This window comes from Eretmochelys imbricata, chromosome 3 (assembly GCF_965152235.1).
Source record: "Eretmochelys imbricata isolate rEreImb1 chromosome 3, rEreImb1.hap1, whole genome shotgun sequence".
In the NCBI taxonomy this organism is placed as follows: Eukaryota; Metazoa; Chordata; order Testudines; family Cheloniidae; genus Eretmochelys; species Eretmochelys imbricata.
The window spans coordinates 4550749-4686304 of NC_135574.1; the positions used below are offsets into that span (position 1 = coordinate 4550749).

The 135556-nt window shown below is 48.8% G+C and overlaps 3 protein-coding genes across 6 annotated transcripts; 1 reads left to right on the forward strand and 2 right to left on the reverse strand.

Moving 5' to 3' along the window:
* Positions 1-43829: 43829 nt before the first annotated feature.
* CCDC25 (coiled-coil domain containing 25) lies at positions 43830-59168 on the reverse strand. The gene is made up of 9 exons (XM_077812306.1): positions 59025-59168; positions 56063-56110; positions 55001-55040; positions 52350-52401; positions 50869-50944; positions 50140-50243; positions 48131-48333; positions 46799-46844; positions 43830-44780 (listed from the first exon to the last, which is right to left on the reverse strand). Exons 1-9 carry the CDS (start codon positions 59047-59049, stop codon positions 44751-44753), a joined length of 624 nt encoding a protein of 207 aa, XP_077668432.1. The 5' UTR covers positions 59050-59168; the 3' UTR covers positions 43830-44750.
* A 2915-nt stretch (positions 59169-62083) lies between these two features.
* On the forward strand, positions 62084-87404 carry ESCO2 (establishment of sister chromatid cohesion N-acetyltransferase 2). 3 transcript variants are annotated; one of them, XM_077812307.1, is made up of 11 exons: positions 62179-62296; positions 65052-65117; positions 66943-67972; positions 73761-73851; positions 74768-74828; positions 78607-78739; positions 80292-80423; positions 80741-80830; positions 82537-82680; positions 83094-83275; positions 84500-87404. In XM_077812307.1, exons 2-11 carry the CDS (start codon positions 65065-65067, stop codon positions 84630-84632), a joined length of 2049 nt encoding a protein of 682 aa, XP_077668433.1. In that variant the 5' UTR covers positions 62179-62296; positions 65052-65064; the 3' UTR covers positions 84633-87404. The 3 variants fall into 3 exon arrangements, with proteins under 3 accessions (XP_077668434.1, XP_077668433.1, XP_077668435.1); XM_077812308.1 differs by lacking the exons at positions 62179-62296; positions 65052-65117 and adding an exon at positions 62084-62093; XM_077812309.1 differs by lacking the exon at positions 82537-82680.
* A 1328-nt stretch (positions 87405-88732) lies between these two features.
* Positions 88733-105663, reverse strand: PBK (PDZ binding kinase). Of its 2 annotated transcripts, none has more exons than XM_077812311.1 (8): positions 105532-105663; positions 104696-104772; positions 104014-104116; positions 103311-103453; positions 100689-100858; positions 99538-99601; positions 93425-93607; positions 88733-89123 (listed from the first exon to the last, which is right to left on the reverse strand). In XM_077812311.1, the coding sequence occupies exons 2-8, from the start codon at positions 104751-104753 to the stop codon at positions 88918-88920; spliced, it is 927 nt and encodes a 308-aa protein (XP_077668437.1). In that variant the 5' UTR covers positions 104754-104772; positions 105532-105663; the 3' UTR covers positions 88733-88917. The 2 variants fall into 2 exon arrangements, with proteins under 2 accessions (XP_077668437.1, XP_077668436.1); XM_077812310.1 differs by having other exon boundaries at positions 99472-99601.
* Positions 105664-135556: the final 29893 nt, after the last annotated feature.

Sequence of the window (135556 nt, forward strand, 5' to 3'; positions counted from 1 at the left end):
ACCCAGGGCGGTGGGGGAGGCTGAGCTGTGGGACCGGGGTCATGAGCCAAATGGAAGAGGAAGTGTTTGGTGGGAGACAGTGCTGGGGAGCAGTCTGGACGGGGGGCCTAGAGGTGAAGCAGGTTGGGGGAGGTCTCGGGCTGTCTGGGGAGCTGGGGGGGATTGGGAAGAGGAGCGGTGAAGAGGCTGGGGAGACCCTGGATCTGAGACCCTGACCGGCAAGCGGCCCCAGTGCTGCACCAGGATGACGGGCCCAGGCCCTGCCTCTGTTCAAACATGGGGCCCACGGTTCATGGCAGGCACAAAACTTTGGGCAAAACGGCCTCCCAGAGGCCCGTGGGAAAACAACACTCAGCCTCGCTATCTGAGCCGGCCCTGCCCAGGAACAGCCACTGTATTACGGTTCAGACCCTGCCTCTCGTGCTCTGAGCCCGGGCTGGGGTGGGCATCTACCTGCAGGACCATCCAACCCCATCCCCCAGCCTGCCTCAACCCCCCAAACCCACCTAAAACACCAGCACGCTGGGGAGTGCCCGGTCTGGCTGTCACCCCTGTGCCAGGCCCGAGGAACCCATCCCCTAGACAAAGTCCCCTGCCCTTCCCTTGAGAAAGGGACAAGCGCTTGGATCTGGGACCAGGCAGCCGGAGGGCGGGAGGGGGTCCTGCCCCATTCCTGCTGAGCGCCGAGGGTGCCTTACGCGATGAGACGTGTCGCAGGCTGGTGTGATGTCGCGTGTGTGCAACATGGTGCAGCTGGTTTGCGTCATCTCCTGCCCTTTTCACCCCAGTATCTACCTACGATATAGTGGTAAATGTATTCCTGGCTCAATAAAGATACGACTGTATGGGGAGAGCCCGCGCCCTGGCTTTGTGTGTGCGGCATTTCCCATTGCTTTGATGTTTAGGCAAAGAGACGAGTGCCCAATGCACGGCTGGCTCCTGGAGACACCCCACTCCCGGCTGGCACCTCGGGGGGTGAGGGGCTCCCCTCCTGACGGGGAGATTTCAGCATCAGTCATGCTGGCAGGCCCCAGATTGGTGCTGACCAGCTGTTTAGGGACAGCAGGGATGGAAGGGTGGACCCTCCCCGCATGAGGAAGGGAGCAAGAATTGGGGATCCAAGAGGAGACACCTCCTGCCGCCCCCAAATGAAGCCAGGACTCACTGGGTGTGTCTATACCAGGGTGACTCAACCTGCGGGTCACAACCATGTGGGAGGGCCAGAGAGGTGGGGGAATCAGGTCCTGTCCCCGGGAGGCTGGAAGACCTGTGGGGGTCAGGTCCTGTCCCTGGGGGAGGGTTGCAGGCCTGCCCCGCACTGACCCCACCGTGGCAGTCTGCAGCTCCAGTCCAATGGGGCTGGCTGGGCTGCTCCCCACTGCGGAAGCTGCGAGCGGGTGCACGGGGTTCACAGCACCACTCAGCTTCGGCCCAGCCACCCCTCCGGCATGATGGCAGGAGATCGGCCAAGCCGAAGTTGAGTGAGCGGCACTGCGCCCCCATGCATCCGGGCACATGCCGCTCACACACGTTTTGACCCAGCCCCTCTGATGTGGGGGCCTTGCTTGCAGACCCTGGCTGCAGCACTCGCAACGCCCAGACCAGCAAGCCACGCCGAGCCTGGAGCTGTTGCTAGGGTATGCTCGGTGCACTTATTTAGTGCTTATTACGTTCCCGCCCGTCTTACTATTGTGGGTAAGAAATATTTCAGACATCCGATGGTTTTTGCACTAACGCTCTTTCCAAGGGCACGACCGACCATCAAGGTTTACAAGAACCACGGAGCGATCCTGCAGTCCCGGGGTGTGATCGCAGGTGGGGTATTCACAGCGGCAAAGCTCCCAAGATGGGTAGTTCACCAGTACAACAGAGCTGCTTTGTGAGAGGACATGGGAGGCTCTCCACTGCTCCCAGCTCCTGCGGCCGCTCCGGCATATCTGGCCCCCTCCAGAAAGAGGTGGGCAGTGATCAGCTGATGTGGCTCAAATGACTCAAGATGTTACAGGGCTTTTCCCCTCCAAGGGGAATTGGCCTTCTGAAACCTCTGTCCACCCCCCACCCCACCCCACCTGGCCCCAGCCGGATCCATTCCCTGGGAATGGCAGGCACCAGCCATGCCCTGGGGTATCAATTGGAGATGGAAGGTGTCTGGACTGCCAGATTGGGGTGAGGGAGGATGGTCCCCCAGGGCATCTTGGTGAATGTGACACTTCCTGGGGGTAGCCAGCGTTGCCACCTGCCCTTAGTGTGAGGGAGCCTTGTCTGTGCCTGCCGGAGGTCAGCTCCCCGACTCCACAAGCCTCCGGCAACTCAAGCACTGCCCTCCCCCAGCCTACGCAGACCCTGCTCTCTCGCTGCAGATTAGCAATAGCTACACCCCGACCCCCGATCCCTCTAAGCATCACCCTGGCACGCCCAGCCCCTGGCCCACTGGATGCTCCCCGAATTCACAGACCCGCTTGTCACACTGTCTGGAGGCGCTCACAACCGTAAGTCCCCACCCCCGGGCAGACTTTCGAAAGCAGGGCAGCCCCGAGCTGGTGGTGTGAACTCCTGGATCTCTGCAACAGTCTTACCATGGGTCAAAGACAGTCCCCTTGGGCTCTCCGGATCTATGTTACCACCAGGCAAGCTGGATTTAGAGATCCCTGGTCACTTACACCAAAAATCACACCACATTTAGGTTGCTCCCAGTGCCCCAAGAGACCAGTCACTTACCGCAGATCAACTGGTACTCTAGATCTTACACCAAAGACAACGCCTGAAGACAATCCTGGCATAAAACTAACCGTTTATTAACTAGGAAGAAGAAATGAGAGTCATTTTCATGTTAAAGCAAGGAAACATACAGGCACCTGAGTTACCATCTATGGTTCCTAAAGGTGACAAGGCTGTAATAATCTGTCCCTTCAAAATGTCTTTCAGGGCGGACCCAGGCTGACCCCGGGGGTCTCTGCTTTAGCTACTGTCTCTGGCCCCGTGAGAGTTCAAAGAGACGATGCTTTTTCCTTGTGAGGCATTTTTATATCTTCTTCCCTCGGAAATCAAGCTGATAGCAACAGTTCCCACACAGGTCCCTGCTTCATGCGGGTGGAGGGGATGCACTTAAAAAAGTCTTTGATCCTTGATCTAGCACAGTGATTCTCAACCAGGGATACACGTACCTCTGGGGGTGCGCAGAGCTCTTCCAGGGGGTACCTCAACTCATGTAGATATTTGCCTCGTTTTACAAGAGGCTACACAAAAAGCACTAGCCAAGTCAGTACGAATTAAAATTTCATACAGACACTGACTTGTTTATACTGCTCTATATGCTATACACTGACACGTAAGTACCATATTTATATTCCAATCGATGTATTTTATAATTATATGGGGAAATGAGAAAGTCAGCCATTTGTCAGTAGCAGTGGGCTGGGACACTTGTATTTTTATGTCTGATTTTGTGAGCAAGTTGTTTTGAAGTGAGGTGAAACTTGGGGTACGCAAGACAAATCCGACTCCTGAAAGGGGCACAGTAGTCTGGAAAGGTTGAGAGCCCTGTTCTAGCACAATGGCTCATTTGTGTTTAATGAACAGGATTTAGCATCTTCTAGTTAGAGACAGTTATCTGCATTCTACAAGGCTTTCTCTCTGTTCATAAACGATCCGGAAAAAGGGGTAAACAGTGAGGTGGCAAAATTTGCAGATGATACAAAACTACTCAAGCTAGTTGAGTCCAAAGCAGACTGCGAAGGGATCTCACAAAACTGAGTGACTGGGCAAGAAAATGGCAGATGAAATTCAAGGTTGATAAATGCAAAGTAATGCACATTGAAAAACATAATCCCTACTATAAATAGAAAATGATGGAGTCTAAATTAGCTGTTACCACTCAAGAAGGAGATCTTGGAGGCATTGTGGATAGTTCTCTTAAAACAACTACTCAGTGTGCAATGGCAGCCAAAAAACAGAACAGAAAGCTGGGAATCATTAAGAATGGGAGAGATAATAGGACAGAAAATATCATGTTGCCTCTATATAAATCCACAGTACGCCCACATCTTGAATACTGCATGCAGATCTGGTCTCCCCATCTCAAAAAAGATATATTGGAATTGGAAAAGGTTCAGAAAGGGCCACAAAAATGATTAGGTGTCTGGAAGAGCTTCCGTCTGAGGAGAGATTAATAAGACTGGGACTTTTCAGTTTGGGAAAGAGACAACTATAGAGAGATACGATAGAGGTCTATAAAGTCGTGACTGGTGTGGAGAAAGTAAAGCAGGAAGTGTTATTTACTCCTTCACATAACACAAGAACTCAGGGTCACCACATGAAATTAAGAGGCAGCAGGTTGAAAACAAACAAAAGGAAGTATTTCTTCACACAACGCACAGTCAACCTGTGGAACTCCTTGCCAGAGGATGTTGTGAAGGCCAAGACTATAACAGGGTTCCAAAAAGTACTAGATGCGTTCATGGAGGATAGCTCCATCAATGGCTATTAGCCAGGCTAGGCAGGGATGGTGTCCCTAGCCTCTGTCTGCCAGAAGCTGGGGATGGGCGACAGGGGATGGATCACATGATGATTCCCTGTTCTGTTCATTCCCTCTGGGGCACCTGGCATTGGGCACAGTCAGAGGACAGGATACTGGGCTAGATGGACCTTTGGTCTGACCCAGTCTGGCCACTCTTATGTTCTGCTCCGTTTGATGAGTTACGTAGTCACAGAGGTTTACAGCGCAGATGCTGGCTATCACTTTATAACCTGGGGTACAGGTGATTGAGGACAATACATGCAGCGGCTTACAAGCATTTTTAAAAAACACTAAACACCACTCATCAACTGAACATCTGATGCCCACTGTGGTGATGCTAACACACAGGGGAGCAAGCCCGCTTTCCAGCGATGCATTTATAAGTGTCCACTGAGGCCTGGGCACGAGCTGGCACCTGGTCTGCCAGCGTCACACCGCTATTTCCAAAGGAACAGTCGTCCCCCCTGCCCCCCCCCCAGTTTACCAGTCACCCCTCCGGGTCACCGCACCGCTTCACTGACAGCACGTAGCTCCGACTGCCCCCTTCACAGGGAACGCTGGGTTCAGTCACTGAAACCAGCCGACACCGCGGTGCTCGCTCCGGGTGCAGGGACTGCACTGATTAGACAGTGACATTATACTGCTGAATAACAACAAGGTAGAAGGGGTCCACGGTTATTCAAAGCCAGGAGAGACTCTGTCACAGGAGAGACTGGAATATCAACATTGTTTCAAGACGAGCCAAGCCGGAGAGCGTCTGATTGAAGTCTATGAAATAATGGATGATTATGAAGCAGGTAAATCAGGAGTTCCTTGTATCATGCACAGTGTTAACTAGAAAAAGGGGATACCCAGTGAAACTGTAAGCCAAGCCTGCGGCCAGCTTGTCCCCTACGGGAAGGGTGTCTCTTTGCACCCCAAGTTATACCCCCAACAATCCATTGTCTTCACTCATAGACAGGTTATGCCCTCCCCGCCCCCCCCCCCCGGCCTCCCCTGGTTTTGTTTTTTTCCTGCAGTTTCCTTTCCTGTTGCTTTTACAATGGCTTGGTTTGGCTTGGACTGCAGACAGGCCTCCATTGCGACATACCCAGTACTCAGTTTACAGCTAGCCAGACTGGGAGATAAGCATGAAAGAAACTTGTTTATCACCTTCTGGTGACCAGCCCCAACTCACAGCCCTTAAGTCCGTAGTTTAGTGGGGACACATTACTCCTTCCCTTTTACCAGTACAGACAATTCACAATGATTGGGCTTTCAGGAGAGACCTTACTTGACACCCTTTGATGATTATGTCGAGATCAGACCCAGGGGATCCCTGTACACTCTGAGGCTGCCCCTAGTGAGCATCAAGGGGTTACACTGGGGCCTCGGTAGATCTTGCCTTCCCCATTAAAGCACCGATTGGGGATTGCTCGGGGAGCGCCCCTGTTAGTCTAACACCAGGTGGGGGACTGACAGATCAGGGGAGCATCTCCCACCTCATCAGTTCCCCCATGATTCCAAGGGGGCAGCTGTTCTCCTTTCCATTGTCTTCTCTGCATGGCCTAGTGGCCTGCACACAGGTCTGAGTGCCAGGAACTCTGGGGTTCTACCCCTGACTTTCTGGGTGGCCTTGGCAATTGATTCAACCTCCACGTGCCTCACGGGGACGGGGTGAGGCGTGCAGGGAGGGAGCGTGTTAGAGAGCAAACCGCAGCCTGCGGGCGCCCTGAGGAGGAGAGGGGGCAGGAACCGCAGTGGAGATTACGGGCTGGACTAGCAATGGTGCTCAGGGCTGAGGAGCATCAGCGGAGGGGCTCAGCCTTGGGGCAGGCCCCAGCCTCATTCCTAATATATCCCGGCCTCATTCTCTGGGCATCACCCAGAGGCAGGGTCCTGGAGAAAAAAAACGTGTGGCTGTGAAATTAGAGCGTGCCTCATAAGGCACACACAAGGGGGCAGAGTTAAGGGCATACAGGCTGTCTGGACGATGGCACTGATGGGCTTTTGGTATTCTTTCTTGGATGGAAACACCCGTTCTGATTCCGCACTTCCTTCCGCATTCAGTACCGTCCTCATGAGCCCAACCCCACCGATTTCACGCGCCTTGGGCTGGCGGGCGTAGAGAATGTGGGTGTGAGTGGATGTGTGTGGATGTGTGTGAGTGCGAGCGTGCATGTGGGTGTGCGCTTGTGTCCATGGGGGTGGGGGTGGGGGGTAGGTGTACGTGTGCGGTGTGTGTGGGTGTGTGTGTATGTGGGTGGGTGTGCATGGGTGTGTGCGTGGGTGTGCGTGGGTGTGCGTGTGGGTGTGTGTGTGTGGGTGTGTGTGGGGGTGTGCGTGGGTGTGTGCGTGGGTGTGTGGGTGTGTGTGTGGGGGTGTGTGTGGGTGTGTGTGCGTGGGTGTGTGCGTGGGTGTGCGTGGGTGTGCGTGTGGGTGTGTGTGTGTGGGTGTGTGTGGGGGTGTGCGTGGGTGTGTGGGTGGGTGTGTGTGGGTGTGTGGGTGTGTGTGTGGGGGTGTGTGTGGGTGTGTGTGCGTGGGTGTGCATGGGTGTGTGCGTGGGTGTGTGCGTGGGTGTGCGTGGGTGTGCGTGTGGGTGTGTGTGTGTGGGTGTGTGTGGGGGTGTGCGTGGGTGTGTGCGTGGGTGTGTGGGTGTGTGTGTGGGGGTGTGTGTGGGTGTGTGTGCGTGGGTGTGTGCGTGGGTGTGCGTGGGTGTGCGTGTGGGTGTGTGTGTGTGGGTGTGTGTGGGGGTGTGCGTGGGTGTGTGGGTGGGTGTGTGTGGGTGTGTGGGTGTGTGTGTGCGGGTGTGTGTGGGTGTGTGTGCGTGGGTGTGCATGGGTGTGTGCGTGGGTGTGTGTGTGGGCGTGTGTGGGTGTGTGTGGGTGTGTGTGCGTGGGTGTGCATGGGTGTGTGTGTGGGTGTGCATGGGTGTGTGTGGGCGTGTGTGGGTGTGTGGGTGTGTGTGCGTGTGCACACACGTGTGGGGGGGCGGATGCGTGCATGTGCCCCCCCCCCAAAGTCTTTAACTCACAGTTCTGATTGCTCATTTGCTACCCACATAGCTAGTAAACACCCAGGAAATCGCCCGTTTAGGCAACGTTACAATCCCGACTGGCTGTCGCCCGCCCAGCTACTTAGCAGGACGTATCCCAGAGCCTGCAGCACCCGGTGCCTCCCACGACACTCCCACCCTCTCCCTCACAATCGCACTCAAAGAGCCCACCTGAATTCAAGGCCCTGCCGCCATTCTGTGCTGCGCCCTTCAGCACACTCAGCGTGAGCACATTGGGTGGCATTAGGCCAGATCTGTACCCCGAAGGATGCCGGGCCTGGCCCCCGATATAAATTAGAGCAACCCCCAGGCTGCTCTAAATGCTTTAGCATCCAAAAGGGCCCACCAGATCATCTGTCTGACCTCCTGTAGATCACAGGCCACTGACAGTGTCAAGTGGAGTGCCCCAGGGGTCGGTCCTGGGGCCGGTTTTGTTCAATATCTTCATAAATGATCTGGAGGATGGTGTGGATTGCACTCGCAGCAAATTTGCGGATGATACTAAACTGGGAGGAAAGGTAGATACGCTGGAGGGTAGGGATAGGATACAGAGGGACCTAGACAAATTGGAGGATTGGGCCAAAAGAAATCTGATGAGGTTCAATAAGGATAAGTGCAGGGTCCTGCACTTAGGACGGAAGAATCCAATGCACAGCTACAGACTAGGGACCGAATGGCTAGGCAGCAGTTCTGCGGAAAAGGACCTAGGGGTGACAGTGGACGAGAAGCTGGATATGAGTCAACAGTGTGCCCTTGTTGCCAAGAAGGCCAATGGCATTTTGGGATGTATAAGTAGGGGCATAGCGAGCAGATCGAGGGACGTGATCGTTCCCCTCTATTCGACGTTGGTGAGGCCTCCTCTGGAGTACTGTGTCCAGTTTTGGGCCCCACACTACAAGAAGGATGTGGATAAATTGGAAATAGTCCAGTGAAGGGCAACAAAAATGATTAGGGGTCTGGAACACATGACTTATGAGGAGAGGCTGAGGGAACTGGGATTGTTTAGTCTGCAGAAGAGAAGAATGAGGAGGGATTTGATAGCTGCTTTCAACTACCTGAGAGGTGGTTCCAAAGAGGATGGATCTAGACTATTCTCAGTGGTAGAAGAGGACAGGACAAGGAGTAATGGTCTCAAGTTGCAGTGGGGGAGGTTTAGGTTGGATATTAGGAAAAACTTTTTCACTAGGAGGGTGGTGAAACACTGGAATGGGTTACCTAGGGAGGTGGTAGAATCTCCTTCCTTAGAAGTTTTTAAGGTCAGGCTTGACAAAGCCCTGGCTGGGATGATTTAATTGGGGCTTGGTCCTGCTTTGAGCAGGGGGTTGGACTAGATGACCTCCTGAGGTCCCTTCCAACCCTGATATTCTATGATTCTATGACAGCAAGCAGCCCCTGCACACGAAACCCCAGCTTTGAATGGCTGTCTATGGGCCACTCCGCTGCCCCAGAGAGCTGGAGGGCCATGTTCACCCTTCCCATCCCCCAGCACGTTCTGTACCAGGGGCTGCAAGTTGTGGGGGCCAGGGGCAGTTAGGGCTCCGGGGCTGGTCCTGCTCTCACCGGCGCTGGGCTAACTCGGCGACCTCGGGCCCGGTTTGCACCAGCATAAGCGAGAGGAGACCCAGAACCCGGTGCCGAGCTCTCTATCACGACGTGCTGCGTGGGCCGCATTGCGGCATGACTGGCTCAGCGCCCTGATCAAACCAGCCGGGGAACTCAGTCAAGCAAACAGACCCTGCGGGGGCCTTTCCACATTGTATCCATCTGATCCCGCCCCTGCACCAGCTGCCCCGGTGCCACTGCTAAGAGAGTGACAGTCAGAGGTCGGGAGGCGTCGGTTTTCACCGCTGGAGCCACCAGTCTGCTGGCCCTGGCCGATAACCGGCTCCGGGGGCTCTCCGTGTCCTGGGAATCTCTGCCATGGCTGTAGCTTGGCCTGGCACAGGAAAGGAAGAGGAGCCGGACGAGTCCCCCGGGGAACAGCCTTGGTAGCTACGGTGGCCTTTGGTTCTGTTTACACAGGGGCCCGCGACTGTGGGTGCATGAAAGGGAAAGCGAGCGGCATAACCACTGGCCGCATGGATTAGGGGGAGCCAGAGCTGGAGCCAGAGGGGGAGAGTGAATGCCACGACGCCTTGCTGGGATAACGTTACCGGGGGAGAGCGCCCCTCCGGCGACGGGCACAAGCCCAAGAGCGGCTGGGACCAGGAGGAAAAGTCCCCGTGTGTTGTACAACCAGCCAGAGGTGTGGATCTCCAGCGGGGGCAGGACCCTGCTGTACGTCATGTGGACCCTTGGCCTAGTCCTGGGACAGCCCCTATGGCCCTGTTTATTTCCAGTTGGAACAGAACTCACAAAACTGGGGACTGGCAACGAAACGGCGGGTGAAATTCAATGGGTCTGAGTCTGCGACAGCATCCCACCCAAGGAGCCACAGAAGCTCAGGAAACCACCTCTGCATGGTCTCACTTCAGCAAGGCTGCTCAGCAGGGGGCCGTGACTTTCAGTCCCTGGGGCAGATGGGAACCGATGAACAGTGGGGTGAAAACACCCCCATGGGGCCACACAGGGTGGGGTGTGCAGCAGCTCTCTCCACAGCGAGGAGCTTGCCTGGGAGTCTGCCCATCATGGCTCCAGGTAGTACCAAAGCCCGCCTGGGTCCAGACCAAACCCCGCTCTGGCTCGGTGCACGGCTGGATGGGCCGGTGGCTCCCCGCAGGACAGAGAAAGCCTGTAACAAAGTCCAGCTGGCGAAACCCCCTCGTCCCGTGGCAGAAAGCTTGCCGGGATCGAGTGACCGGCCTGCGCCGAACCCAGACTCATTTCCCTGAAGTCACCGCTCGTTCCACGGGAAACGGGCGACGCCAGGAGGGAATTACAGAGAGGCCCAGCAGCCTCCCCTCCAGAGACCTGTGCCGGCGCCCGACGGCTGGCAGTGGCAAGGGGTCGAGGCCGTGCAGTAGATGCCGGGGTCCAGGCAGCTGGCTCCAGGCCATCTTCAAGTGGCTCTCCTCCTGGCACTGGGTGCCGAGCGGGGAGGGGGGTTGGGTAGACAGAGAGCTCTGTGTACTGAGGCTGCACGTGCCAGGCAGGAAGGGTTTGGTGGCAGGGAGGGGGATTTGGGCAGCCCCCGACCCCGGGCACCCAGTGACAATGAGACACACTGAGGAAGAGTCTCCCGAGAGTATCTCATCTACTGGCTGGCAGCGAGGTGGAGGAGACAGGACCCAGCCGGCCTTGGCCAGCTCCAGAGGCCTCCCTTCTGTGCTTGGAGGAAACGCAAGCTCTGGGCTGAAGCGCCCGGCCCCTCGCTCACCCCCCAACCCCCAGCACTCTCCCCTCAACCCCTGCGCGGCAGGAAGACACCGCTAGCGCTGACCTCTAATTTCTACGTGGCCTGGAAGCCAAGCACCTCCGGCCCTTCGCAGTGGGAACGGCAGATGCCATGGGAATCAGCAAGCCATGAGTTGCAAAACGCTGCAGCCAACTAAAATTGAGGGTTTGACATAAACCCCTGAGATCCGGCCGGGCTCGGCGCTGTGGGAGGGACTGATGTTGTAAATCAGCTGGGGACGGGGGGAGAGCAGCCTGGGAGGGGAACAAGGGAGCAAAGACTCAGCTCTGTTGCCCCCATGGATGATCTGAAAGGCCAGGAGTAAGCTGTACATCTCCATACGCACGTAACCAACTGGCCAGTGGGGGAGTACGCACGTGTGTGTGCAAGTAAGCATGTGTGCAAGTGAGCATGTGTGCATGTGTCCCTGCCCTATACTGGGAGGGGTCCTAATGGATCTACTGTGTGTCATAGGCCTTATAACTGCCACCAGCTAGTGGAGATTCTCCTTTAGCCCCAGCAGCAGGGACATGGGCTTTTGGAACTAGAGGATCTGAATTCCAGAAGGGCCGAGTGACTGCAGCCCAGTGACAGCTGTCGAGGTGGCCCCAGAGTTTTTATTCTGGACACGCGTGTTTAGCTCAGATTTTCCACTGGGAAATCTCCTTGCTGGGTCCCAATTGCCCAGGTGCATGCTGGGATCCAGGGTCTGATTTTCACCCACAATTCCAGTTGGCAGCAACGAGGCCTGCGGGGGGCCAGTGGTGCTGGAAAGCAGCTCCTGCGTGTCTCTAGCTGGGCTCCCAGAAATGGGGACAGCCAAAATCAAGGGCCTCAGGTCACACAACAGCTTGCCCGAACAGGAGAGAGAACCCAGGAGTCCTGGCTCCCAGACGCCTGCTCTCACCACTAGCTGGCTTTCCAGCAGCCCTTTGGCCCCTGTGTTGGCTTTTAATGCAAAGACTCGAACAAGCCGTGATCACCCTGCAGCTCACCACTTTGCTAGCCAAGCTGAGAGCTCTGGGTTCGTAGCCAGGCTCAGCCCAAGCCCTGCTGGCCAGTTCCAGAACCGGAGCTGAGTCTATTGGCCCCAAAGCTCGGGGCATTTGGGTTGGTGTGCACAGGCTGGCCCTGTGCCGAGATGTCTGGGTCTGCGCCATCCACGCACGAGACAGATCTGAGCTTCCCCAGAGCCAGGTCTGGGGCGAAGATGGGGTGGGAGGGCGAGAGATGTCACTTTTAGCCTCCCCGGGTTCTGGGGCCGTGCGGGGTCCTGCTCGGCCCCTGCTGGGAGTCAGAGCAGCCTCAGGATGCTTGAATTTACGCTGTGCTGCCCGTGGCCCTGGACGGTCTCCGGGACATGAAGAACAGCCACGGTCCAACCCGCTCCCCGCCCCAGGGGCTGAGAGCAGGACCCGGACGTACTTTGTGCTGGAGCTGTTGTCAAAGGGCTGGTTCCACCCACGCTAAGGCCCTTTGCGATGCACAGAGGGACAAAGCACAGGTCCCAGGTGTCTAGGCTGGGCTGAACTCTGGGAGGCAGGTCACACAATCCATGCCACCAGGAGACTGTTGTCCCGTCTCCCGCCGTGGCTTTGAAAGCAAGGATGACCCGGTGGAACAAAGGCATTTCCCAGAGCTCAAGCACAAGCTTCATGCCTTGCGGGAACCGATACGCCTGCAGCTCGGATTTCAAACAGCAAATGTCCATCGGCCACCATCAAAGGGAAACAAACGCCCCGGCAGCCGAGCCAGAGGCTGGTTCTAATTAGGGGTGATTCTGGCGCGAGGCAGAGGAAACAGCCTGGAAAGAGTCTGTAGAAAACTCTTCGAGGGAAGGGGCGAGCAGCCCCGACGCTGAATCAGCAAGAGGTTTGGCACGTTCTTCTACCTCGAGGTTGTATTTCACGGCAGGTGATGGGCCCAAGCTGAGAATTTCAGCCCCAGATCCAAACCACCCCGAAATCCGGGCATGTTGCATCCAGGGCTCTGGTGCAGTCCATTTTAAAGCTGCAGGCCTACTGGCAACTTCAGAGCCACTCCGCCCACGGCCATCTCTCCCGTGGCGGCTGCTTGCCTCGGCTCTGCATGGCCTAGGAGCTGGCTGTGCCGGGAGTGCGCTGTAAGTGAGACGCTGGTGTAAACTGTCATGGGCTAAGAGGGAAGGTGCTCTCATGGTTCGGAAACTGATTAAAAGATAGGAAACAAAGGACAGGAATAAATGGTCAGTTTTCAAAATGGAGAGAGGTAAGTAGTGGTGTCCCCCAGGGGTCTGTTCTGGGACCAGTCCTATTCAACATAGTCACCAATGATCTGGAAAAAGGGGTAAACAGTGAGGTGGCAAAATGTGCAGATGATACAAAACTACTCAAGATACTTAAGTCCCAGGCAGACCGCGAAGAGCTACAAAAGGATCTCACAAAACTGGGTGACTGGGCAACAAAATGGCAGATGAAATTCAAGGTTGATAAATGCAAAGTAATGCACATTGGAAAACATAATCTCAGCTATACATATAAAATGATGGGGTCTAAATGAGCTGTTACTGTTCAAGAAAGATCTTGGAGGCATTGTGGATAGTTCTCTGAAAACATCCACTCAGTGTGCAGCGGCAGTCAAAAAAGCGAACCGAATGTTGGGAATCATTAAGAAAGGGAGAGATAATAAGACAGAAAATATCCTGTTGCCTCTATATAAATCCATGGGACGCCCACAGCTTGAATACTGTGTGCGGATGTGGTCTCCCATCTCAAAAAAGAGATATTGGAATTGGAAAAGATTCAGAAAAAGGCCACAAAAATGACTAGGGGTATGGAACAGCTTCCATATGAGGAGAGATTAATAGGACTGGGACTTTTCATCTTGGGAAAGAGACAACTAAGGGGGGATATGATAGAGGTCTGTAAAATTATGACTGGTGTGGAGAAAGGGAATAAGGAAGTGTTATTTACTCCTTCTCATAACACAAGAACTAGGGGCTACCAAACGAAAATAAAAGGCAGCAGGTTGAAAACAAACAAAGGAAGTATTTCTTCACACAACGCACAGTCAACCCAAGGAACTCTTAGCCAGGCTGGGCAGGGCTGGTGTCCCTACCCTCTGTTTGCCAGAAGCTGGGAATGGCGACAGGGGATGGATCACTTGAGGATTCCCTGTTCTGTTCATTCCCTCTGGGGCACCTGGCACTGGCCGCTGTGGGAAGACCGGACTCCGGGCTAGATGGACCTTTGGTCCGACCCAGTGTGGCCGTTCTTCTGTTCTTACGGGAAAATAGGCAGTGACTAGAGCTGGCAACAGGAGGCGGCCCTCAGGGACATGGCGTTCCTGGGTCCTCTGAGACCAGTGAAACTTGTGCTGCCCCTTTACAGGACTTTTTAAACTCTTGCCATGTCCCCATCTGCTCACCCCCAGCCGCACATCGATCCACGCCCCGTGTCTTTCTCACACTCTCACCTCTGTACCGTCCTCCATGCAGTCCCCTGTTACACCCCCACCCATCATGCGCCCACGCTCCTTCCAGGTTGCTGACGGACGACAACCCTCCCCCCACCTAGGGAATATCTCCTGGCCGGGTCTGGGACTCGGAAGGTGTGTGTGAGCCATGCTGCCGTGGTGCCCCACATAGGTCAGACCAGGGTGGGGTGAAGCTCATGACCTGTGACCCAGAATGGCCATCACTGCAGCGAGAGGGGGACCAGGTGTCTATGGCCCACTCAGCCTGCTATCCCCACCGCTTCCACCAAAGGAGCCAGGTAGTTCCAGATGTGATCTGAGTTTCGGTGAGGAGGAAAAACGGGGGTCCTGTCCACTAGGAAACAGACAATTTACAAATAAGACTTGGGATAAAACTTTGTTTTCCACATGGACCAATAATACAACTTTGACAATACACAAGGTACAGAGTCATATGTCAAGCCTGTATAGATTGGAATATGGTTCGCATTAAAGACTAAGTGAAAGTTTGTATTATTGAAGGATTTTCCACTGGAGGTCCAGAAACTTGGAGGAATTATTTTCCAAATTTTATTGAAAGGTTAAAAGTAATAGGTAAAAAAACTTGTTCTTAAATATGACATAAAAGAAAATGAACAAATGCCTTTTGTGGATTGAATAGAATCTCTCCCTTAATTAAGGAACCCTGGGGCGGGGAAGATATAAATCATATTACGAGTGAAGGTAAATCTTCGCCAATAAATGATGAAATCCCATATGGATTATGGAAAAACCAAACCAAATGTCAAAGCTTAGTAAAAAATGGAGCATTGACCATATCTATTTAGCATACAGTGATTATATATGATATAACATGTTAGTTAATTGTAACACAATAAATGAACAATAAACTCAAATAACTGGCTACAAAAGGTTTAGAAAATCTGACCCAGGAGGGAAGTGTGAAGAAACCGGGCACCTTTAGTCTTGAGAAAAGAAAACTGAGGGCAACCTGGTAACAGGCTTCAAATCCATGAAGGGCCATTACAGAGAGGACGGGGATCAGTTGTTCTCCATGCCCACGGATGGGAGGACAAGACATAAAGGGCCTTATCTGCAGCAAGGGAGAGCTAGGTTCGATATTAGGAAAAACTTCCCAACTCTCAGGGTGGCTAAGCTCTGGCTTTCCAGAGAGGTTGTGGAATCCCCATGACTGGAGGTTTGTAAGACCAAGTTGGACACACCCCTGTTAGGGGTGGGCCAGGTTTACTTGGTCCTGCCTCAGCGCAGGGGGCTGGACTAGACGGCCTCTCGAGCTCCCTTCCAGCCCCGCGTTGCTATGATGATTATACCCCCATTTTATAGCTGGGGAAGTGAATCCCAGAGAGACTCAGACTGAAGTTCTTAGCAGAGCTCTGTTGCTTAGGGAGGTGATTTTTCACTGAACCCTCGCGTGGGTACAATTATCCCAGGATAGCTTGTGCCAGTCAGGGGAACTGACATCAGCTCTCCTGGTATGAGCACTTCTAGAGCCCTATCACTGCATCTGCGCTGGAGGGTTTAGCTGGCATAGGTACACCACTCGGTCCCTCCTCACCTCAAAGTGACTTACCCATGGATGGTCACAGAGGGAACCTGTAACAGAGCCAGGCCTTGAAGCCAGGTCTCCTCACACCGAGCACGGCGCTCCGACTACAAGGGCAGCCGTGCTGAGCTCTTTGGCTGGCAGTGTATGGGAAGTCAAGGAAAGGATTCCCTTTGATTTCAACAGGAACTGAACCAGACCTTAAGTCTAGACATGCTGACACAGAGGCATGCAGCAGTCCAGTCATTTGCAGTCAGCCCATCCCCTGCTGTATTCCCCACAAGGGCCCCAGGAGCTGATCAGCCGGGTCACACACTTTATCTAGCTTTCCTATCATTGCTCTGGCTGCCGGTAATGGGGAGGGGCCTGGTGTAGATGAGGTGCTGGTGCCGTGACAACCTTGTCACCTAGGAGGAGGCAGTGTGGTCTAGAGGATAGAGTCCCAGACACATGGGTTTCTAGTTCCGGCTCTGCCATTGGCCGGCTGGGCGACCTCTGGCAAGTCACATCACTGCTCTGTGCCTCAGTTTGCCCATCGGTTACCTGGGGATAATGAAACTGATCGATCTCGAACCCTGCTCAGAGCAGTGCTTAAAATCCCAACTGGCTGTCTCAGCTCAGGCCCCAGCATAGAAATGCCAGGGTAGACAGGAGGGCAGGTGGGCGTGAGTTGTTTTCCTCTCTCTGTAAGTGGAACAGATGGTGTCTGCTGGCAGCCATCTCTCCCCTCTCTGCCTCCAAGCCAACTTCACTCTGTGTACCAGGTTTCCCTGGCATGGGGATCTGGGCTACAGCCGCCGGTGCCAAGAGAAATACACAGCTCAAGGGAAAAGCTGGGTTGGATGGCTCTCCCCATCTGCAGCATGGCAGAGGAGTTGGTTTATTTCAAGTGGCTGGCAGTGCTGCTGCTCCCCACACCCGACCCCACTTAGCAAAATTTATGGGCTTGTTTCACTGGCTTCCTGGAGGCTGTGGGGGCCTGGCGGCAGCCAGCCCTGATTTCTATTTCTTGAGAAGGAGAAGAAAGAGGATTGTAAGTAGCACAGGGCTGTCTAGTAGCCAAAGCCGGGTGCTGGCAGCCAGGACACCTGCCTATTCTAAGCTCTAGGAGGGAGAGTTGTCTGGTGGGTAGAACACCAGGCTGTGAGTCAGATCGCCAGGAACTGGCATTGGGAGGGTATCAAAGCAAGAGTCAGGACGCAGCCTGGGTTCCAGTCCTGTCTCTGCCACTGATTTCCTGTATAACCTTAACCAAGAGTCCCAGCCCCTCTTTATGCCTCAGTTTCCCCATCTGTAAAATGGGGACACATGATGCTCACCTCTGAGAGAAGGGGTGGGGCTTATGTTTGCAAAGTGCTTAAAGAGGCCACATAAGTGCGATGCATTTGTATGAGCCTGCAGTACGGTTCTGCTATTATCACGCCCCTATGTCCATTGACGCTCATGCCGTTTTACAACAGTGTGGGTTGGGCTGGAAACACTTCCCCATCTAAGACCCTGTTTTCAGCTGCTTATAACTTTGTCAAACTTCAACCATTTAGGCTAAAAGTTTTCATGTTGGGTGTTGGCCTCAGGCTGAATGATTCTGGAAAAGTTTGGAGATTTGGAAACCATAGCATGTGAGCATGTAATTAAAGACCGTATCATACTGCATACACACAAGGGGGCTGAATTAAGGTTACACAGGCAAGCTTAATTCTGGCATGCTCTGTCTTTAGAGCACTTGGCTTTGCAGCCTTAATAAATATCTTTGAACATAGTTTTGTGTGTGTAATAACACAGAGTGTGAGAAAGGCTGCTCCAGTGCTGAGGGTAATAAGCTGAGATCTGAATTCAATCCCCAGTTCTCCCACAGACTTTGTGTGGGGCTTCCCCATCTCTGTTTAGATTGCAAGGTCATTGGGGCAGGGGCCGTCTCTCCTGCCATGTCTGTGCAGCGCCTAGCACAATGAGGTCTTGCTCTCATTTGTGGCCTGTAGTCATTTCTATGAACTTCGGCCGACTTCCTCTGGTTCTGCTGGCGGGGTTCACCCCATGTCCCCTTTGCGGGGTGTCCTCCCTGCTCTGAGTCCCGTTGCCGGAACCTCACAGCCTCTCACCTTGCAGAGATTGCGGGAAGGGACAAAGGAACGGCTACAGAGGCAGCAGCTTGTGCTAAGCTGAGCGATTCCAGGAGGCCTTGGAGAGAAACAGCAATGGCTGCACTCCGGGTCCACCTGTGGACACAGGTGGGCAGAGACCCGCTGTGGGAAAGAGCAGCAGGCTGCATCAGAAAAGCTACAGAGCCCCCTCCTCTCGCTGCTCCCGGGTATACGCAGGACTCCCTGCTTTATACTGTTCGGCCTCACCCCGCCCTGGGAGGATAACCCTGGTGGAGGTGGCTGTGCGGCCAGACGGGGCTGGTGCTTTGGCTTGGCCCGGCTGCCGTATTTGCTGAGCAGGGCGAGCATGGGAAGTCCAGGCTGGGGCAGACCCTTGAGGACTAATGCAGGAGGAGATCACAGCACGAAGGCACCTCCCGAAGGGTCCCCAGCCTGGTGGGTTGTGGTGGCCGACCATCTGTGTTACAGAGCCTTCTCTGTGCCGATCCCTGCTACCCCAGCCCTGGGCTCTCCACACAGCTCTGCTGATGCCCCTCAATCCTGACCCACAGCCCCCCTTCCCCACTGTGCCAGCCCTGGGCTCCCCACAAAGCTCTGCCGATGCCCCTCAATCCTGAACCACAGCCCCCCTTCCCCACTGTACCAGCTCTGGGCTCCCCACACAGGTCTGCCGATGCCCCTTAATCCTGACCCAGAGCCCCTCTTCCCCACTGTGCCAGCCCCGGGCTCCCCACACAGCTCTGCCGATACCCCTCAATCCTGACCCACAGCCCCTCTTCCATACTGTGCCAGCCCTGGGCTCCCCACACAGCTCTGCCGATGCCCCTTAATCCTGACCCAGAGCCCCCCTTCCCCACTGTGCCAGCCCCGGGCTCCCCACACAGCTCTGCCGATGCCCCTCAATCCTGACCCACAGCCCCCCTTCCCCACTGTGCCAGCCCTGGGCTCCCCACACAGCTCTGCCGATGCCCCTCAATCCTGACCCACAGCCCCCCTTCCCCACTGTGCGAGCTCTGGGCTCCCCACACAGCTGTGTGGGGAAGGAGAAGAGGGAGGCAGAAGCCCAGGGCCCTGGTGAGGAGCCTGCTGGATGACTGCGGCTGAGCAAAGGATCGAGGTTCCAGAGCAAACGCGACCGTCTCCTGCTGCAGGGCCCAGCGCTCTGACTAGTAACCGAGCACACACAGCGGGGCGGCACTGGGCTGGGGGCTGCCCCGTATGCAGCGGGGAGACTGAGGCCAAGGTCACAGCTGGGAATAGAACCCAGGAGTCCTGATTCCCACTCCCCTTCCCTAACCACTACAGATTGCTGCCTCCTGCAGAAGACTGTTTTTTCCTAAGGCAGGGGGCAGGGGAAATGCCATAGCACATGTATTACCCCCCCTCCCCCCCCACGCACCCAGCTCAGGGACCCCCCAGATGCCTGTATCTGTCCGGCCTCCTTATCTGCCACCCACGCCTCCTTCAGCTGTGGAGGACTGAATGGGGTCGGAGGCGCCTTTGCCAGCTGTCAAGCAAGGGGCCACGCTGCCCGCTCCTGCTCCTCCAGGGTGGCTGTCTGCATCTGCTGAGCTGCCCTTCGCGGTGATCTGCCGCCCACACACTGGCCAGGTACAGCTCTGCTCAGCCCGCAAGAGCCCAGCGCACAGAAGCTCTCTGTTACGTGCACGCTGCCCGACCCTGTACCAGCCATCCTTCCACGGAAGCTGGGCCCCCGCATTTAGGGCCACTGGGACCGTTGCCCTTGTCACTTTCCTGCAGCCTCTCTGAACGTCCCAGGGACAGCAAGGGCAGAACGCCGCCCCTCCCGCTCCACAGGCCCCTGCCACACCAGCTGGAATCGGATCCTCCCTCAGTAGCTGTGGGCAGTAGAGGGCTTGGGACACACACTGGAGCAGTTCTGGTTCTCTCCAGTAGAGGGCAGTAGAGTCATCGCTACACCAGTGGGGCCAACGCATGTGAAAGGCGAAGCCAGGCGGCTGCGAAGCTCTTCAGTTGTTTCAGGGCCCTGCTGAAGCCCCCGTGCCTGCTGGTGAAAGTCTGCCTGCAAAGGTGCAGGCGTGAGCGTCACGTGGCTCCAACTAGCCCAGCTGAAGGTGTCACCCTGCCCCTAAGAGTCCCGCTCTCTTGGAGGGGCCGGCCCCTCTCCCTGTATCCAGCAGGTGCTGCCCCGCATTGGATGCGTTTGTCTCCTGTTCCCACCTGAGCGTGCTCCTCCCCAGGTAGCTTTGGCCCAGCAGCTCCAAAGACACAGGCCTCTAGGCTCTGGAGCAACAGGACAGCTCCCTTAGCTAGCAGCAGTAGCAGGTCCTTTACCCCGTCTGGGGTCTCAGCCGCTACAGGGCAACCTCTGCCCTCCATCACCCCCATATTACATTTTCAAACAAGCACCCTTGTGCCTTCTCCCCTGCTGCCCCTCACGTGTGGGAGGCACTCCCGTAACCCACCACCAAACTACCTGTTATCTTCCGTCAAACCCCTCCTTTGCCATGAGGCCTGGACAAAGCCTGACAACGGTTCGGCTGCTGGTGTGCCGAGACCACCGTCAGGCTGACCAATAGCATCTCGGTGTTTCCTTGGACTCCCCGTCTGTCTCCAGCCATTGTCTCTTATACAGTGCTTTGACTGGCAGCGCTTTGGGGCAGGGACTGTCTCTTGGTTCTGTGTTTGTACAGCGCCTGGCGCGATGTAGTCCGTGGTCCCAGGACCAGGCCTGCCAGGCGCTACTGCTGAAAAGCTCCTCCAGAAGCTCTGGGCCACCATTCACTGGCCTGCCCCCTTTCCTACTGGTTAGGCTGCGTCTTTGCTGTTGGAAGGCGCTCGGAGTGCTGCGAAGAGCAGGGACGGAGCGACAGCGATTTGCACGGCACTGCCAAGTCTCTTACAGAATCAGAGACGTGGGGCTGGACCGGACCTCGAGAAGAGGTGCTTGGGGGGAGGGGCTCCCCTCCTGGCTCCGTTCCTTTGTCAGGGTGTTTGCAGACTTCCGGTGGGAAAGGCAGTCGCTCCCCACCCTCTGCTCCCCCGCAGGGCGTGGGATCCAGCTCCCCAGGCTGCTTGTTGCTGTTGGCAATGCTGCTTCCTGTTTTCTTCCCAGAGTTACTAATTGCCTAAGCCTGGCTGTGGGGCTCTTTGTTAAGCCAGTCAAATAACCCATGTCCTGCCACCTCGCTGCAGAAGGAGCGAGACGGGAGGGACGGCAAAGAAAAGATCCACTGGCAATGGAAGAAGTAAGGAACTGGGGGAATAAGTTAGACGGGGAGAGACGCCAGCTGCTCCTCCCTTGCACTTCAGTTCGGAACCCTGCACTGCCCGCGGGTTTGAGCCCCAGGGGACAAAGGTGTGCAACGACCAGCTGCTGCAAATCTCCCCACTGTATTTTCCACTGCATGCACCCGATGAAGTGAACTGTAGCTCACGAAAGCTTATGCTCAGATAAATTGGTTAGTCTCTAAGGTGCCACTAAGAGAGCTGCTCTTTAGCTCAAGGTCTAGATGTCTGGGTCCCTGGAGGTCAAGGGTTCTAGACCTGGGCTTCCCCACTGCATGTGTGGTTTATATAAAGGGCTCTGTGGCAGGTGATTCATCCCCAGTGAAGTTTGACGCCTGGCCCCTCCGCTAGGATTGCTAACCAGAGGGCCAGTGAATTCATTACACAGAGGCCACCAAACAGCCCTGCTGGCTGGGCAAATAACTAGCAGTGCCTGCTGCTGGACTCAAACGTGCAATCAAGAGGTGAAGGTGCTTTTAACGCTCCCCTGCGCCCTCCACCCTTCCTTGTGGCTTGATTTCCTGTACCCGTCGCTGAAGTGCTCCGGGATCAGGGCGGCCCTTCGTCTTCCAGCCAATGATTTTCCCCTTTCAAGCTGGTTCTCCCCCGGCCGGAGAACCCAGCTGAGTTCAGGCTGAACGGAGAGGCTGAGTCATATGGGGAAGGCAAAGCAACAAGGGCTCTGGTGGTGGTTCCATGTGACTGGGGCTCGCTGGACTGAAATCTTCCGACCAGCCTGCCTGGCTGGACATGTGGGTGGGAAGCTAACGCAGGCAGTTTCCCCTTTCGCAGAGCCTCCAAGAGGGTGAAGCCAGGAGCCAGCAAGGTTTGCAGTCACTGCTCTTTCTCCTCTACCCAACCGTGCCAAAGTCTCCCTGTCCTCATCTGCAGCCCCACCTGCTATTCCAGTGCAAGCGCTCCCCTGCGGTTGCCCCTCAGTCCTGACCCAGCTCCGGCTAGTCCAGTCCTGGGCCTCCCCTGTTACCCGAGGTTCTTTCAACCCAAAGCTCTTGGTAACCTTTACTCTGTGCGAGGTGGGGTCAGGAAATAAATCAGGGGAGACACAGGGCCGATCGATGGCTGGCACAAACAGGACAACACAAGAGGGCTTTCACTTAAAGCTAAACTTGACTTAGTCTCAAGCAAACAGGTTAGTAAAACACCCCAACCCTTGATAATTACCAAAGCTGAGTGTGGCTCTCGAGTGGCACAGGGGCAGGCTTCCGGTGGCCAAATCTTCCGTCTGCCAGTGGGGACTGCAAGTTGTATCCAGAGGGAGAGTCCAAAAAGAGTCCAACTACCTCAAACTTTCCCCCCTTATTTATACATTAGTAATAGAAAGACATGTCCCTTACAGAAAACTTGTTAAGTAAGCCATTTCAATAGTCAAGCGAGAGGTTCCTTCTGATTATCGATTAGCCAGGGGTGGGTTTTTCCAGAGTTTGCAGCCTTGAGGCCCCAATAGACATTCCTGGGGCACACCCTGCTCTTCTAAGATGCATGTATCAGCTACTTCAAGGCAATTCTTATCAGGAAGGACGGGGGGTCAAGCTGCCCTCTCTGTGGCACCCAAAGACCCCCCCTCTCCTCCTGCCTTGGTTAAGCTAAGCCTGCTGACTTGGCCAATTTACAGCCTGCTGACTTGGCTGCTTTTAGCAATAAGCCATAGTGGTTTCAGGCACTTTACTGGTTTATATAACAGGGCTCCCCGTACACCCCTAGGTCTGCTGCTGTCCCCAAACCCCACCCTGCTCCTGTAATCCTGAGCGCCCACCCGCCCCCAACCCTCTCTAACGTGACAGTCCTAGTCTGCCACTGCCCAGCTAGTTCTTCCCTTGGACTCGACCGACGTGGGTAGGGCCAGGCCAGGCAGCTCTGATGGCTCGGGTGGTACGTTCTAGTCATCCGAAACGGACCGGCTGGGAGCAAGCGGAGTCGCCCAGCAAGGCACCTCCTGCGAGCTGCCTGCGTTTATGAAGCAGTACGCCTTGGCAGCCCACAGCCTGCCAGCAAGATGGCGGAGAAGCGGCGCTAGGGAGGTTAACGATGCCCTGGGACTTCTGGTGGCCATGGAGTTGATGAGCCGGAGTGCTGTGATAATGCTCTGATTCACTCTATAATTAAAGTAGACTTTGCCCCCGGCCTCTGGTACAGAAATAGCTCGGAGAGCTGCAGAAGAGGTTGGGTAATTGACAGAATGAGTCTCCCAACGCCATTGCTTTGGGGCCTGCCTTTATTAGTATTTGTTATTCCAAACGACTTGCTGTCATTGTCCAGTTGCTAGGAACCTGTTCTGAACGCTCTCTCAGCCTGTCCCGGCTGGCGCCTGGGTTTACCAGGGTGACACCAGGGGAGTGCGTGCCCCTGTGGAGGTGGCATCCATGGGATAAAGGACAGAGCTACATGATACACTGTGCAATCACGGGCTGCATTAGGGGAACGTAGGTGGCATGAAAGGCCAAGGCCGAGGAGAGCAGAAACTGGTGAAAGTTGGCACCTCTGCTTTGGCTTTGTTGGGGGATCCCCTGGGAGAGCCCTGCACATCCCAGCCCTGAGGAAAGGCTGGATCTAGAGAAGCTGTGGGAGAGGGCCGCTGGCAGGCTATGGTAGGCAGAAGTCCAGGGAAGCCGCAGCAAAGAGTCTGAGGGAGCAGACCGAGGCAGCTGGTTATAGGGTCTCCGGACTGGAACCCCATATAGTGGGAGGGCCTGGGCCTCCCCAGCCAGCCACTGGGAAGGCAGCGTGTGGCCCTGAGAAGGGGATATGGATGACATGAGGATCCTGGGGCCCAGAGCCAGGGCTGAAGATCTTTTGTGAAGCTATTGGACTGGTTGGTTGGACTATTTGTTACCCTGGAAGGAGTGGGGCTAAAACAAGACCTGGCCAGAAGACCAAGTTGTGAGAAGAGGTCGACTGCCATGGGCCTGGACCGACTGTCAGCAGAGGGCTCTAGAGAAGGAGAGCCTGCTATGCTACACTCAGCCACGAGGAGGCGCCCCAGCAGTGGGTCTGCCCTTCTACAACTTCCTGTCCTAAACTGTTGTGTAGTGTTGCTGTGGGCCGTTAAACAGCTGCCATGATACACCCCAGAAGTGGCGAAATGGCCATTCTATTCCACGCCAGTGCCCCTCAATCCTGACCTATGGCATCTCTGCCCCTCTTATTCCAGTCCTGCCCTCTTGACTCTGCCAAAGTGCCTCAGGCTGTATCTGGGGAACTCCCTGCAATCGCGACGCAGGGTTGAAAAGCCACCTTAAATTCTGAGCCACGGCATTCCCTGTTAGCCCAGTCTGGGGCTCCAAACTTTGGAGCTGCAGCTCTTTCTGCTAGTCCAGCCCCGGGCTCCCCGCACAGTAGCTCTGCAGCTTTCCCTGGGTCCTGGCCTGCAGGCCCCTGCTCCCCGTTATCCCGCTCCCAGACATCTTCTAAACAGACCCTTCCGGCAGTACTGAACTGTGTGCGGTTGTGGGATGCGCGTGACCTCATGGTTGAGAGACCAGCAACCGCATCCTGCCTTGTGACCTGAGCGGCTCGTCGGCCTTCAAACAAACTGTCTTCCATCCCAAACCGAAGCTACTTCTTAATTTTTTCTTTGCAAAAAATGCCAATATGATACAAACCCAAGCTTTTGTAGGATGGCAGCTGGAAACGGGTCTGGCTGATATAAAAGGCCAGTGCCCTGAACCACAGTGCCAGCTGGTGGCTTCTGCTTCCACAGATTTCTTTCTCCATTGCTGGGGTAAACCGGGTTTGGATGATAAAAATATTCATAGATCCCAAGGCCAGAAGGAACCATTGTAATCATCTAGTCTGACCTTCTGTATAGCACTGGCCAGAGAACTGCCCCTTGATAATTCCTAGAGCAGGTCTTTTAGGAAAACATCCAGTCTTGATTTAAAAATGGTCAGTGATGGAGAATCCACCATGGCCTTTGGTAAATTGTTCCAATGGTTTATTACTCTCAGTGCTAAAAATGTATCCTTGTTTCCAGTCTGAATTTGTCTAGCTTCAACTTCCAGCCATTGGATCGTGAGATCCCTTTCTCTGCTAGACTGAAGAGTCCATGACTAAATATTTGCTACCCATGTAGGTACTTACAGATTGTGATCAAGTCACCCCTTAACCGTCCTGTGTTAAGCTAAACAGGCTGAGCTTCTTGGGGCTGTCATTCTGAGACGTGGTTTCTATCCCTTTGATCATTCTCGTGGCTCTTCTCTGAACCCCTCTCTTGAATTGTGAACACCACGTTAATATGGCCCATTCTGCATTGTATTCCTTTGTTGTTGTTTGCTGAAAGTGGTGCCTAGGCGTTAGAGCGGGACATTGGGAGACAGGACACCTGGGTTTGCTCCCGGCCTCTGCCCCTGACTCCCTGGGCAACCCTGTGGCAAGTCACTGGGGCCAGGGGTTTCAAAAGTGAGCTCAGAGTTTGGATGCCTCAGCTTCCCAACTTGAGACCAGTGCGGCCTGGTTTTCAGGGGAGGCCGAGCATCCACAGCTGCAGCTGAAGTCAGTGGGAGGCTGACCCAAAATCAGAGATCGCTGTGGAAAACACTGATTTTCATCACTCTGTGCCTCCGTTTCCCCATAAAATGGGGCTAACCTGTCTCCTGTCTCCCGTCTCCCACTTCTTCCGCAGCTCCAGTCCCTTCTCCAGGGGACAAGGTAGCTTGCTCACACTGGGGGGCACCATTGATTGACTGGTTTGCTTTCCCTGATGAGCTGCATCTCCTTCCCCAGCATTCTGGCTTGACGGCCGGAGAAGTAAAGAGCCGGAGGAAAGGTCCCGCGATGCTTGCGACGTGTCTGCCAATGCCGCAGAGGGGCCAAGCAGATTGCTCTTTGTTTATCAGGATGATGACGGTGAAACTTCTTTTTCCCCACAGTAACGAGAGTCCCTGTAATAACACCCAGCGCTTACGTAGCACTCCTCAGCCATGCATCTTAAAGCGCTTTACAAGGGAGGTCAGTGTCATGCTCCCCACTTCAAATATGGGGAAACTGAGGCACAGGGAGGGGAAATGACTTGCCCAAGGTCACCCAGCAGCAGAGCCGGGCATAGAACCCAGGTTTCCTTTGGCCTAGTGCTCTATCCACTAGGCCACACTGCCTTTTAATACAGACTAATCCAGAAGCAAAGTGTAACTGGAAGCTGTCAACAGCCCCAACGGTTTCTACGGTCTGCTTTCATTTGAACTTGTAGTATACTGGATGGTGTGTGCTGTACCGCTGCCCTCTGCTGGTTGGAATCCAAACGGCTCACCTGTGTGTGTCATAAACCCTATACTGCTAAGTGCTAATGGTGGTTCTCCATTAGCTCAACAGGCAGAAACCTTTGGCACAGGAGGATCCAGTTCTAGCCCTCCTGACCACCACAGATTTGTTATACATTTTATGGCAAGAAAAAGGGAATTGGAGGGGGGAGAAAGTGGGAGGGAACTCAGAGTCAGCAAAGAGGCCAAGGACAGAGGCAGCATGGAGACTAACTCTCCTCTGTCACCCCCTGAAGGTCAGGGCCAGGGTACATCAGTGGAGGGCGACGTGCAGCAGAACCATGGGAGGGGGCAGGCACAGAACCCCCGAGAGATGGGTGTAGAATGGATCTAAGACAGAAGTGGGCAAACTATGGCCCGCGGGCCACATCCGGCCTGCAGGAGAGTCCTGCCTGGCCCCTGAGCTCCCGGCTGGGGACGCCCCTCCCCCACTGTCCCCCTTCCCCCACAGCCACGCCGCTGCGCGGACGGCGTGGCTGGCTCCGACCCGGTGGCGTGGCTACGAGCTACTGCTGCTCTGAGCTGCGTGGTAAGAAGGGGGCGGCAGAGGGGGGTGGGAGGTTGGATAAAGGAGTAGAGGGTCCGGGGGGCAGTCGGGGGACAGGGAGCGGGAAGGGGGGGTTGGATAGGGGATGGGGTCCGGGGGGCAGATAGGGGCGGGGGTCCTGGGAGGGGGCGGTCAGGGGACAAGGAGCAGGGGGGGTTGGATGGGTTGGGGGTTCTGAGGGGGGCGGGAAGTGGGAGGGGGCGGATGGGGGGGGTCTAGGCTATTTGGGGGAGCACAGCCTTCTCTACCCGGCCCTCCATACAGTTTCACACCCCGATGTGGCCCTTGGGCCAAAAAGTTTGCCCACCCCTGATCTAAGCGGATCCTCCTCTCGCAGGGCGCTAGGCCTCTGGATATGTGGAGCAAAAGGCTCCCACAACCAGTTTGTATTTTCCCTGCTGGTGTCGCCTTCCAGGGCTAAGCAGCCTCGTAATGACCGGCGAGTGGGGAGAAGGCTGGGGTGTCAGCTTGCTTCGTAGATCTGTTACCGTCTGTGATTACTGGGAACCGAGCTGTGTGTGTCTGTGTTTTGGGAGTGGGGTGGGGTCATGTGCAGGAGCTGGGCATTTCTGCTGCTCTCAGCAATGGCGCCTCAAGCCAAAGGTACGTTCGATTTTCAAAAGAAACAACCAAAGAAACCAAAGAAGCCCCCAGCTTTCCAGAGTGTGGGTGTGTGTGTGTTTTCTTTTCCCCTTTGAGTCCCATGAAAGACAATGCTCCCACCCGGGGCGGGGTCAGGGCAGGGAGTGGGGAAGAGGGGTTCTTGGAGGGGTTTGGGAGGAGCACTTTTTGCCCACGATCCAGTGACCGCATCAGTCGATTCATCCAGTACCCAGAAGCCTCTATTCTGCCATTGCAAGAGAACTTAACAAAGTCTCGTCCCTCTGATCCCATGCAAGGCTGGGCTTTTGATCTTGCATGGAAGAAAACCAACGGCTTTCTCTCCCCACCCAACTCTATTTATAGCATCACGTTGCACCCACAGGGAAACTGAGGCACAGAGCAGGGCTGTCACTCGTCCGTAGCAGAGCTAGGACTAAAACCCAGGTCTCACAGCACAGCCCCTTCTACACTAGCCCACTCTGCCGCCTCCTGCACAGACAAGAGCCCTGCCGCTAAATCCCTTTGCCGACAGTCCCTCCGCAGGGCTGGATCCAAGGAGGAGCAGCTGATCTTATACCCAAAGCCCGAGGAGGTCTCCCTGGCCCTTTCATTCACCCCAGTCGGTCCTTTAAATGGCTCCAGGTTACACCAGGGCTGGGTAAAGGCCCGGCTGGCAGGGATACGAAAACGCTTCCTCTCCCCAAACAAGCCCCTGGGGCTGTTAAAGGAGCCGGCAGCCTCTTTCCCAGGAACTCCTCGAGTCCATGGAAACTTGCATGGCCTGGATCACAAAATCCCACTGGAACCGATGTCCCGGGAACACTAGGGTGACCAGATGTCCCGTTTGTTCACAGTTGCTATCCGGTCACCCTAGGGAACACGCTCTCTGCTGGGGAAAGAGGGCGGGTCTAGAGCCCCGCTGGCAGGAGAGGCCTGCAAACCACTTGATGATAACACCGGGCAGCCAGCATGTTAATGCTGGCGTGTGGACGCCTTCCCCTGCTGCGGGAGAAATGTTACTCTCCCTCCCCTGCTGCCTGGCTTGGCAGCCTCCCGTGGCCAGGGCAGCTGACTAGTGCCATGGGCAGCCCTTCCCGGGCGTTCGCCTGCCGGGGAGGGAGGGTAACATTTCAAATGCGTTAGCCAAACCCAGCCGAGGCAAGGAGCGGTCGGGGGGAGACACGGGGCGAGTGGCCTTTGGTCCTAGGGTGACCAGATGTTCAAAAGCCTCTGCGTCAGCCAGTCTCTGTGGCAGGTTGGACCTAGATTATCAGGCAGGTCTTGGCCTTTCCTCTGAAGTTGGTGCTGGCCGGGGTCAGAGACAGGCTAGTTGGCCGGACGGATCTCAGGTCTGAGCCAGGCTGGCAGTTCTCGTGTTTTTAATGCAAACCCAATTGCCTCCAGGGCCGGGTTCGGCTCCCCCCTGCCCCAGGGGCCGGCTTCCCCCACGGCTCAACCCCCAGCAGCCCGTGTTGGGGCATGGAGGGCTGGGTTTGAAACTGGCCCCGGTTCCTGCCGACCCCAAGGCATTGCCATCTGAGAAGGTGGGGGGTCTCAGCGCTGCTCCACCCAAGCAGCCATGTCCCTCGGAAATCTACATCTCTATTGGAAGCGAGGAGTGGGCCGTAGATTTGCCTCCTGGAGGGGTTCTGCCAGGTCCCAGGGGTGGGGGGGCTGGCGGGGAAGCTGCTCCGGGGGTAACTAGCGATCTCCAGGGCTGTCAGTCTGGTGCCTGTCCCAAGAGGACAATGCAGCTGGGTTATTTTGTCCAGATAATGGGTGTCGACCTCCAGGACTCCAGCAGCAGCCTGAGGGTTAAAGGAAAGGCTGGGATTCTGTGCTGGGCAGGCCCCCGCCGCTGGGCTGGCAGAGACCCTGGCAGGTCTCCAACGGCAGCAACAGGTCAGCAGTGAGGGAAAGGGCGAGGCAGGGCTCCAGGGACTCGGGGGCGTAAGAGGGACTGGCAGAAGTTGAGCACCATCCGCTAACCAAGCCCAGATGTGCGCTCTGCAGCCGCTGCCTAGGGGCTGTCACGGGGGAGCCACGGGCCACACCAGATGGAAGGATAAAAACACCTCCAGCCACAGGGGTCCCCTTAGCGCTGGCTCCAAGCCCCCATCACAGCCACCCCCACTTTGGGTGGAAATATGCCCAGGGCTGCCTCCAGCTGAGAGGCTCTGCCAAATGTTTTGGGTCCAGCCCTGCCTGTGATAATGGGCAGAACCTGGCCCTGCAGGAGGCATGGGTGATGGCTGTTCCCGGGAGGGAGGCAGGCCCAGACGGGCACCGGAATTCCAGCCGCCCCAGCCCCGCCAGCCTGGGGGGTTCCCGACTCATGAGTCAGGGCCCATGAGATTGACCTTAAAAATCGTGAGATTTATATAACCGATGGTGGGTTCTGCTTCACTCCCTTCTGGCTCCAGAGCCTTTATGGTCGCCTGCCATTTGTGTTTCCAAGCATTGCTCTGCAGCAGGTGGGCTAGCAGCTTCCTTTTCTTGGTGTAACGCAAGCTGAGATCTCACCTAATCCCATGACTCCAGCAGCTGGGGCTTGAGGGGAACCCCCCCAGCATTGCAAGACTGGTGACAAAATCGCCACCCTCTGAGCCCCAATACGCTTAGCGAGAAGGAGAGAATCAGCAGTAGCTCAGGCTCTCAGGATATGCCTGAGCCAGAGGCCCTGGGAATAATCGGATGATCGTTTACATACGCAGGGAGGCAAACCTCCCCCTCGGCACAAGAGCCTCTTTCACCTGGAGCCAAGAGAGCGGCTGGTAACGTTTACCACTCGTGTTATCACTGGATGCCAAGAGCGGCATGCAAGAGCTGCTGTCCGGCCAAACCAAGTGAGAAGGGGTGAGAGATATTCCCGGTGCACCCTGGAAAGGAAGCCCCCCATGTGTAAATGGGGGTCAGAGCACCCCAACCCCCACCAGATTAACCCCTTGTCTCCTGATCTCTGTGCACACTTGCTGGGAGCTGAGACTCGGAGAGCCTCTACCTGCCTTGCTCCATCAGTCTCCACCTGGCTGTTTCACATTGTTATTGCACCTAATCTGGGGGACTTTTGGACCCCAAGAAGAAATACCAGGCAAAGCAAAGAGGCACTGTCAGGTTAAATGACTGATGAACTAGCTGGGGTGTCTGTGTTACCCTGACCCTTTTTTGGAAAAAAATCAGAACTGCTGAACTGTGTGTCCTAGGCCCTGTACTGCAAACATCTAATGGAGAGTCTTCTTTAGTTCAAGTGGCAGAAGCATGGGATTTTGGAGCAAGAAGTTTCTAATCCTGCTGCCATAACAGTCCAAATGGTGATGGTGGGCAGAATCTGTGATGTCCAGATTTGCTACAGTCCTATGTATTTCATGGGAGGGTCTCACAGTGCTTGAGAAGCATGAACTAAGCCTCAGAGCCCCTCCTTCCTCACGAATGTGGTAATAGCCCCATTTTACAACTGGGGAAACTGAGGCACAGAAAAGGTGAAGGAAGTGCCCAAGGTCACATGGTAAGGTAGGATTAGTATTCAGAACACCTTAACGTCCAGCTCCCTCCTCTAACCACCAGACAACACTCCCCCTTTCCAAAATGGCATCACTCCAGCCGGAGCACTGGAGGCAGGAGAGGGCAATTTTCCATAGCTAGGGGCCTGCCCGTGGGGTTAAAGGCCCCCACCCCCCGTCGGCCTGTTACTGAAAAGTGCCCCTGATGCCACCAGCTCAGCAGGAAGGTGCGCGATTACATAAAGGTAAGTGCCGAGAGAACGCCAAAGCCTTGGGGCTTGGAGGCTTTATTTTCGAGCCACCAGAGCCAATGTCAACATTTTCCCAGCTGCGGGGCTGGCACCGGGCATTTCTGATGACAAAGTAACTTTAAAAGATGAGCTTTCAATGTGCGAACACTTGAAAAACACGGCCCGCTCTATGAAAGAGGCTATTGACTCCAGGGGAAGGATTAGAAGAGCTTAATCTAAATCTGCCTCGCTTGGCTAAGCAGCGACCGAGTGCAGGGGCCGGAGGAATGGCTGCAAGGTGCTAACGGGGCTAAACACCAAGGAGGGAACTGGGTTTTTTGGGGTGTTCCCAGAGGGCTACAACCAGGGGCGGGCAAGGAAATGAAGCAGGGCGTGATGCGAAAGCTTGCTGACAGTAGCTGGCTGGGGCTCAGAGGAAGGGGGCAAGCCCCGTCACTTGGGACATATAAAAACTAAACCAGACCAATGGAGAACATCCCCTTGGGGACAATCCCGCCCCAGCCCCTTGGGGATTGACTGTAAGGGCTGACACGGGTCAGGCCCTCGTAGTGCAAAGCATGCGCCAATTACTGCATGGCTGTTGTTAACTCGGAGAGGATGATGGAGATACTCCCCACAGGAAAGTCACACTAGAACTGACACTCTGGAGGTTGCGAGCGCTTCCGATGGGTTTGTACAGTGCCTAGCACAATGGGACCCGGAGCCTTAGCATGCCCCCTCCCCCCACGTTGTGTTGCCCCCCCCCCACCCCGCATTGTGTTGCATCACAGCTGGGCCCTGAAGCTAAACCTCCCACACGAGCACCTCCCAAAATGTAAGCATTGGTCTCACGCCACATTTTGCAATGACCCTTTTCTCTGCAACAGACCCAATGAAAACTCTGGCGCCAGATGCCCCTAGGAGATCCTGATCCTGGTGCAAGTAGCTCAGCTCAGTCTCCGCTGACTGGGCCGTCATAGTGCCACTGAGATCTTTTGGAGCGTGCTCTTTATCGCTGAGTGGCACAAATACCGGTTTGGCTCCTAAGGTTCAAGGCCCAGGAGGGGACAGAAATTCTTACACTTGCCTTCAAGCAAAAACCGTCTGGACCCATTGAACGCTGCTCACTTGATAGAAAGCTCCTAGGCCACAGAAAAGCCTTTGTGTTTAAATGAATCTCGGCAGAGCAGGAGCCACCCATGGCGTAACCAGGTGTGAGGATCCAGGACCCTGCATGGAGATGCAGAGCTATTCTACTGACTCCCCGGGAGCTTGGAATTATACTTAGATTGGAAACTCCTGGGGGCAGAGACTGACTTGTTGTTCTGTGTCTGTGCAGGGCCTAGCACATGGGGTCCTGGGGCGTTAGCGGAGAGGAAAGGTGAAGGCTCAGGAAGGAGAGGCGTTAGAGAGTGTGGGTGGGGTGTGGGAGATACACAGGGTAGTGCCAGGATTTGCTGTATAAACAAGGGCTGGAGCGGTAACCTGGATCCAAAATTCCCTCACATCTAGATGGGTTGAGCTCCAGCTTCTGGCTCCCGCTCATGGAATTTGGGGCTGGCTCAATGGATTGGTGATGGTTCAGCCCGGCTCAGTCACGATGCTGATCGCTCTCTTTGGCACTTACATGGTCCCATCGCCGTTAGCATCTGAGCACCTCAGCATCTCTGGTGGTGCAACAGGGCAGGGCTGGTGCCCTCCCCCCACTTTACAGATGGGGAAACTGAGGCACAGAGACACTACAGCCCAGATCCTCAGGCGTAGTGAGTGAAATCAATGGGACTTAGGCCCCTACATTCCTTTGAGAAGCTGGGCCTCAGCGACTTGCCCATGTTAGGGCATCGACAACACCAGTAGAGAGCAAAAGCCGACCCCGTCCGATGGCTGCTGGGCCTGGGCGTGACTGGTTCTCGTTCCAGGCCATGTGAGACCCCAGCAGGACAGTCGACCCGCAAGCGGCTGGCCTGGCACTGAGCGATCCGGGGCTGAGTCTGACCAGCTGCAAGGGAGGGATGGAGGCACCAGACAGCTTGAGTCACTCCTCGAACTGAACCAGCTGCCCTGAGGGACAGGGATGGGCTCACTGGCTCATTCCACCATCCTCCCTGCTAAGAGGCACTTGCTTTGTCCTGGGTGGCACGTTGTCGGTTAGCCCTGGTACAGTGAGGCCTGGCTGTGAACCTGAGTGCTAGCACGCTCCTGCTCCAGCCACGTGCTGCTGGACTCCCTGCTCTGCGCAGCACGAGGGGGGAGTGCTCCTTAGCTGTCAGCTAGAATACCTGAACAGGTGAGAGCAAGGAGGGTTAGGAGCCAGGACTCCTGGGTTCTACTCCTCTCTCAATGTGACTGCAAGGAAACAAATTCACCTCTCTGTGCCTCAGTTTACCCATCTGCAAAATGGGGACAAGGATTCCTAATTGGGAGGCGGGGGTGATGCACTAGTTTTCCAGCGTTTGTAAAGCACTTTGATCACCTGGTCTAGAAAAGGGTTGTTCCAGGAAAGTGCCAGGCCAGTTTGGAGCAGAGGTAGCAGGATGCAAAAGCTGGAGTGTCTGGGAATGTTATAGACTGTACCGGGAGGATCTCTCAGCAAAGGGCCGCTCAGCTTTACTAGGGATCACCTGGAAACAAACACTGATTCCATGTGCCCTGGAACTTGGGAGCTGGAACCTGGATCAAGATCCAAATTTTCTAGCTAGATTTTTAAATATACCCATCAAGCTCAATAGCTCCTCCTTATCCCAGTGACTGGCACCCAGCCTCCCCATGAGCCCAAGTCTCCTCTCGCTGACCCTGGCATAAATCAGGAGTAACTCTGCCCCATCAATGGCCCCCACCTTGTGTTGTCGTGGCTCTCGCTTTGCACAGGTACAAAGGGTGTCTCAGTGGTCCAGGTGGTTGAGAATCAGGCCCTACATGGGGAGACTCATGCTCCTCGGCTCCCACCCCGGCCAGCAACCCCCACTGGGTCTTCTAGCTGGGTGCTGTATCTGCTCTGGGGTGAGAGGCAGGTGTCTGCGGCCGTGGCAGGAGAAGTGGCTGTCTCCCTGGCACTTGGGAAAGCACAGCAGGGTTCGGGGGGTGGGGACGTTCTCGTTCTCCAGCCTGGACTTGCTTGTTTTGGAGGCGTTTGCAGAACATCGTGCATCATTCCTGCTGGTTTGCTGCCAGGGCCTCCCCGGGGCCGTGGGCGAGGCCCTCCCGGCTCGAATGGGTTTGGGCTGTTGAGAAGACGCTGGCTGAACATTGCAGGCACTTGGGCGCCTGGAACGACTGAGGTGGCCAGGTGTGCAGGCTGCAGCCCTTCTCCCACCTCCACTGTGGCCACGACGCTCAGGCCGTGGGTCCACCCGCCTCCGTCCTTTGAGGTGACTCCCCGACCCAGATCTTCACCTACTGAAAGCCAAGGCAAAGCAGGCAGATTACAGAAGGCTGGGACGGAGACTGGGATGCACTGGAATGACTTTCGCTCACAGGAAATCTCCCTGGCAGGGGACGGTGTCTGTCCATCGCTCTGCGCAGCACCTAGCGTACCTTGGGTGCGGATCATTAGGAAACCCAAAGCCACAGCCTCAGCTAGTCAATGGGATCACGTAGGCACTGCCCACGCACTGGGATCTCTGTTGGCCGTGGGAGGGCGATGGCTACTTGGCGTTCCAATGAGATTGTCTTCCTGCAAAGATCAATTCCCTGGCTCGTCACTTCGACCATGTCTCCCTCCCCTGGCTCCCCTTTCTCCCTCCCATCACACACCAACTGCTCAGCTGCACTTTCCAGGCCCTGCATGGCCCATCCCCGCCCTCCGATCCTCCCATTCGCTAGTGCACCGTCGGCTCCTACCCTCAATCGGCCTAGGATACCAGCCTAACATGCCTTTGTGCGGCACACCGGTGGAAGGAGCTTCCTGTATCCACAAAGCCACCTCGTCGTCTTCCTTCGAACTCTGCCTGGTGCCTGCAGAAAACTCGAGGACGGCCAGGCAGCTGGTGGGCCGAGACCTCTGTCCATCCCCCACCCAGAACTGTTTGCTGTTTCCTCCTCTGTCTCTCTCCACCTGCTGGCTTTTGTCTGGTACTTACATATGTAGCTCTTCGGGCAGGCACCCTCTCTGTGTTCTGGTCATACAGCGCCGAGCGCAATCCAAATAATTAATCCTCGTCGTTCTGCCGGAGCCAGGCAGATAATCCAACTCCACAGTCAGACCCAACTGCTAAGCTGGATCCGGGGCTATGACAATGGCTTCAGTGCTGTTAGCAGCCCCTGGGTCACCGAGAGAGCTCCCCAAGGAGTGCCTGGCTGCAAGTCACGGCCGCGCTGAGCCTGGCAGACAGACCTACCCAGAGGAGATGCCCAGATTGATGCTGCAGGGTAGCGAGACCCGAGAGAGAGCAAGGAGTCCCGGGGGGGAGAGCCGCTCTGAGGGAAGGGTAGGTTTTCCCACATGGATCAGCTCAGTTAGGTGCTTTGCTGGGTTATTTCTGGGAGATCAGGGTCGACATGTTGATTCCCAAGTTTGTTTGCTGAGCCTTTAATTTTCCATTGACTTAAACGTTCAGTCCTGGGCTAGCTGTGGTTTGTGCAAAATTCAGTGACTGTGGAGTTTGGGATTCAGGAATAAAGGGACTGATTCTGACTGACTGATCAGCAGGTGGAATGGACAGCTACAACGGCACCAGCTGTCCATCAGTCGAATTATCTAGCTACCCACATGGCCCTCATCACTCTAGTATCTGAGCATCTACTGGTGCAATGTATGTTTGTAATGGGTCTGAACCAAACACAGGGGCACCAGGTCTCCTGATCTAGTGCAAGCCTCGTGCTAGCTGGTGCTTTTCCTGAAGGTCTCAGCTCCGGCCCCTCTCAGGCGACTATGGGAGGATTGCAGCTTTCATTTAAAAGTAAAAGTTTCTCACCCTCGTGATTGCAGAGAAAAGCTTGAACACACCACTCAAGGCTCAGGAAACAAGGCAAATAGAAAGATCCCAACATTTACGATCTTGTGATTTTGGAGCCTTGACTCCTTCTTCGTGAACAAGTGAGGTTGGCCTTACCGCAAACTCCCTACATCCAAATGCAACCAACCACAGCTGCAGTAATACAGACATGGCAAGATCCCAAGAACTGCTGCCCCAAAACCAGAGACTACCCCTAATCTGAGCTAATGTTAGGGCTCCTTTAGCTGTGAGTACACAGCGGGCTGCAATAGTCAGTGGGGCCACTAGAGGGAGACAGGGTCCTGCCCACTCAGGGTGCGTCTACACTGCCATGGCCTTTGGTCTAGCTAGCTTAAAGCTAGCTCAGGTCCGTCTACACTAGCTCCAGTCACACGCCCCGATTGCAATATAGACAGACACAAAGCAACTGTGTTGCACAAACACTTCCCAACAGAGGGATGGTTCAGAGCCAGCTTTGAACATGCTGGCCAGGCCTTGCCTGTCTGGGCCAAGCCAAACCCTTGATCCAAGCACCTTTGATCTTTGGCTCCATCTCTGCTTTTAACTTCCCCTCTCCGTTAAACATCAATAATGCTGGAATATTTCACCCCAGCTGGGTTTTGGTTACCAAGGGTAACAGATATTTACCATTTCAAATCAGATCCTTCCATGCCCGGGTGCAGCCCCCTCCTCAATCATCTTGTCATGTGACCTTTTATCCTGGTGGTGGAGCTCTGCTGGAAAGACCCAGGGGCATTAGGAGTTTGCGAGGCTCGTGGCTCGTCCATAGACTAGGCTAAAAATCTGCTATAGCTGCTTGCTAACAGATACGCTCTCTTAGTTCAAGTAGTAGCGAGTGGTTCATGCTGATGGTCCAGGGTTCAACTCCTCCTGCCAGCCCCAGGAGGGTCAGTTATACAGCCAGCCTACAATGTGTTTTTAAAGCCGGGGCAGAAGATCACACAGGTCTGGTGGGGAGCCGGAGGCCAAGAAGGATGCAGAACTCCCGCAAAGGGGATCCTGCTGGCCTGGGTAAGATATTCAGCACTAGGATGGAAGAACAGCCCCTCTTGTTCCAGGTAAGAGGTAGGTTCAGCCACCTTTTGGTCCCACCGCTGTGACCTTTGACCCCTCTCCACTACATGCTCTGTGGCTTGAGCCGTCTGATGTTTCAGGCTCACCTGGGGTTTTCTTGAATCAAGAGGACTGGCCCCACTCCAGTGCGATTCTCACCTTTCATGCTCAACCGGCAGAGGGACTCCACGCCACGGGACTCCACCCGAAACACCCCGTGGAGGGGAGGGGACGGGGAGCTGTCACAGGCACCAGGGACTTTCAGAGCCTGGGAGGCAGACGTCTCTGCTGAGCAACCGTTGTTCTCTGCTTCCATCTAGCGGCCCCACGTTATTCACACGTGGGGCGAGGGACAAAATCCAGGCGAGGGTGACCCGCCCGTCAGATCTCAGACCCTCCACGGTCTGCAGCGCTGAGAGCGCCCCGTTGCATGGGGACGTAATAAGGCAGGATGAAAACTAACTGCCCTGAACGTGATGGCAACAGATGAGCCTCGGGCACCTCCTGCCCCGCTGGCTCTGGGTTGTTTATTTCATCTCCTCCCCAAGCACACTACAGCTGCAAAAAAGCACAGCTCTGGAGCGACGCCATTGCACTGTAGTCGCTCCCCATCGCCGTAGTTAACCCCCCCCAGAGGTGGTAACTAGCTCAACAGAATTCTTCTGTGAACTTCGCCACGTGTACACAGGGGTTAGGTCAATGGAACGACAGCGCACAGGGGCTGAGCCACGTTAGCTAGGTTGATCGGACTGTTGCATGCAGAGCAGCCTACAGATTCATAGGCCAGAAGGGACCATGGTGATGCGGAGAAGGGACTATGCTACACTGAAATCGTACGGATCCAGGGGGCGTCACAGGGTAAGCGTTAAGCAAAACTTGGAGGGGCTACGTTGTGGGACGACGACCAAAAGAACACGGTGGGTGCACGCAGAGACGGAGGCTGGGATTTTGGGATGGAAGCTCGGCGGGAACGTTGGAGCGGGTGGGTTTGAATTGGAAGGGGCATCGGTTGGCGAAGGATCACAGAGAGGGTGGGGGAACTAGACTGTGATGAGGAAAGGAAGAATCGCTCGGGTGTTATAAGGTTTCCCGAGAGGAAGGGTTACTGAATGCTGTTATGTTTCATCTGATTAAGTAAAAGTTCAGTGTTTTGGCAAAGCCAGAAGTCAGGGACGTGTTGTCTGCCAGGGGTTGTTTAAGAGATCCGCAAGGCCCTCAAAAGAGAGTTAGGATATTGACAAGCAAGGGTCTTGAGAGGAAGAATAATGGGGAACAAGGCTATAGTAGTACTCCACAGAGAGTGGTGTCGAACAAGGTGTGTGGCATGGGGACGGTCAAGTCAGTGATCTAGTCTGATGTCCTGTATCTCACAGGCCATAGAATTCCACCCCATTACACCACTTTGACATCATCTGCACATCTGATCGCATATAAAGCGGATCCCTGCCATGCCCCATCTCCAGAGGAGCAGCTGACAGAGGGAAGCAGGAAGATACCACAGGGTTAGGCTCCAGAGGGGCTGGGGCTTGATGAAGATGTGGGCTCTTTGTTTCTGCCCTGCATCAGGCATACACCCACCCAAGTTTGTTTCCTCTTGTTCCTTCACATTCCCTAGCCCCAGAGGTGGCAGCAGGGAGCTGAGAAAAGTTTACAGCTTAAAAACGCTTGGTTTTAGCCATATTTAAAAAAAAAAAATCAAATCATCCCCTCTACCGGATGGAATCAGAACTGCCCCACCGAGTGTCAGCAGCCCTACACTGCTAACAGCTAATGGAGAGTCTCCTTGAGCTCCAGCAGTTTTGTGCAGTTGTGAGTGGTTGGGATCTGCAGTATAGTAACACCTGTGAATTCTTAGAAGGCTAAAGCTTGGACACAATGGTGTGTTGTAAATCCTATCCTGCCCCGCCCGCATTTTAAAACAAATACTAACATGTCTGGCCACAAACTAATCAGCAGAACCCACTTAAGGCCATTTCTTGCCCTTAGGCAGCTAATTGAAATGTGCTGTTTTTACTCAGTCTATTCAGGCTATAAAAGTGAGGCAAAACACCATGAGATTTCAGACCTTAAGTGCTTCCAGCATTGTGTTAGCTGGATTCAGGGCATCCCAGCACAGAGAGAGGGCAGCTCAGACAGGAAATCGTCTTAAACAGGAAAAGGACCCAGAGTTTAAAGGCCATAATATTTTTATTTCCCATTCCCTTTCGTTTTCTCTGCCATTTGTAATTTATAACCCTGTCTCTGAAGCCATCTGTCTGCAGGGGAGCCTTCCAAACACATCGAGCAGAGCTGCCTCATAATTCACTGGATTCCTCTGCTTTGACAGCTTCAATTAATCCTACATTTCCCCTTCACAAGAGCACGTGAACTTTGGCTTCCCAGAGCTGTTAGAACTCAGAGGTGGAACCCAAAGTCCTGGGAGAGATGCCAGTTACTAGTCCTAGCCAAAGGTAGGCATATCTAATTTCCCAGATTCAGAGTTTACGGCTAATAGGGGCCATGATGATCACCTGCCGCTGACCGTGCTGCAGAACACCGGCCATAGATTTCACCGTGTGATTCCTGCATCAAGGCCAGAACTTTTGATTGGGCTATAGCACCTCTTCCAGAGCCACATCCAGCCTCGATCTAAAGCAAGGGCATCAAACTCATGTCCTGCGATGGGCCTGACCTGATGCCCTCTCACTTGAGCAGGCCACAGTCAGCAAGAGCTATTAAAACAGAACAGGCTGAAGAGAAACTCTGCTGGTCATTAATTACATTCATTCTGTTTAACGTTTCCTTGTCTTTGATTTGCCAGGTTGGAGTCTCTATGTTCCCGCTGGTGGCTAAGAGCTCTTCAGTGCCATTCCCCCTCCCATAGACACATATTGCTTCTGCCAGACTCACGCCTCCCCAGCACCTCTTAAATGCAACCAAGCGGGTCTACGCCAGTCCGTGAGGTTTGCTGACTTGCTGTGCTGGTGTCTGGACTACAGGGCATGTGATTTATAGAGCAAAGCCGCATGCTGTGCTCCAAGTGCCCCGTGTGGGCCCTTCTGGCGTGCACTCAGTGTTCCCTGGTGTCCAGAGATGTTGTCCTATTTGAAACAAGATGGACACTAGCAGGTTCTACACAGGGGGGTTAGAGCACCATGCAAGTGTGCTCTACAAATCACTGCCCCACAGTGCGGACTCCAGGGCTGGGCAGCCAAGCCCAAAGATTCATGGGAAATCTGCAAGCTAAGTGAAACTGTTCTGTTTGATACACCTGATTTAAAGACTTCAAGTAATGGAGAATCCACCATATCCCATGGGAAGCTGTTCCAATGGCTAGTTCCCTAAAATTGGGCAGGTCCAATGGCTAACTAATAAAAAATTGCATCTTTTCAGTTTCAATTTGTCCTGCTTCAACTCCCAGCCATTGGCTCATGTTGGGCCTTCGCCTGCTTAAGACGAGAGCCCTCTACCATCAGATAGCGGTTTCCCAACCCCATTTGAGGTGCACAGGGTCCCCCCAGCAGTTGGGGGTCAAGTGAGGGAGCAGGGGTTGTGATAGGGCTTAATGAGAATTCTGAGATGCACCGCAACCTTGACACCTTTGAGAAGGACAGGGATCGTTTCCCCGCCCCTGCAGGAGAGGGGGAGCCCAGCTTGTGTAGAAACTGGTTCATGCCACAGCATGCTGTGGCTTCCTTTTAGATAGAAGACAAGATTCTTCTCCAGGGGGCTCCCCCCGGCGGCCCCTGCTCACTGCGGGGGTTGGTGGAGCTCTTTTAGTGCTTCAGAGGCAAGCTAGGTATTAGCCATGACTAGGGGCAGGTACACTAGACTTTGGGCACTAGCTGGCTGTGGCAAACCCAATAATCTGAGCACAGCAGCGGGGTTGGATTAATAGAGCCCAGAATACCCAGCTAGTTGTTAGCAACACAGTCATTATTGCTATTAGGACCAGCTCTATCTTAGGTACTTACGTGGCTCCCATCACAGCCAAGCACTTCCTAACCTCTTTATTGTGTTTGTAGGGCAGAACTACTATCCCCATTATACAGATGGGGAAACTGAGGGAGACTATGTGACTTGCCCAAGGTCACACCTGGAGTCTGCAACAGAGCAGTGAACTGAACCTGATTCACTTACATTCCTGGCTAGTGCCCTAGCCACCAGAGCACCCTTCCAGGTAGGCCCCTAACGCTCGCTGTAGCCGCAAAAGCAAAGAGCGCGTACTCCCTATTTCATTGCAGCAGGCCCTCAGAGCAGCAAGGGCTTGCCCATAGCCTGAGCTGCAGTACCTGGGCACAGCTGAAGATGGGGTGGCAGCCATGAGCCTGGATCTTCTGACCTCTATCCCACATCAGAAGCCCCAGGGTTCTCTCATTCTTTCATTTCCTTCACATTAGTTTTACAGTAATATTATTAAAGCCAGGCACTCGGCCAGTGGCAGGAACGTTCCTTATGGCCACAAGAGGTCAGATGGGCATGGCCATAAGATTCCAAATACCTCGTTTAAATGGATAGAGGGATACATCTACACAGCAACTAGACACCAGCGGATTGAATGTCTACACTGCAACGAAACAGCTCCGTGTCCCCAGCCCGGGAGGTTTCATTGCACATACCCTTAGCTTCAGGTCTGCAGCTTGAATGGAGCCTGGCCTGGCAGTGACCAGAAGGCTGAGAGAGCCACCCGACAGCCACTCCTCTAACGGGTCAGTTAGTCTCAATCCATCCCCTAAATAGGAGAAATTTGACATCACTAAGCTATCATCCTAGTGGGAATTAGCCTCCCCTGCAGACCGCTCAGGCATTGGGGTAAGCAGTGAAGACCCACTTCTCATTTTTAGAATAGACCCCTCTGGCACAGGGCTGAAGTGCATCAGCAGGGCTGCAAAGGAAGCCTGCTGCACTGCCCAAGCCGTGCCTGGTCTGTGGTTAGAGGGTTTCCGCAGGGCTGCTAGACCTAGCCCCTTTCCAGGAGCAATTCAAGCCCCCACACTGGAAATTCCTAGCTAAATCCACACCAGGAGCCAGAAAGCAGCGTTCCTGGCCCCAAGTCCAATAATGGCTAACCGCGCTTTCAGTAAAGGGAAGCGGAAGCTGTGCTTTACAGCAAGCATGTGACAGCTACTAGCCCAAGCAGCAACCGAGTAAAATTCCCTCTGAATAACTGGCCTGCAGCTGGCTAGCAATCCTGCAATACACTCAGGCACTAGCCCAGCCGCACTTGCGTGCTTCAGAGATTTTAAGGCCAAAAGGGACCATCAGGTTTGACCCTGGGAAGAACACAGGCCAGCCTGAGGGGGGCAGCCAGCCAATACCGCTACCGAACCCAATCAACTCCATTTGGAAAGACAGCTTGAAACCATCACGTGAGTTCCAGGACAGATGTTGGAGAGAAACAGAGACTAGCCTGGCTGATGCTGTGCAAACTGCTCCCACCCAGCCCCATCAGCATACCTGACCCCTGATCAGATAGGGTCGCCTCGCAGGAGGAGAATGTAGTCCCGGGACCTACTCAAATCACTGGCCCCTCTGCACAGGTGAAAAGCACCAAACACAACAGGGCCCAGCCTGACTGTGGGGTTCACAGTCACATCAACCCCTGGAGACAACACTGCAGGATTAATAGAATTGCTATCCTGGAGTCTCCAGAGAGAGCTCACTTTCTACTCCTCTAGATCACCTGCTTCCCTGGCAGAGGTGGAGGCTGCACTGGGGCATGACTAAGGGGGATAAAACAGCAGCAGTGGGGGCCAGGAGAGGATTCGGATCTTCAGAGGGGGGCAGACACTGGATCTCTTTGTGCATTTAAACTGCTCTTCCCCCACTGTAGCAAGAGAGGATACTCACAGCGCTTTTTCAGACCTGTACAACATTCAGCTGAGACACATAGATCCTGGTTAACATTGTTTCGTTGCTGATCAATTAGGGAACATGCTCGTTTAAAGTTGCGCAATGCTCCCTTATAACACTGTTTGGAAGCCGCCTGCTTTGTCCACTGCTTTCAGGAGGAGCAGCCTGTTGGCGCAAGCCCGGGGGGGGCTTGGAACCAGGGTGGAGCAAGCCCGGGGGGGGTGCTTGGAACCAGGGTGGAGCAGCAGCCCCCCCCATCAGCTCCCCGCTCCCTTAAGTTCCCTGTGCGGCAGCCGCCCAGCAGGGTATCAATTGCGTGCAGCTCAGCTCTCCCTCCCACCCTGCCATGTGCTGCTCCTGCCCTCTGCCTCAGAGCTGCTCCCAGGAGCCTCCTGCTTGCTGTGGGGGGGGAGGGGGGGCTAATATCAGGGTGCCCCCCTCCCCCGCTTACCCTATCTCCACAACTACTCATACGCGAGCCCTCCCTCATGTTCCTCCCCCAGCTATAATCCCATGTTTTGAGTCCACACAACACTGTGAACAGAGGACCCCCAACAGCAACATGCTTTAACAGCTGTTATGATTTTAATTCTAACATATATACACGTTGCGATAGTTACCACCATCATTTTGAATGTACTATTATCCACATCACATCACGAGTTACTTAGTTAAGTGTTCTGAGTCGGCTTACGGGCTTTTCAAACGCCAACACTCTTTATTTGCAAAGTTAATCCTTTAGAAGAGCGGAGCCATGCGTGTAGCCCAGTCCAATTTAGGACTATCCTTATCTACAGGTGTGCAGCCTCTAACACCACACCCCCAGCATGCATTGCTCCACCTCACTCAGAATGGTCAGGCTGCTATGCAGGCCAAGACTCGTCTCCAGAGGCGGCAGCTCCATATTAAAACGAGGGCAGCTACGCTTTGCTACATTTACAAGATAGGTGGAGCTCTCTGGCTCCAGGCGGATTTTCAATCTGCCCATCAGCTGGGCCAAATACAGGCACCCCTGGTTTATAGGGATCCCCTGGTTTTGATGAACACACACATCCCATCAACAAGAATCACTCAGCAAGAGGGGAGCAGAGTCCTCAGGCCAGCAATTCTGATTTCAGGCTTGAATTTATACCAGGGAGACATTACAGTAATGGAAACATTTTTTAAATAAGTCTATTGCCAATTCACTAAGGCAGCACAACACTCCTGTAGCTCACATTAAGAGCCCCTCCCTCAAAATAAATATATCAAGATCCTTGTAGATCCAGAACGTATGCTCCACCCCCCCCCTTCTCTCACACTCACACACACACAGTTAAGATACTGTCTTTAGGAGATACATGGCACAGATCTGGTCAGATATTGCCAGTGAAGGTTCAAACAGGGCCTGAAACTGAAGTCAGAATTTGGTTTTTTGGCATCTTATTGAGGGTGAAAAATTAAGACAGAGTCCATCTCATGATTCAGAAAAGAGAGTGCCCAATTCACATGAAGTCATCTGAATCATTGCCATCCTGTGGAGAAAGAAAGAAGGGAATTATTGAGATACCTTTTTAAAATGGAAGTTTAACACTGGCGAGATAAGTTGAAAGCCACTGGACTACACTTTCTTCATTTGCTGACCCCTAAAAAATTTCAAATGGAGGTGCAGATACCTTTAGAAATCTTAGGCAGTCTGCAGACGCTCAGACAAAGCTGCTGGTGTAGTCAGCCGTCTCTCCCATCGTTTAAGGAAGTGGCGGAGTTTTTTCTGGTTTCCATACATAGGCCACAAAATCAGCCTCAGTTTACTCAACAGGCTCATGGTCAAAGTTCTGAAACTAACAAATCCCAAAGCTAGGTCCTTTGGATGTAGCTGCTAACATTTCACATGTTGAATACTAGTATTCTCCTATTCATTCAAGAAGTATGCCCCACTGAGAGATTTCCCCTCTAACTCAAAGCCTGGGACCCAACCAGCCAACTGTACAACTACAGATGAAATATAAAATCTGCAACGCTTGCTAGCCATCCAGTAAATGAGCGCCACACGTTCCTAGTACAGCAGGTCATCCATCCATGTGTAACCCTGGGAGGCAGGGGCTGGTGATTAAGCTCGGATAACCCTTGACCTGGTTACTTCAGTAACCTTTACCTATATCATGCGACTCGTGCCATGAAGTGGAGCTCAGTCTCTTGCCAGCACTCCTGTGTATCAGCCCTTTGTGACCTTAACTTGATCTGACTCCAGCATAAAGGCACCAGTCTGACAACACATGTAGCTTAGACACAGAGAGGGCTGATGACCCCATACATGGGCATTTCCTTTACATTTCCTCATATGGCATGTCACTAACCAGACACAGCTTGCACATGCATAGCAGGAGGAGCCGCTGCTTAAACCGCATAGTTCTTTTTACTCTATCACGGTCATCTGTGATCTGGAAACCAGCCAGAAGAGTCACCCCTCCCCCCCAAAAAAACAAAAAACCACCCCATGAAAACCATAAACCTATCTCAAGCAGCTGCTGAGCCTCTGGGGATGTGATGGGTGAACACATTTTAAATTAAAATTTGTGAGAGGCACTCTGAGCTCCTCGTTTGCCTGGAGATATCACCAATGCAACAGAATGTGAGAGTACTTGCTTTCAGAGAAAGGACACCAGGCACAAAGCAAAGGGATGCAAGAGCCCTAGTACGCACAAGGGAAACGATGCCTTCCTCACTCAGTTTAGCTCCTTATGTAACCCAGCTCCCATTCATCTCTCAGCACCCATTTTCCTTATGTTTGCCCGTGGTCATCTCAGTCATTGTCTCACTGCTCCGACTCCCAGCTCTGTCTCCTAGCATGCGGCTCCTAACACAAGATGCTGCCTTCTCTCCTCCTTTAAATCCACCTCTTCAAGTAATCTCAGCTGCCTCTCTATAGTCTCCTGGCCCTTCCTCTCCTGGTCTACTGTCCCATGTCTTGGCTTCAGTTGGCCTTTAAATTGCCTACTCCTCAGGGACAAGTGAGACACCCTTGGTTTAAGGACTATGTACACCTTTAGTCACAGAGTAGTACGAAGATAGGTGATTCCACCAGCCCCAAGACAAACCAGACACTGGACTAAACAGGCAAAAGGACAAACAGAATTTCACTTAAAATTCTTACTCTCCTTTTGGTGGCTGTCCCACCATAGCACAGTCATCCTTCCCACACAAAACATCTCATCCCTACTGACAAGAGGCTCTGTACGCAACCAAAGGGAATTCAGAGCAGCAGAGTGGGAGACTGGAGAGAAAAGAAAGGAGCGGATGCATCCTTGTCCCGTTTAATATCTCTGGAGGACATTGCAGGAAGGAGACTCCCTTTCCCTGTAATCATGCACTTCCCCTCTCCTTGGATTTTGTTCTGTAACTCCAACGGTAAGAGGGGGATAACGTGTGGAACAATTCACCACATGCAGCTACTGGGCTGAAACTTGCTTTCACATCTGTATCCTCATACCCTACTCTGATTCTTATTCAGGCTCTGGAAGCAAGGTCTTCACAGGTGCCAGCCTGAACATACCTGGTTGGAAGACATGTTCTCAGACTTCATTAGTGAAGAGTAGCTCCTGTAAGGGAAGAGAAATTATGTAGCAAGATGCATTTTTAAATGTACATTATGAAACAGGGCAGAGTGCCGACAAGATTAGCCCTCCCATTCTTCAGAGGGAATTCAAACACATCAGATCTCAACATTAGCTTGTCTTCCGAAGAACATACTCCGTCCCTAACTGAAGAATCAGTGTACTGTGGGGAGCAAAGATACCTTGGCACAAAAAACACTTAAGTCAGAGATAGAAGAGGTCACCATAGTCCATCGACTAGGAGCCAGTGCATGGGTTTTCTACAACATTCATTCTTCACAGCTTTGTCCAGATACACTACCATCGAGATAACTAATAAGGGGTTATAAAACCCTCTTCGCTTGAGGATTATTATAAAAGTGGCTTGTGGATGGCTAAAGCAGCTCATAGGTGAGAGATGGTGTGAGCTGTAATCCAACGTCCCCACCAGCACTCCTCTTGCCTTCAGAAATTGAACTGGGACTCAGATGCCTCTGTGTTGGGGCTGTAAGTTATTGCTCCTTTGAATTACTGAGTGCACCAACAGGAGCTGTGGGATCTAGGCTCCCCAAATTCCAGCCTCATGACCATCTAAATTACTTACTATTTATTGTAACATTTTATATGTACAAAGCAGTCATAGGGTCAGACACACTCATGTGCGTCCAGGTTTGTTTGGTAGTCAGGGGGTTAACAGATCTACCTTATCTACTCTTTTCTCAAGGACCAACATGGTCACAAATGTTTTCTGCCTGTCTGCTGTCAGATTGGAAGATCAACACGTGCAGCTGTTCATCACAGTGCATTTACAGGCGTACATAATGCCTTTCATGTACAATAGGATTAATTTGTGTTTTTAAAATCACTATTTGTGAAGTGCTTTGAAGCTTGACAAGCACTACACAGGCTTTGATTTTCACTAGAGCAATTCAGTGCTTTATAGATATAGCAGGCAATTCTACCCATTTCACAGAGTTCAGTGACTTGTCCAAGTTCATACAGCAAGTTGGTGGCACAGGTGGGAAAAGAACCCAGGAGTCCTGACTCCCAGCTCTGCGAACTATTCCTCACTCCAGTTTCTAGTAAGTGAATTGGGTGAATACATCTAATTCTCAAGACAAAGGCAAAGAAAGGGTTGCCAGGTACAGCAAATACTATTTCTTAAGACTGTACCAGTCTAAGACAGAACAGAGTACGACTGATTCAGCAGGAACCACGACATGCCCTGATCAAAGTCTTGCTCCCACCACTGATAGGAAATACTCACAGAGTTAGTCACAGCCATTACTCACCTGAGATCTTCCATTTCTTTCTTTTTCTTCATTTCCTCCTTCTCTTTCCGTTTCATCTCTTGGATCTGGGCTTTTTTCTCATTCCTCTCCTCTCTGTCCCGGGCTTCCTTCTCAGCAGCTAGGTCAGGGAACCGCTCCACTTTGGTCTTCTCTAGCCTGTTCAGTATCTCATTTACCTTCTTCTCCACTGTCACTGTTCTCACCTTTGGGATGGAAAGAACTATAATCCTTACGAAAAAACGCTTCCACCTTGCATTTCACTGAGAAAGACTTTCCACACAGTGAGGTAAATTACAAGAAAAGGAGCATTTTCTCCTCTACATTTGGCTCCTGAATCTCATTTAAACAGATGGAAAGTCATGGCCATCTGGTGCTGTTCAGTGGCCTGTGTGAAAAGAGCTGGGAACTCAGTACAATCTCCGACGGGCACAAGAACACAAACTACCATCACAACTATCACTAATGGGTTTTCTTGGCTGCAGTCTCAGCAGAGGGGCCCAGGATTGACTGAATCATGCAGAATGGTTATCCACCCAACCCTGAAGTGAGTTTCAGTGGACATGGGCTGAGCATGCTGGCAAGGGAAGCTCATGCTGCTGAGTGTGTTGGGCCCATTCTGTGGACCACTGTCTTCAACCCAGGGTACCTCAGTACCGATGTGTGTTTTAACAAGCACTTTACACTTCTACAGAACCTGCCACCCAAGGATCTCAAACTAGTTTACAGTCAAAAGTCTTAACACACCCAGAAAGGTACAATCCCAATTCTCAAGACTGGAAAATCAAGCACCAACAGCCTGAGTCAAAATCTGTTGAAGTCCATGCGAGTCCATTGACTTCAAAGGGCTTTGGATCAGGGCCCCAAGAGATTAAATGGCTTCCCCAAAGTCACAGAGGAAATCTGTGGAAGGGTGAGAGGCGGACTCAGATCCAAGACCCGGGCCTTTACCGCTAGATGATCTTTCCTTCTCTCCCCTGACAACCTAGCTCTTTTACACACACCGTTCTAGTGCTCTGGAAGTCAGTCTTTATGATTTCCTGGCAGGATGCTCACCTGAGTGCTAAGAGAGAACTCTTCTCTGAACGCAAGTCTGACGGTCAGCAATTTTGAAAGTGACAACTAGATTCATGCTTTAAGTCTGGAAGTTTCTTCAACATTGAAAATTATGAAAAAACCCAGATTTTACAGGAAAGAGGATCTGATGAAGCCTGATTTTCAAGACTTCCCACTTCCAGAAGATAGGGGTCACCTATTACAAATGTTACCAGTCAGAAGCAAACCAGCTGCGATTATGGTGTTACCAGGCCAGAGGGGCTTCAATCTTACTGCAGACGATAATCCAAGCGTAGGTGGAAATTCAAGCAGAAAGTGTATCTGACACTTGGTTGTATACTGGCAATATTTTATACTGACCATAACGAATTACTCAGCTCTGTATCCCTGTTGTAACTTGTGCCTTCCATTTGTTGTAGTGGTTTTACTTTACTACAGGAGTTCTCAAACTTCATTACACCACAACTCCTTTCGGACAACAAAAATTACTACCTGACCCCAGGATGGGGGACCAAAGCCTGAGCCCATCCTAGCCCCACTGCTCCAGGTGGCTAAAGTCAAAGCCCAATGGCTTCAGCTCCAGGCAGGGGGCCTCTAACCTGAGCCCTGCTGCCCAGGACTGAAGCCCTCGAGCTTCGGGTGGTGGGGCTCAGGCTTTGGCGCCGGGCCCCAGCAAGTCAAAGCCAGCCCTGACAACCCCATTAAAATGGGGTCCTGACCCACAGTTTGAGAACTGCTGCTTTACTATATTCCGATACCCAAGTGGAAACTTAGTTTAGCCCACCAAAAAACTGCTGGGATTTTTCCCCCATGCCCCTGGACCACAGTAGTTTCCCCTGATTTAGAGCCCCTGTGTGAGACTCAGTATGCTCACTCTCAATATGGCAGTATGATGGAGAAGGAAGGTACTGCAGTCAGCTGGTGGGTTTCTTTGCAGCTGCATAGCAACCACTTACATCCTTTTGTCTGTGAAACCCTATCTGTCCCACATCCATGTCAGCCGTTTTCTTCAGGTTGGTCCACGGCGTATACACCACGTTGATGTTGTTCATTTTGCAGCCTACAGAGCAGTAAGGGGAGAAAGGAGAGTTCTTGTATCAACGGCTCAGAAGTGGGAAATATTTCTATTCTCCGTCCCTACCCCAAACCTTCTGATGAGCAGTCTCCACAATCAGCCAGAGTCATGCTGTGTTACATAGCTTCCAGTCAGTAACATTTGTAAGGATCTGTCCTCTTCCTCCTATCTGAAGTAACAGCGTTGCAATGGAACAGAAGGACTTTGCTATATCGCGTTCCATGGCAGCAAGGGCCAAAAAAGTGTTAACTAACTCCAGATGGAGTCTGGCTTTGCCAGAAGGCTGCCTGCTACAAAGAGGGCCTCAAGTGGGTATTAGAGGGAAAATTGCAAGACCCCTTTTGGCTTAGAGGCACCATCAGGAATCAGGAGATTAAAGTTTCAGTATGAAAATATCAGCAGCAGCACCAGCTGTTGCAAGTGACATCTGCTTCCCATGAAAACAACAATCTATGAAGTGTACTTAAACTTCACATTATTCTGATGTCAAAAACAAGAAATTTCAGGAATTTGGGATGGAATAGACACCCCCACAGACACACTCCCCCGGCCCCGTACACAGTCCCTTAACCTCCATAGGAGACTTGCCAATTTCAATAGTAAATGTTACCTTGAATGCTATTGGCCTTCACTAGATGGGCGCAGTCTATCAAAACTTCTTTGGGAATATCATCCACTGTTTGCCCCTAAAACAGACCAATGAAACGTGAGTGGTTTACTGTGCCATTTGAGGGAGCAATATGGGACTTATGAACACAGAATAAACACCACACCAACAGTGCACTTGGACCATGCTATGCAAACAGAGGTATGAGCCCCTGCATTACACACACAGCTTATAATACTTTACGCTTCTATAGCACCTACCAGCCAAGGATTTCAAACCACTTTACAAACAGTTTTGCCTCTATACCCCTCAGAGGTATTAGCCCCATTTTACTGAAAGGGGAATGAGGTAGAGATAGGACTAATCATTCTAGGTCTCACAAATCCATGGCAGAGCCAGGAGCTGTGTTCCCTCAAAGCTGCACGGTCACCCAGGAGTGAATCAGGTACCGTGCACATCCGGGGGTGTGTGTTCAGGCGCCCTCCCCCTGCTGCTCTGCAGTCATGTTGCTCCTGCCCTCTGCCTTGGAGCCCCTGGCGAGCTGCTCCTGGGACCCTCCTGCTTGCTGTGCAGAGCACGGCAAAGGCAGGAGAGAGAAGGGGGTACTGATGCACAAGCACGCACACACACATCTCCCAACACGTACTTGTGTTACTGTTGTTACTTCTTGGTACTTCCTGCAATGCACATATATTCTTGGTAATTTTATTCTTTCAAAGTGCTGTTATTTGTGGTTTTATTTCTCTTTTATGCTTAAATTTAATTCTTTGAGCAGTGAGTTCTAAAATGCTTAACCTGTCCTGACTGGAGTAATTATCCCTATGGTAACTTTTTAAAAATATATATTATAGTGAGGTTTTTTGTTTCTACTGGTGGCGCACATCACCTCGATATTAGTGCACATAACAAAATTCATTCTGCACATGGATGGAAAAAATTAGAGGGAACATTGATCAGGCGCTGTACTCAGATGAGGAGACTTCCAGCTTTGTCCTATAGTTTGGTTGCACCGTTTCCCCTGCCCTTCCTAGATTGCATACTAACAGATGCCCAAGTTCTGCTACACACCTGCGCCCTTGCAGACCGCCATTAACATCAGAGGCTCCATGTTGTGAGCAGGTGGGTCTATGCATTCAGAGTTCATAGTTCAAGCCTCAGATTGTAAGATCTTCAGGGCAGGTATCGTGACTTCCTATGTGTGTGAATAACGCCTAGCATATTATGCGCATCATCAGAACACAAATCCCCCACATTTAGGTGTATAATCTCAATAAATATTGGAGGCAACAAACCCTCCTAAACCAGGGAGAACTAGACTTAACATTCCTGAAAGTTTGAGGGTTCAAAATAAGCAGAGAAAGCCAACTCCTGAAAAAATATTTTCTGGAAATGAGAGGATACAAACCCAATTTTTAAGCAATCCTTTGCAGGTCACTGTTATATCAGTACATATTTGTTTAACTGCACCAGGATTCTGTGATTACCTTGTGTAATCGGAGGTACACGTGTGCAGAGGAGAGCTTATCCACATGAAACCTACAGAATAAAAAGGCACATTTAGCAGAGGGTCTCTTGCTCTGAAATAAATGCTACAATACAGCTTGCCATAACAGACTAGGAGTCCCATAGGTAAAAGCATTAAAATAAATTCTGAACATGCATATTTGACAGCATGCAAGGGAATTGTTACACCTTATCAGGTGTTTCAATCTTTGAGCAAATATTCACCCACCTGTAAGAGGAGGAAATTGAAAAGCTAAATATTTTCTTTGAAACATAATATATTTAGACATTAACAGAAAGATCTTATGAATAAGATATTGCGATTTGCTCCCTCTAGTGATTCCTAGGGAAATGACAGATGTCTACCCTTTCTAAAAAAAGAAAAGGAGTACTTGTGGCACCTTGGAGACTAACAAATTTATTAGAACATAAGCTTTCGTGAGCTACAGCTCACTTCATCGGATGCATAGAATGGCTTTCTAACTAACTAATGATATGAGAGAAACAAATTAGTATATCACTATAGCAAAGCATGTTATTAAAAGTGACGGTTACCATAACAAGACCCAAGGATCTCCCATCATAGGGTATGTCTATATTGCAATAAAACACTCACAGGTGGCCCATGTCAGCTGACTTGGGCTCATGGAACTTGGGTGCCCGGGTTATAAAATTTCAGTGTAGATGTCCGGGCTCAGGCAGGAGCCTAGGCTCTGGAGCCCGGCAATGCTACACTGCAATTTTATAACCCTGCAGTCCAAGCCCCACAAGCCCAAGACAGCTGATACAGGCCAACCGCAGGTGTTTTATGGCAGGGTATACATACTCCCAGAGTCTTACATTCTCAATTTGCAGAGCTGGTGCAAGAAAAGCAGAGGCAGGGCACACTTCTTACACACTAGCTCCACCAATATGCCTCAGTCCACCCCCAAAAAGACCATCTCTAGGAATGAGAAGGGAGGACAGTCTATGTGGCCCACTCAATTGTTAGCCTCTCAACTGAAATGGCTAACAAGGAAGCAAGTATCAATTAAGATGATGGGGTTTGTATGTGGAAACCTGTCTACTGAAACAACTGGCCCATTCCATTTATCATCTAACAGCTTTATAAGGCCCCAAGCAAATTTGGCCACTGCCAACATAGAAAATTTGGCAAGGATTAACACAAACAGCAATCGATAGTATATTTGCAGCTAACAGTGAGTTGTCCTAACTGCCCTCTCTGAGTATTTCCTTTTCCATGTAGGGGGACCAAAACTATGTCAACATGCGTGGTAGAGAGCAGTGCCCACAGCCACCCCTGTGCATGCGACCAGTTAGGTCTGCTTAGGTTACGCACAGCTTTTGCCTCTCATGATTCTGAGAGTCGTTCAAGCTCAACTCATGGAGCCAGAACAAAGGCAAGAGCTGAGACAAGAAGACAGGGAATATTTCACTCTGCCAGGCAGCGTGTGTATACAGTAGACATGATGGTGACATTGTGTATATACATGTACAAGAAGAAATCAGACAAAGGGATTGGGTTGGAGACCCAGCATGCTCCTGCATAGAGGATACTGATCTGGGGGTCAGGAGACCTCGGTTCTATTCCCATCACTGTTGCTGATCTGCCATGTGACCTGGGACATGTTATTTCACCTCTGTGCCCGTCTCCCCTATCACTAAGGCCCTACCAAAGTCTTGGCCATGAAAAACACATCACGAACCATGAAATCTGGTCTCCGCCCACGAAATCTGGTATTTTATGTGCTTGTATACTACATTATATAGATTTCATGGGGGAAACCAGCGTTTCTCAAATTGGGGGTCCTGACCCAAAAGGGAGTTGTAGGGGGGTTGCAAGGTTATTTTAGGCAGGTCATGGTATTGCCACCCTTACTTCTGTGCTGACTTCAGAGCTGGGCAGCCGGAGAGCAGCAGCTGTTGGCCGGGCCCCCAGCTTTGAAGGCAACGCCCCTCCAGCAGCAGCGCTGAAGTAAGAATAGCAGTACTGCAACCTCCCCTACAATAACCTTGTGACCCCCCCCTCCCCCACAATTCCTTTTTGAGTCAGGACCTCTACAATTACAACACTGTGACATTTCAGATTTAAATAGCTGAAATCATGAAATTTACAATTTTTTAAATCCTATGACTGTGAAATTGACCAAAATGGACCTATTCCTGAATAGCTCCATGTGTGGGCACACCTATTCCATGTGCACACAAGCCATGTGGATAGCTCAGTGGTTTGAGCTTTGGCCTGCTAAACCCAGGGTTGTGAGTTCAATCCTTGAGGGGGCCGTTTAGGGATATGGGGCAAAAATTGGGGATTGGTCCTGCTTTGAGCAGGGGGTTGAACTAGATGACCTCCTGAGGTCCCTTCCAACTCTATGATTCTATGACAAATGCTTTGGGGGGCAGGGACCAGCTCTTACCATGTGTGTGAGAAAGTACCTAACACAGCGTGTCCCCAGCCTCAGTTGGGACCTCTAGGTGCTACTCTATAACAGCCCTCTGTGACTGTGTTTAAACTAGTTTATATTCTGAATAGCACCTATAGTAGCCAGAAGAGCCTCTCACTGAAGTTCACTATGAAGGGCATTTCATTTCACAAGCATAAAGGACTTACATGGCTCTTTTCAGTACCTACCAAATATCTTCAGGCCAGCCATATTTTATCAGGTCTTCATCTGCAGGCATTAAAAAAAGAATACTGAGCAAAGAAGGATACCTCCCCCAGCAGCCAGCCAAACGGGAATTGGTCCTGCTTCGAGCAGGGGGTTGGACTAGATGACCTTCAGGGGTCCCTTCCAACCCTGATATTCTATGATTCTATGAAACGGCCCATTGGGAGACCGGCAATGAGGGGAAATGATTGCTTGAGTTAGGGTCCTGAACTCATTTTGACACACCACTAGTTACTTTTTAAAAGCTAAAGGGCCTTAATATCAAGAGTGTTTGCACTACAATATGGCACCTGGAGAGTGAGTGTGATGGATCCCCAAATAAGGCCTGAAACACACAGTGCTCTCGGGCACAAAGGTGCGAAGGCCAAAACTCTGAACAGTTCTAAGTTCTCCCCCTTTTCCTCCACTCCAGTCTCAGGGATTTTTTTTATTGGGAGACACTGATCTTTGCATAACTATCCTATGTAGGAGATTTTCAAGAGAGCAATTCCCAAGATAAAAGCACCAACTCTCTTCAATTGAAGTGCTAATTTTGGTTTTGCCTTAAGTACTGAATGGCAAGCAGTGACATGAAATAAAGCAGGACTGTACCCTGGTTTGTTGGAAGAGGACACAGCAACAGAAAACATAATTTGAAGAACACTAACTCAAGATGGGAAAAAACTGACCAATTATGCAGGGAACAATTAAACTAAACAAATAAAGTGCTGTCAAACCATACTAGGCTTCTACCATTGTTTTCTTGACCATTTTATAGCCTGACAAAAAGTCCAGAGTGCCCACTGACTTCAGATCAAGCCCACACACAACTTCCCCTCTCACCAGTCCCAGACAATGGTACAAAGTAATGCTATAGACTGCATAAGAAGTTACTGTATAGCATGATTTGCAAAGCAGCTATCATGAAAAATCTGCCTTCTATCAACGCAGTAAAATCAAACAGAAAAATTAAAAAACAAGGTTAAAAAGGCAAAAAAAGCAAACCCCAACCTATCAAGCCTTGCCAAGTATTTTCATATACTTACTTTCATATTTATCTTTTCCCATGTAAATTGTGTAAACGGAGGGGACAACTGAGGGATAGAAAGAGGACACATCAAAAGGCGTTTCAGACAAAACTGTGCACAGAGGTACTGACAAATACACCATCTATGTCAGTGGCTCTCAAACTTTTTTTTTTTACTGGTGACCCCTTTCACACAGAAAGCCTCTGAGTGCGACCCCCCCTTATAAATTAAAAACACTTTTTATATATTTAGCACCATTATAAATGCTGGAGGCAAAGCAGAGTTTGGGGTGGAGGTTGACAGCTCATGACCCCCCCCATGTAATAACCTCGTGACCCCCTGAAGGGTCCTGACCCCTGGTTTGAGAACCCCTGATCTATATCTCCGAACATCTAATCCATCCCATTCCCTTCCCGGGGCCAGAGCAAGATTGAGTCACTTTAAAAAGTCATAGAGAACAAAGAACTAAGTTTCCACCAATTCCCTTGGAAGACTAGTCAGCAGTATGACAGTCCTCGGGGCAAGACACTTCATGAGGTTCAGGCTCACTTTAGCTTTATATAAAAAAAAGTAGGGTGCAATCCTATCATCTCAGCATAGGACTGGGAGTCAGAAATTCACAGCTCTTATGCTGACTCCCTTTGTGGCCTTGGACAAGTCACCTAAGTTCTTGAAAAAAGAAAAGGAGTACTAGTGGCACCTTAGAGACTAACCAATTTATTTATCTCTAAGGTGCCACTAGTACCCCTTTTCTTTTTGCGAATACAGACTAACACGGCTGCTACTCTGAAACCTAAGTTCTTGAAGCATCCTACCTAATTCCTCTCTCTCCTTGGGTGTCCACACCCACCACTCTGCCTAGACATCTGTATCATGCCATTCTGGGAAAAACTGGGCAGCTCTCCCATAACTCCCTCAGCAAGGGACAGCGCACTTGACGACAAGGCAGGGGAACAAGAGGGGCAATATACTTTGGGATATCCAACTGTAGAGAAAATTGGGAGGAAGGACCACTGCCTAACCATGTTATACAGTCATTTAGGTGGTCCCTTACATATGGCAACAGAGTTACAACCTTAGTAGCAAAAATAAAGTTATATGCTAGCCTAGGTCACTGGCCACGGTGACACATGGTTAGTTTCCATGATTACTGAGTAAAAACCATACTGTGTGTGAACATAAACAGTACTTAGAGCCAGCCAAATTATCAATTGCTTACAAACTCAGAAATTACAGTAAACAGGGACTAACATCTAGCTTATATTGATAAAAATAAAAACGTATCTAGGTCTCAGTGTAAATATAACACTGAATCCAGATTTTTACTGGATAGCTACAAATAAGATACAGGAAGTAGAGAAATCTGCTGAACCATCAAGACTGAGGAGTTTCACGCAACATTGACCTGGCCTCTGAAAAACAGAAGATGGAAGTCAGCACGGTGAGAAGTTACATGGAGGAAGCAGTGTAGAGAAAAGTCTCCTTCAGAAACACGGGGTCTGATCCCAAGCCAGCTGGAGGAGCTCCACGGAAAGAAAGGCTGCTTACCTATATGGCACATACAATGGTGGTAATATCAACCATATCTCACATACTATGAATCAGCCCCTTTGGGGGACTTTTAGAGACCTGGGATGGTTTTGTGAAAATGAAATCAGTCCTGACACAAAGCTACAGGAATGGAGTAGATGACCAGCGGCAGAACCTTTCAACTCGTATGATCTGATGCACTTGGGTTTCAATGGACAATGTTTTAAATAACTCCCAGGAGGTTATTGTTCTCTCTCTAATTCTGGCCACTTAAGACTTAAGTGTATGACATCACAGGAATCCCCTAGATCACAGGTTTTCAAACTGTGAGGTGTGGCCTCCTGAGGAGACGCAAGGAGGTTATCAGGGGGCCAGAGAACTTGATGTGAAGTAGAACATTCCTGCACCCTTTCCACTTTCCAAGGAGCAGGAGTCAGGGAAGACGAAGACAGAGCCTCTCCACGGGTAGAAGCAATGAGAGTGGCTAGCACACAACAGGGCAGGTCGGCAAGACACTGGAGAAGGAGTTCGGGGGGGCCCAGCGGGGGATTGGGGGGCCCGAGTCAGGGCTGTGGGTCGGAGGGGGGATGGGGCTGCAGGGTTGAGAAGGCCTGAGGGACACAGAAGGGGATTGGGGGGGCCTGAGGGACACAGGTGAAGGGGGTCAGGGGGGGCCCAAGGCGGGGGGATGGGGGGGCCGGAGGGACACAGGAGAAGGGGGTCGGGGGGGCCCGGAGGGACACAGGTGAAGGGGGTCGAGGGGGGGACCCGAGGCGGGGGGATGGGGGGCCGGAGGGACACAGGTGAAGGGGGTCGAGGGGGGGACCCGAGGTGGGGGGATGGGGGGCCGGAGGGACACAGGAGAAGGGGGTCGAGGGGGGGACCCGAGGCGGGGGGATGGGGGGCCGGAGGGACACAGGAGAAGGGGGTCGAGGGGGGGACCCGAGGCGGGGGGATGGGGGGCCGAAGGGACACAGGTGAAGGGGGTCGAGGGGGGGACCCGAGGCGGGGGGATGGGGGGCCAGAGGGACACAGGTGAAGGGGGTCGGGGGGGCCCGAGGCGGGGGGATGGGGGGCCAGAGGGACACAGGTGAAGGGGGTCGGGGGGGCCGAGGCGGGGGGATGGGGGGCCGGAGGGACACAGGTGAAGGGGGTCGGGGGGGCCGAGGCGGGGGGATGGGGGGCCGGAGGGACACAGGTGAAGGGGGTCGGGGGGGGACCCGAGGCGGGGGGTGGGGGGCCGGAGGGACACAGGAGAAGGGGGTCGGGGGGGGACCCGAGGCGGGGGGTGGGGGGCCGGAGGGACACAGGAGAAGGGGGTCGGGGGGGGCCCGAGGCGGGGGGATGTGGGCCCGGCGGGGGATAGGGGGGCCGGAGGGACACAGAGGAATGGGGTCGAGGGGGGCAGAGGTGGAGGGGGGGGGAGGGGCTGGCGGCGCCGCGGACTCACCGCTGGAGGTGAAGTAGAACACCATGGCGGCGGCGGCGGCTGAGTCCCGGCTCCTCGGCCGGCCCGCCCGGGCTGCTCCCGGCTCTCGCGGCCCGCTCCTGGCGCTGGGACGCTCGTCACGCCCCGACTTCCGGCCGGCTTCCGGAACCGCGCACCGGAAACGGAAAGGCTCGCGCAAACCGCCGGCCGTACGCATGCGCCAGCGTCAGAACGGCGGCTTGAGCGCAATTAGAGGTCGCAATTAGAAGCCGTGCGCATGCGCAGATTTGGACTCTGGGCAGGTTGCTGTAGTAGGTTGTGCGCATGTGCGTTGGAGCCTTCTGTTGCAAGCATGGCTGCTGGTTGGTGGGTCCACAGCTCTGGAAGTTCTTGTCGGTGAACTTCCCGAGCTACCTAGTGTAGTGCCCAGTGTCCCCAACATGGTGCTGTGGTTAGCACACAGACCTGCTGGGTCTGCAGCTCTGGTCCTGCGTCACCTTGGCCACTTTTGGGGGGCGTGTAATGTTGCATTGGTGCAAATGTCTCTAGTGTAGACGGGGGCTTAGTGCCGGTCTCTGGAGCACTTAGTCCCTGATGATGTGGGCCAATAGAAATGCCGATAGACATTTTGGATTATAACTTCCTTTCGGCAGGGACTGTTGTTTTTGGTATGTGCATGTACAGTGACCAGAACAGTGAGGCCATAGCCCGTTAGAGAGAGGCTTGTAGGCACTAATATTGGTTAAGGTAATCATAGAATCGTAGGACTGGAAGGGACCTTGACAGGTCATCTAGTCTAGTCCCCTGCACTCTTGGCAGGACTAAGTGTTGTCTAGACCATTTCTGACAGGTGTTTGTCTAACCTGCTCTTAAAAATCTCCAATGATGGAGATTCCACAACCTTCTTAAGCAGTTTATTCCAGTGCTTAACCACCCTGACAGTTGCACCCTTGCTGCAATTTAAGCCCATTGCTTCTTGTCCTGTCGTCAGCCCCATACAAATTTCAGTCTGACACAATCTATGCCTCAGATTCAAGGTAAGTGAGGTAATATCTTTTATTGGATCATTGTCTTTTGCTGAAAGAGACAAGCTTTTTGGCTAGACAGAGCTCTTCAGGTCTGGGAAATGGTGTTACAGATAAATACATGATGGAACAAATTGATTAGTATAAGTAATTAATACATACTCTAAGGGACAAGGCCGGTGGGGTAACATCTTTTATTGGAGCAACTTCTGTTGGTGAGACAGACAAGCTTTTAAGCTTTCTGCTGGTCCAGTAAGAGATATTATCTCACCTAGCTTGTCTCTGTCATATCCTGGGCTACAAAAACACTACAAACAACAATCTTTTCCTGTCTCTTCCTCTCGACAATGCAGCAACATTCTTGCCCCATATAGCAACATTATTTTCCAATTTTGTTTTGGATTGATGGATTTTGTTTTTTATTTTGGAAATTACCACCATTCACCTCCCATTTTTTTAAATTTCTGAGCAAGAGTGGGACTATTTAAATGCTCAAACACTAATAAGCACAGCAATCAAATGAACAAAAGCCTAGTAATAGTTAAGGACATCTTTTAAAGGCAAAAAGAAAAGGAGTACTTGTGGCACCTTAGAGACCAACCAATTTATTTGAGCATAAGCTTTCATGAGCTACAGCCCACTTGGGGGAGACTGCTGAATTGGAATTCATTTGCAAATTGGATACTATTAATTTAGGCTTAAATAGAGACTGGGAGTGGCTAAGTCATTATGCAAGGTAGCCTATTTCCCCTTGTTTTTTCCTACCCCCCCCCCCGACGTTCTGGTTAAACTTGGATTTAAACTTGGAGAGTGGTCAGTTTGGATGAGCTATTGCCAGCAGGAGAGTGAGTTTGTGTATGTGTGTGTGTCCCTGGGAAAAAAAAAAAGGGGGGGGGTGAGAAAGCCTGGATTTGTGCTGGACATGGCCCACCTTGATTATCATGCACATTGTAGGGAGAGTGGTCACTTTGGATGAGCTATTACCAGCAGGAGAGTGAGTTTGTGTGTGTGGTTTTTGGAGGGGGGTGAGGGGGTGAGAGAACCTGGATTTGTGCAGGAAATGGCCCACCTTGATTATCATGCACATTGTGAAGAGAGTTGTCACTTTGGATGGGCTATTACCAGCAGGAGAGTGAGTTTGTGTGCGTGGGGGGGTGGAGGGTGAGAAAACCTGGATTTGTGCTGGAAATGGCCCAACGTGATGATCACTTTAAATAACCTATTACCAGCAGGACAGTGGGGTGGGAGGAGGTATTGTTTCATGATCTCTGTGTGTATATAATGTCTGCTGCAGTTTCCACAGTATGCATCCGATGAAGTGAGCTGTAGCTCACAAAAGCTCATGCTCAAATAAATTGGTTAGTCTCTCAGGTGCCACAAGTACTCCTTTTCTTTTTGCATCTCTAGATTGATAGTCTGAATTACAGCACGAAAGTCACAATCAATAGGTTTCAGAGTAACAGCCGTGTTACTCTGTATTCGCAAAAAGAAAAGGAGTACTTGTGGCACCTTAGAGACTAACCAATTTATTCGAGCATGAGCTTTCGTGAGCTACAGCTCACTTCATCAGTAAGCATTCAGTAAGACTGAGGCCTGATCTGCAGTGGATTAAAGAGGTTGTCTGCCACAGACGAATTAACACGTGGGAGGGATCACGTTATAACACACTATGGCTTTCCATGGGACTGGACTGTGGTTGCTAGGGCCGCACCGGTCCCAGCATGCAATGCTCTATGCTGCTCACAATGCCACTCCCAGCGTGCAATGCTCCGCTTCGCTCTGGCCGTGACGCAAGAGGACTACAGCTTCCGGCAAGCATTGCGACAGGACTTCATCGTAGAAGGCCGCCTTTTTTCCCCTGCAGTGCATGGTGGGAATTGCAGTCTCCGAGACTGAGTGAGGGGCGGGGGCCAATGTTGACAATGGAAGCTGAGCGCGCCGCGTGCGTTCCAGAGCTCTGATTGGCTGGCGGGCGGTAGTGGGGGTGGTGCTCCTCACGCCGTCGGGGCGTGGCTGCAAGCAAAGAGCTTGGCCAATGGACGTGAGGGATGGCGAATGACGACAGGTGCGTCCAATGGGAGCCGGGCTGGCCGGCGAGGGGCGCGCGGCAGAGGGGCGGGACTGGGGTGCGCGCGCGCCGGAGCCCGCGCGGATTCGAAGGAGAGGCGGTTGGCGGCGGCGCTGAGGTGATTTTTGCCTGGAGCTCACGGCTGGAGCTGCAGACCCCGGCCCTCTCTCGCACCAAGAGCGGCGGTCTCGGGGATTGAGGTCAGCGGCTCCCGCCTGAGGCGGGGGGCTGCGTGCGCCCTACGGGTCCCAGATAAATAGCGTCCTGGGAGGGATGGGGCCTTACCCGTGCGGCTCCTTAGGGCACAGGAAACGACCCACCCATATAGCCATACTCCACAGCAGCGTGGGGTAAGGAGGGGCAGTCCCCACCGCAGGGCTCCTGGCCCCTGATGTCAGAGCTCGGCCTAGGCCCTGGAGCCCCGCCCAGCGACACCCCCAGGACTGTGCAGGGGCGACCCTTCCTCTCTGAGCTGACGGGGGGGCTGCTGGCACCTGCTCCCCCTCCCCCCACGCGGGGGCCTTGAGGAAACGCTGCAGGAGGAGCCAGCCAGAGACTCCCCTAGAAGCAGCCAGAACAGGGAGCCTCCGGGAGTGTTGTGTCATTTGGAGGGGCCTTTGCTGATTGGCTGTCTGCTCCAGCCCCCTCCCCCCACCTCTTCCCCTCTGCTTAGTTCCACCCCTGCCTCCCTCATCCTCTTCTCTCCTGCTTTGATCCCATTGCCCCCCCCACCTGCCCATTTTCTTTCTACTGATCCCCCTCTTTCTTACTAATTCTCCCCCCCTCTAACCCCCCCCCCCTTCAATCCTGGCACTGAAGTGCTGTTTGCTGCCATCACACTGGTGACGCCTACACAGCCTGCAAGGTATGGGCACTTCATGCTCAGCTAGCCTGGCAAAAAATAGCAGTGTAGATAGGGAGAGGTGGCTTAGTAGAATAGCATGCGCTACATGCCTGATCCTCCAGGTTGTATAACCTACATGGGATTTCTACATGTCCAAACAATGCCGCCCCCCATCTATGCTGCTATTTTCGGCAGTGTAGTGTCCTACTGCCTCTCTTCACGCCCCCCTCTCCACAGAGCCTTTCCATATGGTGTGTAGCTACCACATGTAGTGCCAGTAGTCTACCCCTGCTATCAGTGTAGATGTAGCCATTGTTCGTTTTGCTGTTGTGTTCTAATCTACCCCCCCCCCGTGTATGTCTGGTCTATTTAGACTGTAAATTCTTCAAGTCAGGAACTGTCTGCCACTGTGTTAATACAGTGCCTAGCACACTGGGGCTCCGTTCTTGGTTGATCCTTAGCTGCTACTGTGATTAATAATACCTTTCCTCTCTCATGTTTTGCTATCCTCATTATGGACCTGACGTGGGTTACCATGTAAAGAAGGAAAAAACGGTATTTTGTTCTGTTTGTGCCCAAAGAAAGTGGAAGGTTGTGGTCATCTTTAGCTATTTTGCACATAATTTTCTGGTCCTTGTGTGTGTTCAGGAAGGAAAGTTTCAAAAAATGAAAAAAATAGACTTGCAAGCAGTGGTCTTGGTGGCTCTGTAGCATTGTAAAGCACTGATTGCTTGCAAAGTAACTCACAACTTCAGATCAAATAGTGGAGCAGAGAAGAGCAAGTGATAAATGCAGAATGCTGCCATCCCTCTCTGGGGTAAGAATCTCATCTGGTAGTTTTTCACTCTCTAGATGCCTGGCCAGCTTTCATATGGAAATAGTAAGGCTTTTTTAGTTTAGAGAGAAGACAAACTGGGATATGCAAAATTAATGGTGTAGAAAAAGTAAATGGGACACTTTTATTTACCTTACCCATAAGGCAAGAGCAAATCGACATAAATTAAATTGAAAAGCATTAAATTTCAAACTGATAAAAGGAAATACTTATTTATCCAATGCATAACTAACCTTTGGCCACAAGATATGTTTAAAGCCAATATCTTAATAGGATTCAAAGAAAGGATTGGATATTTATATGAATAGTGAGCATATCCAGAGTCCTATTAGTTAGGATAGCAATTTTTTTATTACATAGGTTATAAACCCTCATGCGTCCAGGCAGAAGTGAACTGCTAACTGACATGGGTCAGGAGGAAACTCCTCTTATTGGCAGATTAGTCAACAATTATACCTTATCCAGGTTTCTTGCACCTTCCTCTGAAGCATCTGGTACAGCATTGAAGATAGGATGCTTGACTACAGGGACCACTGTCTGAGCTGGGATTTCAGTTCTTTTGTTCCATGAGGGTCAGCTAATGTAAAGAGACTTCTCCAGCTTCATTGCAACTCCATCTACATTATGGCTTAAATCAAATTTGGGAACTGCCATTTAAACATTGCTGTAAAATGGTTTGGCCCTATTTATGTTGCCTCACCAAATTCCTATCTTTATTATAGCCATGTAATACCACAATCAATGAACTATATAAAAGAATTTTAGGCACACTGGCATTATGCAATAAGCATATATTGCGGTACACTAATGTATTTGTAGATGGCACATGAGAAATGGCCTTTAATACTTTAATTTAGCTTCAGTACTGATGGGGCTTTTTGTTTTCCTTGTCTCCTCAAAAGGGTTTCTTCGTAAATCCTTTCTGCCTGAAGTTTCTCATTTGTGGTCCCCTGCCAAGAGAAGGCTTTTTTCGGGAAAGTTTGAGATTAATGGGCCATGATATTTCGGAGATGGAAGATCTTTGGAAATTAGGTTTAGGAATAGTCATTTTCCTTTAAATGTTCTTTCTTTAAAAATAAGAAAATGTTTACTCTAGAAACCAATGGAAAGTGGCCCTTTTAGGTTGGTATGCGTGTGCTTGTTAACTTTTTTACTTAGTATTACAGATATTTTAAGGCTATTTTAAAGAGTGAATGTTATATCGTTTATAATACGGTTATATTTCTGTGTAATATAACTTCATAAATTATATCTTGAAATGTCTTCTAACTTTCAGGCACTTTATTGAGATGGCAGCTGTTACTCCAAGAAAAAGGAATCGTAGTTCTTCTAGCTCTGATAGGTGTGTTTATCTGTTCATAATCTTGTCTTTGCAATTTATTACACTGAAAACAAATTATTTAATAGTTCACTTCATGTACTGAGAACAGAAGAAATGTTTTAATTCCCTCAATGCTTTTACTATAAAATGGGGGGGAAAGTTATGAGATGCAATAACTTAAGTGGCTTTTTCATTCTTTAGTAATGCATAATGCTTTATAAATGTATTGTACTGAGCAGCTTGACAGCTTTATTTAAGGTAGAAAGAAACCCTAAGCTGTAAAAGATTCTACATCTAATAGAATATATAGACTTAAAAATTATGACTATAATTTGAATATGAATATATAGACTTAAAAATTATGATAAAAAGATTAAACTGTCTGCTGTAAGTCTGGGTTAATGGGGCAACAACACACTGGTTTGTACTGGGGTGGTTTTATCTTACTTGGAAATCACTTGTATCTAGTACTGTACATTTGCATAACTTTTACAAACTGCAAAACTCACTCCCAGCCCTAATGAGGTCACAAGATGGTTCCATTATTTAATTTTGAAATGTAAATGTATAAGATACTTTAAAAGGAGAGATATTAGTGAATTAGTAGTTTTACATTGGATCAAGTGACTTGGAAACTGTTTTACAGCTCTCCTAAAGGAATATAAATGGTGTAGTTTTTGTTTGGTTTTAAATTTTGACACTTAAGCTCCCAGTCCTGCACTGTGTTCTGCAGGGCTAGGCTTTTGTGCCTGCATGAAGCCAGACTGACTTCATGTTTAAAGGGACATTAGCTACTGGAATTTTAGTGACATTAAAAAAACAAGTTTAAAAGTAGTTTCAGGTAGTAAACTTGCTCTGACATATTCATGTTTTTCTCATTGCTGTGTGAAAGACTTGCAAAAAAAGGGAAAATTGTACACAGTATGATCTGCCAAATGCATAAAGGATACAAAAATAAAAGAAAATGTAACTTTTCCTCTGTTCTTTTAGTTGCAGTAATCATAGGTGTTACTCAAAACAAGTTGAAGAAAAAACATTTTTGGAAGTGTGATTTTAAGTTGAGTGTTGCTCTAAAATGAGCCAAGTGGGGAAGATTTACAATATTTTTTTCTCTGCTTAAGGGAATATAAGATGTCAGATATTATTCTTGGAGCTCTAGTGGCAGAATTGATGCTGCTTATGATTAATAAAGAAGTAAAATGGCAGTTGTGCTCTAAGGGCTTGTCTGCACTACAGATGCTACAGCAGCATAGCTACGCCACTAGCAATGCTGGCATAGCCCTGTACCATAGAGGTAGCTGACTGAAGGGGTTTTTCCTTAGGTCTAGCAATACCCCCTTCCCAAATGACGGTAGCTACATTGACAGAAGCATCCTTCAGTCAACACAGCGGCACCTACACTGCGGGTTAGGTCAGCATATCTGTGTCGCTCAGGGATGTGATTTATTTTATTCACACTCCTGACCGAGGTGGCTGTCAGCCTAACTTTTAAGTGTAGACCAAGCCTTTAATACAGGCAGGCAAAGAGATCTATTTGTCACTACTGTTAGGGGAAAAATCGTAGACCCTGTGCTGCCCTCTGTTCATATTTTCAGGTCCCAGTGACATTTATAGAAACTGTAGATGGAAGGTAGTATACAGCTCTTTATTAAGGTGCTTGAATACTACAGTGAGTGTGGTTTAAAAAAAACAAAACACCCTAGATAAGTTCTGTGATTATTTACCAATAGAGGAAACTGTTTTAAGAAAAACTTTAGTGTGACTTAAACAGAGCCTTGACTATGCCTGAAGGATTCTCCAATCTGTAGAAGAGGGAAATATTTGTTTTATTTTTTTATTTTTGTAGCATGTTCTTAGCACTCGGGACTCCAGCAAAAAAATTGATGATGGACATCACCGTGGATCTGTCTCCAGTCAAGACATCTACAGATCGGACCTTTGCTTCTCGAACAAAATGGCCACCTAGATTTAGTGATGAGGATAAAGAAAACCAGGCTTCCCCTCTGAAATCCTCCATGTCAAGGAAGCTTGATAATTCCCCACTTCAGATAGCCAGCATCCCAATGACAGCATGTAGGGAGTTCCTGAGTAAAGTGTCTCCAAAATCTGGTTCCCCATACAAGCCCATTGTGCCTGCTGCATCCTTCTACAGCAAAGAAAAGCAGTATCTTACCCCACTGGAGAGGAAACTGGTAAATGAAAGCCGCCCTCTTAGTTGGAGGGACAACGATGGAGACCTCCCCACTGCCAATAGGACGGAGAAAGTACAGGGAAATATGAACCTCCTCAGGAATGCAAGCTCAAAAACATCCAAACGTCAGACTGATTCTAGGCACACCAAGATTTTACCAAGAAACTCTAAGAAAGCCAAGGTAGATATAGCCCCTGTCAAACCTGTTGTGGAAAAGGAGAACGTTATTCGCCCAATTGAAAAGAAAATGGAGGGTCCTTTCCGAGTCCTAAGCATGAAAATGAAACCCCTGCTGAAGCTCCAGATGGGAGCAGCGTTCTTTTCCACTGGGAAGAAATCCCATTCTGGTGCTAAAAAGCTGCCTTCAGGCCTTAAATCCTCCCAGCTTCTCTCTAGTTCTGCAGCAGAGGGTGACCAGCTGAGACTATCAGGAGATACAGAGTTTCACTCAGATGATAAAAACGAAGTTGCCAAGGCCAGTGAGGTATCAAAATGTGCAAGTGTGCCCCAGAAGAAAGGGAATGAAGATAGAAAGGAGGATAGGGTGAAATTGGCCAATAACATAAGTCAAAAGAAGGTCATTCACAAATTGAATGTCTCAATGCAGAAAGTTGAATTGATCCCATTCAGCCGCTCTGATTCCTCAAAGCCTTTGACTCCAGAGGAGACTGATACAAGGAACCTGGTAAGTAGCATGGAGAGTGTCACTTAAGATTTGTGTGTATATTAAAAGTGTGTACTTGCTTTGTTCAGCAAGGATGAAGTTGCATTGCTAGTTCTAATCATTCTGAAGCACAGGGAAAGTGTATGGTACTTTAAGTAAGGCATGTTTGAGAGCTGTATCAAAGAAAGATATTCCTTAAAGATTTTCTTCTGATTCATGTGACCTCAGGCAGTAACTAGAAAGCTCTTTGTCAGTGCGGGTTTGAATTCCTGAGCATGTGGATGCAGGATGCTGTGGAGTAGGGCAGCGCTGAAACTAATAACTTAAATCCATACTTCGAGTGACATATGTAAATGTACACAGAAGTCTTGAGAATTGAACTCTCATCTCTTCACTGCTGCTTTGTTCCATCTACTGGTCACTATTGCTATTTAGGTTTAGGTTAGCTGAGAGGAAAGCTTACCCAAAAGGAGTTTTTGTAAAATTGGATTCATACCTTTTTTTACTTTCTTTAATGCAGCATAAAAGTCAGTTAAAAAATCTGCTTTTTTAAAAACCTTATAAATATCAGGAATATGAAGTGTGGAACTTCCTTGTTTGGCTGGAGGACTCGTTGAGGCTCAGATTTATAGTCCGAGCATTCTCCTTGTCTGTGTCATATCTATATCCTAACATCAGTATTGAATCTTCAACAAAGCCAACTTTTCTCCCAAGTGTACTTGGTGCAAGAGTTGCATAGTTATTAGTAAAAATGCAGGCTTAAACTGTTAGATTAAAAATCTCTTACCCTTTTAATTGTTCAGCTTTGTCGCTTAAGTCTTGTGTTGTCATTTAACTTGACCATTGGTTACCATAGAGCCTTCAGGGTAGACAAGACCTGAAATTGTAATGCCTTTAAAAAAAAAAAGAGGGGGGGGGTGTGGGAGAATATGACTTGGTAGTTGGGGAACTTTCAGGTTGCCTTTATAAATCTTAACCATAAAGGCACAAACACAATATATTTGTTCTTTGTACTCTACCTTTAACGCACTCTGTCTACACTTATATCCCCTTTATGTCCTAGTTAGGCTGGTAATTAAGTCTACCAGTAAGTATTGCATTTCCAAAATATTGACTTCACTTTTAAAAAAGCAATCTGTTGAGAGGCATAATATAAAATGGAAGGGACATCGAATAATCACAACTGTTTTTTACTGTACCAAGAGGTGTGCGAAGCCATGGGTTCCCTGCAGTTCCAAGGAATTGATAAGTAGCATACCCTACCTGATCCTAAAAGATCAGGCTCAAGTCTCCAGAGGAAGCCAGAATTCTCAAGGTCCCTGCCAAGGTACTCTCTTTGAGATGTTTCCTTGTTAGCCTCAGTGTCAAAGTGAAACAAACAATTGAGCAAAGAAACAAATCTGTTTCCAGATTTGTTTTGAGACTTCTTCTGGGTCCTGAGGATTCTGTTTGTACCCTTGCTGGTAGCCAGTGAGGCCTGAGTGGTGACTTGGGAATGCTACAAATGAACTCCAATCTTGAATGCAAAGATTGCCCTAGAGTAATTCCTTTCCTTGTAGAGTCTGTGTGCTGGTTCTACAGATTCCCCAGTCCAAGGGGTGAGATTAAACCCAATCTTATTATGCTTAAGTGAAGCAGTAACAATGGATTTACTGAGCTGGTCTCTATCCAAAATATTTTAACCTTTTAGCTTCTGAGGATGGTGGCTCTTCAGTATAAGATAAGGAACAGTATAAGATAAAGGGGCGGGGGGGGATTTTGCACCATTGTTCCCCACAAATTTCTTCTCTGCAGAAAATACATTCTGCTGGAGAGGTGCTGCAGTTGCACCTCTTGCCCACCAGAGGCTGTTGTGGCACCAGAACAGAGAGCAGGTGGTCTCACTGGCAGTAGTAGCCGGCTGCGTTCCTCACAGCAGCCTACTCATGGAACCTGGTTAGGAGGCACAGGATATGGAGAGGGAGAGATGGAGCGGAGCACACGGGGCTGCTGCGGGAGGTCACATATACTGGGGTTCAGAAGGGCTAGTGGGAGGGACAGACTGGGGCAGGGGCTGAATGGGAATAGGGGTGTGGGGAGATGGAGGAAGGGGCCGAGGGGTTTGCTGGGACATATGGGGATGGGGGAAGTGGGGTGCAGGGCCACATGGGGATGGGGCAGATGTGCCTGACTGAATGGGAGCTAGGGGTCAGCCAGTGTCTGCATAGGGAAGGCTCCCCAACTCCCTAACAATCACTCCCCTGTCGTCCCCCCCCCAAAAAAAAAAAACCCCCGAAAACCTGTTCTGTACTTCTCCCACCCATACCCAACAGCCCTCCAGGTTCACTCCCAGGCTCCTTCCCAGCAATTACCTCACTCTCCCTCAGCTCCTCCATTACCCCTAACTTCTCCAAGCCGTTGCAACACTTCTGAGGTATCCGGGAAATACAGTTTTGGATTGTAGTTTAAATGAATTATCACTCAAAGTTCTGTATTAATATGCCTAGTAAGGAATCTAGTTGTCAAAAAACATTTTTTGAATTTTTTTTTGCTGTCTGTATTGTTACAAACATACTTGCTGACAGATATTTTGAAAAAAACCACCAAAATAATTTGAAGTTGTATGATTATATTGTGTTAATTTTGACAAATATGTAGAATTTTTCAGAATTTTAAAATATTACATGCAGAATTTTTAATTTTTGGCACAGAATTCCCCCAGGAATAACTTATTAAGCACTGGTTTCAGAGCAACAGCCATGTTAGTCTGTATTCACAAAAAGAAAAGGAGTACTTGTGGCACCTTAGAGACTAACCAATTTATTTGAGCATGAGCTTTCGTGAGCTACAGTGTTCAGTGCTATACAAGAAAGGAGATGTTCTGAGAGGATCTAAGTCCAAACAGATGGAAAAGTGAATGCACAATGAGATTTGGCGGAAACTTTTAGCTTAGAGCATCTTTCTTTTGGTAATAGGTGGCTTGGTGTATGTAGACTTGGAGACAGGGTGGGAATTCGGACATAGGAGGTAGTATCAGAGAAGATGTGAAGCTGAGAGTGGGAAGGATAGAAAGTGCAGTACAATTCAGAACGAAGTTGAAGAAGGGTGGTGTAGGCTTGGGTTCAAAGAGATGTGGTAACATGTTTATCAAGTGGAGTGCCCCAAGGTTCAGTCCTGGGGCCAGTTTTGTTCAATATCTTCATTAATGATCTGGAGGATGGCGTGGATTGCACCCTCAGCAAGTTTGCAGATGACACTAAACTGTGAGGAGTGGTAGATATGCTGGAGGGTAGGGATAGGATGCAGAGGGACCTAGACAAATTAGAGGATTGGGCCAAAAGAAATCTGAGGTTCAACAAGGACAAGTGCAGAGTCCTGTACTTAGGAGGGAAGAATCCCATGCACTTTTACAGACTAGGGACCGAGTGGCTAGGAAGCAGTTCTGCAGAAAGGGACCTACGGGTTACAGTGGACGAGAAACTGGATATGAGTCAACAGTGTGCTCTTGTTGCCAAGAAGGCTAATGGCATTTTGGGCTGTATATGTAGGAGCATTGCCAGCAGATCGAGGGACGTGATAATTCCCATCTATTCGGCATTGGTGAGGCCTCATCTGGAGTACTGTGTCCAGTTTTGGGCCCCACACTACAAGAAGGATGTGAAAAAATTGGAAAGAGTCCAGCGGAAGACAACAAAAATGATCAGGGGGCTGGAGCACATGACTTATGAGGAAAGGCTGAGGGAACTGGGATTGTTTAATCTGCAGAAGAGAAGAATGAGGGGGGATTCGATAGCTGCTTTCAACTACCTGAAAGGGGGTTCCAAGAGGATGGCTCTAGACTGTTCTCAGTGGTAACAGATGACAGAACAAGGAGTAATGGTCTCAAGTTGCAGTGGGGGAGGTCTAGGTTGGATATTAGGAAAAGCTTTTTCACTAGGAGGGTGGTGAAACACTGGAATGGGTTACCTAGGGAGGTAACAAAGGGAGGCTTGACAAAGCCCTGGCTGGGATGATTTAGTTGGGGATTAGGTCCTGCTTTGAGCAGGGGGTTGGACTTGATGACTTTCTGAGGTCCCTTCCAACCCTGATATTCTATGATTCTATGTTCTGTGGCACAAAGAAAAGGATTTTAGGTGCTGTCTGCAGAATAGACTAGTGGAGTAAGGTGGGTATTAGGGAGACCAGCGAGGAGGTGGTTGCATAATAAAGAAGGGTGAAATTCAAAATGGCCAAATGTTTTGACCCAAACTTTCAAAAGTGCCTAGTGATTTTGGATGTATGAGTGTTATGGTGTACAACCTGAAACAATTTATAGGGGCCTAATTTTTAGATAGGTCTGAACACTTCCAGCCAGGCTTCTTTGGGATGTCTCAGACAATGAGGCACCTAAAATCACTAGGCCTTTGAAAAGTGGGGCCTCTAGTTCTAGGGACAGAGTAAGGGTATGACTCTTAAACATACCTTGTATGACAATCAAACGCATGTTCAGCACTCAGATGGTTTAAATTTAAAAATGACTCTCAAAAATCAACACTGATGAATTAGCTCCCACTAAGTCTTACTTTTGTGGGTTGCTAGAGAATTGTTTCGTTTTGGAGATAGGTTCTGGTTTCTAACTCAGTGTATAGATGCCACAGGTAAGATTGCCGATGGAAGAGTGGAGCAATAAAATACCTAATGCAAACCAGGTTTGGGGCCTATTTCATTATACTTAATCTCACATTTTACTTCTATTTTCTGGCACCTAAAAGGTGTTTGGAGGAGAGGATAAGTGGTATTGGAATGCTTTTTCATAGCTGTACTGGTCCTTGAAGGAAAACAATAGACAAGGTGAGTATTAGCTTTTATTGGACTAATGTGTTTTATGCTCCTGTGTTGGTTTAATAAAGAGCTATTTATTGCCTTCTGTGTTCATTTGTACTGTATTAATGTATCCATCACATTCCTTACTTGATTGCCAGCGTGTTTTTACAATACAACATTAATAAAATACAAATGTTGGGTAGGTCAACAATCTTGCATATAAAATAAAAAATATAACTTCAAAGCAGCTGGGCCTGCTGTGGTTGCAGGCTCTTAGGATAATAAACTGCATTTTCAGAAGCCTTGGGTGTATGGAAATGAATTTGTATCACTGGATTTGCTATCACAAAATTATAGGCCAACTTTGTGCCTTGATCTAGTCTCAAACAGCTCCTGTTTGACTTGATGGTTTTAATTGGTGGCTGTCCATGGGATTATGGTTTTCGTAACGGGGAGGGGAGGATTAATATGTTCTAGTTGTCATAGAAGCTAGAAGTTGGGCAGAAGTTTAAGGTAAAAATCAATCTAACATGGTCATTCGTTGAATCTTTGCAGGAAGTTCCCAAAGGCTTTGCAGTTTCAGAATTATAGACACCTGTGTAGGACCAGGATACCAAAAATATTGAAATGAAGAAATAATCCTACAGAACTGCAGCTAGAAGCAGTAGAAAGCCACGTGAGGGACATTGACAACTTGCCGTAAACCTGGCCATAAATAACTTGCGCCCCCCCAAAAAAAGCTTCTTCAATACTGAGGTGCGGCCCATGAGACTGCAGATTTCAGCATACAGTATTATCCAGTAATGTTCAGCTCAAGGTGGAGCATTACATTGTGGAACCTCTAGCCTCTGCAAACCACGTTTCTGTATTGAAGAGGATAAAGGCTGTTAGTTGCATTTCAGAATATCCTTGGCCACGTTTGGCCTGTGCCCTGAGCACTTGAGCTACGTGAGATTGTGTAACTAGCAAACTGGAAACTAAGTCAAGCTGACAGGTTTTTCTTTGAGAATGTTTATCTGTATTACAGAACTCGGATGAAGCTGGATCTTCCATAAACCGTGAGTTCAACGATCAAGAGAATATTCCTTTCAGTCAGTCTCCAACAGAGAATAATAAAGGTAAATAATGCTGTAGCTGTATTGGTCTAGGCACCTGTCATGATGTTTATGTCCCAAGATCACTAAGTAAGGAATTATGTAGCTCAACTTCATAGAGAGTATTTTTCTTAAAGGGATTGATTATAAAATTACTGTTTAGGCCTCTCTTCTGGCTTGCCTCTGTATTGCTATCTGTTTTCTGTGTCTGATGTGGAATCTGATGGGAGGGAAAAATGCTGCTCTTTGGCTATTGGCAAATATAGTCAAAATGCTATGGAAATTAAAGGCAGTCCAACAGCTGAACCATGAAGAAGGTCTTCCACCCTTGTGGGACAATATTTATCTTTTTTTACTTTGTTTTCCTCATCAATTTTGCTAAAAAGGGACTGAAATTTCTTCTGTTGCAGTGAAGTCTAGTGCTGAATTTGTGACATCACACTTTCTCTAAGATTGTGAAACCATGAATACAGAGTATGCTTTAGCTATAAGATCACAAGTTGGGAAAGTCTGGGTTACGAGAAATGGTGTTAGACATAATTTTATTAATAGCAGAAGACTATTAAGCTATTGATGCAACAATTTGCTCTAATAAGAATTTTCACGTGTTCCCTGGTGAAGGTTCTACTGGAGATTTGGTTTGCCCTGACCCTTGGCTTGCAACAGATTTTTTTCAAAGCATAAAGCACAGGATATTCTGTCAATAGTTAATTGGATCAAAAATAGCAAGTTCCATATAAAAATATTGAGTGGGTTTTATTTGTTGCAGTACCAAAAATTTTCTAATGCTAATGTAAACTCTTGAGTATTGGGAGTTCAGAGTTTTTCATGCTTGTGTATCAATTGAAACTACTGGTTCACGTAGGCCCCTTTTCTAGATACCCACATGTTTTGTATCGTCATTGTGTCCAATACTAACAAATTGTGTGACTCTTTCCAGTGTCCCCTTCAGCAGATGTTGTCTATCCCATATTCAGTACACCCTCAGTCAACAAAGCAAGGTATGTCTGTTTTACTCGAACACTCTCCAAGAATGAGACACAAGTTTGAGCAATACCTCCAAAAATCAGATTTTAAAAAATAAGAGATCATAAATTCCAAAAATAACAAACAATTTCTCTTTACCAGTGAGATGTGGTGAGGGCTAAGAAATAGCCATCATTAAGATATGAAAGTGTTGGATTTTATTTTTGAGAGGGAAGATGAAACACTATTCTTTCTTTGGGCTAAGCTGCAGACTTGGAATTTAGAGATGTGGGTTCAGTTCCTGGCTCTACCACACTTTACTTGTGTGATGTTGGGCAAATTACTTAATCTCTGTCTACCTTATTTTCCCCATCTGTAAAGCGAGGATAATATTACTTTCCCCATCTTTTGTCTGACTTGTCATTTTAGTTTATAAATTCTTCTGAGCAGGAATTGTCTCCTATGTGAATCTGTCTAGCCTAGCACAGTGGAGCCTTGATCTCAGTTGGGTCCTGTATGTACTGCTGGAATATAAATAATAAAAATTGTCTAGTGGAATGGAGGAAGACAATATCAGGCCTTAGCATAGGGACTTGATACCCTAGTAATATTTTCCATCTCTGACTATTACTATCTTATATTAAGTTTCAAACTAGTGAAATAGTTCCTGTTTCTGAAGTAAAGTCATGTTTACTGAGATTATTTGAACTACAGTTCCCAGAATGCTTGTGTAACTTGCCCATGTGAATGTTCTAAAATACTACTAGGAGTCCTTGTGGCACCTTGGAGACTAACAAATGTATTTGGGCATAAGCTTTTGTGGGCTAGAACCCACTTTATCAGATGCATGGAGTGGAAAATACAGGATGAGGTATAAATACATGAAAAGATGGGAGTTGCCTTACCAAGTGTGAGGAGAACACTTCAGTCTCCCTGGTCAGTCAATAACAGACCTAAAAGTGGCAGTTCTTCAACCAAAAAACTTCAAAAACAGACTCCAATGTGAAACTGCAGAACTGGAATTAATTTGCAAACTGGACACCAACACATTAGGCCTGAATAAAAACTGGGAGTGGTTGGGTCATTATAAAACCTAAACCTAATTTCCCCCATACTAATTTCCCCCTACTGTTACTCACACCTTCTTGTCAACTGTTTGAAATGGGCCACTCTCATTACGACTACAAAAGTTAGTTTTCCTCCCTTGGTATCCTACTGTTAATTGAGTTGTCTCGTTAGACTGACCTCTCACTTGGTAAGGCAACTCCCATCTTTTCATGTGCTGTGTATTTATGCCTGCTCCTGTGTTTTCCACTCCATGCATCTGATGAAGTGGGTTCTAGCCCATGAAAGCTTATGCCCAAGTAAATTTGTTAGTCTCTAAGGTGCCACAAGGATTCCTCGTTGTTTTTGCTGATGCAGACTAACAAGGCTACCATTCTAAAATACTGTCACTTCTTAAACTTCATGTCAGTTTGGTAGACTACCTTTCTGCTGCTCTTCTTTAGTAGTGTGGCTTTCTCTATATTGTAGTGATTAATGCTAGCAATATGACTGTTCCAGAAATGTGAGGGTATCTCATACACTGGGAAGTACTATATGGAAGACCCCGTGAACTTTCAACCATCTGAGAAGTTCATATATCTAATATAATTGCACTGGGTTCAAGTGTTGTCTCTTGTTAAATCTTTAACTGCGTAAGGAGTATGATGTGGTTATACCAGATACGGTACAGTCAACGTTTCTCAGCTGATAAGCCTTTCCATAATACCCAATGCCACTGGTGTTCAGACCATCCTTTTTGTGTAAAAAGGGGATTGCAAGATAGAGAAGTTAAAAGTTGCCACGCAGATGTGAAAAGAATTGAAGCTTCTATTTTCTATTCGTGCTCTTCCCTTTGTTCTAACCCAACCTTTATCTAGTTGAGCATGTGTTTCAAAGGTCTGTTGGGCACTGGCCTTTAGCATTGCCCTTCATTATATTGCATAATTTTATAAGATTGATCTGTGTGATTATCTGTAACAAAATGAACACCTTGTGCTGTTAAATAGATTAGTACAGTCCTGCAAATAATCTTCCTTGTAGAATATGCTCATGCTAATGTGTCCATGACTCTGATGACTTATTTGTTTGACAAATCCATTGCCATATTATGTTTCCAGTGGAAATGTTCTGTTTTCCCATGCAGAACAAAAACCACTAATCCCTCTGTCTTATTTAGTCATCTTTCTTTGGAGCAGATTGCTAGTAATCAAAACATTCTGATAGAATTTGTTGTGAACATAAAATCATTTAAAAATTGTTTTAGTTCTGAAAGAGCCAAAAAAAAAAAAAAACAAAAAACCCAAATAACTTGTCAAACTTATAATTCTCTGCCACTTAAGAGTGTGTGTGAGAGAGATCTGATTACATATTTACATTGCTCCCTTGTGGGGGTTTTTCAAATACCTTCCATATTGATGCAAATGGCATTCTGGAATATGCCGAAATCCTGGTGTTTGTGATTAACTAAAATATGGCCTTGGATTTGCTGTTACCTCCTACACTGTCTCTTGGGAATAGATGAGTAGAAACTTTTTCTACTAGAACTATACTTTAGCTCTCTGCTTTGGGAACTGTCCTTAGCATCCAAACCTAGAAAACTGTTCAGTGCTTATCTCTGTTAATCCCATGTTAAGGCTGTTGTACAACAGCAAATTTAAAGTGGTAGTTCCTAAAGTAACCCTGCCAGCTTGTGTGTAGCTGAAGTATTAAAGGTAATTCTATAAAGCAGCACTTATTTATTAACAATTTTAATGTGTGCTTTTCCAAAGAGCAAGTTTCACATAAATGTTTTTAAAAGTTCATATAAAGACTCCATCTGGGTCAATAGTCTCATGAACAGTCCTTTCCAGATCTTCTCTCAATCTACCCATGCCCTCTGGTAGCCTTACTGTTTATTTTGAAAGTTTGCAAAACTTTGTCTCCATTGGACCAGAATGGAGAATTGAGTCCCAGAATTGAGGGACTTTCCCTGAAAATGCCTCCAATTCTATTATCTAAATCTGGTACCTGTTATTTCAGAATCTCAGATAATCTCCACTGCTGGAGCAGAACTCGGGGAGAGGTGGTCTGAGGTACTATAGGGCATGTGAAGGATGTGCTTGAGAGACCAAGTTATAGTTACTGTTGGGGCATTCAAAGATATCGTCCCAACTTTTTATATGATTAATGCCCCAGCCTTAAACATTTTCGTAGTTCGTGTTCCTTTTCTTAAAGGGGGATGAGAGAGGGAGTGATGCTCCCGTGTTTGTGTGTATGGAGTAGCAAGGGCTTTCACCCATTGTCTCTTTTCCTCTGAGCACAGGAACACGTAGATCAGTGGTCATCAACCTTGTTAGAGCCACCATCCTCAGTGAATGTAAGGAGCAGGAATCCTGGCAGCTTAGCTCCGTTGACTCATATCTGCAGTATGGAGTGTCCTTGAGATCAGATTTAACACTTCAGATGTAGGCTCTTGTATTCTTCCTCTAGAACAGTTCTAGAGCTACAGGTTTGGGGTTAGAGTCTAGATGCAGTGGTGTTCCTCAAAGCCTTGACTTTGTTTTTTGGTGCAGCCCTTAGAACCTTGGTTGTTTGCATCTCAATACTGCCATCAGTCCAGCTTCCTACTATCAGTTTTAGTATGGGGTCTCTTGAAATAGGAAGAACTAACCTGCACACATCTGTTGAGTTCCTTTGCTGGTCTGTTCTGGGGAGTTAGTCACGTCAGTGTTCAATCTGACTGAGAGTGTGAAATGACTAATTCAGATGCAACTCTGAAACTACTTTCAGACCACAGCCTTTCCCAGATGATCTGGCTTCTCCCCTGGGATTCAGCCCACCTACAAAAATGGTTCATACCTTCCAGAAAACCAGCAAGAAAACAAAAGACCTAAGCAAAGACTTTAAAGACCAGATGATCATTGTGAGTATCCCTCTGTGGGCTGTTAGTCATTCTTAGGGGAGCTTGCGCTACCATGTGATAGTAGTGAAATGAGCTTTCAGGCTAACCAATACTAGATTCCCTTACATATAAATCTCACACTGTATATGTACAGCTCTAATGAATTGTATAAATCTGTCTCCAAAACTTCAAATGTAAAGATTGTGCCACTATTTGTGAAACTCTTTTCTAAGGTTTACTTGGGGTTAAAGCTTTACTATATCTGTGAATAAATAGGAAATGTAGAATTTGCTATTAAAAATGCCTGTATGGATACCATAGGAGTGAATTTGCTTGACACAGAAATCCTTTGTTTCCTATTGCTGCATGATTTGTTGCCTAAGCAGAGCCAGCATACTGCTGCAGCCACATTAGTGGACAACTAGGGTCATGAAGGACAGTACCACAGTAGGGATGTTGTCTAAAACATTCTGTACCTGGGAGTTTATCTGTGACTGAAATGCAACCCCATTTAACCAATGGAGGGTTTCATATAACAGATATGAGAGATGAAATCCTCACCTAGTGCTGTCCTGTGTATATAGTTCATTCCCTTTGAAGTCCTGGCCTTACAATGGTATGTGACTGAATGGCATCATTAAGCCCCGTGTGTCACTTGCAATAAGCTAAGTCACCTGTATGCACACAGGCCTGGCTTGACATGAGTAATTGGACATAGGTGAGGCCTCATTTCTTGGGAGACAGGATTAGGGCGGTAAATGGATCAGCAGGCTGGGAACAGAATGTCTGTACTAAGATAAGGGTGAACAACAGGGAACCTTTTACAGTGGGCAAGATAACAATGGATAAGATCTTTACATTTCTGACTTATGAGGTAAAAAAGTCGTTCATAGGCAGTGCGTGGACAGATCGTGCTGTACAGGGATTGGTTCCTACAGAGTAAGTAACCAAGGCAATCCCAAAATGTGATGCAATGTACCATGTAAAGGAAGAGGCCAATTCCCTGAGTTTGAGTCTCATCAATTCAGTGTACCTTTGCTATATGTCATATAGAGGAACCTGAGTGATGAGCCTGGAATTGAACTGAGGTCTTCGGGAACTCCAACAATGGATTCCCATTGTGTCTTACATTTAGAGCTGCATTTTTTTATTACAGTTTGTTCTTTATTAATTTTATCTGCTTTTAAAAAAACCTTGGAGTTTAATTCCTTGTTTCCGCATTGCCTTCCAAAAAAAACACAACAAATACAGAATGACTTAGTGAATTCTTGATATAAAAACAGGAGGCACTGTGGTCTGGAGGAATGACCATGGAATTGGCTAAATAATCCCAGCCCTGCCACTTGCTCCCCTGCTCAGTCTGTGGCCTTATGCCATTCCCTCAGTCTCTGTGCTTTAGTGTTTCTATCCATACAATGGCACCTATCTCATGAAGGGCATACTGTAGAGATTATGTTCATTATATGCCTTGAATATGTGAAGTGCTATGTACAGTTCTGAATAGTCTATAAAAAAAAACAAAAGCTTGTCCTCTGTCATCTCTGACACTTCTGACTTTCCTTTGTAATGACAGGATGCTGGACAGAAACATTTTGGTGCCATCATATGCAAATCATGTGGCATGATCTATACAGCTGCCAGCCCAGAGGATGAAGCCCAACACATCCAGCATCACCAGAGGTTCCTTGAGGGAATTAAATATGTGGTAAGGCAATGGCTGATGCTTTTGCCAAAGAACCCTTGAAGTAGTACTTATTGTTGGGTATAGAGTTAAAGCTATACTAGGCAAAGGTTTTGTATCCAAATAACGTGAACAAATTAAATTACTTATCTGTTATTCCAGCAATTGCCTTTTATTGACATATGTGAGCTAACGGGTTAACGTACGTGATTTGATTTCCTGCCTGCAAACTGGGAGGGTTCACATTACAACTATGGAGTCTCTTTTATTAAAGAAGCCTTAGCTGAATCCTTTTGTTTTTTTCTTCCTGGCACATAACTTTCTTTTTTTCTCTGTGGTAGGGTTGGAAGAAAGAGCGTGTGGTAGCAGAGTTCTGGGATGGGAAAATGGTTTTGGTCCTTCCAGATGATCCAAAATATGCCATCAAAAAGGTGCAATATTTCTTTCTAGCTTTGTCTGTTCAGTGCCTAGCATGATAGGGCCGGGGTCTGTAGGTGCTACTACAATATTAATTCTAAAGAATAATCACTTGTGTCCCACTTGTCAGGAGAAATCCTATTTAGTGATCAACCTCTCACTCAGTGATCACTCTGCAAGGAATTAACATGGCTGGTTTCTACAATACTTAGAGGAGGGATGAACTTGTGGCCGATTCATAGATCCAGGAGGCGGGAGATATGGGTTCTAGTCTCATCTTTGCCGCAGAATTCCTTTGTGACCTTGGGCAAGTCACTCACCTCACTGCAGATAGGGCTGATACCTACTTTTGTTTAAACTCTTTTCTTCTTTACAAATCTTGGAGCTAAGTAATCTTATGGCAGCCGTGTTAGTCTTCCAGTTTCTCTTATTCACAATCATGAGCAGTTAATTCACAGGAGTAGTCTCACTGGAGTTAATGGGGCTACTTGTGTGAGTGACTGCTCATCAGTGTAAGTAGTTCACAATCTGGCCCTAAGATACTTGAGGTAAGAACAGACTTTTGGGATACTGTCATTTGTAGAACATTGCTCTTGCTACCCTCTTGTAGAAACACTTGGTAAGAGCTTGTCCTCCATGCTCCAGATTGTTTGTAAAATCCAGCCTGAAACACACAACTTTCACACTAAGTGGAAAATCTTTAGCTAAATTGATTATTAAAAGAAATGTTCATACAGTTGTGTATGTTGTTTCTCTAGATTCTGTTGAAGTTAAACTACCTGAGGTGCTGGAAGTACCCAGTGGGTTTCTTTTGGTGCTGTTGAAAAGTAACACTGTTTAGAAGCCCAGTGGCTCTGAGAGAGGGTGTTTATGTGCATGGATAGTATGGTGATTAGCAGTATAAGAGCCAGGAGAGAGATTTGCGGAGTGAGCAGGAATACATTAGACCAGAGTATCCTAAAATAGAGAGGGAAGTCCCCAGTCCTGGAGTCTGCCTAGTATAAGGCACTAGTGCTGCTTAGAGTTGCTGGCTTTCTGTGTGGCTTAGTTATTACTGTGCTTTGTTAAAAAGCAATGAAAACCTGTCTCAGCTGATTTGGAATCAGTCCACATAGCAGCTAGTGAGAAGCAGCTGCTGCTATGTTAACAAAGCTCCTGTGATTCAAGTCACAGGCTAAGTTTTGGCTGGGCCCTTCCCCTCACATCTCGTCAGTCATGGAGTGGGGAATACCAATCTGCTGCCTTTACCATGTGAGCTATGTGTCAGTGTGCAATGACACCCTCACCCATGACTTTAGGCTGAGCTCCCATCTTCCACAAAGACAACGGTTTGCATGTTGCATAAATATTAAAGGATAGGGAGAGTCTCTAAGAGACTATCTTTCTGTCTGTGGAAGAATGTCCACAATAGCATAAAGGCTTGTCTACTCAAATGTATCAAGCAATGAACCTTCTACCATTCTGTAGGAGACTATTCCAGTTGCATAAATCTCACAATAGTGCACACCTACCAAACTATGTATTTGGCACAAGCTGCTAGTGCTTTTAATGAGTTGCTAGATGCTCTGCAGGTGGACAGTGAACTTCCATTGTGGTGATCACTGAGTTCCATTCAGGTGCACAAGCCCTCTGTTTGAAATAGATTACTTCTCTGAACTCAAACTATGTCTATCCTAGACTCTTACGTGCATCTCTGAACCTCTTGTCCTAACATCTATAGGCAGAAGATGTGCGAGAACTTGTAGATAATGAACTGGGATTTAAACAAATTGTGTTAAGCTGCCCATCCAAGATTAAAACCTACTTTTTTGTGTCCAATGAAAGGAAGATAGTTGGTTGTTTAATTGCTGAACAAATCAAACAGGTATGTGTTCTAAATAGTATCTTAATTGTATAAGATGAAAGAAAATTTGCATTCAGACTCTTGGGGTTGTTAGCATTGATCTAAGCCTATATGTCACAGGTACTCCTGGCCTTGTAAAGGGGGGCAGGGAAATGGGGTTGGCTGGATGGTTTTAGAGCTCTACACTCTCACCATCATGAAAATGCAAGTGACAAGAATTAACCAAGTTGTTAGTGAAGGGTGCAAAAATCTTCCATTCAGTGTACCTTCAGCTGAATTCAGATGTTGGGTAAAGGAGCATTTACCTTTCTTTAGAGGACCAGCGTAATAAATAGTTGATTGCCTTTGGTGTTACAGCAGCAAACTCACCTGCATGAGTTTCCGTATTTCCCTCAGGATAGAGACTCATTTGACTTAGTGTTTGTCCTTGATAGGCATTCCGAGTGCTGTCTGAGCCTAATGTTCCGCAGTCCCCTAATCAGGATGTCCTGCAGCACCATCGTGCCTGGCGTTGTTCCATAAAGCCGGAAGTTGCCATTTGTGGGATCAGTAGAATCTGGGTGTTCAGCCTGATGCGGAGAAGAGGCATTGCACGTCGTATGGTGGATGTAGTCAGGTAAGGAAAAGGGATGCCTCTCCCAAAATGAAACTGCTAAGTAAGCCATTAATATGGGTGCACACATGATGGGAAGAAGACTTCAGCTTGGTTTATTTTCAGGGGGAAGAAAGTGCTCACAGCAAAAACATTAAGTAAATGTTTTTAGGAAAGGTGTAAGCTAATGTATTTCAGCAAGTCTGAGAGGTTCATGTCACAGTGCAAAGAACTGATTGAACAGATTAAAATATGCACTTAGTCCGACATCAATCTGTGCCCTGGTGCTATTGTGGTGGGTGGAATAGAAATGCATAGAACCATGTAAGTATTGTGGCTTGGATTTTTGACAGTGCTCTCCTTTGGCCAGACTTTGCTTCCACTGAAGTCACCATGAGAGCAGAGTTTAGCCAAGGCTGAGCACTTTTCAAAACATCACCCTGTATGCTCAGGGTTGGGGTTATTTCACGTTTAACCAAATAGAATATAGGCTCTGAACCATTTAATAGGTGTGGGCTTCGTTTGCTTGTTAACCCTAAGTTAACAGTTGATGTTGGCCCAGTACTCTGAGAATTTGTAAGACTTCAAAATGAATAAATACTTAGTCTGCCATTGCAGTCTGTATTTCACATGTCTATTGTAATGCAGCTTCTTAAAACACCAGTTTATTCCTGGTAAGTAGCTGCTGTGGTTGGGAACCTTCACATTTCTAGAGAGTATGAAATGAATGGATTTTCTCTTTCATTGAGAACTGTTACCATCTTAGCTGGTTAGCTGTTGCTGACTGTTTTAAAATGCATCCTTCTGGTCACTGACCTGCAGATGCCTCCAAGCAACTGTTCTCCAGTATACATTTAATGTGCGAATGCACAGAGCAAGTTTAACAGATTACTATGGTGAACTTCACTTATCAAATCCTGACTGTGATATTGGTAATCTGAAACCACTTGTTTTCAGATTAAACTTCTGAATAAAATTGCTCTAGTTCTGTACCTGCTATATTCTCCTGTTTCAAATATGGTAATCACTCCGGTGCTGCTGCTTTTTATGTCAAATTACATGGAGTAAAGTCTCTACCCAGAAATGGCTTCCCCCAGTTTGGAAAAAAGTGTATATAATGCTGTCAAAGTATAGAAGAGGTCAGGGAACAAAACACAGGCATTTATATTACAGTAATAAGAGCCATATAAATACTGAGGCAGAACCAAACTCTTGTACTGCACTAATAACTGTCCTTATCTGTTTCAGAAACACATTCATGTATGGTTGTTACCTAAGCACTGATGAAATCGCCTTCTCTGACCCAACACCAGATGGCAAGCTGTTTGCAACCAAATACTGCCAAACCCCTAACTTCCTTGTTTACAATTTTATTAGTTAAGACCAATTCCAAACAATCACAGTTAAACTGAACTGGAACTGTTTAGTTTGCTAAATGTAAAGCAGTTTTCATGTTTAATTGTCTTATTCAGCCATGTTCCATTTTAGATTCCTACTGAATGCTAACTCTTGCTGCTTGATCAAGTTAAAGGGCATGGAGTTAAAAGAATGTCACTTTCTGTACATAATTGTGTTCTGTATTTTAATGTTTGTACTTTATGAAACTAAACCCAAGTTTGATTCTAAATGTTTGTTCTGAAAGCTAAAGTTTTTATTGCAATAACTTGTAAATTTCAAAAATAATTATATTAATTTAAAGATTTCTCTGAGTTAGATTTGGCTTGGATAAATGTCTGGCTACTTCATACCACAGGATATGAGGGAGACCCTCCAGCTAATCTTGAAACTTTATATGTATGCTACTTGCTTTGGTACAGCTGGAGACCAGTGTTCTGCTCTCTGTGCTGCTGAGGGAGATACCAGTGTTCCAGGGATGTTGCAGATATAGATTATACCTGGTGCTAGAAGTTGCATGCTGGGAGTCAAGTGACTGGGTGAGGACTCTAGACCTATATGGTACCTTTCCAGAGTGGGAGTTGCAGTGAACAGAAGATAAAGCAAAACATACCTGCTGGTTGCTGTTACTGACACAGCTCTAAAACTTACCTGAGACAGGAGCGGGTGTAAAGCACTTGTAGCTGTGGCCTGGACCCCTTAGTCCCAAAAGTCAATGGGACTATTAATATGAATAAAGGGTGTATTTTTCAGTAACTTAGTCTAGATATGCTCAGATAGAATCTCCACCTGCTGCTCAGGGATTAAAGTTAAGATTGATCCTAAATCTTGCTGTAGACAGACTCGGTAGTATTCTTGCACTGGTGGTGGTGGTGATACGGATAGTTTGTTCAATAAAAGTCCTCTGAAATTTAATTGGGTGCCTCATTTCTGAAGGTTACAAGTACAAGCAGTTGGATGATCACTTGCATCTTGGGTTCAGAAGTTTTTTTAAAATGAATCCCTTTATCCTATTTTAAGGCTCCAGCGGCCCCTTTGAATTCACAATCCCATGTAAATTTTCCTAGTCACTCAATTAGTCATTCTCTGGCTTGCAGGGTTGGTTTCCACCTTTCCACTGACAAATCAAGCAGCAGTAGTGCTAACTTCTTGCAACAGTTTTCTGCATTAGAGGACTCATGTGAAGGAGCCAGAGGGAAACTCTTTTATGGGCTCCATTTAATCCCTAGTTTCACTGCCATGCTATTCTCCAGGAAACAGGTGTGGTCTGGTCTTTACCTCCCCTAGTATCACATCTCCCCTTAACTATAAATATATTTGAGTGAAGTCCGACTACTCTTCCTGGCCCCTGCGAATTGAAATTGGCACGTATTTATTTCCCTCCAGATATAATCTTTCACTAGTTTTGAGGCATGGCTTGTTCTCTAAACTGATAATGCTATTACCAATATCTGTATTTTACTAAGGATGGTATGTCAGCCACTTCTCTCTGCTGCTGAGTCAGGTTTCTAAATGCAGTGGATTACTACTTTAGTTTCCTAGGATGTTAGCTAGGTGGACTGATTTGCTTAAGTGTCTTCAACTATTTTAACCTTTGTAAGCATACTGGGTTTTTTTTGCCCTGGCACAACCTGCTCATCAACTCTGATAAAACTCACCTGACTCATGGCCTTACAAGAGTACAAAATCTTTCTCCTTATGCTCTGGCTTTAATTTCTGTTTTGCTATCTTTGTTTTCCTTGTGTCCACTCCCCTTTCATTTTTGTTATGGCTACTAGCATATAATTAGTCTGCACTGAAGTAATTGGCCTACACTTGAAATGCTTGTCATTCTAGGTTCTTCACAGCCTGTTCTATACAGTTCTGTTAGAATGTACATGTGTATTTTGAAGTTGCATAACCAGGGAGTCCTCACCTTGTTACAAAGCTGTAGTCAAAAATCTACACAATTTGTTTCTAGCTCTTCTGACTAAAGATTCTTGAAAACAGTAACCACTGATGGGTCTGCAACTGTAGACAGCCCAATGAAGTATGAACTAACCTTCATTTAGTTGATTCTGAAACTTTTTTCTTTGAGGCCCCCCCCAACATGCTATAAAAACTCAAAGGCCCACCTGTGCCACAATTGGTTTTTCTTCCAATAAAACCTAAGGCTGGCATTAGGGAGCAGCAAGCAGGGCACTTGCCCTTAGCCCCAGGCTATGTGGCTCAGATTGTGGCTTTCTTTCCTGGGCCCCAGTGAGCTTAATGCTAGCCCTGTTTCTGAGACCCCCTAAAACCTGCTCACAGCCCCCACCCCATTAAGAACTATTGGTAGATAGAGCACTTTAGGGTAAGTGATGTCTTACTGCTCATGGTGGTTTAAGTATGATTGCCTCTTAGTTAAAGATTGGGGGGGGCTGCTCATGTTTTCCAGCTATCAGTAGCCTCCAAATGAGGCTTCTATGTCTGTTGCAGCCCATCAGTCCTATCTTGTCTGACTACCCTTTGCCTGGTTCCAGTAACACGAGGTGACTCTGCAGGCAAAGGCCAGAACTAGCTCCACCTCATTACCTCTATTAATTCCAACAATCCATAACAGTCTAAGGCAGGGGTTGGCAACCTTTCAGAAGTGGTGTGCCAAGTCTTCATTTATGCACTTTAAGGTTTCGCATGCCAGTAATACATTTTAATGTCCTTTTTTTAGAAGGTCTCTCTAAAAGTCTATATATTATATAACTAAACTATTGTATGTACAGTAAACAAGGTTTTCAAAATGTTTAAGAAGCTTCATTTAAAATTAAAATGCTGATCTTATGCCACCGGCCCGCTGCCAGCCTGGGGTTCCATTCACCTAGGCCCGCAGCAGGCTGAGCGGGGCCTGCGGCCAGGACCCTGGCTGGCAAGGGGCCGGTGGCCGGGACCCCGGACCGGCAGCGGGCTGAGCTGCTCAGCCTGCTGCTGGTCTGGGGTTCAATCCGCCAGCTCCTGCCAGCTAGGGTCCCGGCTGCCAGCTCCACTGAGCCTGCTGCTGGACTGGGATCCCAGCCCTGCCCACATAAAGTGGGTACCTACCGTCTCCCTTGTTCTAGCCCATTCTCTTTCTCTCTCTGCACTGAGCTGAGGGGGGGAGTGCACTGAGCACAGGGCTGGGGTAGGAGGCTTGGGTATGGAGTGCTTACCTGGGCAGCTCCCATTTGGTGTGAGGGGTGCAGGTGGGAATGTGGGGGGGTGGGGTGCAGGAGCTCCCATTTGGTGCTCAGGGTGGGGGTGGGAATGTGGGGGGTGCAGGAGTCAGGGCAGGGTGTGTGTGAGGGGGGTGCTGTAGTCAGGGCTGGGGGCATGAGGGGGGTGCAGGAGTTAGGGCTGGGGGGTGGGCTGGGGTCACTCCCTGCCCTAAGGGGGTCACAGGAGGGGCCTGGAGGGAATATGCCCTGATTCCATCTCCTCTCCCCCTCCTCCCTGGAGCCGCTTCTCTGGCCATCAGCTGATGGGATCAGTGAGGGAGAGGAGGAGGGGCAGGAACCCAGCACACTGGGGGAAGGGGGGGGCAGAAAAGTAGCAGCCAGCCAGCAGGACCAAGCTTCTTCACCCTGCAGGAGGTAGGGGGGCAGAAAAGAGCGGGCTGGGGCAGGCAGGATTTTTAATGGCACACTGCTGCCTGCTGGGGTCCTGGCCTGGGTTTGGCAGCAGGCTGAGCGTGCCATAAGTTACTGACCCCTGCTCTAAGGCAGTTAACACCTGAGCACTAAATCATGGGTTCTTAAAGCACTTTACAAAGTAGTCCTCTGTCTTTTCCTCGGTTTACAAATGGGAAACTCAAGGCATACGTAATTAAGATCTCTCAACACATACTTGACAAAGTTGAAAATAAGTCAGAGCTCCCACTCAGCGTACCTGATGGCAACAATACTTAAAATATGGTTCAAAAAAAGTTTACTGATTTGGACACAACTAGCTGCCAGATGAATGGACAGTGTGGAACTCTCAGCATTGCAGGAAGTCATGTACTTAAGTTACCTTACTGTTTATAAAAATGCCTGAAGTGTAATCGAGACAAGCACATGGTATTTAAAAAGATTAAAGTTCTTATGTCAAACATAGCTATCTTGTTACAAACCAATATTTTATTAAATCAAATTCACATCAGCACTCTCTCTTTTAAAGAAGTGCTAGTTTTTTCTCAAATGCTTAATATTTGTTTAAAGCTACAGAATGCTATGAACTTATCCAGTGCAAAGGTTACTACTTAAAGAATTCCCCATCAGAATGCAGAGATATGAAATCATCAGTTACTGGTGATGCATGTCTTCCTCCAAGACTGCGACAATGTGTGCAGCAGCGGGGCGCTGCTTCGGGTCCTCACACGTGCAGATGGAAAACATTTCAATCACTTTCTGGTATGACTGGTCCAGCTCCTCCATGTTCAGTGGTGGCCTGGTGCCCAGAGCTGCGTAATACGCCTCATCATCAAAGTCCTCTTCATCAAATGTTGTTTCTGGCAAAGAACATTTAAAACAAGTCAGCAGCAGTAATTGGTAGTCTTAATTGGAAAGTGAATGCCACCTTCTCAAGGGCCATCCATCCATTTAACCCATGCAGTCTTTTCCTCCTCTGAATGGGGATTTGAAGGGTAGGGAGCAGGAGAACCACAGAACTGGTCCTTTGAAGAGTTGCTTGCCATTCTAGAGCCAGAGTTCAGCACATGCTACCTTAGATCTTGTTTGTTTTGCTTACAAGCCCATGGATCATCTCACATGCGGCAACGCTTCAGAAGCAGCTGGGCCTCTGCCACTTTGGTTTGCTGATTCAGTCCCTTTGCATTTACAATCTACCACTTCAAACTATAATCAATCATTTGGTTTTCTAGACCCCTCAGAAAAAGCGCCAACTGCGGACCGTTGGGACAAATGCAAAAGCCTCCCTGCAGTTACCACGTCTAGATACTTGCCAGCAAGCCATGTTTCCTGTTGGAATCTCATTAAAACAGGAACACCCCCCCAAGTGATTATACAGCTGCATGGTTTATAGCCAAGGAGATTCTGAAGTATTTCCAGAGATTTTTAAATACCAATTTGTAATTTCCTTGTTTAATTTACATGTTTACTCTTATCCCACTGAAGTCGGTTTCAGTACTGCTATCAGCTTCATTAGGATCAGATTCTACCTGAATGAAATTTTCTGTTAGCTAAGGTGAAAGTTTAGTGATTTTTTAAAAATCTTTTTTTAGTTGTCCAACTGTTAACTTTAAAGTCATATACTTCACTACTTCCCACAGGGTGTAACAGTCTTGGTCACACACCTGGTGTAGGCAAACCCTACTCCATCTTAAGAGGTGTGTTGAATGTCAGGATTAGGAAGCTCAGCGAGATGCCAACTGTGCTTATTTGTATGTCAATATGTTGACTGCTCTGGCACTTTGTGGAGATACTGGGGCTTGAGTTAGAGGAACAAAGAAAGCTCTAGGGTTGCTGCTGGACTGGCCAGCTTGTTTGAAGGCCAGAGCAAAGGGAGTCATAGAATCATAGACTTTAAGGTCAGAAGGGACCATTATGGTCTAGTCTGACCTCCTGCATAACGCAGTCCACAGAATCTCACCCACCTACTCCTGTAACAAACCTCTAACCTACGTCTGAGCTACTGAAGTCCTCAAATCATGGTGTAAAGACTTTGAGGTAGAGAGAATCATCCAGCAAGTGACCGGTGCCCAATGCTGCAGAGGAAGGCGAAAACCCCCCAGGACCTCTGCCTTGGAGGAAAATTCCTTCCTGACCCCAAATATGGCCATCAGCTAAACCCTGAGCATGTGGGCAAGACTCACCAGCCAGACACCCAGGAAAGAATTCTCTGTAGTAACTCAGATCCCACCCCATCTAACATCCCATCACAGGCCATTGGGCATATCTACCGCTAATAGTTGAAGCTCAATTAATTTCCAAAATTAGGCTATCCCATCATATCATCCCTTCCATAAAAACTTATCAAGCTTAGTCTTGAAGCCAGATGTCTTTTGCCCCCACTGCTTCCCTTAGAAGGTTGTTCCAGAACTTCAGTCCTCTGTTGGTTAGAAACTTCTCTATCAGACTTATTTTGGGAGGAGTTTCTACCTAGAATGACAGTTTTAGGATTCAAATTACATTGGTCGTATTTATATTGATTTTTTGGATAAAGTTACCACTCTCCTTAAAAAAATAGTGAATTCAGTGTTGGCTTGACAGCCCTGGAGACTGAAACCTCCACGGATCCAGTACAGATACAGCATAGGAGTCAACAGCATATGCTTCTTCCACTCTGCCAACGTGCCTCAAAAGTAACCTGGCAGGACCACTTCTAAAGGTAAGAGAAGGAGGGTGTCTCCAGAACCTACTCCCTCCTTGGTCTGTCTAGTCAGCCAACACGTTTCAGTGTCAGTACGGGCGGTGGGGTTTTGGCAACATGCATATATGTGCTCATAGATTGGCCTGATACCACCCAACCCTCTTTGCACAACTCACCAAAAGAGCCAGATAGTTAAGGGCCAACTTCCGATCACTTCTGGCCTTGGCTGGAACTAAGGTGACAATCTAGGGATCCCAGGTTATCCCCTTATAACCCTACAGATTTCATCCCCAGTCACCCGCACCATCTAGTGCCCCCTTTCAAAGGGCCGTTTTGTTCTGTTTGAGGGCCACTTTTTGGTGGAAGGAGGAGAGTACTGGCACTTGGGCCAGCCAGCGTCTAAAACAGCAGTCACGGATTAGTGAGGCTGTCCGGCTTTTGTGCAGCAGAGACAAGGTGACTGAATGGAGCAGCACTGGCCTTTTAACAAGGAAATGGAAATATCACTGCGCTATTACAATATAAGCCCTAACCCCAAAATGTAAAGCCAGGAGCTGTTTAAATGCTACTATAATAACGCACTGGCTGGGCCATCTGCAAGACTAAGTCTAGGAGCTGGACGACTGTTAGTTCAAGCAGGGGAGGCGGATGTTTTCAGATCTAGAGATCCTGGGGACACATTCACACTGTTCAACTAGGTTATGCATCTCTTTTGGCTTCCGAGTCTGAGTAGTCCAATTGCCTCTGACGCCTTGTTGAGCTCAGTTTACTGGGCTGGAGAAGAATGTTGTTATCCTTTGACTGTCATGCTGACCACATCACTTTGGTCCTAGTTAAACTGCAGCTACCCCCATGGAAGATCCCTTCCCCAACACAATTAAAACATGACTCAGTCTTGCAGTATAGATGGACCAGAATCATAATCTAAGCAACTTCACTTAGCTTTTAGCAGGGCCGTAGCATGATTCAGAAACGTGCTTTGGTCCTATCTACACTTCACAACGGGAACCATGTTGAGGGACTATCCAGTTGTAACTTGGTTCTCGTGCCAAGTTTAGTGTTGAGAGGAATTTGATAAGCAGCAGAATTTCAAGGGAGAATTCTCCTGCAGCTGTTTAACAAGCAGCTGGACTTCTTATGGGGCACGTCAGTATTTAAAATGATTAATTAGGCACATTTAACAACTCATTTGGATTTAAAAAGCCAAACAAACTTTAAAGCAGCTCAGCCACCTGCAAAACCATTGTGCACAGCAGCCAGGCACATGTTTTGCAGTAAGCCCCCTCCCCCCCGAGTAGCTTTGAGTGCCTCTTCTGTGCTGCAACACGCTCCCAGCAAGGTGAGAAAACTGGGAACTTACCAGCCAGGCAGTTCTCAGAAGCAAAAGAAAGGGTTAAAAAAAACAATCAGTGAGCAGAGAAAGGTCTTGGCTAACCTTTCCCCTCACTATTTCCTTATGTCCTCTTTCAATAGGCTATTTAAGTAGATGAACACAAGACAGTTTAATTGTTTTTCTAGTTGTATTGATAGCAGGTCATGATTCACACGGGTCTTCGCTAGTGGATGTGCGTTAAAGAAACGCTAAAGGGAGAATGGTCACTTTGGATGAGCTATTACCAGCAGGATAGTGAGTTTGTGTGTGTGGTTTTTGGGAGGGGGGTGAGGGGGTGAGAGAACCTGGATTTGTGCAGGAAATGGCCCAACTTGATTATCATGCACATTGTGTAAAGAGTTGTCACTTTGGATGGGTTATCACCAGCAGGAGAGTGAATTTGTGTGGGGGGGGTGGAGGGTGAGAAAACCTGGATTTGTGCTGGAAATGGCCCAACCTGATGATCACTTTAGATAAGCTATTACCAGCAGGACAGTGGGGTGGGAGGAGGTATTGTTTCATATTCTCTGTGTATATATAAAATCTGCTGCAGTTTCCATGGTATGCATCCGATGAAGTGAGCTGTAGCTCACGAAAGCTCATGCTCAAATAAATTGGTTAGTCTCTAAGGTGCCACAAGTACTCCTTTTCTTTTTGCGAATACAGACTAACACGGCTGTTACTCTGAAAACTAAAGGCTTGTCTACCCTACCACTTTTGTCAGTATAACTTATGTCGCTCGGGGTGTGGAAAAAACAAAACAAAAAAACCACCCCTAGGTAATGTAAGTTACACCGACAGAAGCACCGGTGTGGGCAGCCCTTTGTTGGCAGGAGAGCTTCTCCTGACAACATAGCTATTGCCGCTTGTGGGGGTGGTTTTATTATGTCGACGGGAGAACTCTCCCGTTGGCACAGAGGAGTTACAGGAGCAATCCCACAGCGGTGCAAGTGTAGGCTTGGTAGTGTAGACAAGCCCTAAGGCATCCCCTGCACATACAAATGTTCGACACAGTCAGTTCCACTATTGGGTAAATCCATCTTTAAGGGCAGCTTCCTGCAAGAGGTGCTTGATTTTAAGAGTTGGGACTGTAAGAAATAAAAGCTGACCTTCATCGTCGTCATCATCATCATCAGGCAGGTTCAGATGAGGTATGGAAAGGGTCATCATCTCCCACAGAGTCAGTCCAAAAGCAAAGATGTCCGCCTTATCAGTGATAACACCACCATCCTCCAGAGCTTCCTTAGGTTTCCATGGCTCCGTGCCAATGTAAAGTGCCTCCGGGTCACTCACTGAAGAGAAACAACACGTGACTCAAGCCATGTCCACACTAGGAAAAACGGTGTACTTAACATGTTAAACCATAACTGCCTCAACTACACTAGGATTTGAAGATGCGTTAGCTGGGCAAAGCAAACTCTAGGAGGAAGTGAGGGGTCACCATACCCTGCTAGTGTGTTAAAACTACGGCTTGACTTGTCCACACTAGGATTTTAACACAGTGTGTTAACTGTTAAAAACATTTTCTCCCCCTACTTTAGAAGAGGTCTTAAAATGAACAGAAAGAATCAAGTTTGGGGTGTGTCCCAACACCCAGTGATTAGATTCACACCTAAAGAGCGCAGGGGGACTAAGCTACATACTGTAGAAAGGTAACATTTTGCACCAGCGCAGGGCCTGTACCCCATCATGCAGATATCCTGTTCTGTGCTGCAGATTTAAGTCAAGGATAATAAGCACCGAATATAGACTTCTACTAAATTCATGCACGTTTTAGGAACAACACAGGACACCACAAATAGATTCCACTGCAAAGTCTGCCTGCTTGGTGCTATGAGGCATGGGTCTTAAGATCAACAGAATACTAGAAGCTCCAGTTCAGGATTTAATACACTGAGGAGTTAGGATCATTTAGCATTTGGTCTGCTTGAACAGCATGACTAACAAACATGTTCTGAATGTGAATGATAACTGGGGATCATTTAAGAACACTTTACAAGATGCCCAAAAAGCAACAGTCAAAGAAGAAAGTTGTACTGTAAAATATAAATAAATATATATATAACAAATGGAAGAAAATGGAAGTTGACAGTAATACTATAAATCAGGAGGCAGGAATTGGAGAAAACTGATAAGGGAAGCAAAGGGATGCAAGGAGAAATCTATGACCAGCACAGTTAAAAACAATAAGGAATTTGTAAATATATTTAGGAACAAAAAGAAACCTAACAATGGTATCCTAACAATAGATGGAAATGGTAGAATCATCAGTAATAATGTAGAAAAGCAGAAGTGTTCAATAAACATTTCTGTTCTGTATTTGGGGGAGGTGGGGGGGGAAAACAGATAATGTAGTCTCATCAAATGGTGATAACACTCTTTTCATTCCACCAGTATCTCTAGAGGATGTTAAACAGCAGCTACTAAAGTTAGACATTTTAAAATAATCAGATTCAGTTAACAAACCCAAGAGTTTTAAGAGAGCTGGCTGAGGAGCTTGTTGGAGCGTTATTGTTGACTTTCAATAAATTCTGGGGGACTGGGAAAGTTCCAGAAGAAAGTTAATATTGTGCCAGTTCTTTAAAAAGGTAAGGGGGAGGACCCATGTAATTATAGACCCGTCAGCCTGACATCAATCCTGAGCAAGATAATGGAGCAGCTGATACAGGACTCCATTAGTTCTTTAATAAAGGAGAGTAATGTAATTAATGCCAATCAACATGGATTTATGGAAAAACCGTAGTTATCAAACTAACTTGATCTCTTTCTTTGAGTTTGGTTGATAAAGGTAATAGTGCTGACGTGATATACTTAGGCTTCTATAAGGCGCTTGACTTGGTACTGCACAAAATTTTGATTAAAACACTAGAATATAAAATGAACATGGCACATATTAAATGGATTAAAAAACTGGCTAACTGATAGGTCTTAAAATGCAATTGTGAATAGGGAATCATCACTGAATGGGTGTGTTTCCAGTGGAGTGGCTCAGGGATCGGTTCTTGCTATTGCTATGCTATTTGACATTTTTATCAATGACCTGGAAGAAAACAAAATCACTGATAAAGTTTGCAGGTGACACAACCAAAGTCAGGGAAGTGGTAAATGAGCACAGGTCATCAATAATGAACGTGAGCAAACAGTGTGTATTTTAATACGGCTAAATGTAAATGTGTACCCCACAGAACAAAGACTGCAGGCCATACTTACAGGATGGGGGACTCTATCCTGGGAAGCAGTGACTCTGACAAAGATTTGGGGGTCCTGGTGGATAATCAGCTGAATACGAGCTCCCACTGTGACATTGTGGCCAAAAGAGCTAATGTAATCCTGGGATGCATAAAACAGGAGAATCTCTAGCAGGAGCAGAGAGGTTATTTGACCTCTGTATTTGACACTGGTGCAACCGCTGCTGGAATCCTGTGTCCAGTGCTGGTGCCCACAATTCAAGAAGGATGTTGATAAATTGGAGAGGGGTCGGAGAAGAGCCACAAGAAGGATTAAAGGATTAGAAACCTGCCTTGTAGTGACAGACTCAGAGAGCCCAATCTTAACAAAAGAGAAGTTTAAGGGGTGACTTGATTATAGTCTGTAAGTATCTACATGGGGAACAAATATTTAATCATGGATGGGCTCTTCAATCTAGCAGAGAAAGGTCTAGAATCTCACCTTTGTGATTCGTGGGAACCTTATGCCGGCAGAGAGGCCTGGATTGGAATATGATCCTGAGGTGCAGCACCTGCGATCTATTACACTGATGAATCAACTCTACCTCTCCCAGTCAATCAACAAGAGTTCTATTAAAGCCAGAGGACAACGCCTCTGACAGAGTCCATTTCCCAGCTGTTGTCTGAAGGTGGCTGGGATGGAGGGATGAATTTACATCATGCCAGGTGACCCGCTGCTAGCAAGACAACGATTTACCTTTCTTTAATCCAGCAAAGGTTTATTACTGGTCAGTATGTTTTTAAAGTCTCCAAGAGCTCCTAGTTAATCTTATAAAGAGTCGAAAAAATGTCGGTATCTGACTGAATAAGGAGACCCAGTCACTGACTTGATGCCCGCTCGCTCCTGCAGAAGAGATTTTGGTGCAGCACGTTGCTTTTTAGTGAAGCCAGCGTGCTGAGCTGTACGCTGATGCTCCAGCAAGCAGTGGCTTCGGCACACTTTCCCCATTGCCTAATAATTCACTGAGCTATCAGAAGGCTCACAGCTGCTCGAGAAACATTACACTTGTGCTGCAAGGCTGATCTTCAGAAGTATCTGGCACTAATGAGAAATTAATGTTAGAATCCTTATCACTTTGTAGACCATCATTCTTTAATTCTTGGATACCCCACGGCGAAGGCTATGGGTATTTTTAATAAAAAGTCATGGACAGGTCACGGGCAGTAAACAAAAATTCACGGCCCATAACCAATCCATGACTTGTATTATATACCCCTAACTAAATCTTGGGCAGTGGGGGAGTGGCGTGGCCTGGGTGCCCTGGGGGGGAATGGCCCGGGGGGCGCCATGGGTGCTCTGGGGGGAGCAGCCCAGGACCCCTGCTGGTGCTGGGGGAGCAGGCTGCAGCATGCGGCCTGGCACCCCTGCTGGTGCTGGGGGGGAGGAGGAGGTTTGGCAGGCCCCTTACCTGGCTCCTTATGGCTCCCCCCTAGGCAAAGGTGTGGCCAGATGGCTCCATACGCTGCCTCCACCCCAAGCGCTAGCTCTGCAGCTCCCATTAGCCAGGAACCGCGGCCAATGGGAGCTGCGGGGTCAGTGCCTGAGGGCAGAGGCAGCCAGCGGAGAGACGTTTGCTAGGAGCGGAGGGAGGGACAGGTGGCTGCTTCTGGGGAGCCCCCCGAGGTAAGCACCGCCCAGAGCCTTCACCCCCAGCCCTGAGCCTCCTCCCACACCCAAACTCCTGCTGCTGCTGAGGGGGGCTGAGGTGGCCCAAGATTGCCCCAGCAGCAGCTAGCCCAGGGGCTGCCTGACCTGGCAGCCCCTGGGCCAGCTGCACCGGCCGCTGCAGAAGTCACGGAGGTCCTGGAATCTGTGATTTCCGTGACAAACTTGCAGCTTTACCTATGGATAAGGACTCAGTGTCCTTTTTTGGCCAGTTGGATATTGTCTCCACGTGACACACCACAAGACTTCACTCAGAGCTGGGCTGAAGGTTCTTCTAATCTAGAGGACTTGTTCTTTGCAGTCACCCATAATTTAATGTGTTTAACTACCCTCCGCACTGGGAATCATAGAATCATAGAATATCAGGGTTGGAAGGGACCCCTGAAGGTCATCTAGTCCAACCCCCTGCTCGAAGCAGGACCAATTCCCAGTTAAATCATCCCAGCCAGGGCTTTGTCAAGCCTGACCTTAAAAACTTCCAAGGAAGGAGATTCCACCACCTCCCTAGGCAACGCATTCCAGTGTTTCACCACCCTCTTAGTGAAAAAGTTTTTCCTAATATCCAATCTAAACCTCCCCCACTGCAACTTGAGGCCATTACTCCTTGTTCTGTCATCTGCTACCATTGAGAACAGTCTAGAGCCATCCTCTTTGGAACCCCCTTTCAGGTAGTTGAAAGCAGCTATCAAATCCCCCCTCAATCTTCTCTTCTGCAGGCTAAACAATTCCAGCTCCCTCAGCCTCTCCTCATAAGTCATGTGTTCTAGACCCCTAATCATTTTTGTTGCCCTTCGCTGGACTCTCTCCAATTTATCCACATCCTTCTTGTAGTGTGGGGCCCAAAACTGGACACAGTACTCCAGATGAGGCCTCACCAATGTCGAATAGAGGGGGACGATCACGTCCCTCGATCTGCTCGCTATGCCCCTACTTATACATCCCAAAATGCCATTGGCCTTCTTGGCAACAAGGGCACACTGCTGACTCATATCCAGCTTCTCGTCCACTGTCACCCCTAGGTCCTTTTCCGCAGAACTGCTGCCTAGCCATTCGGTCCCTAGTCTGTAGCGGTGCATTGGATTCTTCCGTCCTAAGTGCAGGACCCTGCACTTATCCTTATTGAACCTCATCAGATTTCTTTTGGCCCAATCCTCCAATTTGTCTAGGTCCTTCTGTATCCTATCCCTCCCCTCCAGCGTATCTACCACTCCTCCCAGTTTAGTATCGTCCGCAAATTTGCTGAGAGTGCAATCCACACCATCCTCCAGATCATTTATGAAGATATTGAACAAAACCGGCCCCAGGACCGACCCCTGGGGCACTCCACTTGACACCGGCTGCCAACTAGACATGGAGCCATTGATCACTACCCGTTGAGCCCGACAATCTAGCCAGCTTTCTACCCACCCTATAGTGCATTCATCCAGCCCATACTTCCTTCCTGTGATCATTCCTGTGGCCCTATCCCCTCCCAGCTCCAAAGCCCATTTTGTCATGGCAACATTCCCTTCTCTTCCCTTATAAAATGAAAGAGTTACTAATAAAAATCTAATAGTGCAGCTTCATACATCAGTCAGCTGGTGCAAACCCAAGCACTGGGGAAAGAAACAGAGGGGGAAGTGATTTTGTAATTAACCCAAACACATTCCTGCTTTTGACAGCTATACCAACAGGCCATTAGACATCTGCTTCTTGTTGTAGTTAAGTAAAACATTGATAATTTTCACAATTGGCTCAGGCTGGTCTCCAGAACTATGAAATAGAAGGTTAATTTACTTAACTCTCAAGCAGGAGTTAAGGTTTCCCCACAGCCAGATGCCAGTTCAAAATCTGTTAGGCCTAATCCAGTGTTCCTTGTACGCTGGAACTCCTATGCACGTTAAGGTGAGTTCGGGAGTCCAAGAAATGCAATATGGGGCCCTTTCCAGTAACATGGAAGTTCCTTGCAATTATGCAGCACCATTCACCTGGAAGGCACTTAAACTATAAGAAGCACCTCCACTGAAATGCAGCCATCTCTGGGGCAAAGAGTAGCAACCACATGGCATAGAGCCAGGGACGGAAACTGCATCCTTGCACAGCAATCTCCTTTTATGAAAACACAATGGGATCTTTAATGTCTACACAGAGCAGACACCACCTCAGTTTAGACCAGTAGGTCATCCTTGCCCCTTCCAGGTCAAAAGCTAGCTTTAGTTTTCTGGTCCCGGACACCCATAGTGTCCAGATGACTGGAGCAGTCCAAGCTGACAGCCCCACATACCAGTCATGTTTTCATCCAGTGGCAGGGACACTCCCACATCGCAGATTTTTATCGACTCAAAGTCACCTTTAATGACAACGTTAGAAGACTTGATGTCTCCGTGGAGCAGTTTCTTATCGTTATGCAGATACTGCAAGGCAGAAAAAGGAACAAATAGCATCCCACTCACAGATGAGAAGCAATAAACAGAGAAAGAGGCTATTTTAAAACAGGTTTGGGCAGTGAAGCATCATCATATTATTATTTAACATTCATACTGCAGAGTCATCTTACGGTTTCAGTTGTGCTAGGTCCAACAGTCCCTGCCCCAAAGAATCTACTAATCTAGAAGACATGACATATCAGATGAATGAGACAAACAAGCAGACTTCAATGGAGCGATGCGGATTTACTCGAGCGGAGAATCTAGCCCAACGTTTTTACATTGCTACTGTGACACTAACAACAATGCGAGAACTATCACTGAAAAGGCTGTTCCATGCAACCTTCCATTTTCATGGCTTATAACTAAGGCTACGTTTTAGTCCCGGGTATTTTTAGTAAAAGTCACAGACAGGTCACGGGCTGTAAACAAAAATTCACAGCCTGTGACCTGTCCGTGACTTTTACTAAAAATATCAGTGAATAAAACTGCCCAGGGGCCCTGCAGGTGGTAGGGGAGAGCGATACGGCTGCTTTTTTCTTTCTTTCTTATGCCTCTCTCTGTGTACCCCTCCAGGATCTTCAGGACCAAACCCCTCAGCCTCCCGGTCAGATTATCTGCCCATCCCACCTACCCACAACGTCTGCTGGAGCCAGAGCTCCTTTATTGGCTGCCAGCATGAGGCTGAGGGTGGACTCTAGCAGCTAGCAAGAAGGAAAAGTGGGTGATTCCCAAAGGAACGGAAAAGTGTGAGTAAGCCAGTGGGGGCCCGTATTAACAAAGTTGTATCACTTATTGGGTTACTTTCACTGTAAGCTGTTTGGGGCAGGGACTATCGTTTTGTTCCGTGTTTGTACAGCACCTCGCACAATGGGATTGTGGTCTCTTTGGTCTCAAGATCACGTTCCATGAAACCAGAGTGGCACCTTAACAAGGACTTGTGGCATCTGCAAACCACACGCCGATACTAGTGCAGCATCCTTTGGATTCTCTCAGGTTGAGTTACTGGGAAAATAAAGCATCACCCCTGTATACAGCTCTGCCATGAAACAGCTAATATCACTAGAAAACATACCTTCAACCCTCTTGCCATGTTCAAGGCAACTTTGAGAATTGTAGCAGCAGGAAAAGGGCCCTGATGTTTTGTATTTCTCTCTTCAATTAAGTCATTGAGAGATTTTTCTCCTCCGTATTCCATAGCAAGGCACATGCTTCCATCGTTGGCCTGAGTAAATGCACGGTATCCTTAAAACAATTAGAGATGTAATCTGTTTTTAGGGGACCAGAAGAGGCAATATCTGCAGAAGAGGCATTTTACGCGTATGCTTAGTAGCACAATTTGACAGCAGAGTCTCACTAATTCACAGTGATATTTAGGCCACCCATCATTACGGAATTTTGTGAATAAGTAAACAAACAATATCAAAGTGTTCACAGTTACAGCTGTATAACTGTAATGACCACAACTTCTGTGACACCTTTAGCCTGATCAGCGCTAGGGTTTCTGCCCAAAAATTCTAACTGGCTTTAACAACAGTTTCAACAAAACCAATTTTAAAACCATTTGGAGCCATAATATAAGCCAGGTTGCAGCCTGGACCATTTGAAACTGGTTTAGGCCACCTGGAGCCTGCTCTACATTACAACTCCAACCCATTTAAAATTCAAATTAACTGACCTGGGAAAACCAGTTAAGAGTTTTTGGGAAAATTTTCACAGCACATACTGGCCTTCAGGTTTTTTCCATATAAAGCCACAGGCCAAGTTTTCCAGAAATGGGTGCCCAACTTGAGACATTTTAGGGAGAGGTGTCTAATTTTCAGAAAGTGCTGAGTGCCTCTGCACTGAAATCAGACTCATTTACAGTGTCTCAAACTGGACACCTAAAACTTGAGGCACGCAAAAATCATTAGCCCCTTTTGACAGTCTTGGCCATGGCATTTGACTATGTTCAATAGAATGGCGCATGGGGTTTTAAAATGGTTTCAGCATTTAATAAATGGTTTAGACTATTTTATTGTAAGTTAAAGGATAATTAGTTGACTTCACATAATTTCCCAGGATAAACTCCCTGATATTAACATATTATGTTATGACTTTGCAAATTTCTCCCCAACTAAAAAGATGACACTTGCGTTTTTGCATGATTTTTCCCATTGTATAACGGACAAATAATCATGTACGGGTTCTGTAGTACATTTTGCAAAAGCAATGAAATCTTTGCAATATGAAACCTCAATACAATGTTCTTGGCCATTGAATTCTTGCTGAGAAGGGAGAACACTCATCATTTGGGGGGATATAAATTGATAAAATTCTCCTGGAGCACTTATGGTATTTCTAGCAAAAATGAAAACATCTTGATTTTTTTTTAAATGCACAGTAAAGAAAAAAGCTAAATCAACTGCTGATTTCAGTGACAAAGGTAATAATCCCAGGGATTAATGATATATTACGGTATTAACCAAAACTTCACTGAATATACCATGGTTTCACAAACTATTACTAACACTGAAAGTCAAGAATTTTTATAGAAGCTGTTTTCAAGAGGTTCTAGACTTTCCATAACTCAGGAACTGGCTTATTTTGCATACATTAATTCATTTTATTATTATTAATGAGCGCACAGCATCAAAGATCCAGTAAAGAGCTGGACTGAACAAGCTACCAGAATGCCTGTGTCTGCTTACAAAGTATTTAGAGCGCAATCTTTGGCAGTAACCACTTTTTGTACTTGATGCTGTGCTTATTTCTGTTTGTCTGCTTTTTGAAATGTCAAGTTTGGCATTTTATTCAGTGTGTGTTAATGACACCACCCCAGATATCAATAAAAGATTTCTAGCACCCTACACTGGACACATTCTAATATGTTGTCACTATTCCCTCAGGTCCTGAACCTATAAATATTGGCACATACTTAATTTTGTGCATGTGAGAAGTCTAATTGTAGTCAGTGCGAAAAATCATATAAGTGTAGGGCTGGAAGGGATGTTGACAGGTCACCTAGTCCAGTCCCTTGTGCTGAGGCAGGACCAAGTATACCCATATAGTAAAGTTAAACTTGTGTAAGTGTTTGTAGGATCTGGGCACTGAAGGGAGTCTACAGGATGCCAGCAGGCAATCTGAAGCTTTGCAAGGCTGCTCTGGGATAAGCCTAGCATGCCTGCGAATAAGATCTCTGGTTCATTCCTCTCCTGTGGGGACAGAAAGAGAGCGACTCTACAATGCTTTGATAACCCACATGCTAGAAGTGGGATATTGAGGTATTTCTGAATTCTCCTTCATGGCAGCACCAGTACGCTGGCCAGAATTAGATCTTTTAAGGTTACGCTTAATGTTACGCAGAGAGTTACATGACCTGTTAAGCCAAATCGATAGATTTGGAACTCTATACACGGCCAAGGGCCTGATGGAGGAAGAAACTAGTTGCAGTGTGACCATGCCAGCTGGTGGATAGAGAGGAATGAAGGGAGAGTTGGAGGGGCCAGTACATTTGTACTCTCTATGGAATGTAGGGGTCAGGGGATATGCACATGCACCCTCTGCTGCTCAAACAAGGTCCAGGGCCATTTGTGCTTTCCCCCCCGGCTCTGGGAAGGTAACATCAGGAAGGAGACACCTGCCTTACTAAGCCTCAGAGATGGCTCCAATAGTTACATTTGCAAATTAAGCATCTTAAGTTGTGTCTGAAACTTACCTACAATGTTTGGGTGCTGAAGGTTTTTCAGAATCTTGGCTTCTTCATTCAGTCTCTGTTGATATATATTTTGCTGCTTATTGTCACATTTTGGATTAATTTTCTTCACAGCCCATGGGGAACGAGACAAGCCTTTAGGAGATCTGTATGGAAAAAATTCGCTCTGTTAGAAAATGAAGCATCGTCCCATCCATATTTGACATCAGTGATGAAAGATCTATCACAGGCATCTATTCAGTGTTGGCCAAGAGTATCATTCACATAATGATGGATGTACAATTAATTTGTGGAATTAAACAGTAAACCTAAAACTATGAAATTAATTTTGCCAACTTAATAATAAATCGTACACTGCACAGCACAGAGTTCGAATTTCTACTACAGTCATATATTATAGTCAACCTCAGAGGAACTCCAGCAGTGTGGGGTAATTCCAGCAAAGTCCCCAAGAATTAATGAGCCATGAAGACTGAGCTAGTAGTGATGACTCCAGTTTAGGTTTAAGGCATACTGATAAGGCCGTTTGGGGCATCTTGCACTGCCAGTGTTGTACACAAGCTGTGGATAGATTTCAGTTTCCAAGACAGGCAAGCCAGCATCTTTCATCAGCACAGAAGTCTCTTTAAAAAAATCTATCCTAGTAGTATATGATCTAAAGTCCCAGGTAATGGCCACCCTATCCTGTTTATGTTCTTACACTTACCTTTTCATAAGGTAAACATTTACTCCAGTTCCATAACCAAGCTTCTGCATGAAAGGAGAGGCTGGAATTACTACAGAAGCTGAAGGTCCGCATGGCCCATTGTCTAAAAACACAAACCAAGAAAAAAATCATTCCATTTCTTTAGCACCTTCCATCTGAAGATCTCAAAGCTCTTGCTACAAGTATTTTTGACTACAACTGTACTTGGAGCTTTGTATGGAAGAGAGGTAGATGAGATTTAGTTTTTTTTTAAAAAAAGCGCTTAACAAACCTCCTCTTCTTTGATTAGACTTCAGGAAACCATCCAAATATGTATGCGTCATACCACCTTTGGTGTACATCTCAATGGAAATCTTTAACAAAACTTCACGTGGAGTTTTATTTTCCCAGTAATTTAACGTCTGATCTCAAAACAAACTTATTTTTCTCTCACTTTCAAATCCATATTATAAACATAACCATTACAAATAGTCATTCTAACAGGACATGATCAGCACTATCTTGTTTATTAGGCAACTACAACCACACCACCACTAGCTTTGTATTGTGAAACACTGGACCCAGACATAATCTGACTAAAAAAACTTCAGTATTGATTATACTTCAGTGGAAGTGTTTTAGGGGATAAAATTAACCCTATTCTACAATAGTTAACCAGAGGCCATATTTGAATACAACTTACCAGATTTCTTCCTATTAATTATTTTGTTAGGAGTCTTGAAGGCAGTTGCTGTTTCCATTGTGGATAATTGTCCTGAGCTTTATGACACAAGAGAGTTGCAATTTACGTTAGATCTGCCTGCAATGTATTTCTCCAGTGCAGAACATCATCTATCTATCTCCTACCATACCTTTAAGCACAGTCTATAATTCATACTAATTAGCACATTCTATAAATATGTGCTGTAGATTTTGTCCTGAACTTAAGGGAAACCTGAACCGACACTGCAACCCAGGTCAGAGCTTTCTAGCTGCCCTAACAAGTTGTTTGCAGTGTTGTTTTAGCCATGCGGCCCGGGATATTAGAGAGACAAGGTGGGGGAGGTAATAGCTTTCATCAGACCAGCCTCTGTTGGTGAGAAAGACAAGCTTGAGAGTGTACATAGACAGAGCTCTCCCAGGCTCAGGTGGATCAGAGGGGACACAGGACTCCTGGGTCCCCTCCCCCGCTCGAGTGGATGGGAGGAGTGGGGGGAAAGCACACAGGACTCCTGGGTCCCCTCCCCAGCTCAGGTGGATGCGGGGGGCCACACAGGACTCCTGGGTCCCCTCCCCAGCTCAGGGGGATGCGGGGGGGGGGGAGCACAGGACTCCTGGGTCCCCTCCCCAGCTCAGGTGGATGCAGGGGGGCCACACAGGACTCCTGGGTCCCCTCCCCAGCTCAGGGGGATGCGGGGGCGGGGAGCACAGGACTCCTGGGTCCCCTCCCCGGCTCCGGGGGATGCGGGTGGGGGGGGGGGAGCGCAGGACTCCTGGGTCCCCTCCCCCAGGGGGGAGGGGCGAATCCCGGCCCGTTACCTGCCGCGGCTCCGTTCACTGCTCAACCGCTGCCATTTGAATCCGCGCGCGCTGATCCCAGAGCCGCCCCCCCCCAAGCGGCTACGGCGGCCGCGCGGCCCAAACAGGGTCGGCCTGGAGCGTGCGACAGGAGGGGCGGGGCGCGGGGCGCGGGGCGCGGAGCGCGAGGGGGCGGGCCCATTGGGGTGGGCGGAGCCACGGGACACGGGGGAGGGGGGCGTGTGTCAGCCGCCATGGGGCTCCTGGGAGGGGCGGGGACCCATCGCTCCCCCGGCGGGGGCTGGGAGAGTAGGGGCCCAATCCCGGGGGGGGCTGGGAGAGCAGGGGTCCAATCCCCCGGGGGGGGGGGGAGCTGGGAGAGTAGGGGCCCAATCCCTGGGGGGGGAGCTGGGAGAGCAGGGGCCCAATCCCCGGGGGGGGGGGGGAGCTGGGAGAGCAGGGGCCCAATCCCTGGGGGGGGGGCTGGGAGAGCAGGGGTCCAATCCCCCGGGGGGGGGGGAGCTGGGAGAGTAGGGGCCCAATCCCTGGGGGGGCTGAGAGAGCAGGGGCCCAATCCCTGGGGGGGGAGCTGGGAGAGCAGGGACCCAATCCCTGGGGGGGAGCTGGGAGAGCAGGGGTCCAATCCCCGGGGGGGGGGCTGGGAGAGCAGGGGTCCAATCCCCGGGGCGGGGGGAGCTGGGAGAGCAGGGGCCCAATCCCCGGGGGGGGGGGGGGGAGCTGGGAGAGCAGGGACCCAATCCCTGGGGGGGGAGCTGGGAGAGCAGGGACCCAATCCCCGGGGAGGGGGGGGCTGGGAGAGCAGGGGTCCAATCCCCGGGGGGGGGGGGCTGGGAGAGCAGGGGTCCATCCTTCCCTTTGCGGGGAAGCAGGGGGCCCATCCTCAAGTGGGGAGCAGGGGCCAACCCCCTGGTGGCGCCTGGGGGGAGCAGGGGACAACCCCCTCCTCCCTGGGCTGCGGCCTTTTTCTCCTTGGATGGCCCTCGGTTTATGGGTGGTGTTTATGGCGGGCTATCCCCTGATCTGAGTGACGCCTCCCTGTTGGGCACAGCCCTGGCTGGGGCCAGGGGTGCAATCCCCGCTGCCTGCGTGTGCGGTGTCTGACACGGGTGCCGGCAGCAACTGCTGGAGTTCAGGCTGCAGAGCAGTTTCCGCGAGGCCTCTTGTTCTCGCTTGGTCTCACCTTCCCCAGCCACTTCCTTGCGGGGGGATGAGAGGCGGCCGGTTTTGTCACAGCCCAGAAGGGACTTTTGGAGCTAGAGCGGCAGAGCGGTTTTTAAGCGATACGCCAAGACCACGGGGAACTCACCCTCTGGAGCAGCTGCTTCAGAGTCCTCTTGGATTGCGAAAAGGCAGATTTTCTGGCAATTCCTCTGCTGGATGCCAGTGAGGTAGTGTGACCTAGTGGATAGGGAACGGGGCTGGCACCCATGAGAGCTCAGATCAGTTTCCAGCTCTGCGACTGGCTGTTGGATGACCTGGGGCAAGTCTCTTCCTTCCTCCTGCCTCAGTTTCCCCATTGTTAAATTGGGATAATGATACTGACCTCGTTTGTAAAGCACTTTGGGATCTATGGAAGAAAAGATGCTATATGACAGCTAGGGATTATTATTTATCCTGTTTTAGCTCCCAGCTGAAGCCTGCTCAGAGGAGAAATTCTCTCTGCCGGCCTCTTGCTCCCCATCACAAGGGAGAGCTTTAGCTGCATTGAGTGTGCTCCAGCTAGACACTCAGCCTGCTCCTGGAGGAGAAAATATTGTCCAGCCAGGCATCTTTTAACTGGACACTGGGAATAAGATTGTAGATCCCTGTCTCCACCCCTTGAATGCTCAAGGCCACAAGTTGAATTATGTTTACCAATTATCCCAAGGTGAACAAAAGGTCACTGCCAATCTGAGCTGGGGGAAAATTCCTTCCTGACTCCACGTACGGGGATCAGCTCAACCCCTGGGCCTGTGCGCAAGAGCCAGACAGCTGAGCCCCTGAGCGAGAGGATGCTCCGTGCCACCTCACAGCCCTGGCCCACCCCACCCAATGTCCCGTCCCCCAGCCAGGGACATCCCTGATGCTTCAAAGGAAGGAGATTAAAAATGCCTTCCAATACACACTGTGGGGAGAAATATCCCTTCTTGATCCCTGCCAGTGGGCAGCTGAAACCTTAAGCCATGCGCTTTAGGAACGTAAGACGTAAACCGGACATGAATGTTAGTGATGTTAATATAGCATTCAGGCCTGTGTATCTGCCTGAGATAGACACTTCAGGGTTTGTTTGCCCGTTTGACTTACGAAATTCTTATTTCCGTAGTAATATCATTCAGACCCTGCTTACATGTGTGAAGAAAGAACAAAGACACCGTCTGTTGCTTCTGCCCAACCAGATGGGTTTGTTAGTATAATGAGAAAAGATAAGGAATAGAGCTAAAGCATTACTGGCTTTTGGTGGGAATTTAATATACGACTGCCTTGGCTCCTATCTCAAGGCAAGGTCAAGCAACAAGACGGGAGGGACAAGGGGAGATGAGAGGAGGCATAAGAAACGCTAAATAGCCAAAGAAAGGGTGACCCTGGGCGAAACACAACCTCACTCCTTACCCCCCTCATGGGGTACACAAGAGGTGGTACTGAAGCCCCCAGACTCACGACCCTCCAAAATGGAACATGACCCTAAATTGTAAGGGGTGTTGCCAGGGGCGTGCACTGCAGGTATAGTTAGGCCTACTAAGAAAGAGGAGGGGAAACAGGGACAGGAAAAAGCTCTACCGGTGTGCAGAGCTGTGGATATTGTGACAAAGTTCCTGCTCTACCTTGGTGGGTCTTGCACTTATTGGCGGATTTACTCGCCTTGGAGCTTCACAGCAGCCCTCAGCTTGGCCGTTTTTCTGAATTCACAGTCCAGGTCGACGACTCCTGTGTCTGACCAGGAGTTGGGAGGTTTGGGGGGAACCCGGGCCCGCCCTCTGCTCCGGGTTCCAGCCCAGGGCCCTGTGGCATGCAGCTGTCTAGAGTGCCTCCTGGAACAGCTGGGCGACAGCTACAACTCCCTGGGCTACTTCCCCATGGCCTCCTTCCAACCCCTTCTTTATCCTCACCACAGGACCTTCCTCCTGGTGCCTGATAATGCTTGTACTCCTCAGTCCTCCAACAGTCCGCGTTCTCACTCTCAGCTCCTAGCGCCTCTTGCTCCCAGCTCCTCACATGCACACCACAAACTGAAGTGAGCTCCTTTTTAAACCCAGGTGCCCTGATTAGCCTGCCTTCTATTACTCTCCTATAGCCATCTGGCCCGACCCTGTTACAATATGCTTGATTAATCCAATAAACATCGCATTGCCTGCACTTTGGACTCTGGTTTTCTGCTTTCTGTCTCTGTGACAAGGACCAAGGGAAGGGCGAGGGGGAAGCCCTAACAGTGAACCACATGGCTGTTGAGCCCTGACTGTCCCCCCATCACAAGCAGTCCCATCAGACATTTGCACTCAACATGTGTCCAGCTCTCTCTTAAAACAGAGTTATTTGCCCCTCCACTCCTATTTGGAGACTGTGCCAGAACCTCACCCTTCTGATGAGTAGAAACCCTCCTCTAAATTCCAGCCTGAATTTGTTCATGGCCAGTTTATTTCCATTTATTCTTGTGCCACCAGTTTACCTAGCTCTTCACCCTCTGTGGTATTGACCCCCCCAATGTATTTATAGAAACCAGTCATCCCCTCTCAGCCTTCCTTTTGCCAGGCCAAACAAGCCAAGCTTTCCACCGTTTTCTCATAAGATAGGCTGGCCACTCCCCGATCATCCTAGTAGCTCTTCTCTGCAGCTGCTGCAGTTTAAATTAATCTTTCTTAACCATGGGTGCTCAGGATTGTACAGTGTTCCAAATGAGTTCTTCCCAACACCTTGTGCAATGGCATTCGTATTTCTCTACTGGAAGTGCCTGGCTGAATGCCTTTTTCACAGCCGCATCACCTTAGTGGTACGTAGTCATCCTGTGATCGAAGCACACACCCAGGTCTCTTTCCTCCTCTTTTGCTTCCATGTGATGAGTCCCCAGCTTGTAGCACGAATTCTCTTTTTCTCACTTCCTATCTTCTGTTCTATGTAGGTTCTTAGACCATGCTTATCACTGGAGTATCAGTGCCCACCTGCTTTTCACCGACTGCCATCTGCATAAGGACAGTACACTTCCTCCTCCCCCTTATTGCCATGTGTTTCCTTCACCCGCTACTGCCTGCCTGAGTTAGATCAAAATTAAGGGCTTCAGGATTTGGATCCCAATGAATAACAGTCAGTACTGTTGAGTATAATTTAATTTAGGGTGTGCCTCAGGTAGCCATGGTATTCCTAGTATGCCACAGATTTCAGTAGCATCATGCCACAGAAATCAAGGGGCTTGGCTTGGAGCTATTTGGGACTCTGGTTATTGTAGACAGTCCGCTGTCTTTTCCGTGATTGCATAGGCCAGGTCAGGATTTCGGGAGGTGCAAGGGGCACAATCTGTTGTTATTCAGTTTGGGAGCTGGAGAGCCAGAGAGAACCATGGGATTGGCCTGTACCCATTAGACTCCGTAAAGAATCCCCGTCATGTTTGTTACAACCAAGCCTTGATACTTCTTTGCCACAAGCAGCATCGCTAACCCCAAGTGTTCAGAAATCACGAGTCAGGTCAAAAAATCATGAGATAGATTTTGGGTTCTTTTCATTTGCCTTTTAGTTTTTGAGCCTTCTAGTGCACGTGAATCACATAAGGACATACTGTGTCAGACCCAGGACCCATCTAGCTCCGTATCATCTTTTCCGATGATAGCCAATGCTGGATGCTTCAAAAGGGATGAACAAAACAGGGAAGTTATCAAGTGATCCATCCCCCGTCATCCAGTCCCAGTTCCTGGCCGTCAGAGGTTTAGAGATACCCAGAGCAGGGGGTTGTGTCCCTGACCATCGTGGCTAATAGCCATGGATGGACCTGTCCTCCAGGAACTGATCTAGTTCTTTTTTGAACCTGGTTACGCTTTTGGCCTTCACAACATCACCTGGCAAGGAGTTCCACAGGTTGACTGTGTGTTGTGTGAAGAAATACTTCCTTTTGTTTGTTTTCAACCATTCTCTGCAAACATGAGGGCTAGACACTTTTTATTTAAATGAAAGCTGCCATGTTCACCTAATCACATGATTCCAGAAGCTGGGGCTTGAAGAAAAACATCAAACATCAAACATCAAATATTGTGAGATTTGCAATAAATCCACAAGAGCTGGCAACACTGCACAACGGACACAACAGTTATGAAGTTATGAAAAAAAAAACCCATGCAATTTCCTGTTCTTGCAATATGAAGCGTGAAAAATCTTGTAATTCTGATCCTAGTTTGTATAACTGCAATTGCTATTCTTATTCATAAAGATACCTAATCCAATTAAAAACCTTGCTAAGCTCTTGGCCTCAACAATATCCTATCCCAGTAAATTCCAGGGGTTAACTATACATAGTGTTAAAAAACCTCAAAATAGATAAGAAGTTTATATTTCAATAGTAAACATTTCACATACCTGTATCTTCACGGAACTGATCTTAATTCCGTACAATGTCATTCAACAATGTCAACCTTGCCAGAGGATGTTGTGAAGGCCAAGACTACAATAGGGTTCAAAAAAGAACTAGCAATTGATGGACCTATCCTCCATGAATTTATCTATTAGCCAGGAAGAGCAGGAATGGTGTCCTGAGCCTCTGTTTGCCAGAAGCTGGGAATGGGCAACAGGGGATTGATCACTTGATGATTCCCTGTTCTGTCCATTCCCTCTGAAACACCTGGCATTGGCCACTGTCAGAAGACCGGAGACTGGGCTCGATGGACCTTTGGTCTGACCCAGCATGGCCGTTCTTATGTTCTTATCTGCAGTTCTGTGGAATCCAGTTCCAAGGTCTACTGAAGTTGCTGGGATCAGGCCAGAAGTAAGGTGATTGTGGGGCTATTTTTAATGCTCTTGTCATAAATATAAAGGGAAGGGTAAACCCCTTTGAAATCCCTCCTGGCCAGGGGAAAGCTCCTCTTACCTGTAAAGGGTTAAGAAGCTAAAGGTAACCTCGCTGGCACCTGACCAAAATGACCAATGAGGAGACAAGATACTTTCAAAAGCTGGGAGGAGGGAGAGAAACAAAGGGTCTCTGTGTCTGTCTGTATGCTGTTTCTGCCAGGGATAGACCAGGAATGGAGTCTTAGAACTTTTAGTAAGTAATCTAGCTAGGTACGTGTTAGATTATGATTTCTTTAAATGGCTGAGAAAAGAATTGTGCTGAATAGAATAACTATTTCTGTCTGTGTGTCTTTTTTGTAACTTAAGGTTTTGCCTAGAGGGGTGCTCTATGTTTTGAATCTAATTACCCTGTAAGGTATCTACCATCCTGATTTTACAGAGGTGATTTCTATTGACTTCTATTTCTATTAAAAGTCTTCTTGTAAGAAAACTGAATGCTTTTTCATTGTTCTCAGATCCAAGGGTTTGGGTCTGTAGTCACCTAGGCAAATTGGTGAGGCTTTTTACCAAACCTTGTCCAGGAAGTGGAGTGCAAGGTTTTGGGAAGTATTTTGGGGGGAAAGACATTTCCAAACAGCTCTTCCCCAGTAACCAGTATTTGTTTGGTGGTGGTAGCGGCCAATCCAAGGACAAAGGGTGGAATATTTTGTACCTTGGGGAAGTTTTGACCTAAGCTGGTAAAGATAAGCTTAGGAGGTTTTTCATGCAGGTCCCCACATCTGTACCCTAGTGTTCAGAGTGGGGAAGGAACCTTGACAGCTCGTAACACACAGGATGAATTAATTGTTGCTTGTAAAGTGCTTTTGAAGAAGAAAAAACCTCTAGAATTGGTCAGTATTGTGTGTTTATTTATTTGGCAGGAGCAACGTAAAAGAAGCTTAAGTGGAAAAAATTGTTTTGATATTCTTTATTAGTCATTCTGTCTGTGTCTCTCTCTCTCACACACACACAGACATGCTGTGCAAAAAGCTTCAGCAGTTAGCTTAAACTCACCACTGGCATTCTGGCCACAGGGCTGATGGTCGAGTAATGCATTTGCTCGGGGTAAATTGGAGTATTTACCAGTGTGTGCTTCTTTGAGGTCCACCAGGGTCTTGTTAGCTTGTCCTTCACGTCTAGAGGAACTAAACTGTTCTGCCCAGTGTGCCTGGGAACTTGACAAGCGGCTGGGGTGAAAGACTCAGTGTGCCAAAAGCAATACAGCTTGATTTCTCTTCCATGGAAAGGCAGGCCGGGCCGCGGGGGTGTTTTCAGAGGAATTATAAATCTGGAAAGATCCCATCTCATCTGTTGGGGGAGTTGGAACCAAATTTATAAAGCCACTCGCAAAACCACATTGATGATATTTCCATGTCTTCCTGTTGTACTTTGTTCTGCAGGAGATGGTGTAAGCTAAAACCCTAGTCAATAACCTACTATTAGTTAACATCCTAGTGTCAGACAGGCAGTGTGTGTGGGTGCAGGGTTCTATATTCTCAGCTCCTATCTCAGAGATGGGCAGTGGATTAGAGGGGAGAGCGGAAATCAGAAGACTCTACATTACTTTAGCAAAAAGAAAAGGAGTACTTGTGGCACCTTAGAGACTAACCAATTATTTGAGAATAAGCTTTCGTGAGCTACAGGTCACTTCATCGGATGCATACTGTGGAAAGTATAGAAGATCTTTTTATACACACAAAGCATGAAAAAGTACCTCCCCCCACCCCACTCTCCTGCTGGTAATAGCTTATCTAAAGTGACCACTCTCCTTATAATGTGTATGATAATCAAGGTGGGCCATTTCCAGCACAAATCCAGTGTTTAAAAAGAACGTCTGGGGGGGGCGGGTAGGAAAAAACAAGGGGAAATAGGTTACCTTGCATAATGACTTAGCCACTCCCAGTCTCTATTCAAGCCTAAGTTAATTGTATCAAATTTGCAAATGAATTCCAATTCAACAGTCTCTCGCTGGAGTCTGGATTTGAAGTTTTTTTTGTTGTAATATCGCAACTTTCATGTCTGTAATCGCGTGACCAGAGAGATTGAAGTGTTCTCCGACTGGTTTATGAATGTTATAATTCTTGACATCTGATTTGTGTCCATTTATTCTTTTACGTAGAGACTGTCCAGTTTGACCAATGTACATGGCAGAGGGACATTGCTGGCACATGATGGCATAGATCACATTGGTGGATGTGCAGGTGAACGAGCCTCTGATAGTGTGGCTGATGTGATTAGGCACTATAATGGTGTCCCCTGAATAGATATGTGGGCACAGTTGGCAACGGGCTTTGTTGCAAGGATAGGTTCCTGGGTTAGTGGTTCTGTTGTGTGGTATGTGGTTGCCGGTGAGTATTTGCTTCAGTTTGGGGGGCTGTCTGTAGGCAAGGACTGGCCTGTCTCCCAAGATTTGTGAGAGTGTTGGGTCATCCTTCAGGATAGGTTGTAGATCCTTAATAATGCGTTGGAGGGGTTTTAGTTGGGGGCTGAAGGTGACAGCTAGTGGCGTTCTGTTATTTTCTTTGTTAGGCCTGTCCCGTAGTAGGTGACTTCTGGGAACTCTTCTGGCTCTATCAATCTGTTTCTTCACTTCTGCAGGTGGGTATTGTAGTTGTAAGAAGGCTTGATAGAGATCTTGTAGGTGTTTGTCTCTGTCTGAGGGGTTGGAGCAAATGGGGGGGGGGGGAGAAAACCTGGATTTGTGCTGGAAATGGCCCAACTTGATTATCATACACATTGTAAGGAGAGTGATCACTTTAGATAAGCCATTACCAGCAGGAGAGTGGGGTGGGGGGAGGTATTTTTTCATGCTTTGTGTGTATAAAAAGATCTACACTTTTCACAGTATGCGTCCGATGAAGTGAGCTGTAGCTCACGAAAGCTTATGCTCAAATAAATTGGTTAGTCTCTAAGGTGCCACAAGTCCTCCTTTTCTTTTTGCAAATACAGACTAACACGGCTGTTACTCTGAAACCTACATTACTTTAGGAACAGGAAAAGGCCACCTGACACTTCACCTCCCATCCAGCCTGCCTGCTTTGACGTTATCCAATGTACCCCATCTTTTGTGCCCCAACATTCCCCTCAGCGCAGACCCCAAGATATTCTATCCACCCGCAGCATCTCCCCTCTTCTCCTGCATTCAATCCAGCATGCCTGCTCTTTTCCCATGTGGGTTTTCTGAATGACCACAGCACTAGATACGACACTGAGAGGCACTTAGAAATATTGTGGGTGGACGCAGTACATACTATAATGCTTTGGAGCCATTTTTAAGTTTACCTTTCTGAGTCAATTTTAAAAGTGACCGAAAACAGTTTATCAAACTGCCCTGCCAGTAGTGGGAATAAAGACTCTACCTGTCATGAGATCTCTAATGCTTGAGAGTTTTACACCTCACATGCCCTGGGCCCTCCCAGCTCAGGAACTAGGGAATCAAACTTGGGATCCGTACTTGTGACTGTTTGGAGCATTCCATTCTCCGGGTTGTCATGTGTGCACTTTATTCTGCTTGACTCAACACCTAGCTGCCTCTAGAATCACCTCAACCATGCTCTGCAAGATCAGATCCAACAGATCTTTGGAGAACTCAATGCTCCTTGGTCTTTCCCCAGTGCCCATGACACTTGCAAGAGGCGTCATTTGCTGTACATTGCCCATGTGTGTTGAAAGTGAGCATCTCAGGGCTTTCTTTAGTTGCTTTCAGAGATGGAGGTACTTGACTTGAGAGTCATAGGTGGATCTTTTATCCTGTGGTGGAATCTTTCCAGATTTCCCACCAACAGTTAAGTCTAGGTGTATGGAATCTGGTGCCATACGCAAACCCATCGCTCTCTGTTTCCTGCCTCCCACCTAGTCCTCTGTTTGCATCATTCCCTCCTTCAAAAGGGATCTACATTTCTGCTGCAGGGCAGGTCGGGGGAAGAAGAGGAGGCTGTCAACAGGGAGGGCAGGACTGGCTACTGGAATGAGTCCTGATCCATCCTCTTCCTGCTGGCCCGAAAGCCTTCCTTTTCCCTAGCACAGCACCCACTAGTGGCTCCATAAAACATAATTACCCAGTCCCCAGCAGACACCTACCTGGGGCAATAGCCAGTTTGCTTAGAGATAAAGCAAATTTTGTGTGTCTATTTTCATACATCTTTGGAGTTCTCCTTTAAGGGGAAAAAATAGATTATTTTCTTTGATTCTCTTAGACCAACTCAGCTGAAAAGATACAAAACCTGGTCCTGTACACAGAGGGTGGCAATGTTTTTCAAACTGGGTCTTCAATAGGGTTTGAAAATAGCCATAAATAAAATGCTTAATCTGCAAACTCAGGTGGCCAAATAAAAACCAGGTTTTCAAATAGCAGTTCAGTGGCGTGTGAGAGTGAATAAAAACCCCTCAAACACTTTCTTGTTAAATGTGCTGCTTTAAATGCCACAACACAGGAACACGGCTTCGGGAGTTTCAGTGTGTTTTGTATTTCAAAGTGAGGGGTTTGTTTTTTTTTAAATTGATGGTGACTAAAACCATTTCCACAGATGGGCGTGTTGTGGGCCCGATCCAGAATCCATTAAAGTCCATGGGAGTCTTTGGATTAGTCCCTATGTTCTTAAAACCGCCACTAAACTCTTCCTTGAGCAAAGTCCGTGGGTTGCTTTGCAACAGCAGCTCGTGGAGCTGTCATTTTATGAAGGTAACGTTCTTGCTTAGTAGTACTGCCGTGCCGTCTAGAGGCCCGAATTGAGATCAGGGCCCCATTGTGCTAGGTGCTGTACAGATGCATGGTTTAGGGCCAGTCCCTGCTCCAAAGGGTGAAGACATGGCAAGCAAGTTTAAGGGATTTTCTGAGGGTTTCACAATACATTGGTTTCAGAGCTAGGGATAGAATCCAGATCTCCAGGTTCCCAGTGATTTGCTCTAACCACTAGACCATCGTTCCTTCCTTCCTTGAGTCTATTTTTTTTTTAAACCTCACTTTTAAATACTGGATGGAGCCCAGAGTCCTCTGTCTTGCCTGATGATTGTTTGGGAAGGCAAATCATTCGGGGCTGTACAGCTGTGCAGCCAGGCCCCTGAGCAACCTTGATTAAGGTTTTGGTTCCAAGTGACCTCCAGCCCCTCCACTGTCGAGTGCTTTTGGGATGAAAGGTGCTATGTTGACGTGGATTAATTATTATTATTATTAGGCTGGAGGAAGTTGGAATTTAGTCAAGAGAAACTTGTACAAACTAGCCAGTTGTTTCCAGTTTTCCTCATAAGTGGCTATTTCAAGAGCATCAGGTTTCAGAGTAGCAGCCGTGTTAGTCTGTATCCGCAAAAGAAAAGGAGTACTTGTGGCACCTTAGAGACTAACTAACTAATTTATTTGAGCATGAGCTTTCGTGAGCTACAGCTCACTTCATCGGATGCATTCAGTGGAAAATACAGTGTGGAGATTTATATACACAGAGAACATGAAACAATGGGTGTTTATCATGCACACTGTAAGGAGAGTGATCACTTAAGATGAGCTATTACCAGCAGGAGAGCCGGGGCGGGGGAGAAGAAAAGCTTTTGTAGTGATAATCAAGGTGGGTCATTTCCAGCAGTTAACAAGAACATCTGAGGAACAGTGGGGGGAGGGGGGCAGAATAAACATGGGGAAATAGTTTAACTTTGTGTAATGACTCAACCACTCCCAGTCTCTATTCAAGCCTAAGTTAATTGTATCCAGTTTGCAAATTAATACCAATTCAGCAGTCTCTCGTTGGAGTCTGTTTTTGAAGTTTTTTTGTTGAAGAATTGCAACTTTTAGGTCTGTAATCGAGTGATCAAAGAGATTGAAGTGTTCTCCGACTGGTTTTTGAATGTTATAATTCTTGACGTCTGATTTGTGTCCATTTATTCTTTTACGTAGAGACTGTCCAGTTTGGCCAATGTACATGGCAGAGGGGCACCTGCCCGTCTGCCACCGCAGTGGGAGCAGCACAACCAGGGGCCAGGTGGGTCGGGTGAGGAGACGGAAGCAGGGCAGAATCATCAAGGCCTGGGATGGCGAGGGGGAAGGTGGCACGGTGTAGGGCTGGGAAGGGGGGCACCTCTGAGCTGTGTGTGAGGGTGGAGCCCCTGCCTGGCCACAGACAAAGGATCGAGCAGAATGAGCAGCCCATAGAGGGGCAGCAGACTTGGCTGGGGGCCTGGGAAGGAGGAGAAATTGGAAACACCTCTGTGCTCCCCCAATCCTGGGCAGGTGCGTCCGCCTTGGGTACGTCGGAGCAGCCTGAGGGGCCGTTAGGACAGCTTGGGACTGCTGGGGACGGAGGCAGGGGGATTTTGGACCTGCCACCCTTCTTCCCAGCCAAACAGCCGATGCTGGCAGCCAGGGTGGGTGACGGAGGAGCCGCACCACGTCCTTCACCTGGGGCGATGCTCGGAGCACCGGGGATAGGACGGCTGGAGACGGGACATTGGCCGCGGAGGGCCACGGCTCTGCTTGGCTGGGTGTTTCTTGCTCACAGGCTCAGGGTGTAGCTGATTATCGCCATGTGTGGGGTGGGGAAGGAATTTCCCCCCAGATCAGAAAGGCAGAGACCTTGGGGGGGTTTCTCCTTCCTCTGCAGCATGCAGGTGCTCACGGTCACTTGCTGGGATCATCTGGGTGTGTATCACACTTCACCATTTCCCTGTCATCGCAGGGGCCTTGAGCACTTCGGTCCCTCCTATTCTCTGCCTGTGGCCCGGAATAGTCTCGGCTTCATATCTTCATAAATGATCTGGAGGATGGTGTGGATTGCACTCTCAGCAAATTTGCGGATGATATTAAACTGGGAGGAGTGGTAGATACGCTGGAGGGCAGGGATAGGATACAGAGGGACCTAGACAAATTGGAGGATTGGGCCAAAAGAAATCTGAGGTTCAGTAAGGATAAGTGCAGGGTCCTGCACTTAGGACGGAAGAACCCAATGCGCAGCTACAGACTAGGGACCGAATGGCTAGGCAGCAGCTCTGCGGAAAAGGGCCTGGGGTGACAGTGGACAAGAAGCTGGATATGAGTCAACAGTGTGCCCTTGTTGCCAAGAAGGCCAATGGCATTTTGGGATGTATAAGTAGGGGCATAGTGAGCAGATCGAGGGACGTGATCATCCCCCTCTATTCGACATTGGTGAGGCCTCATCTGGAGTACTGTGTCCAGTTTTGGGCCCCACACTACAAGAAGGATGTGGATAAATTGGAAATAGTCCAGTGAAGGGCAACAAAAATGATTAGGGGTCTGGAACACATGAGTTATGAGGAGAGGCTGAGGGAACTGGGATTCTTTAGTCTGCAGAAGAGAAGAATGAGGGGGGATTTGATAGCTGCTTTCAACTACCTGAGAGGTGGTTCCAGAGAGGATGGTTCTAGACTATTCTCAGTGGTAGAAGAGGACAGGACAAGGAGTAATGGTCTCAAGTTGCAGTGGGGGGGTTTAGGTTGGATATTAGGAAAAACTTTTTCACTAGGAGGGTGGTGAAGCACTGAAATGCGTTACCTAGGGAGGTGGTAGAATCTCCTTCCTTAGAAGTTTTTAAGGTCAGGCTTGACAAAGCCCTGGCTGGGATGATTTAATTGGGGATTGGTCCTGCTTTTGAGCAGGGGGTTGGACTAGATGACCTCCTGAGGTCCCTTCCAACCCTGATATTCTATGATTCTATGATTCCCAGGGCTCTAGTACTATGGTCTCATTTAAGTTGTCGGGCTTAAGTGTGTGGGAGCGGGGTGGTGCGGGTGGCCTGTGCTCGGACGTCAGACAGAAGATCTGGTGGTCCCATCTGGCCTTAAACTCTATGCCTGGGGAGTGGGCGGAGATTGGCTCTGCTCGTTAAAGGGTTAACGCAGGCAAAATGGCACAACGTGGCCATGGAAGCAGAGTCATAGAATTTATAGCCCTCTCGTTGGACCGGCTGGGGAACACAGGCCTCTTCTACGTAAAGCTGTTCCATTTAATATTCAAGAGGCTCGCCCCTCAGGTCCGGAGCACGAATCCCATCCACTAGCCCGCATTAAACTGTCTGCCATGAAACCGAATAAGATGTGGGAAGAAATAGCCTTGGAGGAAGTACTGGAAATGAGCATGGCTGATGATGACGCTCTTATTATCTGCACTGAGGTGGCATGGCATGGGTAGACACTGCCCACGCCGATGGGAGGGGTTCTCCTGTAGGCAACCCACCTCCCTGGGGGCGGGGGCTAGGTTGGCCTAGTGTTGTCTACAGCAGGCGTTGGTTTGCTATAGCCATGTCTGTCTGGGGTGTGGAGACCAGCCCTTAGACTCAAAGTAGCCCGGCTGTACAGAATCACGGTACCAAGGGATGGAAAGAGAAGAAATTTTTCAATTGCCTGTTTACCTGTCGTGTGTCCCTTTAGATACTTTGTGAGCCTGCTAGCGGCTCTCACCATGCTCCACGGTTTAGTCACCACTAATCACCCAGGGCAGCAGCGTATATGTAGCTAGGCCTTGCTTATTTGTGTATATTTAGCAAACACAGTCATTTGAAACCCAACCATGCCCTGGCCATTTCTCCAGCTGTTTTAGGAACTTACGCACCCATCCCCCCATCACCAAAGCAGTCTTTAATGTATTTACCTTCACAACACCCCTGTGGGGCAAGGCAGTGCTATCATCCCCATTGCACAGAAGGGAAACTGAGGCACAGAGCGGCTAAGTGACTAGCCCAAAGCCACACCGGACACATGTGGCAGAGCAGAGAATTGAACCCAGGTTCTATGTCAGCGCCCTAACCACTGGGCCATCCTTCCTCTTATTTCTGTTGTGTAAAGAGCAAAAGACACAACAATGCCAGTGTAGTAGGCAGGTAGTAAAGCACCCCATAGGAAACAGCTGATGTCACATGCCATTCCCACTGCTCGTCTTAGCGTGGGACTCGGGCAGTCTGCCTTGATATGGTAGAATGCATAACTGCTATGCTGCAATTCCTTCCCTACCTCCGCCCACCCCGAAAAAAGGTCTCAAGTAGCTATATGATTCCGTGACCTGGAATCTTGCAACTGGATGCAGGAGAATCCCAGATTTGGCTCTGATTCTTGACGTTCTCATTGGCGGTCCCTGAAAGGTGACCAGTCTGTTCTGCGTGACTGCAGCGGGTCAGAAATGTGGCTCACGCCTTCATTCTGGCTACCCACCATCTCTCCTTTGGTTAGAAAACTGCTTCCCCAGTGGGATAAGGGGAAAGAAGAGCACTCCTGCTAAAAGGAGGGATGGCGGTCAGGAAGCTCTCTCGGATGGAACGTGGGAGCCTGGATGGTTCTGTGACAATTAGACAGCTGACTGTGATGAGAAGGGCTGGGGGGGCTTCCGGAAAAGTCGTTTCAGGAGCACCCAGGTGGTCACCAGTTCTAGTCTCGCTGCAGGAAAGTGAGCTTGCTGCCAGAGCCCCAGCTGGTGCCATCTTTTCTGGGACTTTGTTCAGCCCCATTCTCAATGTCCCAAACGACAGGGCTCCCATGCCCTCCCCTCTGCAGACTATTTCACTGCCACATGGTCAGGACCATTTTCCTGATATTCAGCCTCCATTTCCCTGTCCTCAGTGTCACCCCATTCCTCAGCCTCCCTTGCCCCTTCAGGTCACCATGCGGAATCCCTGTCCCTCCCCAGGGTTTAGACTGGTGACCTGAATTTATGGGCTAGTATACTGTGCCTCGCCACTGATCTGATCAGAAGATATTTTCGGATCTTGTCCCGGTTCAGGCGACAGGGATAGAGAGCACAGAGTTCAGTATCGTGAGAGGACTCTCGGGGTGTATGGCAAGGACACTTATACCGAGGACAATTCAAACTTGTTGTTATTAAAATGAATGAAAGAAGAATAAACGTTGCAAAACACAGAGTCACAAAGAAGTAATACAATTCTATGGTGCCGAGTGGTAACATCTCTATTCTAAAAGACTACTTAAACTAGCATACTCACACCCTTCCCTGGAGACCTGGTAGTAGGAGACAGAGGACCAGCCTCGTCTCTGGCCGGCCCGAGGAACTGATGATCCAGGCTTCCCAAGTTGGCAGGGATTAGGTTCGAGTGTTGAGTAGCTGGGCTGTAGTGCGAAGCTGAGCTGGAAGCGTGATAGAAGATAGGAAAAAGCGACCCCTTTGCATGATTGTTTGCCCTCTTATAGGGTCCCGGTACTGCCCACTGCCGGAATCTAGGCCCAACCTACCATTCCCAAATCTTATTTCCTCACCCACATAAATCTTCGGGGTTAACGTATTATGACATATATCCATACCTATTAGTATCGATTATCTCATTCCTGAAGCTGTTACCCTTGGCCTAACTCATGACTTCCATGTTCTGCAGTGTCCCTGCGGTTACCGGTCTGCTCCAGACCTCAGGTAAACAGATTCACTTCTTTGTTCGGTTCCCCATTCAGTTCCCCAAAGTTAAGGGGGGCGACCGGTAGGCCATCTATCTATGCCAGAGTTCACAAACGCTCATACTAACTTGCTCTAGCTAATCATATAGGATACAGGCCTGCAAGTTGCTTGCGTTACAGCCAACAATTATGAATAACCATGAATAGCCTGGTGAAAATGAGAGAGTGAGTGACAGAGGGGATGGAGTGAGCGGGGGTGGGGCCTCTTAGAAGGGGCGGGGCATGGGCGGTGCCTCAGGAGGGCGGGGCAGGGGCGGGGCAAGGGTGTTTGGTTTTGTGCCAGTAGAAAGTTGGCAACCCTGCCTCCCCAGGAGAGAAAGCGGCTCCCTGTGGAGACACGAGAGAGTCAGTGTTCTCCCCGTTGTGGCCCTGGAGGTGAGTCAAATCCAGCATTAATACACCAGTAGCATTTGCTGTTTGTACAGTAGTGTCTCCCCGACAATGACTTACACTGAATGTCTCATCCCCTGTAAACCAACCCCACCGAGCCTCCTCTGTGGGACTCCTTTCCCCCTCCCCTCTCACGACTGGTGCAATGGAGTCAGTCCTGCCTACATGGCCTGCTTGGCACTGTAGATCATTGTAGGACCCCATGCCGTTCGCCAGCGTATTGGAGATCCTGCTGCACTGTGGGGCTGTGGATGGAAGAGGGCTCGCCAGGCTCCCGGCAGGGCGGGGTTCTTCTCTGCATAGCACTTTGTGTTTGGCAAGCTGAGCTCCAGGGGAGGCTGTTTGGGTGTTTCCTGGCTTACAGGCCTGTGCTGGGTGGTACTTCGGCATCGGTGCTGTCCCCATTTGCCCCCTTGTGGTGTGGTGCGGCACTTCAGCTGTTCTGCCTCAGTTTCCCCAAGAGACTCTTCACCACAGTTTGATTATGGAGGTGGCTTAGCCCTCCAGCCGAGTCACCGAGAGAGTCCAGCCCTTTCCCAGGTAGCGGCGTCCCCAATCTAACATAAACACAAAACCAACAGAGCCTTCAGCCCCGCCAGGCTCAGCTGTGAGCCCCCTTTCGTTCAGCAGCCACCAGCTGCAGCCGCTTGCCATATGGCTCACCGGAGGGTTCCTGGGAACAAATCAAACTAACAGTCTGTGTCAGTCCAACTTTTCATGCAACCGGGAAGCTGCCAATCTGTTCTCCTTCCCACTCAGTCCCCAGCTGAGCCCACTGTCTCCTTTCAGTGCCCTCTCCCTGCCGGACAGCTCTGGCAGGGGTGGGGTGGGGGGGGCTGATTGAGCCCCCCAGCAATTTATTAACCTTTTCTGGGCAGTGTGGGGTTCACACACCCCATCGCAGGTAGCGAGAGGTAATGGCTTATTGGGCGTAGTCATGTCTGCATCTAGGGAGGGCTCTGAGGGCTGTGACAGCTGGCAGCTTAGAGCAAGAGTTCCTCCTTCACCGCGAGTGGAAGAGGTCTGGGTTCGTGGTGCTGAAAGTGCCAGGGCTGATCCCCGCTGATGACCACCCTGTCCGTGTTGGCGCTGTGGCATAGAGATAGTCAGTTCAGAGGAGGCAGTGTCTGGATCCAGATCAGATTCAGCCTGGCGTTTTAGGGATTCAGATTCAAGGCCGATGAAGGGTTTGGGTTTGGAGGTCAGATTTCACAGCTCTTAACATCTCATGGGATCTTCTCGCAAAACGGTGGAGATCTCACGAGAGGAGCAGACAGCCTGTGATCTCCAGAGACATCTGCCACCAGGGGCTGGAATCTCATGAGAATGTCTATTCCTGTGGCCGACCTGGAATCAGAAAACAAATCCCTGACGGCTGTGGGTTCGACCTGGAATTAGAACCCCACTCCTGAGCCCCCGGGGGCGCTATAGAGAATTAAGGCCTTCGCATGTATTGTCTGCAAGCATGGACTGCACAAGGACTGGAAGGAATGGAATTTAAATAACTCCATGGGGTGTTAAGCTTTCCCCCGTCTGCCGAATGCTGCTCCCCCATGCTGCCATCACCCCCCCAGCAGGTTAAAGCTCAGCTAGACGTCCTTGGGCAGGGATATTAGTGTCTCTGCAGTGGGCTGCTGTCTGGGGGGGGCCTACGTGGTGCCCAAGAGGTTCAGTTTTTGGTGATGGAACCATTTGCCTTTACAGAGAAAACTGCCAGTCTGGAGGGTTGCAGGAGGTGAGTTACTCTCCACTGATGTGATATGTTGCACCTGACCTGTTCTCGCCGGTCTTGAGCACGTTCTGCTTTATAGTTATTGTATGTTAGAGGGTGTAATGAGCTGGTTAGTATGTATGTATGTGTGTGTACACCCAGTTCTGAATGGAATCAGAACTACCCAGCTGTGTGTCATAAGACTTATACTGCTTTCATCTAGTGGAGATTCTCCTTTGGCTAATTAGGTTTTACTGGTAGGGTGATCAGAAGTTCAAAGTGGAAAACCAGGGCACCTTTCTTAATATGACTTCTTGCATGACTTTGGCAAATCATGTCCCTTTTCTGTGCCTCAGTTTCCCTTAGGTGTGCGATGAGGATGGTGATACCCACCATTGTGAAGTGGTTTGATCTATGCAGATGAGAAGTGCTTGATATCACTATAACTCTTGTAGACTGTGCCTCCTTGGGCTGTGTGGAAGTCTCCTCTCCCATAAGAGCAGACACTACCGAATGGTAAAAGTGGGGAGATTCCTGACTGACCCTGGTTCTAATAAACAAGACAGTTCATAAGAAGTGGAGATGGGCCTCGTAAATACGAGTTCTGTTTGATCAGACCCAACAAAGTCCAGATGGTCCTGTTAAAAGCTTTGGGCCCATCGTTAATAAGCAGCATTGACAGAAAAGTCACTGGAAGTTAAATCAGTTCTGAAACCCCTGACACCCAATCCATAGACTTCACTGGAAGCTGCACCCCTTACAGCACATCTGAGTTTCCCCCCTAAGGTACAATACAGTCCAGAGCCAATAAGAACCTCCTGCATGATTGATCCCTGATGGTCACATGGTCACTGTCTATCTGAGGTACTTACATGACCCGCACTGGAGCACCTCCCAGTCTGTAATGGATTTATCCTCACAACACTCCTGTAAGGCAGGGCAGTGCTATTATCCCCATTGCACAGATGGGAAACTGAGGCACAGAATAAGTGACTTGCCCAAGGTCTCACAGGGAGTCTGTAGCAGAGAGAGGGCTTGAAGCCAAGTCTCCCACGATGCAGGCTAGCGCCCTAAGCACCGGACCATCGTTCCTCAAAACAGTCCTCATATAAACTTAACAAGGCCAGGAGGACCATCTGTCATGATTAAGACCAGGATTTGTCATGTGCTGGGCATGATGAAAATGGCAAAAGCTCTATGTTTCCAGTAGAAATTCCAAATTTGTTTCTTTAGCAATAAAAAGTAGCTTAAAAGCCAATAAACGCAATGCTTGGCAACTAACCAAACGTAGCACTTTTTAAAATAACCTTTTTCTTCCCGATTTTTTAAAAATACCTGTTTAAATGAAAGGTTTCAGAGTAACAGCCGTGTTAGTCTGTATTCGCAAAAAGAAAAGGAGTACTTGTGGCACCTTAATGAAGTGTGGCTTTTCAACAAGCAACCAGTAGGCTGCTGTACGTAATTACAGGCAGCAGAGGGAGCAGCTGGAGCTGTTTGCTCAGGTTTTCTTGGCCCTATGTTACCATTTTTTAAACCCTACCCCTAGCCCTCCTGGCTGGACCCATCTGGGAGGTTTTAAAAAACAGTTTCCCTCTCCAAATGCATAATGCTGGCCCTCTATGCCTTCGCGCGATGGTTAGGAGGTAGCAAGGTGAGCCTTGATTTGTCTGAGGTCTGCAGAAACAGCTCTATTACTTTGTTTTAACAATGGCTGAAAAATTGCATCATTCCTCTCTCCTCCCCCTGCTCTCGCTCACACCCATGTGCCTGGTGATAACACATCAGCTTCAAGCCCAATTCGTGCTGCACCAGGAACCCTGGTTGTAGAAAACAGTAACTTTTTTTGCATATGTGGACAAAAAATAACTGCTGTAACCGTGTTAAAGACCCATTTCTATTCTAGTCCGTATCAGATCTTATGCCACGGTGGCTGGGCGTCTTCCCAGCGCACGTGAAGCAATGCGCCTGTACGTTTGTCGCGTGTCTGCGAGGGGCGGAGTGCTTTGGTTTGGATTTTTTTGAGTATAATATAGACACACTCAGGGTGCTCTGTGTTTATGTTCAAGAAGGCAAGTCAAAGATGGTTTGGGATGGGCCTTAGCTCCTGGGTGAGTTCATTGCCGGTATCTAGCGGAGTACCGCAGGCGTTGGTCCTGGGGCCAATTTTGTTTAACATCTTTATTAATGATCTGGATGACAGGATGGACTGCACCCTCAGCAAGTTCACAAATGACACTAAGCTGGGGGAGAGGTAGATACGCCGGAGGGTAGGGATAGGGTCCAGAGTGACCGAGACAAACTGGAGGATTGGGCCAAAAGAAATCTGATGAGGTTCAACAAGGACAAGTGCAGAGTCCTGCACTTAGGACAGAAGAATCCCAGGAACCGCTACAGGCTGGGGACCGACTGGCTAAGCAGCAGTTCTGCAGAAAAGGACCTAGGGGTTACAGTGGACGAGAAGCTGGATATGAGTCAGCAGTGTGCCCTTGTTGCCAAGAAGGCCAATGGCATATTGGGCTGTATTAGTAGGAGCGTTGCCAGCAGATCGAGGGAAGTGATTATTCCCCTGTATTCGGCACTGGTGAGGCCACATCTGAAGTACTGTGTCCAGTTTTGGGCCCCCCACTACAGGAAGGATGTGGACAAATTGGAGAGAGTCCAGCAGAGGCAACGAAAATGATCAGGGGGTTGGAGCACATGACTTAGGAGGAGAGGCTGAGGGAACTGGGCTTGTTTAGTCTGCAGAAGAGAAGAGTGAGGAGGGATTTGATAGCAGCCTTCAGCTACCTGAAGCGGGGGTCCAAAGAGGATGGTTCTAGACTGTTCTCAGTGGTGGAAGAGGACAGGACAAGGAGTAATGGTCTCAAGTTGCAGTGGGGGAGGTCTAGGTTGGATATTAGGAAACACTATTTCACTAGGAGGGTGGTGAAGCCCTGGAATGCGTTACCTAGGGAGGTGGTGGAATCTCCTTCCTTAGAGGTTTTTAAGGCCTGGCTTGACAAAGCCCTGGCTGGGATGATTTAGTTGGGGTTGAGCAGGGGGTTGGACTAGATGACCAACCCTAATCTTCTATGACTCTATGATTGCACAGTCTGGGACCAGCCACTGAGAAAGTTCTCTCTCCCACACCGACGAGCTTTGTTCCGTGACAGAACGTTCTGCTGTGCCAGAGGAGCGGAGCTGCTGGCTACAGTCCTCAGCCCAGAGCTTTGGGCTGTTGTGTGTACCGTAGTCACCAATCATGGAATGCCTTGAAGAGAAGGACCAAGCTCTTGAACTTGACTCGCTCAGGGAGCCAGTGTAGAGCGCAGAGGACAGGTGTGACGTGCTCCCGGTAGCCTGTCTCAGTGAGGTGACGTGTTGCAGCGTTCTGTACTAGATTTAGTTTCCTGAGCAGTGAAAGCTTCATGCCCAGGTCTGACGTATTGCTCTAGTCCAGCTGAGAGATGGCGACAGCATGAATAACTGAGACCGGGTCATCATCTGCCACAATGGGATGGAGTCCCCTAACCAACCATAGAATCACAGAAGATGAGGGTTGGAAGAGACCTCAGGAGGTCATCTAGCCCAACCCCCTGCTCAAAGCAGGACCAACCCCAACTAAATCATCCCAGCCAGGGCTTTGTCAAGCCGGGCCTTAAAAACCTCTAAGGATGGAGATCCCACCACCTCCCTAGGGAGCCCATTCCAGCGCTTCATCACCCTCCTCGTGAAATAGTGTTTCCAAATATCCAACCTAAACCTCCCCCACTGCAACTTGAGACCATTACTCCTCGTTCTGTCATCTGCCACCACTGAGAACAGCCGAGCTCCATCCTCTTTGGAACCCCCGCTCAGGTAGTTGAAGGCTGCTATCAAATCCCCACCTCACTCTTCTCTTCTGCAGACTTAATAACCCCAGTTCCCTCAGCCTCTCCTCGTAAGTCATGGGCCCCAACCAAGGATGTTAGAAAGAGTTACTCATGGATGCTTCTATGTGTGAGTACCATGTCAGTAAGGAATTCAGGAGCACTCCTAGACTACAGACCGAATTGCCCAGTTGTGGTGTGAGCATTCACCCAACGGAGAGTGCACGAGGGCTGGGAACTCGGCCAACCGCTTTCCTCTGCCCACCAGCCTAACCTCTGTCTTGCTTGGGTTCAACTTCAGCCAGCTGTTCCTCATCCGTGAGCTGATCTGGTCTAAGCACTGGGTTTTCTTGATGGTAACGGTGTGGTTGTACGTGGTTTTCTTCGTTCATATGGCAAGAGAGGTGATTAGCAACGTTCAAATAGTAACGTCCAGGTTAGCGAGCCAATGGGTGGCTTCAGAAGTGACCTGGTGTTAGCTTGAGATGCCACTGACAAATGATCGACACGGGCACTGAAATCCCTGGTGAGCAGGTCTGGGGCTACCTTTCAGGCTGGGGGGGTGGGCAGCGTTGCAGCGGAAGACCACGCAGAGATGGCACTAGGAGCGCGGTTCACTGCTGCCCACGGCCATCGCTAAGAGCTGAAATCACCAAAAAGGGGGCTCAGCAGTGGAACCTCAGGGCAGGGCAGGGCAGGGCAGAAGCGGAGGTAGGCGGCCGCAGAGATAGCAACAGCGGCCGAGAAAACAGCAGCAATAGTGAGGCAGTTGCAGGGGTGGCACCAAGAGTACAGGGATTTCTCGTTCCCCTCCCCTCCCCCCCCCCGGCTTTTTCAGGGGTGGGAGGTGAACACACCACTGAAATCAGGGGCTTGCTGAGCAAGGACAGCCAACTGTGAGGAGGATGTAGCAGAGGGAGACAGGAGCGGCATGTTAAAGGGACAGTCATTCCTCGAACTTTCAGCCTCAAGGTGGGAAACTGAGGCAGTGGACGCTGCTTAACGTACTGTGAGGTGGGAGTTTGCTCATGGTTACGTACTTCTGAATCATGGGTGTGCTGTTTCCCCAAATTAATGCTGAGTCCCCTTCCCCTTTTATTAAAAATGGTTCTCTTTTTTGTTATATACAGACCCAGTGCAGGCCAAAGGGGGATGTGACAGGTTCCCCCGAGGTGCCACTTGGAACTGGGATACCACTGAGCCCGCCTGTCCCACCAGCCTGGGCTCCCCTCACTCTGTGCTGCTGTGACAGGCTCTCAAGCCCCCTCCAGCACACACACACACAGCTGCAGCTGTGTGCACACAGATGCTGAGATCAGCTCTGCCTGGGAGAGCTCAGCTAAGGAATTGCCCAGCACTCAAGTGCACCCCCCGCCCCCCGCCGGAGTGTAAACCCAAAATTGTATCTTTTGCTGCACAGAGAACTGTACAGCGCAAGCTAATTGAAATTCGCCCTCTCCCTCAAGGTGGAGAGAGATATGCACAGCTTCCCCCCCCCACCACACCCCAGTTATGAATTACACAAACTGGGTGTAAAACAAAAACAAGTTTATTAAGTACAAGAGGTAGATTTTAAGTGATTATGAGGGATAGCCAACAGATCAAAGCAGATTACCTTAGTAAATAAACAAAAACCGCAAACTGAGCTTAACACACTAAATAGGTAGGATATAAATTAACAAATTCTCACCCTGAGTGATAAACAGACTGGCAGATTCTTAAGGCACAAGTTGCCTTGACTTTCCCAGGTTTTCATACCACAGGTTAAAGATCCTTCTAGCCTGGGACCAGCACTTCTCACAGTTCAGCTTTTGTTCCTCAAGTGTTTTTAGGTGTGTTGTTGTAGGGAGAGTGAGGTCCTCCCATGATGTCATTTTCCCCCTTTTATATCTTCTCCCCACTTGCTGGAAAGCTCTTTTGCTGTGACCTGGGTCAAACAGTTCCCATTGTGTGGTGCTATCTCTGCGAGGTTTCTATTGTACACAGTTCCTGGGGTAATCCTGGTGCTTGTGTGCATTTCCTCCATGAGCCATTAACGTTGTTTGGCCTTTTTACTGTTGTACCTGAAAGGCTGCTTGTGGGTGTTTTCAACCTCACGGCATGTTTCAGTAACACCTACATAGCCCAACTTCATAACGTCACATACGACGGTAGCACAAAGAATCCAATGAGATATTAATGTCTAGCAGATCAAGACTTTTAGAATGACACCTCACAAGGCAGACGTTGTACAGAACATAACCTAATTACATGACAGGGGTGAATAGCGGGGTGCCAGGGTGCCACAGGGTGCCCGAAGTGGTGGTTAGTTTCCCCACGTTACAGGGTGGGGGCTCGAGCTGGTTCTGTGATACATTGTTCAGAGGAACCCCTCGAGATTGGCCTCAGCCCTTGGTGCTGCCGATTCCACCTGGCAGGAGGTTTACAAACAAAATCACATTCTCCAAAGTTCCTACTACTAATAGACATGCACATGGCTGTCATTCCTCCAGGCCAAACCTAGGGCTCACGTCACCCCCCACTGAAACGCAGCCACCTCTGCGGGGAAGGCGCCCGATCGGCTGCAGGGTCGAGGCGGAATGAAACAACAGTGGGAAAGGCTCAGTGCCACTGGGCTGGGAGGCCCTAAACACAACGTTTCTGCTGTGCTGTGAGGAGTTGGGGTGTGTGTGGCCTGGGCAGTACAGAGGAGAGGCAAGTAGATTCCAGCGGTGTGTAGACACATAATCCTAAACCGCTCTCTCCGGGGCACAAAGGGAGGGTCCCGCTGCTATTAAAGTTGTGGTAATGGCAGTGAAGTGACTGCAAGCCCCTTTATTTGGCTCTTTCGCAGGGGGTCCAACGCTTGGTGCTAAGAACAGAGCACCCCCCACTTTTCCCTCAAACCCTCCTAGGGCTTCCAGCCACCTGACCCCCTTTGGGAGATCTGGGTGGGCGTTCTGCCACCACTAGAACACCCCTTCCCTGCATAGTCAGCTCCCTCTTCTGATCCAGGCAGAGTTTCCAGCCCTCTCTCCCAACACACACACATTTCAAAGTCTGTCTGTCGTACTTCAGGGGCAAGTGACCTAGAGGAGGCAGCTTCAGAGCCCGCCAGAATGACAGAGGGTATAAAGCGTCCTGAGAAACGGAGATCTTATAGAGTCGTAGATTCCAAGGCCAGAAGGGACCATTGTGATCATCTCGTCTGACCTCCCTGCATAACACAGCCCAGAGACCTGCCCCAAAGGAACTCCTAGAGCAACAGAGTTTTTAGTCAAATGCCCAGACTTGATTTAAACATTGTCAGTGATGGAGAATCCACCACAAGCCTCGGTAATTCCAGTGAATCCCATGGGTAATTACTCTCACCCTTAAAAATGTACACCTTACTTACAGTCTGAATTTGTTCAGCTCCAATTTCCATTCATTGGATCGTGTGATCCCTTTCTCTGCTAGACTGAAGAGCCCATTATTAAATATTTATTCCCCATGCAGGTACCTATAGACTGTAATCAAGTCACCCCTTCACCTTGTCTTTGTTAAGATAAATAGATTGGGCTCTCTGAGTCTATCGCCACCAGTCAGGTTTCGAATCCTTTAATCATTCTTGTGGCTCTTTTCTGACCCCTCTCCAATTTATCAACATCCTTCTGAATGTGAGCATCAGAACTGGACACAGGATTCCAGCAGTGGCCGCCAAATACAGAGTGCCAAATAGCTTCTCCGCTCTTCCCCTGTTTATGCATCCCAGGATCACATTCTCTCTCTTGGCCATAGCGTCTCACTAGGAGCTCCCATTCAGTGGATTAGCTACAGTAACTCCCAATTATTTGTAAGAGTCTCTGCAAACTTTATGAGTGCTGATTTTGTTTTTTCTTCCAAGTCATGGATAAAGATCTTCTGAACACAGATAGACTCTTGAGAGCTGTAAAGGGAACGAAGGAAATTTCTGAGTTTTCCATTAACTTGAACCACATGGATCCTATGTGTCCTGATCTGATCTTGGGGAATTAAGAGCTGATTCATTGTGTCAGGAGGATACTAGCTTTGAACCTGGCTCTTGATTTTCTTTGCATTACCTAGGGGAAAAAGATTACAGTATATTTTAAACTGAGACTCTGGTGCTGTGAGCCATTACTCCGACTTTCAGCCGGTTAGCAATCACTGCAGCTCATATCAAAAGCTCTGCCTTCATTGTGAAGCACATTTTGATTTGAATGAGCAATAAAAGATCTGTGTGCTCTGGCTCAGCGCAAAGCCCTAAACTTGCCAAATTAGAAACAGACTCTTTATTAAATATACACTGTGCCTGATACAATGCTGCTGGGTGTGTGTACGATACGCCACAAAACATGTCACTTTCAAAAGCAGGAAGACTGCTTCCCAGACTCGCCCATTTCACGGTCAGCTAGGTTTTCCCTTTATCTTCAGACTCAGGGCTTGTCGTCACATCCAGTGCTACAGCAAGGCAGCTGAACTGGGCTGGATTTGGTGACCTCTTGAGGTCCCTTCCAGCCCTACATTGCTATGGGTCTGTGAGCTCTCTGCCTCACACAGGTGAGGTGAGGACTGATCGTTACTGGCTGTAACCAGCTATGTAAGCAGCATCACTGCTTCCCACTCTACCCCTGACCAGGTCTGAGGTGCAAATGACAAGTGATGGGCAAAAATGGAAATTTTTCACAACACTTGGGCTGAGTTCTGGTTCTAGTAATGGATGAAGGCACTGAGAGATGTTCTTCCATTACTTTCAATAGGTATGGGGTTGCAGACCCTCTTCCCAGATTCATCCCCATCTCCCTAATAAGAATCTGTCAGCTTGTATTCTCAAAATCTCTCTTCCACAGTCCTTAGCTCTTTCATTCACTTCCTCACCTCCTGCAGATCCTGCTGTCCCAATCCTCCCAGTTCTTGTCTCCTTTCAGACGACTGCAGCCTCTCAGGCCACAGCACACTAGATGTTGGGCATTTTGACCAATCCAATCAGCAGTTAAATATGTCGTGATACTGATACTTTGTCATCACTAGGTTTCAGAGTCAATACCCCAGTTGGGAAGAATGCCTTTCTTACTGCTATTGTTTCCGATAATCTGTAGTCTAAATAAACCTATGTTTTAAGGGATTGGCTGAGACCATAGTCTGTCATGCTGTGATGTTATTGACACAAACTGTGACCGTATAGATCATTGTTGCAACCAAGGTCCTATAGTTGCACCAAATCTTGTACAAAGGAAGTCAAGTAAGGTGTCTATGAAAAGGTTGTAATTTGCTGGTTATGGTTATGCTATCTGTATGTGTGTATCATTTTTGTATTTGAAGTTATTAATATTGGCTATGTACTTGTATCTCAATGTGTTTGATTCTAAGTAGCACCAGTGAAGCATTTGGTCAGCTTCTTGAGAAAGGAATTTTCAGATTAATTGCCCAATCAAGAAATACTTAACTGACAATGGACCTTGGATGACTCCAATCCATATATGAGGAGCCTCCCTGGGGATGTTCAAGGTAACATGTGAGCAATGGCTGCTCTACCTGTAAAGAACCGAGTCATGCATGGACATGGAACTTGCCCATGTGACTCCAAACTCCATCTTGCTGCTGTGATTTTCCACAGTAAGAACAAAGGGGTGGCCTTCCACATGGCAGAGGATATAAAAGGCCCTGGAAACCCCTCCATTTTGTCTTCAGTCCTGCTTCTTACCTCTGGAGGAACTTTAATACACTGAAGCTCTGAACAAAGGATTGAATGACCCATCCCAGCTGTGGATGTTCTCCAGAGACTTGATTTGAGCCTGCAGTTTATTCTTTCACTGCTACAAGCCTGAACCAAGAACTTTGCCATTGCTGTGTGTCATTGATTCCATTTAACCAATTTTGGCTCTCATCTCTATTTTCTTCTTTTTATGAATAAGCCTTTAGATTTTAGCTTCTAAAGGATTGGCAACAGCGTGATTTGTGGGTAAGAGCTGACTGGTATATTGACCTGGGTCTGAGGCTTGGCCCTTTGGGATCGAGAGAACATTTTCTCTTTTACTGGGGTATTGGTTTTCATAACCATTCATCCCCATAAGGAGCGGTGCTGGGGGTGATACAAGGGAACTGGAATATCTGAGGGAATTGCTTATATGACTTCTGGGGTAAAACCGAAGTCCTCTCTGTTTGGTTGGAGTGGTATGCCTTAGTAATAAGGGACACCCAACCTAGGGTTGTGACTGCCCTGCTCTAAGCAATTTGTCCTGAACTGATCAGTGCTGACTAATATTGTTCCCTTGAATTCCCCCCTCTGTCTGTAATCATCTATTGTCTCTTGTCTTATACTGAGGTTGGCAACTCTTTGGGACAGGCACTGTGTTTTTGTTCTGTTTGTACAGCGCCTACCACTATGAGCCCCTGGGGCTCCTAGGTGCTCTGACAACACAAATAATAACTAATGATATGATGGGCTATGCGGCAAGTACAGTCAAGTCAGGGGATGTCATTACAAGGTGATTTGTCCCTTCCCTGGTCACAACATACAGTACAGACGGAACCATAACCATGTTCTGTAATTGGATCATAGCATTAGGTTGAGATTTTCAAAGCCAACTAGGGGATTTAGCCGCACAGCTCCAAGGGTTTGACTCTGCTTCCCTCTCTCTCTCAAATGCAGGTTCTGGAGCTGGATTGCATCAAGTCCAAAAGCAACTGTCTGACTTGTCAAGCGAGTGCTGGCCCTAGCTGTATGTACTAACCTAGCTAGGTTAACCCAGAGCCTCTCCACCCCTGTGGTTATCCCATGGAACCCAGCCGCTCACCTGGATATGATAATAATGCTTTGCTCTTTCATACTAAACCAGGGGCCCGTGCAATTTTGAGCTCCAGAGAGGCTTCATGTCACACAGCAGGAAGGAAGGCTGCTGTCCTTCTCTCTGATTCTGCTGTGCCCACCACTAGAACATTGTAGTAAATTCTGGATGCAGCACGGACAGAAAGAGAGAAAAAAACGTTCCTATGTTCCTAGGGGCTGGCGGGGTGGGAAGACTGACTGCAAAGACCCAATGAACTAACTGTGAGTAGCCTTCTGGGATGCCTAAAGGGGTGGAACATGATACCTGATGGGTATCTGAAGTATCTAAAATTAATCCTCGGGTTCACTTTGTTTTGTGACCCCCCCTCTTGTGGTTGGCTCACATAAGAGGATAAGAGCTTACTATTGCTACTAGCTAACGGAGTTATTCCTTTAACTCAAGTGGTAGAGGTCTGGGCTCTTCCCAAAGATTGAATGTTTTGTTGCTCCATAAACCCCAAGCTGAGTCTCAAGTAAGCCTTGCTGGCAGGGAGCTCCGTTAGGCTGTGACTTCTTCCCCCCAAGGCAAGTGGGGGGGAGCCACAGGGCTTAAGGCTTTGAAGAACAGGTTGGAGAAAGCTCCAGAAAATGTGCTGTAGGAACAACCCTGTGTGTGGACAGGGGCTGTGCTGGGATGAGCCAACAGGTCTTATCTGCCTCAGATCTGTGGGATGGTGTCAAGGTCCCTCCCCCACTCTGAACTCTGGGGTACAGAGGTGAAAGACCCCCTGCATGAAAGACCCCCTAAGCTTGTTCTTACCAGTTTAGGTTAAAACTTTCCCAAGGCACAAACTATTTTACCATTTGTCCTTTTATTGCTGCCATCACCAAACGTCTAACAAATATAATAGGGAAAGAGCCTGCTTGGAA

Excerpts from the sequence above, each read along its gene's own strand:
- PBK (XM_077812310.1), bottom strand. The coding sequence starts at position 104,753 with ATGGAAACAGCAACTGCCTTCAAGACTCCTAACAAAATAATTAATAGG. Across the intron at positions 104,117-104,695 it reads AATTAATAGGAAGAAATCTG|ACAATGGGCCATGCGGACCT; the intron begins GTAAGTTGTATT and ends TTGTGTTTTTAG. Across the intron at positions 103,454-104,013 it reads AATGTTTACCTTATGAAAAG|ATCTCCTAAAGGCTTGTCTC; the intron begins GTAAGTGTAAGA and ends TTTTCCATACAG.
- CCDC25 (XM_077812306.1), bottom strand. The coding sequence starts at position 59,049 with ATGGTGTTCTACTTCACCTCCAGCG. Across the intron at positions 50,244-50,868 it reads GAAGGCCAATAGCATTCAAG|GCTGCAAAATGAACAACATC; the intron begins GTAACATTTACT and ends ACTGCTCTGTAG. Across the intron at positions 44,781-46,798 it reads AGAACATGTCTTCCAACCAG|GATGGCAATGATTCAGATGA; the intron begins GTATGTTCAGGC and ends CTTTCTCCACAG.
- ESCO2 (XM_077812307.1), top strand. The coding sequence starts at position 65,065 with ATGGCAGCTGTTACTCCAAGAAAAAGGAATCGTAGTTCTTCTAGCTCT. Across the intron at positions 80,424-80,740 it reads TTGAGGGAATTAAATATGTG|GGTTGGAAGAAAGAGCGTGT; the intron begins GTAAGGCAATGG and ends TCTCTGTGGTAG. Across the intron at positions 83,276-84,499 it reads CGTATGGTGGATGTAGTCAG|AAACACATTCATGTATGGTT; the intron begins GTAAGGAAAAGG and ends TATCTGTTTCAG.